Source organism: Chlamydotis macqueenii, chromosome 11, assembly GCF_036417535.1.
Source record: "Chlamydotis macqueenii isolate bChlMac1 chromosome 11, bChlMac1.mat, whole genome shotgun sequence".
NCBI classification, from domain to species: domain Eukaryota; kingdom Metazoa; phylum Chordata; class Aves; order Otidiformes; family Otididae; genus Chlamydotis; species Chlamydotis macqueenii.
Genome location: NC_141566.1, coordinates 23153174 through 23294539, shown reverse-complemented (window position 1 = coordinate 23294539; position 141366 = coordinate 23153174). Strand labels below are relative to the sequence as shown.

Sequence of the window (141366 nt, the reverse complement as noted above, 5' to 3'; positions counted from 1 at the left end):
TTCCCTGACCAACAGGGCTTCGACGTTTACCACCAGCTGCACCGGGGCGCCCACTGGAAAAAATAAACGAAAAATCACGAACATCGGACGATTGCTCCCACACCGAAAGTGCCAGCAACTCAAGCTCTTGCTGCTCCTCACCGGCCATTCCCAGCGCATCTACAGCACCACAGACATCGGGGCTCCGGGCTTTCCCTGACCAACAGGGCTTCGACGATTACCACCAGCTGCACCTGGGCGCCCACTGAAAAAAATAAACGAAATATCACGAACATCAGACGATTGCTCCCACACCGAAAGTGCCAGCCAGTCAAGCTCTTGTTCCTCCTCCCCGGGCATTCCCAGCACATCTACAGCACCACAGACATCGGGGCTCCGGGCTTTCCCTGACCAACAGGGCTTCGACATTTACCATCAGCTGCACCTGGGCGCCCACTGAAAAAAATAAACAAAAAATCACGAACATCAGACGATTGCTCCCACACCAAAAGTGCCAGCCAGTCAAGCTCTTGCTGCTTCTCACCGGCAGTTGCCAGCGCATCTACAGCACCACAGACATCGGGGCTCCGGGCTTTCCCTGACCAACAGGGCTTAGAAGTTTACCACCAGCTGCACCTGGGCGCCCACTGAAATAAAACCCCGAAAAATCACGAACGTCGGACGATTGCTCCCACACCAAAAGTGCCAGCAACTCAAGCTCTTGCTGCTCCTCACCGGCCATTCCCAGCGCATCTACAGCACCACAGATATCGGTGCTCCGAGCTTTCCCTGACCAACAGGGCTTCGACGTTTACCACCAGCTGAACCTGGGCGCCCACTGAAATACAACCCCGAAAAATAACAAACGTCGGACGATTCCTCCCACACCGAAAGTGCCAGCAACTCAAGCTCTTGCTGCTACTCACCAGACTTTGGCAGTGCATCTACAGCACCACAGACATCAGGGTTCTGCGCTTTCTTTGACCAACAGGGCTTCGACGTTTACCACCAGCTGAACCTGGGCACCCGCTGAGAAAAATAAAAGAAAAATCACGAACATCGGACGATTGCTCCCACAGCAAAAGTGCCAGCCAGTCAAGCTCTTGCTGCTCCTCACCGGCCACTCCCAGCCCATCTACAGCACCACAGACATCGGGGCTCCGGGCTTTCCCTGACCAACAAGGCTTAGAAGTTTACCACCAGCTGAACCTGGGCGCCCACTGAAATAAAACCCCGAAAAATCACGAACGTCCGACGATTGCTCCCACACCCAAAGTGCCAGCCAGTCAAGCTCTTGCTGCTCCTCACCGGACAGTGGCAGCGCATCTACAGCACCACAGACATCGGGGCTCCGGGCTTTCCCTGACCAACAGGGCTTCGACATTTACCACCAGCTGCACCTGGGCGCCCACTGAAATAAAACCCCGAAAAATCAAAAACGTCGGACGATTGCTCCCACAACGAAAGTGCCAGGAACTCAAGCTCTTGCTGTTCCTCACCGCCCATTGGCAGTGCATCTACAGCACCACAGACATCGGGGCTCCGGGCTTTCCCTGACGAACAGGGCTTCGACGTTTACCACTCGCTGAACCTGGGCTCCCACTGAAATAAAACCCCGAAAAATCACGAACGTCGGACGATTGCTCCCACACCAAAAGTGCCAGACAGTCAAGCTCTTGCTGCTCCTCACCGGCCATTCCCAGCGCACCTACAGCACCACAGACATCACGGCTCCGGGCGTTCCCTGACCAACAGGGCTTCGACGTTTACAACTAGCTAAACCTGGGCTCCCACTAAAAAAAAATCCCGAAAAATCAGAAACGTCCGACGATTCCTCGCACACCGAAAGTGCCAGCCTGTCAAGCTCTTGCTGCTCCTCACCGGCCATTGGCAGCGCATCTACAGCACCACAGATATCAGGGCTCCGGGCTTTCCCTGACCAACAGGGCTTCGACGATTACCACCAGCTGCACGTGGCCGCCCACTGAAAAAAATAAACGAAAAATCACGAACATCGGACGATTACTCCCACACCGAAAGTGCCAGACAGTCAAGCTCTAGCTGCTCCTCACCGGCCATTCCCAGCGCATCTACATCACCACAGATATCGGGGCTCCGGGCTTTCCCTGACCAACAGGGCTTCGACGTTTACCACCCGCTGCACCAGGGCTCCCACTGAAATAAAACCCCGAAAAATCACGAACATCGGACGATTCCTCCCACACCGAAAGTGCCAGCAACTCAAGCTCTTGCTGTTCCTCACCAGCCATTGGCAGCGCATCTACAGCACCACAGACATCGGGGCTCTGGGCTTTCCCTGACCAACAGGGCTTCGACATTTACCACCAGCTGAACCTGGGCGCCCAGTGAATAAAAACCCCGAAAAAATCACAAACGTCCGACGATTGCTGCCACACCCAACGTGCCAGACAGTCAAGCTCTTGCTGCTACTCACCTCCCATTCCCAGCGCATCTACAGCACCACACACATCGGGGCTCTGGGCTTTCCCTGACCAACAGGGCTTCGACATTTACCACCAGCTGAACCTGGGCGCCCACTGAAAAAAATAAACGAAAAATCATGAACGTCGGACGATTGCTCCCACACCGAAAGTGCCAGCCTGTGAAGCTCTTGCTGCTCCTCACCGGCCATTCCCAGGGCATCTACAGCACCACAGACATCGGGGCTCCGGGCTTTCCCTGATGAACAGGGCTTCGACGATTACCACCAGCAGCACCTGGGCGCCCACTGAAAAAATAAACGAAAAATCACGAACATCGGACGATTGCTCCCACACCGAAAGTGCCAGCCAGTCAAGCTCTTGCTGCTCCTCCCCGGCCGTTGCCAGCGCATCTACAGCACCACAGACATCGGGGCTCCGGGTGTTCCCTGACCAACAGGGCTTAGAAGTTTACCACCAGCTGCACCTGGGCGCCCACTGAAATAAAACCCCGAAAAATCACGAACGTCGGACGATTGCTCCCACACCCAAAGTGCCAGCAACTCAAGCTCTTGCTGCTCCTCACCGGCCATTCCCAGCGCATCTACAGCACCACAGATATCGGGGCTCCGGGCTTTCCCTGACCAACAGGGCTTCGACGTTTACCACCAGCTGAACCTGGGCGCCCACTGAAATAAAACCCCGAAAAATAACAAACGTCGGACGATTCCTCCCACACCGAAAGTGCCAGCAACTCAAGCTCTTGCTGCCTGTCACCAGACTTTGGCAGTGCATCTATAGCACCACAGACATCGGGGTTCTGAGCTTTCTTTGACCAACAGGGCTTCGACGTTTACCACCAGCTGAACCTGGGCACCCGCTGAGAAAAATAAAAGAAAAATCACGAACATCGGACAATTGCTCCCACACTGAAAGTGCCAGTCAGTCAAGCTCTTGCTGCTCCTCACCGGACAGTGGCAGCGCATCTACAGCACCACAGACATCGGGGCTCCGGGCTTTCCCTGACCAACAGGGCTTAGAAGTTTACCACCAGCTGAACCAGGGCGCCCACTGAAATAAAACCCCGAAAAATCACGAACGTCCGACGATTGCTCCCACACCCAAAGTGCCAGCCAGTCAAGCTCTTGCTGCTCCTCACCGGCCATTGGCAGCGCATCTACAGCACCACAGACATCGGGGCTCCGGGCTTTCCCTGACCAACAGGGCTTCGACATTTACCACCAGCTGAACCTGGTTACCCACTGAAAAAAAACCCTGAAAAATCAAAAACGTCGGACGATTGCTCCCACACCGAAAGTGCCAGCAACTCAAGCTCTTGCTGCTCCTCACCGGCCATTGGCACCGCATCTACAGCACCACAGACATCGGGGCTCCGGGCTTTCCCTGACCAACAGGGCTTCGACATTTACCACCAGCTGCACCTGGGTGCCCCCTGAAAAAAAAACCCCAAAAATCACAAATGTCGGACGATTCCTGCCACACCTTAAATGCCAGCCTGTCAAGCTCTTGCTGCTACTCACCGGCCATTCCCAGCGCATCTACAGCACCACAGACATCAGGGCTCTGGAATTTCCCTGACGAACAGGGCTTCGACGTTTACCACCTGCTGCACCTGGTTAACCACTGAAAAAAAACCCTGAAAAATCACGAACGTTGGACGATTGCTCCCACACCGAAAGTGCCAGGAACTCAAGCTCTTGCTGCTACTCACCGGCCATTGGCAGCGCATCTACAGCACCACAGACATCGGGGCTCCGGGCTTTCCCTGACGAACAGGGCTTCGACGATTACCACCAGCTGCACCTGGGCGCCCACTGAAATAAAACCCCGAAATATAACAAACGTCGGAGGATTGCTCCCACACCGAAAGTGCCAGCCAGTCAAGCTCTTGCTGCTCCTCACCGCCCATTCCCAGCGCATCTACAACACCACAGACATCGGGGCTCCGGGCTTTCCCTGACCAACAGGCCTTCGACGTTTACCACCCGCTGCACCTGGGCGCCCACTGAAAAAAATAAACGAAAAATCACGAACGTCGGACGATTGATCCCACACTGAAACTGCCAGCCCGTCAAGCTGTAGGTGCTCCTCACCTTCCATTCCCAGCGCATCTACAACACCACAGACATCGGGGCTCCGAGCTTTCCCTGACCAACAGGGCTTCGACATTTACCACTCGCTGAACCTGGGCACCCACTGAAAAGAACCCCGAAAAATCACGAACGTCGGACGATTGCTCCCACACCAAAAGTGCCAGACAGTCAAGCTCTTGCTGCTCCTCACCGGCCATTCCCAGCGCACCTACAGCACCACAGACATCACGGCTCGGGGCTTTCCCTGACCAACAGGGCTTCGACGTTTACAACTAGCTAAACCTGGGCTCCCACTAAAAAAAAATCCCGAAAAATCAGAAACGTCCGACGATTCCTCGCACACCGAAAGTGCCAGCAACTCAATCTCTTGCTGCTCCTCCCCGGCCATTGGCAGCGCATCTACAGCACCACAGATATCAGGGCTCCGGGCTTTCCCTGACCAACAGGGCTTCGACGATTACCACCAGCTGCACGTGGCCGCCCACTGAAAAAAATAAACGAAAAATCACGAACATCGGACGATTACTGCCACACCGAAAGTGCCAGACAGTCAAGCTCTAGCTGCTCCTCACCGGCCATTCCCAGCGCATCTACAGCACCACAGATATCGGGGCTCCGGGCTTTCCCTGACCAACAGGGCTTCGACGTTTACCACCTGCTGCACCTGGGCTCCCACTGAAATAAAACCCCGAAAAATCACGAACATCGGACGATTCCTCCCACACCGAAAGTGCCAGCAACTCAATCTCTTGCTGTTCCTCACCAGCCATTGGCAGCGCATCTACAGCACCACAGACATCGGGGCTCTGGGCTTTCCCTGACCAACAGGGCTTCGACGTTTACCACCAGCTGAACCTGGAAGCCCAGTGAATAAAAACCCCGAAAAAATCACAAACGTCCGACGATTGCTCCCACACCCAACGTGCCAGACAGTCAAGCTCTTGCTGCTACTCACCTCCCATTCCCAGCGCATCTACAGCACCACAGACATCGGGGCTCTGGGCTTTCCCTGACCAACAGGGCTTCGATGTTTACCACCAGCTAAACCTGGGCGCCCACTGAAAAAAATAAACAAAAAATCACGAACATCGGACGATTGCTCCCACACCGAAAGTGCCAGCGACTCAAGCTCTTGCTGCTCCTCACCGGCCATTGGCAGCGCATCTACAGCACCACAGACATCGGGGCTCCGGGCTTTCCCTGACCAACAGGGCTTCGACGTTTACCACCAGCTAAACCTGGGCGCCCACTGAAAAAAATAAACGAAAAATCACAAACGTCGGACGATTGCTCCCACACCAAAAGTGCCAGCCAGTCAAGCTCTTGCTGCTCCTCACCGGCCATTGGCAGCGCATCTACAGCACCACAGACATCGGGGCTCCGGGCTTTCCCTGACCAACAGGGCTTCGACGTTTACCACCAGCTGCACCTGGGTGCCCACTGAAAAAAAACCCGGAAAAATCACGAACGTCGGACGATTGCTCCCACACCGAAAGTGCCAGCCAGCCAAGCTCTTGCTGCTCCTCACCGGCCATTCCCAGCGCATCTACAGCACCACAGACATCGGGGCTCCGGGCTTTCCCTGACCAACAGGGCTTCGACGTTTACCACCAGCTAAACCTGGGCGCCCACTGAAAAAAATAAACGAAAAATCATGAACATCGGACGATTGCTCCCACACCGAAAGTGCCAGCAACTCAAGCTCTTGCTGCTACTCACCGGACTTTGGCAGTGCATCTACAGCACCACAGACATCGGGGTTCTGCGCTTTCCCTGACCAACAGGGCTTCGACGTTTACCACCAGCTGCACCGGGGCGCCCATTGAAAAAAATTAACGAAAAATCATGAACATCGGACGATTGCTCCCACACCGAAAGTGCCAGCAACTCAAGCTCTTGCTGCTCCTCACCGGCCATTCCCAGCGCATCTACAGCACCACAGACATCGGGGCTCCGGGCTTTCCCTGACCAACAGGGCTTTGACGTTTACCACCAGCTGCACCTGGGCGCCCACTGAAAAAAAATCCCGAAAAATCACGAACATCGGACGATTGCTCCCACACCGAAAGTGCCAGCAACACAAGCTCTTGCTGCTCCTCACCAGCCATTCCCAGCGCATCTACAGCACCACAGACATCGGGGCTCCGGGCTTTCCCTGACCAACAGGGCTTCGACGTTTACCACTCGCTGAACCTGGGCGCCCACTGAAATAAAACCCCGAAAAATCACGAACGTCCGACGATTGCTCCCACACCCAAAGTGCCAGCCAGTCAAGCTCTTGCTGCTCCTCACCAGCCATTGGCAGCGCATCTACAGCACCACAGACATCGGGGCTCCGAGCTTTCCCTGACCAACAGGGCTTCGACGTTTACCACCAGCTGCACCTGGGCGCCCACTGAAAAGAAACCCCGAATAATCACAAACGTCGGACGATTGCTCCCACACCAAAAGTGCCAACCAGTCAAGCTCTTGCTGCTCCTCACCGGCCATTCCCAGCGCATCTACAGCACCACAGACATCGGGGCTCCGGGCTTTCCCTGACCAACAGCGCTTCGACGTTTACCACCAGCTGCACCTGGTTGCCCTCTGAAAAAAAACCCGGAAAAATCACGAACGTCGGACGATTGCTCCCACACCGAAAGTGCCAGCCAGCCAAGCTCTTGCTGCTCCTCCCCGGCCATTGGCAGCGCATCTACAGCACCACAGATATCGGGGCTCCGGGCTTTCCCTGAACAACAGGGCTTCGACATTTAACAGCAGCTGAACCTGGGCTCCCACTGAAAAGAACCCCGAAAAATCACGAAGGTCGGACGATTGCACCCACACCGAAAGTGCCAGCAACACAAGCTCTTGCTGCTCCTCACCGGCCATTCCCAGCGCATCTACAGCACCACAGACATCGGGGCTCCGGGCTTTCCCTGACGAACAGGGCTTCGACGTTTACCACCAGGTGAACCTGGGCGCCCACTGGAAAAAAAACCCGAAAAATCACGAACGTCGGACGATTGTTCCCACACCAAAAGTGCCAGCAACTCAAGCTCTTGCTGCTCCTCACCGGCCATTCCCAGCGCATCTACAGCACCACAGACATCGGGGTTCTGCGCTTTCCCTGACCAACAGGGCTTCGACGTTTACCACCAGCTGCACCTGGTTGCCCACTGAAAAAAAACCCTGAAAAATCAAAAACGTCGGACGATTGATCCCACACCGAAAGTGCCAGCCAGTCAAGCTCTTGCTGTTCCTCACCGGACATTGGCAGTGCATCTACAGCACCACAGACATCGGGGCTCCAGGCTTTCCCTGACCAACAGGGCTTCGACGTTTACCACCAGCTGCACCTGGGCGCCCACTGAAATAAAACCCCAAAAAATCACGAACGTCGGACGATTCCTCCCACACCGAAAGTGCCAGCAACTCAAGCTCTTGCTGCTACTCACCAGACTTTGGCAGTGCATCTACAGCACCACAGACATCGGGGTTCTGCGCTTTCTTTGACCAACAGGGCTTCGACGTTTACCACCAGCTGAACCTGGGCGCCCACTGAAATAAAACCCCGAAAAATCACGAACGTCCGACGATTGCTCCCACACCCAAAGTGCCAGCCAGTCAAGCTCTTGCTGCTCCTCACCAGCCATTGGCAGCGCATCTACAGCACCACAAATATCGGGGCTCCGAGCTTTCCGTGACCAACAGGGCTTCAACGTTTACCACCAGCTGCACCTGGGCGCCCACTGAAAGTAAAACCCCGAAGAATCACGAACGTCGGACGATTGCTCCGACACCAAAAATGCCAGCCAGTCAAGCTCTCGCTGCTCCTCACCGGACAGTGGCAGTGCATCTACAACACCACAGACATCGGGGCTCCGGGCTTTCCCTGACCAACAGGGCTTCGACGTTTACCACCCGGTGAACCTGGGCGCCCACTGAAAAAAATTAAAGAAAAATCACGAACGTCGGACGATTGCTCCCACAGCAAAAGTGCCAGCCAGTCAAGCTCTTGCTGCTCCTCACCGGCCATTCCCAGCGCATCTACAGCACCACAGACATCGGGGCTCTGGGCTTTCCCTGACCAACAGGGCTTCGACATTTACCACCAGCTGCACCTGGGCGCCCACTGAAATAAAACCCCGAAAAATCACGAACGTCGGACGATTGCTCCCACACCGAAAGTGCCAGCCAGTCAAGCTCTTGCTGCTACTCACCGGACTTTGGCAGTGCATCTATAGCACCACACACATCGGGGTTCTGCGCTTTCCCTGACCAACAGGGCTTCGACGTTTACCACCAGCTGCACCTGGGCTCCCACTGAAATAAAACCCCGAAAAATCACGAACGTCGGACGATTCCTCCCACAGCAAAAGTGCCAGCCAGTCAAGCTCTTGCTGCTACTCACCGGACATTGGCAGCGCATCTACAGCACCACAGACATCGGGGCTCTGGGCTTTCCCTGACCAACAGGGCTTCGATGTTTACCACCAGCTAAACCTGGGCGCCCACTGAAAAAAATAAACAAAAAATCACGAACATCGGACGATTGCTCCCACACCGAAAGTGCCAGCGACTCAAGCTCTTGCTGCTCCTCACAGGCCATTGGCAGCGCATCTACAGCACCACAGACATCGGGGCTCCGGGCTTTCCCTGACCAACAGGGCTTCGACGTTTACCACCAGCTAAACCTGGGCGCCCACTGAAAAAAATAAACGAAAAATCACAAACGTCGGACGATTGCTCCCACACCAAAAGTGCCAGCCAGTCAAGCTCTTGCTGCTCCTCACCGGCCATTGGCAGCGCATCTACAGCACCACAGACATCGGGGCTCCGGGCTTTCCCTGACCAACAGGGCTTCGACGTTTACCACCAGCTGCACCTGGGTGCCCACTGAAAAAAAACCCGGAAAAATCACGAACGTCGGACGATTGCTCCCACACCGAAAGTGCCAGCCAGCCAAGCTCTTGCTGCTCCTCACGGGCCATTCCCAGCGCATCTACAGCACCACAGATATCGGGGCTCCGGGCTTTCCCTGACCAACAGGGCTTCGACGTTTACCACTCGCTGTACCTGGGCTCCCACTGAAAAGAACCCCGAAAAATCACGAAAGTCGGACGATTGCACCCACACCGAAAGTGCCAGCAACACAAGCTCTTGCTGCTCCTCACCGGCCATTCCCAGCGCATCTACAGCACCACAGACATCGGGGCTCCGGGCTTTCCCTGACCAACAGGGCTTCGACGTTTACCACCAGGTGAACCTGGGCGCCCACTGGAAAAAAAACCCGAAAAATCACGAACGTCGGACGATTGTTCCCACATTGAAAGTGCCAGCCTGTCAAGCTCTTGCTGCTCCTCACCGGCCATTCCCAGCGCATCTACAGCACCACAGACATCGGGGCTCCGGGCTTTCCCTGACCAACAGGGCTTCGACATTTAACACCAGCTGCACCTGGTTGCCCACTGAAAAAAAACCCTGAAAAATCACGAACGTCGGACGATTGCACCCACATCGAAAGTGCCAGCATGTCAGCCTCTTGCTGCTCCTCACCGGCCATTGGCAGCGCATCTACAGCACCACAGACATCGGGGCTCCGGGCTTTCCCTGACCAACAGGGCTTCGACATTTAACAGCAGCTGAACCTGGGCGCCCACTGAAATAAAACTCCGAAAAATCACGAACGTCGGACGATTGCTCCCACAACGAAAGTGCCAGCAACTCAAGCTCTTGCTGCTATTCACCAGACTTTGGCAGTGCATCTACAGCACCACAGACATCGGGGCTCCGGGCTTTCCCTGACCAACAGGGCTTCGACGTTTACCACCAGCTGCACCTGGTTGCCCACTGAAAAAAAACCCGGAAAAATCACGAACGTCGGACGATTGCTCCCACACCGAAAGTGCCAGCCAGCCAAGCTCTTGCTGCTCCTCACCGGCCATTCCCAGCGCATCTACAGCACCACAGATATCGGGGCTCCGGGCTTTCCCTGACCAACAGGGCTTCGACGTTTACCACTCGCTGTACCTGGGCTCCCACTGAAAAGAACCCCGAAAAATCACGAAAGTCGGACGATTGCACCCACACCGAAAGTGCCAGCAACACAAGCTCTTGCTGCTCCTCACCGGCCATTGGCAGCGCATCTACAGCACCACAGACATCGGGGCTCCGGGCTTTCCCTGACCAACAGGGCTTCGACGTTTACCACCAGGTGAACCTGGGCGCCCACTGGAAAAAAAACCCGAAAAATCACGAACGTCGGACGATTGTTCCCACATTGAAAGTGCCAGCCTGTCAAGCTCTTGCTGCTCCTCACCGGCCATTCCCAGCGCATCTACAGCACCACAGACATCGCGGCTCCGGGCTTTCCCTGACCAACAGGGCTTCGACATTTAACACCAGCTGCACCTGGTTGCCCACTGAAAAAAAACCCTGAAAAATCACGAACGTCGGACGATTGCACCCACATCGAAAGTGCCAGCATGTCAGCCTCTTGCTGCTCCTCACCGGCCATTGGCAGCGCATCTACAGCACCACAGACATCGGGGCTCCGGGCTTTCCCTGACCAACAGGGCTTCGACATTTAACAGCAGCTGAACCTGGGCGCCCACTGAAATAAAACTCCGAAAAATCACGAACGTCGGACGATTGCTCCCACAACGAAAGTGCCAGCAACTCAAGCTCTTGCTGCTACTCACCAGACTTTGGCAGTGCATCTACAGCACCACAGACATTGGGGTTCTGCGCTTTCCCTGACCAACAGGGCTTCGACGTTTACCACCAGCTGAACCTGGGTGCCCACTGAAAAAAATAAACGAAAAATCACGAACATCGGACGATTGCTCCCACACCGAAAGTGCCAGCAACACAAGCTCTTGCTCCTCCTCACCGGCCATTCCCAGTGCATCTACAGCACCACAGACATCGGGGCTCCGGGCTTTCCCTGACCAACAGGGCTTAGAAGTTTACTACCAGCTGAACCTGGGCGCCCACTGGAAAAAAAATCCCCAAATATCACAAACGTCGGACGATTGCTCCCACACCGAAAGTCCCAGTCAGTCAAGCTCTTGCTGCTCCTCACCGGCCATTCCCAGCGCATCTACAGCACCACAGACATTGGGGCTCCGGGCTTTCCCTGACCAACAGGGCTTCGACGTTTACCACTCGCTGCACCTGGGCTCCCACTGAAAAGAACCCCGAAAAATCACGAACGTCGGACGATTGCTCCCACACCGAAAGTGCCAGCCAGTCAAGCTCTTGCTGCTCCTCACCAGCCATTCCCAGCGCATCTACAGCACCACAGACATTGGGGATCCGGGCTTTCCCTGACCAACCGGGCTTCGACATTTACCACCAGCTGCACCTGGGTGCCCCCTGAAAAAAAAACCCCAAAAATCACGAACGTCGGACGATTCCTGCCACACCTTAAATGCCAGCCTGTCAAGCTCTTGCTGCTCCTCACCGGCCATTCCCAGCGCATCTACAGCACCACAGACATCGGGGCTCTGGGCTTTCCCTGACCAACAGGGCTTCGACGTTTACCACCAGCTGAACCTGGGCGCCCAGTGAATAAAAATCCCCAAAAATCACAAACGTCCTACGATTGCTCCCACACCGAAAGTGCCAGCCTGTCAAGCTCTAGCTGCTCCTCACCAGCCATTCCCAGCGCATCTACAGCACCACAGACATAGGGGCTCCGGGCTTTCCCTGACCAACAGTGCTTAGAAGTTTACTACGAGCTGAACCTGGGCGCCCACTGGAAAAAAAATCCCCAAATATCACAAACGTCGGACGATTGCTCCCAGACCGAAAGTCCCAGCCAGTCAAGCTCTTGCTGCTCCTCACCGGCCATTGGCAGCGCATGTACAGCACCACAGACATCGCGGCTCCGGGCTTTCCCTGACCAACAGGACTTCGACGATTACCACCCGCTGCACCTGGGCGCCCACTGAAATTAAACCCCGAAAAATCACGAACGTCGGACGATTGCTCCCACAACGAAAGTGCCAGCCAGTCAAGCTCTTGCTGCTCCTCACCGGCCATTGGCAGCGCATCTACAGGACCACAGACATCGGGCTCCGGGCTTTCCCTGACCAACAGGGCTTCGACATTTATTACCAGCAACACCTGGGCAACCACTGAAAAAAAACCGGGAAAAATCACGAACGTCGGACGATTGCTCCCACACCGAAAGTGCCAGACAGTCAAGCTCTTGCTGCTCCTCACCGGCCATTCCCAGCGCATCTACAGCACCACAGACATCGGGGCTCCGGGCTTTCCCTGACCAACAGGGCTTCGACGTTTACCACCAGCTGCACCTGGGCGCCCACGTAAAAAAAAACCCCAAAAATCACAAACGTCGGACGATTGCTCCCACACCTTAATTGTCATACGGTCAAGCTATTGATATTCCTCATGGGCCATTGGCAGCGCATCTACAACACCACAGACATCGGGGCTCTGGGCTTTCCCTGACCAACAGGGCTTCGACGTTTACCACCAGTTGCACCTGGGCACCCACTGAAAAAAAAAACCCAAAAATCACAAACGTCGGACGATTGCTCCCACACCAAAAGTGCCAGCCAGTCAAGCTCTTCCTGCTCCTCACCAGCAATTGGAGGCGCATCTACAGCACCACAGACATCGGGGCTCCGGGCTTTCCCTGACCAACAGGGCTTCGACATATACCACCAGCTGAACCTGTGTGCCCACTGAAAAAAATAAACGAAAAATCACGAACATCGCACGATTGCTCCCACAACGAAAGTGCCAGCCAGTCAAGCTCTTGCTGCTCCTCACCGGCCATTCCCAGCGCATCTACAGCACCACAGACATCGGGGCTCCGGGCTTTCCCTGACCAACAGGGCTTCGACGTTTACCACCAGCTGCACCTGGTTACCCACTGAAAAAAAACCCTGAAAAATCAAAAACGTCGGACGATTGCTCCCACAACGAAAGTGCCAGCCAGTCAAGCTCTTGCTGCTCCTCACCGGCCATTGGCAGCGCATCTACAGCACCATAGACATCAGGGCTCTGGACTTTCCCTGACCAACAGGGCTTCGACGTTTACCACCCGCTGCACCAGGGCTCCCACTGAAATAAGACCCCGAAAAATCACGAACATCGGACGATTCCTCCCACACCGAAAGTGCCAGCAACTCAAGCTCTTGCTGTTCCTCACCAGCCATTGGCAGCGCATCTACAGCACCACAGACATCGGGGCTCTGGGCTTTCCCTGACCAACAGGGCTTCGACGTTTACCACCAGCTGAACCTGGGCGCCCAGTGAATAAAAACCCCGAAAAATCACAAACGTCCGACGATTGCTCCCACACCCAACGTGCCAGACAGTCAAGCTCTTGCTGCTACTCACCTCCCATTCCCAGCGCATCTACAGCACCACAGACATCGGGGCTCCGGGCTTTCCCTGACCAACAGGGCTTCGACATTTACCACCAGCTGAATCTGGGCGCCCACTGAAAATAACCCCCAAAAATCACGAACGTCGGACGATTCCTCCCACACCGAAAGTGCCAGCAACTCAAGCTCTTGCTGCTACTCACCGGCCATTCCCAGCGCACCTACAGCACCACAGACATCGGGGCTCCGGGCTTTCCCTGATGAACAGGGCTTCGACGATTACCACCAGCTGCACCTGGGCACCCACTGAAATAAAACCCCGAAAAATCACGAACGTCGGACGATTGCTCCCACAACGAAAGTGCCAGCCAGTCAAGCTCTTGCTGCTCCTCCCCGGCCATTCCCAGCGCATCTACAGCACCACAGACATCGGGGCTCCGGGCTTTCCCTGACCAACAGGGCTTCGACGTTTACCACCAGCTGCACCTGGGCGCCCACGTAAAAAAAATCCCCAAAAATCACAAACGTCGGACGATTGCTCCCACACCTTAATTGTCATCCGGTCAAGCTATTGATATTCCTCATGGGCCATTGGCAGCGCATCTACAACACCACAGACATCGGGGCTCCGGGCTTTCCCTGACCAACAGGGCTTCGACATATACCACCAGCTGAACCTGTGTGCCCACTGAAAAAAATAAACGAAAAATCACGAACATCGCACGATTGCTCCCACAACGAAAGTGCCAGCCAGTCAAGCTCTTGCTGCTCCTCACCGGCCATTGGCAGCGCATCTACAGCACCACAGACATCAGGGCTCTGGACTTTCCCTGACCAACAGGGCTTCGACGTTTACCACCCGCTGAACCTGTGTGCCCACTGAAAAAAATAAACGAAAAATCACGAACATCGCACGATTGCTCCCACAACGAAAGTGCCAGCCAGTCAAGCTCTTGCTGCTCCTCACCGGCCATTCCCAGCGCATCTACAGCACCACAGACATCGCGGCTCCGGGCTTTCCCTGACCAACAGGGCTTCGACGTTTACCACCAGCTGCACCTGGTTACCCACTGAAAAAAAACCCTGAAAAATCAAAAACGTCGGACGATTGCTCCCACAACGAAAGTGCCAGCCAGTCAAGCTCTTGCTGTACCTCCCCGGCCATTGGCAGCGCATCTACAGCACCACAGACATCGCGGCTCCGGGCTTTCCCTGACCAACAGGGCTTCGACGTTTACCACCCGCTGCACCAGGGCTCCCACTGAAATAAGACCCCGAAAAATCACGAACATCGGACGATTCCTCCCACACCGAAAGTGCCAGCAACTCAAGCTCTTGCTGTTCCTCACCAGCCATTGGCAGCGCATCTACAGCACCACAGACATCGGGGCTCTGGGCTTTCCCTGACCAACAGGGCTTCGACGTTTACCACCAGCTGAACCTGGGCGCCCAGTGAATAAAAACCCCGAAAAATCACAAACGTCCGACGATTGCTCCCACACCCAACGTGCCAGACAGTCAAGCTCTTGCTGCTACTCACCTCCCATTCCCAGCGCATCTACAGCACCACAGAAATCGGGGCTCTGGGCTTTCCCTGACCGACAGGGCTTCGACATTTACCACCAGCTGAATCTGGGCGCCCACTGAAAATAACCCCCAAAAATCACGAACGTCGGACGATTCCTCCCACACCGAAAGTGCCAGCAACTCAAGCTCTTGCTGCTACTCACCGGCCATTCCCAGCGCACCTACAGCACCACAGACATCGGGGCTCCGGGCTTTCCCTGATGAACAGGGCTTCGACGATTACCACCAGCTGCACCTGGGCGCCCACTGAAATAAAACCCCGAAAAATCACGAACGTCGGACGATTGCTCCCACACCGAAAGTGCCAGACAGTCAAGCTCTTGCTGCTCCTCCCCGGCCATTCCCAGCGCATCTACAGCACCACAGACATCGGGGCTCCGGGCTTTCCCTGACCAACAGGGCTTCGACATTTACCATCAGCTGCACCTGGGCGCCCAATGAAAAAAATAAACGAAAAATCACGAACATCAGACGATTGCTCCCACACCAAAAGTGCCAGCCAGTCAAGCTCTTGCTGCTTCTCACCGGCCGTTCCCAGCGCATCTACAGCACCACAGACATCGGGGCTCCGGGTGTTCCCTGACCAACAGGGCTTAGAAGTTTACCACCAGCTGCACCTGGGCGCCCACTGAAATAAAACCCCGAAAAATCACGAACGTCGGACGATTGCTCCCACACCGAAAGTGCCAGCCTGTCAAGCTCTTGCTGCTCCTCCCCGGCCATTCCCAGCGCATCTACAGCACCACAGATATCGGGGCTCCGAGCTTTCCCTGACCAACAGGGCTTCGACGTTTACCACCAGCTGAACCTGGGCGCCCACTGAAATAAAACCCCGAAAAATAACAAACGTCGGACGATTCCTCCCACACCGAAAGAGCCAGCAACTCAAGCTCTTGCTGCTACTCACCGGACTTTGGCAGTGCATCTACAGCACCACAGACATCGGGGTTCTGCGCTTTCTTTGACCAACAGGGCTTCGACGTTTACCACCAGCTGAACCTGGGCACCCGCTGAGAAAAATAAAAGAAAAATCACGAACATCGGACGATTGCTCCCACAGCAAAAGTGCCAGCCAGTCAAGCTCTTGCTGCTCCTCACCGGCCATTGCCAACCCATCTACAGCACCACACACATCGGAGCTCCGAGCTTTCCCTGACCAACAGGGCTTCGACGTTTACCACTCGCTGCACCTGGGCTCCCACTGAAAAGAACCCGGAAAAATCACGAACGTCGGACGATTGCTCCCACACCGAAAGTGCCAGCAACACAAGCTCTTGCTGCTACTCACCAGACTTTGGCAGTGCATCTACAGCACCACAGACATTCGGGTTCTGCGCTTTCCCTGACCAACAGGGCTTCGACGTTTACCACCAGCTGAACCTGGGCGCCCACTGAAAAAAATAAACGAAAAATCACGAACATCGGACGATTGCTCCCACACCGAAAGTGCCAGACAGTCAAGCTCTTGCTGCTACTCACCGGCCATTGGCAGCGCATCTACAGCACCACAGACATCGCGGCTCCGGGCTTTCCCTGACCAACAGGGCTTCGACATTTACCACCAGCTGAACCTGGGCGCCCACTGAAAGTAAAACCCCGAAAAATCACGAACATCGGACGATTGCTCCCACACCGAAAGTGCCAGCAACACAAGCTCTTGCTGCTCCTCACCGGCCATTCCCAGTGCATCTATAGCACCACAGACATCGGGCCTCCGGGCTTTCCCTGACCAACAGGGCTTAGAAGTTTACTACCAGCTGAACCTGGGCGCCCACTGGAAAAAAAATCCCCAAATATCACAAACGTCGGACGATTGCTCCCACACCGAAAGTCCCAGTCAGTCAAGCTCTTGCTGCTCCTCACCGGCCATTCCCAGCGCATCTACAGCACCACAGACATCGGGGCTCCGGGCTTTCCCTGACCAACCGGGCTTCGACATTTACCACCAGCTGCACCTGGGTGCCCCCTGAAAAAAAAACCCCAAAAATCACGAACGTCGGACGATTCCTGCCACACCTTAAATGCCAGCCTGTCAAGCTCTTGCTGCTCCTCACCGGCCATTCCCAGCGCATCTACAGCACCACAGACATCGGGGCTCCGGGCTTTCCCTGACCAACAGTGCTTAGAAGTTTACTACCAGCTGAACCTGGGCGCCCACTGGAAAAAAAATCCCCAAATATCACAAACGTCGGACGATTGCTCCCACACCGAAAGTCCCAGCCAGTCAAGCTCTTGCTGCTCCTCACCGGCCATTGGCAGCGCATGTACAGCACCACAGACATCGCGGCTCCGGGCTTTCCCTGACCAACAGGGCTTAGAAGTTTACCACCAGCTGAACCTGGGCGCCCACTGAAAGTAAAACCCCAAAGAATCACGAACGTCGGACGATTGCTCCCACACCGAAAGTGCCAGCAACTCAAGCTCCTGCTGCTCCTCACCGGCCATTGCCAGCGCATCTACAGCACCACAGACATCGGGGCTCCGGGCTTTCCCTGACCACAAGGGCTTCGACGTTTACCACCAGCTGAACCTGGGCGCCCAGTGAATAAAAATCCCCAAAAATCACAAACGTCCGACGATTGCTCCCACACTGAAAGTGCCAGCAACTCAAGCTCTTGCTGCTCCTCACCGCCCATTCCCAGCGCATCTACAGCACCACAGAAATCGGGGCTCAGAGCTTTCCCTGACCAACTGGGCTTCGACGTTTACCACCAGCTGCACCTGGGCGCCCACTGAAAGTAAAAGCCCGAAAAATCACGAACGTCGGACGATTGCTCCCACACCGAAAGTGCCAGCAACACAAGCTCTTGCTGCTCCTCACCGGCCATTCCCAGCGCATCTACAGCACCACAGACATCGGGGCTCCGGGCTTTCCCTGACGAACCAGGCTTCGACGATTACCACCAGCTGCACCTGGGCGCCCACTGAAAAAAATAAACAAAAAATCACGAACATCGGACGATTCCTCCCACACCGAAAGTGCCAGCCAGTCAAGCTCTTGCTGCTCCTCCCCGGCCATTCCCAGCGCATCTACAGCACCACAGACATCGGGGCTCCGGGCTTTCCCTGACCAACAGGGCTTCGACATTTACCATCAGCTGCACCTGGGCGCCCACTGAAAAAAATAAACGAAAAATCACGAACATCAGACGATTGCTCCCACACCAAAAGTGCCAGCCAGTCAAGCTCTTGCTGCTTCTCACCGGCCGTTGCCAGCGCATCTACAGCACCACAGACATCGGGGCTCCGGGTGTTCCCTGACCAACAGGGCTTAGAAGTTTACCACCAGCTGCACCTGGGCGCCCACTGAAAAAAAACCCCGAAAAATCACGAACGTCGGACGATTGCTCCCACACCCAAAATGCCAGCAACTGAAGCTCTTGCTGCTCCTCACCGGCCATTCCCAGCGCATCTACAGCACCACAGATATGGGTGCTCCGAGCTTTCCCTGACCAACAGGGCTTCGACGTTTACCACCAGCTGAACCTGGGCGCCCACTGAAATAAAACCCCGAAAAATAACAAACGTCGGACGATTCCTCCCACACCGAAAGTGCCAGCAACTCAAGCTCTTGCTGCTACTCACCAGAATTTGGCAGTGCATCTACAGCACCACAGACATCGGGGTTCTGCGCTTTCTTTGACCAACAGGGCTTCGACGTTTACCACCAGCTGAACCTGGGCACCCGCTGAGAAAAATAAAAGAAAAATCACGAACATCGGACGATTGCTCCCACAGCAAAAGTGCCAGCCAGTCAAGCTCTTGCTGCTCCTCACCGGCCATTGCCAGCCCATCTACAGCACCACAGACATCGGGGCTCAGGGCTTTCCCTGACCAACAGGGCTTCGACGTTTACCACCAGCTGCACCTGGGCGCCCACTGAAAGTAAAACCCCGAAGAATCACGAACGTCGGACGATTGCTCCCACACCAAAAATGCCAGCCAGTCAAGCTCTTGCTGCTCCTCACCGGACAGTGGCAGTGCATCTACAACACCACAGACATCGGGGCTCCGGGCTTTCCCTGACCAACAGGGCTTCGACGTTTACCACTCGCTGAACCTGGGCTCCCACTGAAAAGAACCCCGAAAAATCACAAACATCGGACGATTGCTCCCACACTGAAAGTGCCAGCCAGTCAAGCTCTTGCTGCTCCTCACCGGCCATTGGCAGCGCATCTACAGCACCACAGACATCGCGGCTCCGGGCTTTCGCTGACCAACAGGGCTTCGACGTTTACCACCAGCTGCACCTGGTTGCCCACTCAAAAAAAACCCGAAAAATCACGAACGTCGGACGATTGCTCCCACACCGAAAGTGCCAGCCAGCCAAGCTCTTGCTGCTCCTCCCCGGCCATTGGCAGCACATCTACAGCACCACAGACATCGGGGCTCCGGGCTTTCCCTGAACAACAGGGCTTCGACGTTTACCACCAGCTGAACCTGGGCGCCCACTGAAAAAAAAACCGCAAAAATCACAAACGTCGGACGATTGCACCCACATCGAAAGTGCCAGCATGTCAGCCTCTTGCTGCTCCTCACCGGTTATTGGCAACGCATCTACAGCACCACAGACATCGGGGCTCCGGGCTTTCCCTGACAAACAGGGCTTCGAAATTTACCACCGGCTCCACCTGGGCGCCCACTGAAATAAAACCCCGAAAAATCACGAACGTCGGACTATTGCTCCCACACCGAAAGTGCCAGCAACTCAAGCTCTTGCTGCTTCTCATCGGACTTTGGCAGTGCATCTACAGCACCACAGACATTGGGGTTTTGCGCTTTCCCTGACCAACAGGGCTTCGACGTTTACCACCAGCTGAACGTGGGCGCCCACTGAAATAAAACCCCGAAAAATCACGAACGTCGGACGATTGCTCCCACAGCGAAAGTGCCAGCCTGTCAAGCTCTAGCTGCTCCTCACCAGCCATTCCCAGCACATCTACAGCACCACAGACATCGGGGCTCCGGGCTTTCCCTGACCAACAGGCCTTCGACATTTACCACCAGCTGCACCTGGTTACGCACTGAAAAAAAACCCTGAAAAATCAAAAACGTCGGACGATTGCTCCCACACCGAAAGTGCCAGCCAGTCAAGCTCTTGCAGTTCCTGACCGGCCAATGGCAGCTCATCTACAGCACCACAGAGATCGGAGCTCCGGACTTTCCCTGACCAACAGGGCTTCGACGTTTACCACCAGCTGAACCTGGGCGCCCACTGAAAACAACCCCGAAAAATCACGAAAGTCGGACGATTGCACCCACACCGAAAGTGCCAGCAACACAAGCTCTTGCTGCTCCTCACCGGCCATTCCCAGCGCATCTACAGCACCACAGACATTGGGGCTCCGGGCTTTCCCTGACCAACAGGGCTTCGACGTTTACCACCAGCTGCACCTGGGCGCCCACTGAAATAAAACCCCGAAAAATCACGAACGTCGGACGATTGTTCCCACATTGAAAGTGCCAGCCAGTCAAGCTCTTGCTGCTCCTCACCGGCCATTGGCAGCGCATCTACAGCACCACAGACATCGGGGCTCCGGGCTTTCCCTGACCAACAGGGCTTCGACATTTACCACCAGCTGCACCTGGGCGCCCACTGAAATAAAACCCCGAAAAATCACGAACGTCGGACGATTGCTCCCACAAAGAAAGTGCCAGCAACTCAAGCTCTTGCTGCTACTCACCGGACTTTGGCAGTGCATCTACAGCACCACAGACATTGGGGTTCTGCGCTTTCCCTGACCAACAGGGCTTAGACGTTTACCACCAGCTGCACCTGGGCGCCCACTGAAAAAAATAAACGAAAAATCACGAACATCGGACGATTGCTCCCACACCGAAAGTGCCAGCCAGTCAAGCTCTTGCTGCTCCTCACCGGCCATTCCCAGCGCATCTACAGCACCACAGATATCGGGGCTCCGGGCTTTCCCTGAACAACAGGGCTTCGACGTTTACCACCAGCTGAACCTGGGCGCCCACTGAAAGTAAAACCCCGAAAAATCAAAAATGTCAGACGATTGCTCCCACACCAAAAGTGCCAGCAACACAAGCTCTTGCTGCTCCTCCCCGGCCTTTGGCAGCGCATCTACAGCACCACAGACATCGGGGCTCCCAGCTTTCCCTGACCAACAGGGCTTCGACGTTTACCACCAGCTGAACCTGGGCGCCCAGTGAATAAAAATCCCCAAAAATCAAAAACGTCCGACGATTGCTCCCACACCCAAAGTGCCAGCCAGTCAAGCTCTTGCTGCTCCTCACCAGCCATTGGAGGCGCATCTACAGCACCACAGACATCGGGGCTCCGGGCTTTCCCTGACGAACGGGGCTTAGAAGTTTACCACCAGCCGAACCTGGGCGCCCCCTGAAATAAAACCCCGAAAAATCACGAACGTCGGACGATTCCTCCCACACCCAAAGTGCCAGCAACTCAAGCTCTTGCTGGTACTCACCGGACTTTGGCAGTGCATCTACAGCACCACAGACATCGGTGCTCCGGGCTTTCCCTGAACAACAGGGCTTCGACATTTACCACCAGCTGCACCTGCGTGCCCACTGAAAAAAATAAACTAAAAATCACGAACATCGGACGATTGCTCCCACACCGAAAGTGCCAGCCAGTCAAGCTCTTGCTGCTCCTCACCGGCCATTCCCAGCGCATCTACAGCACCACAGACATCGGGGCTCTGGGCTTTCCCTGACCAACAGGGCTTCGACGTTTACCACCAGCTGAACCTGGGCGCCCAGTGAATAAAAATCCCCAAAAATCACAAACGTCGGACGATTCCTCCAACAACGAAAGTGCCAGCATGTCAGCCTCTTCCTGCTCCTCCCCGGCCATTGGCAGCGCATCTACAGCACCACAGACATCGGGGTTCTGCGCTTTCCCTGAACAACAGGGCTTCGACGTTTACCACCAGCTGAACCTGGGCGCCCACTGAAAAAAATAAACGAAAAATCACGAAGATCAGACGATTGCTCCCACACCTGAATTGCCAGCCAGTCAAGCTCTTGCTGTTCCTCACCAGACAGTGGCAGTGCATCTACAGCACCACAGACATCGAGGCTCCGGGCTTTCCCTGACGAACAGGGCTTCGACGTTTACCACGCGCTGAACCTGGGCTCCCACTGAAAAGAACCCCGAAAAATCACGAACGTCGGACGATTCCTCCCACACCGAAAGTGCCAGCCTGTCAAGCTCTTGATGCTCCTCACCGCCCATTGGCAGTGCATCTACAGCACCACAGATATCAGGGCTCTGGGCTTTCCCTGACCAACAGGGCTTCGACGTTTACCACCAGCTGAACCTGGGCGCCCAGTGAATAAAAATCCCCAAAAATCACAAACGTCCTACGATTGCTCCCACACCGAAAGTGCCAGCAACACAAGCTCTTGCTGCTCCTCACCGGCCATTCCCAGCGCATCTACAGCACCACAGACATCGGGGCTCCGGGCTTTCCCTGACGAACCAGGCTTCGACGATTACCACCAGCTGCACCTGGGCGCCCACTGAAAAAAATAAACAAAAAATCACGAACATCGGACGATTCCTCCCACACCGAAAGTGCCAGCCAGTCAAGCTCTTGCTGCTCCTCCCCGGCCATTCCCAGCGCATCTACAGCACCACAGACATCGGGGCTCCGGGCTTTCCCTGACCAACAGGGCTTCGACATTTACCATCAGCTGCACCTGGGCGCCCACTGAAAAAAATAAACGAAAAATCACGAACATCAGACGATTGCTCCCACACCAAAAGTGCCAGCCAGTCAAGCTCTTGCTGCTTCTCACCGGCCGTTGCCAGCGCATCTACAGCACCACAGACATCGGGGCTCCGGGTGTTCCCTGACCAACAGGGCTTAGAAGTTTACCACCAGCTGCACCTGGGCGCCCACTGAAAAAAAACCCCGAAAAATCACGAACGTCGGACGATTGCTCCCACACCCAAAATGCCAGCAACTGAAGCTCTTGCTGCTCCTCACCGGCCATTCCCAGCGCATCTACAGCACCACAGATATGGGTGCTCCGAGCTTTCCCTGACCAACAGGGCTTCGACGTTTACCACCAGCTGAACCTGGGCGCCCACTGAAATAAAACCCCGAAAAATAACAAACGTCGGACGATTCCTCCCACACCGAAAGTGCCAGCAACTCAAGCTCTTGCTGCTACTCACCAGAATTTGGCAGTGCATCTACAGCACCACAGACATCGGGGTTCTGCGCTTTCTTTGACCAACAGGGCTTCGACGTTTACCACCAGCTGAACCTGGGCACCCGCTGAGAAAAATAAAAGAAAAATCACGAACATCGGACGATTGCTCCCACAGCAAAAGTGCCAGCCAGTCAAGCTCTTGCTGCTCCTCACCGGCCATTGCCAGCCCATCTACAGCACCACAGACATCGGGGCTCAGGGCTTTCCCTGACCAACAGGGCTTCGACGTTTACCACCAGCTGCACCTGGGCGCCCACTGAAAGTAAAACCCCGAAGAATCACGAACGTCGGACGATTGCTCCCACACCAAAAATGCCAGCCAGTCAAGCTCTTGCTGCTCCTCACCGGACAGTGGCAGTGCATCTACAACACCACAGACATCGGGGCTCCGGGCTTTCCCTGACCAACAGGGCTTCGACGTTTACCACTCGCTGAACCTGGGCTCCCACTGAAAAGAACCCAGAAAAATCACAAACATCGGACGATTGCTCCCACACTGAAAGTGCCAGCCAGTCAAGCTCTTGCTGCTCCTCACCGGCCATTGGCAGCGCATCTACAGCACCACAGACATCGCGGCTCCGGGCTTTCGCTGACCAACAGGGCTTCGACGTTTACCACCAGCTGCACCTGGTTGCCCACTCAAAAAAAACCCGAAAAATCACGAACGTCGGACGATTGCTCCCACACCGAAAGTGCCAGCCAGCCAAGCTCTTGCTGCTCCTCCCCGGCCATTGGCAGCACATCTACAGCACCACAGACATCGGGGCTCCGGGCTTTCCCTGAACAACAGGGCTTCGACGTTTACCACCAGCTGAACCTGGGCGCCCACTGAAAAAAAAACCGCAAAAATCACAAACGTCGGACGATTGCACCCACATCGAAAGTGCCAGCATGTCAGCCTCTTGCTGCTCCTCACCGGTTATTGGCAACGCATCTACAGCACCACAGACATCGGGGCTCCGGGCTTTCCCTGACAAACAGGGCTTCGAAATTTACCACCGGCTCCACCTGGGCGCCCACTGAAATAAAACCCCGAAAAATCACGAACGTCGGACTATTGCTCCCACACCGAAAGTGCCAGCAACTCAAGCTCTTGCTGCTTCTCATCGGACTTTGGCAGTGCATCTACAGCACCACAGACATTGGGGTTTTGCGCTTTCCCTGACCAACAGGGCTTCGACGTTTACCACCAGCTGAACGTGGGCGCCCACTGAAATAAAACCCCGAAAAATCACGAACGTCGGACGATTGCTCCCACAGCGAAAGTGCCAGCCTGTCAAGCTCTAGCTGCTCCTCACCAGCCTTTCCCAGCGCATCTACAGCACCACAGACATTGGGGCTCCGGGCTTTCCCTGACCAACAGGGCTTCGACGTTTACCACCAGCTGCACCTGGGCGCCCACTGAAATAAAACCCCGAAAAATCACGAACGTCGGACGATTGTTCCCACATTGAAAGTGCCAGCCAGTCAAGCTCTTGCTGCTCCTCACCGGCCATTGGCAGCGCATCTACAGCACCACAGACATCGGGGCTCCGGGCTTTCCCTGACCAACAGGGCTTCGACATTTACCACCAGCTGCACCTGGGCGCCCACTGAAATAAAACCCCGAAAAATCACGAACGTCGGACGATTGCTCCCACAAAGAAAGTGCCAGCAACTCAAGCTCTTGCTGCTACTCACCGGACTTTGGCAGTGCATCTACAGCACCACAGACATTGGGGTTCTGCGCTTTCCCTGACCAACAGGGCTTAGACGTTTACCACCAGCTGCACCTGGGCGCCCACTGAAAAAAATAAACGAAAAATCACGAACATCGGACGATTGCTCCCACACCGAAAGTGCCAGCAACTCAAGCTCTTGCTGCTACTCACCGCCCATTGGCAGTGCATCTACAGCACCACAGACATCAGGGCTCCAGGCTTTCCCTGACCAACAGGGCTTCGACGTTTACCACCAGCTAAACCTGGGCGCCCACTGAAAAGAAACCTCGAATAATCACAAACGTCGGTCGATTGCTCCCACACCGAAAGTGCCAGCCAGTCAAGCTCTTGCTGCTCCTCACCGGCCATTCCCAGCGCATCTACAGCACCACAGATATCGGGGCTCCGGGCTTTCCCTGAACAACAGGGCTTCGACGTTTACCACCAGCTGAACCTGGGCGCCCACTGAAAGTAAAACCCCGAAAAATCAAAAATGTCAGACGATTGCTCCCACACCAAAAGTGCCAGCAACACAAGCTCTTGCTGCTCCTCCCCGGCCTTTGGCAGCGCATCTACAGCACCACAGACATCGGGGCTCCCAGCTTTCCCTGACCAACAGGGCTTCGACGTTTACCACCAGCTGAACCTGGGCGCCCAGTGAATAAAAATCCCCAAAAATCAAAAACGTCCGACGATTGCTCCCACACCCAAAGTGCCAGCCAGTCAAGCTCTTGCTGCTCCTCACCAGCCATTGGAGGCGCATCTACAGCACCACAGACATCGGGGCTCCGGGCTTTCCCTGACGAACGGGGCTTAGAAGTTTACCACCAGCCGAACCTGGGCGCCCCCTGAAATAAAACCCCGAAAAATCACGAACGTCGGACGATTCCTCCCACACCCAAAGTGCCAGCAACTCAAGCTCTTGCTGGTACTCACCGGACTTTGGCAGTGCATCTACAGCACCACAGACATCGGTGCTCCGGGCTTTCCCTGAACAACAGGGCTTCGACATTTACCACCAGCTGCACCTGCGTGCCCACTGAAAAAAATAAACTAAAAATCACGAACATCGGACGATTGCTCCCACACCGAAAGTGCCAGCCAGTCAAGCTCTTGCTGCTCCTCACCGGCCATTCCCAGCGCATCTACAGCACCACAGACATCGGGGCTCTGGGCTTTCCCTGACCAACAGGGCTTCGACGTTTACCACCAGCTGAACCTGGGCGCCCAGTGAATAAAAATCCCCAAAAATCACAAACGTCGGACGATTCCTCCAACAACGAAAGTGCCAGCATGTCAGCCTCTTCCTGCTCCTCCCCGGCCATTGGCAGCGCATCTACAGCACCACAGACATCGGGGTTCTGCGCTTTCCCTGAACAACAGGGCTTCGACGTTTACCACCAGCTGAACCTGGGCGCCCACTGAAAAAAATAAACGAAAAATCACGAAGATCAGACGATTGCTCCCACACCTGAATTGCCAGCCAGTCAAGCTCTTGCTGCTCTTCCCCGGCCTTTCCCAGCGCATCTACAGCACCACAGATATCGGGGCTCCGAGCTTTCCCTGACCAACAGGGCTTCGACGTTTACCACCAGCTGAACCTGGGCGCCCACTGAAAAAAAACCCTGAAAAATCAAAAACGACGGACGATTGCTCCCACACCGAAAGTGCCAGCCAGTCAAGCTCTTGCTGTTCCTCACCAGACAGTGGCAGTGCATCTACAGCACCACAGACATCGAGGCTCCGGGCTTTCCCTGACGAACAGGGCTTCGACGTTTACCACGCGCTGAACCTGGGCTCCCACTGAAAAGAACCCCGAAAAATCACGAACGTCGGACGATTCCTCCCACACCGAAAGTGCCAGCCTGTCAAGCTCTTGATGCTCCTCACCGCCCATTGGCAGTGCATCTACAGCACCACAGATATCAGGGCTCTGGGCTTTCCCTGACCAACAGGGCTTCGACGTTTACCACCAGCTGAACCTGGGCGCCCAGTGAATAAAAATCCCCAAAAATCACAAACGTCCTACGATTGCTCCCACACCGAAAGTGCCAGCAACTCAATCTCTTGCTGCTCCTCACCGGCCATTGCCAGCCCATCTACAGCACCACAGACATCGGGGCTCCGGACTTTCCCCGACGAACAGGGCTTCGACGTTTACCACCAGCTGCAGCTGGGTGCCCACTGAAATAAAACCCCGAAAAATAACAATCGTCGGACGATTGCTCCCACAACGAAAGTGCCAGCAACTCAAGCTCTTGCTGCTACTCACCGGACTTTGGCAGTGCATCTACAGCACCACAGACATCGGGGTTCTGAGCTTTCCCTGACCAACAGGGCTTCGACATTTACCACCAGCTGCACCTGGTTACCCACTGAAAAAAAACCCTGAAAAATCAAAAACGTCGAACGATTGCTCCCACACCGAAAGTGCCAGCAACACAAGCTCTTGCTGCTCCTCCCCGGCCATTCCCAGCGCATCTACAGCACCACAGACATCGGGGCTCCGGGCTTTCCCTGACGAACAGGGCTTCGACGTTTACCACACGCTGAACCTGGGCTCCCACTGAAAAGAACCCCGAAAAATCACGAACGTCGGACGATTGCTCCCACACCGAAAGTGCCAGCCTGTCAAGCTCTTGCTGCTTCTCACCAGCAATTCCCAGTGCATCTACAGCACCACAGACATCGGGGCTCCGGGCTTTCCCTGACGAACAGGGCTTCGACGTTTACCACCAGCTGCACCTGGGTGCCCCCTGAAAAAAAAACCCCAAAAATCACAAATGTCGGACGATTTCTGCCACACCTTAAATGCCAGCCTGTCAAGCTCTTGCTGCTCCTCACCGCCCATTCCCAGCGCATCTACAGCACCACAGACATCGGGGCTCCGGGCTTTCCCTGACCAACAGGGCTTCGATGTTTACCACCAGCTGCACCTGGGCGCCCACTGAAATAAAACCCCGAAAAATCACGAACATCGGACGATTGCTCCCACACCGAAAGTGCCAGCAACTCAAGCTCTTGCTGCTCCTCCCCGGCCATTGTCAGCGAATCTACAGCACCACAGACATCGGGGCTCCGCGCTTTCCCTGACCAACAGGGCTTCGACGTTTACAACCAGCTGAACCTGGGCGCCCACTGAAAGTAAAACCCCGAAAAATCACGAACGTCGGACGATTGCTCCCACACCAAAAGTGCCAGCAACTCAAGCTCTTGCTGCTACTCACCGGACTTTGGCAGTGCATCTACAGCACCACAGACATCGGGGTTCTGCGCTTTCCCTGAACAACAGGGCTTCGACGTTTACCACCAGCTGCACCTGGGCGCCCCCTGAAAAATCACGAACGTCGGACGATTGCTCCCACACCGAAAGTGCCAGCCTGTCAAGCTCTTGCTGCTCCTCACCAGCCATTCCCAGCGCATCTACAGCACCACAGACATCGGGGCTCCGGGCTTTCCCTGACGAACCGGGCTTCGACATTTACCACCAGCTGCACCTGGGTGCCCCCTGAAAAAAAAAAACCCAAAAATCACGAACGTCGGACGATTCCTGCCACACCTTAAATGCCAGCCTGTCAAGCTCTAGCTGCTCCTCACCAGCCATTCCCAGCGCATCTACAGCACCACAGACATCGGGGCTCCGGGCTTTCCCTGACCAACAGGGCTTAGAAGTTTACTACCAGCTGAACCTGGGCGCCCACTGGAAAAAAAATCCCCAAATATCACAAACGTCGGACGATTGCTCCCACACCGAATGTCCCAGCCAGTCAAGCTCTTGCTGCTCCTCACCGGCCATTGGCAGCGCATCTACAGCACCACAGACATCGCGGCTCCGGCTGAGCCGATTCGTGTCCTTCTTGAACAAGGAGATTTATGTGATGGGTGCCATCCTGTTCTCGAATCCTTGCTCCTTTTAATCACTCCCTCCCTCCCTCGAGATAATGTGAGACTGTTTCTTGCTCCAAACCAGACTTCCCCCTCCCACTAATTGCTTCTTCAAACTATATGGTTAGAAAGTTACTGGTTTTATACCCTTCATCTTTATGAGCCCCCCCCCGCTCCCTCCTTTCGCAGTCCTGCATGCCGTTTTTACATAGCCAGGTGCCTGTGGCTGACCTTGTGTATTTAATGTAACTTTCTTGTGGCCGACTTTGTGTATTTCATATAACTCTCCATTGTTCTGACAAGGTTTGATGAACAAACAGCTCACAGTTTATTACACTGCCCCCCAAAATGTGCTCTTGCCCCCGAAAGTGGCCTCCTGCCCCACAACTGGGCCTTCTACCCCCTCAAAATGGCGTCCTGCCCCCCAAAATGCTCTCTCACCCCCAAAAGTGGCCTCCTGCCCCACAACTGGGCCTCTTACCCCCTCAAAATGGCGTCCTGCCCCCCAAAATGCTCTCTCACCCCCAAAGGGGCCTCCTGCCCCACAACTGGGCCTTCTACCCCCCCAAAATGGCGTCGTGCCCCCCAAAATGCGCTCTCGCCCCCAAAAGTGGCCTCCTGCCCCACAACTGGGCCTTCTACCCCCCCAAAATGGCGTCGTGCCCCCCAAAATGCGCTCTCGCCCCCAAAAGTGGCCTCCTGCCCCACAACTGAGCCTTCTACCCCCCCAAAATGGCATCGTGCCCCCCAAAATGCGCTCTCACCCCCAAAGTGGCCTCCTGCCCCACAACTGGGCCTTCTACCCCCCCAAAATGGCGCCGTGCCCCCCAAAATGCGCTCTCACCCCAAAGTGGTCTCCTGCCCCCCAACTTGCGGGGGGGGTCGCCGAGCTCCCGCGCATGCGCGCACAGCTGGACCGTGAGGGGCGGGAGACCGGCGCGGAGCCGGTTGGGGGGGCGTGGGCGCATGCGCGCTGAGGGGCGGCGGGCGCGCCGGTGGCGGAGAGAAGGCAGGAAGCAGGAAGCAGGAAGCAGGAAGCAGGAAGCGGCAGCGCCGCGGCGTTTTTATTGGCGGGGAGAGCGGCGGGGGCGAGGCCCGGCTCCGGGAACGGCACCGCGGGGGCGGGGGGCGCCCGGGGGGTTTGGGGTCCGGGGTGGGGGGGGACGGGGGATTTTGGGGGGGGGTCCCAAACCGTTCTAGGGGGATCCGGGGGGGAGGGGGGGTTGGGGGTCCCGGGATGGGGGGGTCGGGGGTATGGGGGGGGGGGGCTTGGGGGGCGGAGTCCCAAAGGGTTTGGGGGGGGGTCAGAGGGGTACTTCGGGGGAGGGTGGGGGGTTTGGGGTCCGGGGTGGGGGATTTTGGGGGGGTGGGGGGGGCTTTGAGAGGGTGGGGGGGGGGGCCCCAAACCGTTCTAGGGTGATCCCGGGGGGGGGGGGGGTTGGGGGGTCCCGGGATGGGGGGGGTCGGGGGTATGGGGGGGGGGGGGCTTGGGGGGCGGAGTCCCAAAGGGTTTGGGGGGGGGTCAGAGGGGTTCTTGGGGGGAGGGTGGGGGGTTTGGGGTCCGGGGTGGGGGATTTTGGGGGGGTGGGGGGGCTTTGAGAGGGTGGGGGGGTCCCAAACCGTTCTAGGGTGATCCCGGGGGGGGTCCCCCAGGGGGCGGGGGGCGCCCCGCTCCCCCCCAGACTGCCACGGGACAGGCTGCGGCCCCGTCCCCCGAGGCCGCGCCGGAGAGCGAGGCGGTGCGGGAGCGCGACAGCCGCGTCATGGCCGCCGCCGCCACTGCGGGGAGGGGGGGGGCCCAGGGCCGCGCCCCGCCCCTCCCCTCCCTGGCCACGCCCACCCCCCTCCCTCCCACCCCGGGCCACGCCTCCCCCGGGCACCAGGTGGTGCCCTGGGCCACGCCCCCTCCTCCCCCCGGGCCACGCCCCCTCCTCCCCCCGGGCCACGCCCCCTCCTCCCCGGCCACGCCCCCTCCTCCCCGGGCCACGCCCCCTCCTCCCCCCCGGGCCACGCCCCCTCCTCCCCCCCGGGCCACGCCCCCTCCTCCCCCCCGGGCCACGCCCCCTCCTCCCCCCCCGGGCCACGCCCCCTCCTCCCTCCGGGCCACGCCCCCTCCTCCCCCGGGCCACGCCCCCTCCTCCCCCCCCGGGCCACGCCCCCTCCTCCCCCCCGGGCCACGCCCCCTCCTCCCCCCCCGGGCCACGCCCCCTCCTCCCCCGGGCCACGCCCCCTCCTCCCCCCGGGCCACGCCCCCTCCTCCCCCCCGGGCCACGCCCCCTCCTCCCCCCCGGGCCACGCCCCCTCCTCCCCCCGGGCCACGCCCCCTCCTCCCCCCCGGGCCACGCCCCCTCCTCCCCCCCGGGCCACGCCCCCTCCTCCCCCCGGGCCACGCCCCCTCCTCCCCCCCGGGCCACGCCCCCTCCTCCCCCCGGGCCACGCCCCGCCTCCCGGAACTGCATTTAATTGCCCTGGGTGGAGGGGGGAGGTGATGTTAATTAGAACTGAGGAGCGTTAATTAAGCCTCAGGTCAATTAATTCCTGCCTCACAAGCAGCTAATTACTCCCCCAGGTCCAGGTTAATTAATTGCACCGCTAATTACCCCCCCCCGGTGTAATTAACTCCCCCGCCTCAGCTGAGTTTTCCCCTTCCAGCACGCAAACGAGCCCCCCACCCCGGCGGTAATTAATTATGCAGAGCGGCTTAATTACCCGCCCCGAGCGCTAATTACCCCCCCAGGAGTGTTAATTAGCGGTGGCTCGTTAGGCGGTACTCACGGTAGCCCATGCCCTGCAGGAAGTACTTGAAGGCCTCGGTGAGCTTGGCCGGCTGCGCGGGTGGGGCCGTGACCTCCGACCCCTCCCCGGTGACCTCTGACCCCTGGCTGACCTCTGACCTCGCGACCCCCGGTAAGGGCCCGGTCCCCCTCCCCCCTCAGCAGTCCTCTGACCCCCCCGTGACCTCTGACCCTGTGTGACCCCATGGGGGGTGTCATGTGACCTCAGAGGAGGCCCGGTGACATCACAGGAGGCCCGGTGACATCACCAGTGACGTCACTCACCATGGCGTCCTTGTGGGGGGGAGTTGTCGCCCACCACCAGCAGCACCGGGCAGCTGGGGGGGCAAAGGTCAGGGGTCGCGGGGGGGTCACGGGGGGTCACGGGGGTCACGTGGGGTCAGGGGTCACTCACCGCAGGCTGTTGGCCCCGCTGCGCTGCAGGCCCAGGTCCCCGCGGCTGCAAGGGGGGTGTCCCAGTTCATCCTAGTGCCTCCCAGTTTGATCCCAGTTCCCCCTATTTTCTCCCCAGTTCCCTCCCAATTCTCTCCCAGTCCCTCCCAGTTCCCTTCCAGTTCCCCTCAGCTCAATCCCAGTTGCTCCCAGTCCCTCCCAGCCCCCCGGTACCCCCCCCAGCTCCATCCCAGTTCAATCCCAATTCCTCCCAGTTTGATCCCAGTTTCCCCAGTACCCTCCCACTCCATCCCAGTCTGATCCCAGTGCCCCCAAATCCCATCCCAGACCCCCCCCAGTCCCCTCCCAGTCCCTCCCAGCCCCCCCAGTTCCATCCAGTCCCCCCCGGTTCAATCCCAGTTCAATCCAGTGCTCCTAGCCCAATCGCAGTCCCTCCCAGCCCCCCCAGTTCCATCCCAGTCCCCCCCCGGTTCAATCCCAGTTCAATCCCAGTGCTCCTAGCCCAATCGCAGTCCCTCCCAGCCCCCCCAGTTCCATCCCAGTCCCCCCCGGTTCAATCCCAGTTCAGTCCCAGTCCTCCTAGCCCAGTCCCAGTCCCTCCCAGTTCCCTCCCAATCCCCCCCGGTTCAATCCCAGTTCAATCCCAGTCCTCCTAGCCCAATCCCAGTCCCCTCGCAGTCCCCTCGCAGTCCCCCCCAGTCCCCCCCAGTCCCCTGCCAGTCCCCTCCCAGTCCCCCCCCAGTCCCCACCAGTCCCCCCAGTTCCATCCCAGTCCCCCCCCGTTCAATCCCAGTGCTCCTAGCCCAGTCCCAGTCCCCCCCCAGTTCCCTCCCAGTCCCCCCCCGGTTCAATCCCAGTTCAATCCCAGTTCGATCCCAGTCCTCCTAGCCCAATCCCAGTCCCTCCCAGCCCCCCCAGTCCCTCCCAGCCCCTCCCAGCCCCCCCAGTTCCCTCCCAGTCCGCCCCGGTTCAATCCCAGTTCAGTCCCAGTCCTCCTAGCCCAGTCCCAGTCTCCTCCCAGTCCGTCCCAGTCCCCCGCAGTCCCCTCCCAGTCCCCACCAGTCCCCCCAGTTCCATTCCAGCCCCTCCCAGTTCAATCCCAGTTCAATCCCAGTTCGATCCCAGTGCCCCGCAGCCCCGCCGCAGCGCCCCCAGTTTGCCCAGTACCTGTTGTACATGGCCCAGAGCAGGGGGGCGTTGGGCGCCGCCCCCAGCCGCCGCCGGGCCTGCTGCACCGGGGGAGGGGCGGCCGCCAGCTCCTCCTGCGGCCTGCGCGTCACAGCCCCGCCCCCGCCCCGCCCCTGTGTCACAGCCCCGCCCCCACCCCGCCCCTGTGTCACAGCCCCGCCCCCACCCCGCCCCCGTGTCACAGCCCCGCCCCCACCCCGCCCCCGTGTCACAGCCCCGCCCCTGCCCCGCCCCCACCCTGTGACCCACAAGTGACCCTCCCCCAACCCTTAACTGAGCTCCCTGACCCGTAAGTGCCCCCCCCGACCCACAAGTGGCCCTTGGGGCCTCCAGGTGGACTCTGGGCCCCCCAAGTGCCCCCCACAGGCCCCCCGAGTGCCCCCAGGCCCCCCAAGTGCCCCTTGAGGGCCCTCAAAACTGACCCCCAGGACCCACAAGTGGCCCTCCCCAGACCCCCAAGCGCCCCCCGGACCCACAAGTGGCCCCCCACGGGACCCCCAAGTGCCCCCCCGCCCGACCTGCGTGAAGAGGTGCGCCAGGATGAGCTCGCTGCTGGAGGACGTCAGGCCCGACAGCTGGGGGGGCACCCGTGGGACCCACCGCGACCCACGGCGAACTACGGCAACCCACCACGACCCACAGCGACCCACCGGCACGCACAGACACCCACAGACACCGTAGGGACCCACCGCGACCCACAGCGACCCACAGACACCGTAGGGACCCACAGCGACCCACGGCGACCCACAGACACCCACAGACACGGTAGGGACCCACAGCGACCCACAGACACCGTAGGGACCCACAGCGACCCACAGCGACCCACAGACACCGTAGGGACCCACAGCGACCCACGGCGACCCACAGACACCCACAGACACGGTAGGGACCCACAGCGACCCACAGACACCGTAGGGACCCACAGCGACCCACAGCGACCCACAGACACCGTAGGGACCCACCGCGACCCACAGACACCACAGTGACCCACAGCGACCCACAGCGACCCACAGACACCGTAGGGACCCACAGCGACCCACAGCGACCCACAGACACCGTAGGGACCCACCGCGACCCACAGCGACCCACAGCGACCCACAGACACCACAGTGACCCACAGTGACCCACAGCGACCCACAGACACCGTAGCGACCCACAGCGACCCACAGCGACCCACAGACACCGTAGGGACCCACAGCAGCCCACAGCGACCCACGGCGACCCACAGACACCGTAGGGACCCACAGCGACCCACAGCGACCAACAGACACCGTAGGGACCCACAGCGACCCACAGCGACCGTAGGGACCCACAGCGACCCACAGACACCGTAGGGACCCACAGCGACCCACGGCGACCCACAGACACCGTAGGGACCCACCGCGACCCACAGCCGCCCACACGCCACCCACAGACACCGTAGGGACCCACAGTGACCCACAGCCGCCCACCGCCACCCACAGCGACCCACGGCGACCCATAGGGACCCACAGTGAGCCACACGCGACCCCAAGCGACCCACAGCGCCACGGGGCCAGCAGCAGGGAACCCCCCCCAAACCCCGCCCCCTTCTGCCCCACCCCTCTCCCCATTGGCCCTCCCCACCCGCCGGCCCCGCCCACCTTGTGCGCCACCCAATCCACCCAGCCCTTGGCGCGGGGGTTGATGTTGATCAGCACCAGCCCCTCCACCGCCTCGGGGTGCAGCAGCTGTGGGGCGGGGCCAGACCCATAGCGCCCCATGGCCATGCCCCCCTGCCCCATAGCGACCCCCCCAGCCCTATAGTGACCCCCCAGCCCCACAGCCACGCCCCCCGAGAGCCCCCAGCGACCCACAAGTGCCAAACCAAGAGACCCCACTAACCTCCTCCAACCCCATAGTGCCCCACGACCACGCCCCCCCAGCCCCATAGCGACCCCCCAGCCCCATAGCGACTCCCCAGCCCCATAGCGACGCCCCCCTGCCCCATAGTGACCCCCCAGCCCCACAGCCGAGCCCCCAACCCCCCAGCGACCCACAAGTGCCCAGAGACCCCACTAACCTTCTCCAGCCCCATAGCGCCCCACGGCCACGCCCCCCCGCCCCATAGCGACCCCCCAGCCCCATAGCGAACCCCCTGCCCCATAGCGATGCCCCCCGACAGCCCACAACCCCCTAGCGACCCACAAGTGCCCAACCAAGAGACCCCACTAACTTCCTCCAGCCCCATAGCGCCCCATGGCCATGCCCCCCTGCCCCATAGCGACCCCCCCTGCCCCATAGCGACCCCCCAGCCCCACAGCCACGCCCCCCGAGAGCCCCCAGCGACCCACAAGTACCCAACCAAGAGACCCCACTAACCTCCTCCAGCCCCATAGCGCCCCACGGCCATGCCCCCCCACCCCATAGCGACCCCCCCAGCCCCATAGCGACCCCCCAGCCCCATAGCCGAGCCCCCAACCCCCCAGCGACCCACAAGTGCCCAGAGACCCCACTAACCTCCTCCAGCCCCATAGCGCCCCATGGCCATGTCCCCCTGCCCCATAGCGACCCCCCAGCCCCATAGCGACCCCCCAGCCCCACAGCCACGCCCCCCTGCCCCATAGCGACCCCCCCGCCCCATAGCGACCCCCCCCAGCCCCACAGAACCTCCCCCGAGATTCCCGCAGCCCTGCATTCCCCCCAAATCTGCCCCCCGCCCTGCCCCACGCCCCGCCCCACGCCCCGCCCCACATCTCACCCCAAATTTAGCCAGGACGAAGGCGCCGGCGCCCACCCCGATGCCCACGACGCTGGCGATGCTGGGGGGGTGGGCGGGGTCAGGCCGGTGCTGACCCCGCCCCCCCGTCCCGTCCCGCTACGGGTCAGGGGCCCCCTCCCCGCCCCACAGCGCCATGGGGCGCCCCCCCGCCCACTCACTTGAGGTGCCGGAGGACGCAGGGGACGATTTCGGCCAGTTGCTCCAGGGAGGGGTACTGGTACCTGCGGGGGAGGGGCGGGGGGCGGGGGAGGAGGGGCGACGGGGGGAGGGGCAAGGGGTCAATCGGGGGTCGAGGTGGGGGGAGGGCGGGCGAGGGGACCAATGAGGTGAAGTGATGGCGGTTGGCGGGGGGGAGGGGTGCGTAGGGTGACGCTGCGATGTGATGGCGGTCGAGGTGGGGGGACGGGGGGGCGGGGGGTCAACTGGGGGGGGGGGGAGGGGTGGGGGGGTCAACAGAGAGACGACAGGGTCAACTGGGGGTTAATGGGGGCAACTGGGGGTTAGTGGGGGGCAACTGGGGGTTAATGGGGGTCAGTGGGGTCAACTGGGGGTTAATGGAGGCAACTGGGGGTTAATGGGGGTCAACTGGGGGTTAGTGGGGGGCAACTGGGGGTTAATGGGGGTCAACGGGGGGTCAACTGGGGGTTAATGGGGTCAACTGGGGGTTAATGGGGTCAACGGGGGGTTAATGGGGTCAACGGGGGATCAATGGGGGTCAACTGGGGGTTAATGGGGGTCAACTGGGTGTTAATGGGGGCAACCAGGTGTTACTGGGGGTCACTGGGGGTTAATGGGGGTCAACTGGGGGTTAATGGGGGTTAACAGGGGTCAATGGGGGTCAACTGGGGGTTAATGGGTGCAACTGGGGGTTAATGTGGGGCAACTGGGCCTTAATGGGGGTCAACGGGGGTCAATGGGGGTCAACTGGGGGTTAATGCGGGCAACTGGGGATTAATGGGGGTCAACGGGGGGTTAATGGGGGTCAGTGGGGTCAACTGGGGGTTAGTGGGGGGCAACTGGGGGTTAATGGGGGTCACTGGGGGTCAATGGGGGGCAACGGGGGGTCAATGGGGGTCAACGGGGGGTCAATGGGGGTCAACTGGGGGTTAATGGGGGTCAACAAGGGGTTAATGGGGGCAACTGGGGGTTAATGCGGGTCAATGGGGGTCAACTGGGGGTTAATGGGGGTCAACAAGGGGTTAATGGGGGCAACTGGGGGTTAATGGGGGCAACTGTGGGTTAATGGGGGTCAGTGGGTCAACGGGGGGTTAATGGGGGTCAACTGGGTGTTAATGGGGGTCAACGGGGGTTAATGGGGGCAACTGGGGGTTAATGAGGGTCAACGGGGGGGCAACTGGGGGTTAATGGGGGTCAGTGGGGTCAACGGGGGGTTAATGGGGGTCAATGGGGGTCAACTGGGGGTTAATGGGGGCAACTGGGGGTTAATGGGGGTCAGTGGGGTCAACTGGGGGTTAATGGGGGCAACTGGGGGGTTAATGGGGGTCACTGGGATCAAGTGGGGGGGTCCGTGGGGTCAACTGGGGGGGCAGTGGGGTCAACCGGGTCGTCAGAGGGGTCAACACAGTCAACTGGGAGTCACTGGGGTCAACTGGGGGGGCAGTGGGGTCGACAGGGGGGTCAGTGGGGTCAACCTGGGGGTCACTGGGGTCAACTGGGGGGGCAGTGGGGTCAACTGAGGGGGCAGTGGGGTCAACGCAGTCAACTGGGAGTCACTGGGGTCAACTGGGGGGAGCGGAAGAGGGGAGTGCAGACGCACCCCGGGGGGTAGGGCGGGGCGCCCACCTCCATGCCGGGGGGGTCGAGGTGGACGAGCAGGAAGTGGCTGGCGACCTCCCGCATCTCGGGGTGGGCGAAGAGCGGGGCGAAGCACGAGGCGTCTGCGGGGGAGGGGCGCGGCGGGAGAGGGGGAAGGGGGCGGGACTCACGCGTGTGGCCCACGTCCGGCAGCATCAGCAGGGCGGGGCGACCAGGGCGGGGCGCGCCCTCCAGCGCCACGTGAACAGGCCCCAACGGCGTCTCCAACACTGCCCCCTGCTGGCCGGGAGGACCGGACACCGGAACGGGGAGCGGTCGCCGCCACACCCCCCACAGGTTCGCCCCCAAAATCTCGCGATTTCCCCCAAGATTCCCACCTTTTGCCCGCCAAATCCCGCATTTTTGCCCCAAATTACCCCATTTCGCACCAAAATCCCCCATTTTGCCCCAAAATCTAACAATTCCCCCCAAATTCCCACATTTTGCCCCCAAATCCCGCATTTTTGCCCCAAATTCCCCCATTTCACACCAAAATCCCACATTTTCCCCCCAAAATCCCGGGATTTCACCCCAAATTCCCACATTTTGCCCCCAAAATCCCCCATTCTTGCCCCAAATTCCCGCATTTCGCACCAAAATCCCACATTTTGCTCCCAAAATCCTGTGATTTCCCCAAATTCCCCCATTTTCCCCCCCAAATCCCGCATTTTTGCCCCAAATTCCTGCATTTTTGCACCAAATTCCCACATTTTACACCAAAATTCCCACATTTTGCCCCAAATTCCCCCATTTCACACCAAAATCCCACATTTTGCCCCAAATTCCCACATTTCACACCAAAATCCCACATTTTGTCCCCAAAATCCCCCATTTTTCCCCCAAATTCCCCCATTTTGCCCCCCAAATCCCGCATTTTTGCCCCAAATTCCCGCATTTTTGCCCCAAATTCCCACATTTTACACCAAAATTCCCACATTTTGCCCCAAATTCCCACATTTCACACCAAAAGCCCACATTTTGCCCCCAAAATCCCACAATTTCCCCCCAAATTCCCCCATTTTGCCCCCAAAATCTCCCATTTTTGCCACAAATTCCCGCATTTTACACCAAAATCCCACATTTTGCCCCCAAAATTCCGCATTTTAGCCCCAAATTCCCACATTTCACACCAAAATCCGACATTTTGCCCCCCAAATCCTGCGATTTCCCCCAAATCCCCCATTTTCCCCCAAAATCCCGCATTTTTGCCCCAAATTCCCGCATTCTTGCCCCAAATTCCCCCATTTTGCCCCCAAAATTCCCACATTTTGCCCCAATTTCCCCATTTCGCACCAAAATCCCACATTTTGCCCGCCAAATCCCGCATTTTTGCCCCAAATTACCCCATTTCGCACCAAAATCCCCCATTTTGCCCCAAAATCTAACAATTCCCCCCAAATTCCCACATTTTGCCCCCAAATCCCGCATTTTTGCCCCAAATTCCCCCATTTCACACCAAAATCCCACATTTTCCCCCCAAAATCCCGGGATTTCACCCCAAATTCCCACATTTTGCCCCCAAAATCCCCCATTCTTGCCCCAAATTCCCGCATTTCGCACCAAAATCCCACATTTTGCTCCCAAAATCCTGTGATTTCCCCAAATTCCCCCATTTTCCCCCCCAAATCCCGCATTTTTGCCCCAAATTCCTGCATTTTTGCACCAAATTCCCACATTTTACACCAAAATTCCCACATTTTGCCCCAAATTCCCCCATTTCACACCAAAATCCCACATTTTGTCCCCAAAATCCCCCATTTTTCCCCCAAATTCCCCCATTTTGCCCCCCAAATCCCGCATTTTTGCCCCAAATTCCCGCATTTTTGCCCCAAATTCCCACATTTTACACCAAAATTCCCACATTTTGCCCCAAATTCCCACATTTCACACCAAAAGCCCACATTTTGCCCCCAAAATCCCACAATTTCCCCCCAAATTCCCCCATTTTGCCCCCAAAATCTCCCATTTTTGCCACAAATTCCCGCATTTTACACCAAAATCCCACATTTTGCCCCCAAAATTCCGCATTTTAGCCCCAAATTCCCACATTTCACACCAAAATCCGACATTTTGCCCCCCAAATCCTGCGATTTCCCCCAAATCCCCCATTTTCCCCCAAAATCCCGCATTTTTGCCCCAAATTCCCGCATTCTTGCCCCAAATTCCCCCATTTTGCCCCCAAAATTCCCACATTTTGCCCCAATTTCCCCATTTCGCACCAAAATCCCACATTTTGCCCGCAAAATCCAGCATTTTACACCAAAATCCCACATTTTGCCCCCAAAATCCCCCATTTTTGCCCCAAATTCCCCCATTTTGCCCCAAATCCCGCATTTTTGCCCCAAATTCCCGCATTTTTGCCCCAAATTCCCACATTTTACACCAAAATTCCCACATTTTGCACCAAAATCCCACATTTCACACCAAAATTCCACATTTTGCCCCCAAAATCCCGCAATTTCCCCCCAAATTCCCCCATTTTGCCCCCAAAATCTCACATTTTTGCCCCAAATTCCCCCATTTCACACCAAAATCCCACATTTTGCTCCCAAAATCCCACAATTTCCCCCCAAATTCCCCCATTTTGCCCCCAAAATCCCACATTTTTGCCCCAAATTCCCCCATTTCGCACCAAAATCCCACATTTTGCCCCCCAAGTCCCACATTTTTGCCCCAAATTCCCACATTTCACACCAAAATCCCACATTTTGCCCCCAAATCCCCCATTTTTTCCCCAAATTCCCCCATTTCGCACCAAAATACCACATTTTGCTGCCAAAATCCTGTGATTTCCCCAAATTCCCCCATTTTGCCCCCCAAATCCTGCATTTTTGCCCCAAATTCTCGCATTATTGCCCCAAATTCCCCCATTTCGCACCAAAATTCCACATTTTGCCCCCAAAATCCCGCAATTTCCCCCCAAATTCCCCCATTTTGCCCCCAAAATCTCACATTTTTGCCCCAAATTCCCCCATTTCACACCAAAATCCCACATTTTGCTCCCAAAATCCCACAATTTCCCCCCAAATTCCCCCATTTTGCCCCCAAAATCCCACATTTTTGCCCCAAATTCCCCCATTTCGCACCAAAATCCCACATTTTGCCCCCCAAGTCCCACATTTTTGCCCCAAATTCCCACATTTCACACCAAAATCCCACATTTTGCCCCCAAAATCCCACAATTTCCCCCCAAATTCCCCCATTTTGCCCCCAAAATCCCACATTTTTGCCCCAAATTCCCCCATTTTACACCAAAATCCCACATTTTGCCCCCAAAATCCCCCATTTTTCCCCCAAATTCCCGCATTTTGGCCCCAAATCCCGCATTTTTGCCCCAAATTCCCCCATTTCACACCAAAATCCCACATTTTGCCCCCGAATCCCGGGATTTCACCCCAAATTCCCACATTTTGCCCCCAGAATCCCCCATTTTTGCCCCAAATTCCCCCATTTCGCACCAAAATCCCACATTGTTGCCCCAAAATCCCGTGATTTCCCCCCAAATTCCCCCGTTTCACCCCCAAATGCCGCATTTTTGCCCAAAACTCCCACATTTCACACCAAAAACCCACATTTTGCCCCCAAAATCCCAGGATTTCACCCCAAAATCCCACATTTTGCCCCCAAAATCCCGTGATTTCCCCCAAATTCCCCCGTTTTGCCCCCCAAATCCCGCATTTTTGCCCCAAATTCCCCCATTTTGCCCCAAATCCCGCATTTTTGCCCCAAATTCCCCCATTTCGCACGAAAATCCCACATTTTGCCCCCAAAATCCCGTGATTTCCCCCAAATTCCCCCATTTCGCACCAAAATCCCACATTTTGCCCCAAAATCCAGGAATTTCCCCCCAAATTCCCCCATTTTGCCCCCCAAATCTCGCATTTTTGCCCCAAATTCCCCCATTTCGCACCAAAATTCCCACATTTTTGCCCCAAATTCCCCCATTTCACACCAAAATCCCGCATTTTGCCCCCAAAATCCCCCATTTTTCGCCCAAATTCCTGCATTTTTGCCCCAAAGCCCGCTTTTTTGCCCCAAATTCCCCCATTTTTCACCAAAATCCCACATTTTGCCCCAAATTCCCCCATTTCACACCAAAATTCCCACATTTTGCCCCCGAAATCCCGGGATTTCACCCCAAATTCCCACATTTTGCCCACAAAATCCCCCATTCTTGCCCCAAATTCCCCTATTTCGCACCAAAATCCCACATTTTGCCCCCAAAATCCCGTGATTTCCCCCAAATTCCCCCGTTTATCCCCCCAAATCCCGCATTTTTGCCCCAAATTCCCACATTTTTCCCCCAAATTCCCGCATTTCGCACCAAAATCCCACATTTTGCTCCCAAAATCCTGTGATTTCCCCAAATTCCCCCATTTTGCCCCCCAAATCCCGCATTTTTGCCCCAAATTCCCGCATTTTTGCCCCAAATTCCCACATTTTACACCAAAATTCCCACATTTTGCCCCAAATTCCCACATTTCACACCAAAAGCCCACATTTTGCCCACAAAAACCCGCAATTTCCCCCCAAATTCCCCCATTTTGCCCCCAAAATCTCCCATTTTTGCCCCAAATTCCCACATTTTGCCCCAAATTCCCACATTTCACACCAAAATCCACATTTTGCCCCCAAAATCCCGCAATTTCCCAACAAATTCCCCCATTTTGCCCACAAAATCCCACATTTTTGCGCCAAATTCCCCTATTTTACACCAAAATCCCACATTTTCCCCCCAAAATCCCCCATTTTTCCCCCAAATTCCCGCTTTTTTGCCCCAAATCCCGCATTTTTACCCCAAATTCCCCCATTTCGCACCAAAATTCCCACATTTTGCCCCAAATTCCCCCATTTCGCACCAAAATCCCACATTGTTGCCCCAAAGTCCCGTGATTTCCCCCCAAATTCCCCCGTTTCGCCCCCAAATGCTGCATTTTTGCCCAAAATTCCCATATTTTACACCAAAATCGCACATTTTGCCCCCAAAATCCCCCATTTTTGCCCCAAATTCCCGCATTTTAGCCCCAAATCCCGCTTTTTTGCCCCAAATTCCCCCATTTCGCACCAAAATTCCCACATTTTGCCCCAAATCCCCCCATTTCACACCAAAATCCCACATTTTGCCCCCAAAATCCCGCAATTTCCCCCCACATTCCCCCATTTTGCCCCCAAAATCCCCCATTTTTCCCCCAAATTCCCGCATTTCGCACCAAAATCCCACATTTTGCTCCCAAAATGCTGTGATTTCCCCAAATTCCCCCATTTTGGCCAAATTCCCGCATTTTTGCCCCAAATTCCCGCATTTTTACCCCAAATTCCCCCATTTCACACCAAAATCCCACATTTTGCCCCCAAAATCCCACAATTTCCCCCCAAATTCCCCCATTTTGCCCCCAAAATCCCACATTTTTGCCCCAAATTCCTGCATTTTACACCAAAATCCCACATTTTGCCCCCAAAATCCCCCATTTTTCCCCCAAATTCCCGCTTTTTTGCCCCAAATCCCGCATTTTTGCCCAAAATTCCCCCATTTCGCACCAAAATTCCCACATTTTGCTCCAAATTCCCCCATTTCGCACCAAAATCCCACATTGTTGCCCCAAAATCCCGCGATTTCCCCCCAAATTCCCCCGTTTCGCCCCCAAATGCCACATTTTTGCCCAAAACTCCCACATTTCACACCAAAAACCCACATTTTGCCCCCAAAATCCCAGGATTTCACCCCAAATTCCCACATTTTTGCCCCAAAATCCCCCATTCTTGCCCCAAATTCTCCCATTTCGCACCAAAATCCCACATTTTGCCCCCAAAATCCCGTGATTTCCCCCAAATTCCCCCGTTTCGCGCCCCAAATCCCGCATTTTTGCCCCAAATTCCCACATTTTGCCCCCCAAATCTCGCATTTTTGCCCCAAATTCCCCCATTTCGCACCAAAATCCCACATTTTGCCCCCAAAATCCCGTGATTTCCCCCAAATTCCCCCGTTTCGCCCCCCAAATCCCGCATTTTTCCCCCAAATTCCCTCATTTTACACCAAAAGCCCACATTTTGCCCCCAAAATCCCGGAATTTTCCCCCAAATTCCCCCATTTTTCCCCCAAATCTCGCATTTTTGCCCCAAATTCCCCCATTTTTGCCCAAAATTCCCACATTTTTGCCCCAAATTCCCCCATTTCGCACCAAAATCCCACATTGTTGCCCCAAAATCCCGCGATTTCCCCCCAAATTCCCCCGTTTCGCCCCCAAATGCCGCATTTTTGCCCAAAACTCCCACATTTCACAGCAAAAACCCACATTTTGCCCCCAAAATCCCACATTTTTCGCCCAAATTCCCCCGTTTTGCCCCAAATCCCCCATTTTTCCCCCAAATTCCCCCATTTTTCACCAAAATCCCACATTTTGCCCCCGAAATCCCGGGATTTCACCCCAAATTCCCACATTTTGCCCACAAAATCCCCCATTCTTGCCCCAAATTCCCCCATTTCGCACCAAAATCCCACATTTTGCCCCCCAAATCCCGTGATTTCCCCCAAATTCCCCCGTTTCGCCCCCCAAATCCCGCATTTTTGCCCCAAATTCCCACATTTTTCCCCCAAATTCCCGCATTTCGCACCAAAATCCCACATTTTGCTCCCAAAATCCTGTGATTTCCCCAAATTCCCCCATTTTGCCCCCCAAATCCCGCATTTTTGCCCCAATTCCCGCATTTTTGCCCCAAATTCCCACATTTTACACCAAAATTCCCACATTTTGCCCAAAATTCCCACATTTCACACCAAAAGCCCACATTTTGCCCCCAAAATCTCCCATTTTTGCCCCAAATCCCGCATTTTTGCCCCAAATTCCCACATTTTTGCCCCAAATTCCCACATTTTGCCCCAAATTCCCCCATTTAGCACCAAAATCCCACATTGTTGCCCCAAAGTCCCGTGATTTCCCCCCAAATTCCCCCGTTTCGCCCCCAAATGCTGCATTTTTGCCCAAAATTCCCACATTTTACACCAAAATCGCACATTTTGCCCCCAAAATCCCCCATTTTTGCCCCAAATTCCCGCATTTTAGCCCGAAATCCCGCTTTTTTGCCCCAAATTCCCCCATTTCGCACCAAAATCCCACATTGTTGCCCCAAAATCCCGCGATTTCCCCCGAAATTCCCCCGTTTTGCCCCCAAATGACGCATTTTTGCCCAAAACTCCCACATTTCACATCAAAAACCCACATTTTGCCCCCAAAATCCCGGGATTTCACCCCAAATTCCCACATTTTGCCCACAAAATCCCCCATTCTTGCCCCAAATTCCCCCATTTTGCACCAAAATCCCACATTTTGCCCCCAAAATCCCGTGATTTCCCCCAAATTCCCCCGTTTCGCCCCCAAATCCCGCATTTTTGCCCAAAATTCCCCCATTTTGCCCCCCAAATCTCGCATTTTTGCCCCAAATTCCCGCATTTTTGCCCCAAATTCCCCCATTTCGCACCAAAATCCCACATTGTTGCCCCAAAATCCCGCGATTTCCCCCCAAATTCCCCGTTTTACCCCCAAATGCCGCATTTTTGCCCAAAACTCCCACATTTCACACCAAAATCCCACATTTTGCCCCCAAAATCCCGCATTTTTCGCCCAAATTCCTGCATTTTTGCCCCAAAATCCCGCATTTTTGCTTCAAATTCCCGCATTTCACACCAAAAGCCCACATTTTGCCCCAAAATCCAGGAATTTCCCCCCAAATTTCCCCATTTTGCCCCCCAAATCCCGCATTTTTGCCCCAAATTCCCCCATTTCGCACCAAAAATCCCACATTTTTGCCCCAAATTCCCCCATTTCGCACCAAAATCCCACATTGTTGCCCCAAAATCCCGCGATTTCCCCCCAAATTCCCCCGTTTCGCCCCCAAATGCCACATTTTTGCCCAAAACTCCCACATTTCACACCAAAATCCCACATTTTGCCCCCAAAATCCCCCATTTTTCACCCAAATTCCTGCATTTTTGCCCCAAATCCCGCTTTTTTCCCCCAAATTCCCCCATTTTTCACCAAAATCCCACATTTTGCCCCAAATTCCCCCATTTCACACCAAAATTCCCACATTTTGCCCCAAATCCCCCCATTTCACACCAAAATCCCACATTTTGCCCACTGAAAAGGGAAGCTAGGGAAGGAATTTGTCCTGTCATAGAGCGGTTCATAGAACTAAGACTACTAAAAGAATGTGAGTCAGAATTCAATACACCTGTACTTCCAGTTAAGAAACCTGATGGGTCCTATAGGATAGTTCAAGACTTAAGAGCCATCAACAAAATAACAGAGGACCTGTGGTAGCTAACCCCTATACCCTATTAACCATGCTAAAACCTGGTTTAGCTTGGTTTACGGTCCTAGATTTAAAAGATGCTTTCTTTTGCCTCCCTCTCCATGAAGCCAGCCAGAAAATTTTTGCTTTTGAATGGGAAAATCCCAAAAGTGGTCGAAAGACCCGGCTCACATGGACGGTGTTGCCGCAGGGTTTTAAAAATAGCCCCACAATTTTTGGGAATCAGCTAGCAAAGGACTTGGAATCATGGGAACCACCATCAGAAGAAGGGAAGGTGTTACAATATGTAGACGACCTTCTTATTGCAACCAGAACCAAAGAATCCTGTGTCATTTGGACCGTGAGTCTGTTAAATTTCCTGGGACTACAGGGATATCGGGTTTCTAAGAAAAAGGCACAGGCGTTGTTACAACCCCAGGTCACGTACCTGGGGTACGAGATCAGTGCCGGACAACGGATCCTAGGACAAGCCCGGAAAGAGGCCATATGCCAAAGCCCCCGACCACAAACTATAAAGGAACTACGGACATTCTTAGGAATGACAGGGTGGTGCCAACTTTGGATATGTGATTATGGTCTGCCTGTTAAGCCACTCTATTCCCTGATAGCAGCTAACCAAAAGGATCTCCAGTGGGATGCTGAGTCAGATCGAGCCTTCCATCAGCTGAAGAAAGCCCTGATGTCAACATCAGCATTGGGACTTCCTGATGTGAGTAAGCCATTTTTTTCTATTTTCCCATGAAAAACAAGGAATGGCACTAGATTTGGGACCATACAGACGGGCGGTAGCGTACTTCTCCAAACAGCTGGATGCCGCTGCGAAAGGGTGGCTGTTCTGGTTTTGTTAGTGGCGGGGGGGCCTAAGGTGGTAGCTTCTGTAGGAAACTGCTAGAAGTCGCTCCCCTTTGTTCAGTGGACTTGGCCGGGCCTAGGGCGGACCCACTGCTGGCCAAGGCCAAGCCAATTGGTAGCAGAATGTCCCGTGATAACGCCTCTGCGATAATGTATTTAAATAGGGGAAAACAGAAAAAAAAAAAAAAAAGGGAGAGATGTGAAGCAGCTGAGCGGGGGGCAGAGAGGGGGAAGCGCGAGCCTTGTGGGCCTTGCAGGCCTCACCCTCTGGCCTCCCGCCGGGCAGCCGACTGGGCCCAACTCGGCCCGGCCTGGCTGCAAGAAGTGGAGAGGAGCAGTTGAAGTGAATAAGATGTAAAAAGGATCCTGAGAGGCGTCTGCCAGCCTGTTGTGAGGAACGGCTGCAGACGCCAAGGTCAGTGAAGGAGGAGGGGGAGGAGTAATGCGGCTCCTGGCCAAGATTCCTCTGCAACTCGTGGTGACGACCATGGTGGAGCAGGTTGTCCCCCTGCAGCCCATGGAGGTCCACGGAGGGGCAGAGATCCACCTGCAGCCCGTGGAGGACCCCACGCCGGAACAGGTAGAGGCCTGAAGGAGGCTGTGCCCCGTGGAGGGCCCGCTGGGACAGCTGTTCTAGAGGGACTGCACCCCGTGGAAGAGATGACCCACGCCGGAGCAGTTTCACGGAGGACTGTGGACGTGGGAGGGACCCCATGCTGGAGCAGAGGAGGAATGCAAGGAGTTCTTCCCCCGACGATGACACAGAGGCGTAAAACAACGCGTGATGAACTGACTGCGACCCCCATTCCCCCCCCCCGCCCCCGACTCCCCCCTCCATGCCGCTCGGGAGGGGAAGGTAGTAGAGATAATGTTAAGCCCGGGAAGAGGGAGGGGTGGGGGGAGGTTATCTTGTTCCCTGTCTCATTCTCCTGCTAGTTTTAGAAATAAATGAGTGTTTTTCCCCAAGTCGAGTCTGTTTTGCCTGTAACGGTAACTTTACAAATTTCTTCCCGTCCTTATCTCAAACCTCGAGCCGTTTTTCTTATATCATCTCCCCCTATTCTCTCGGAGGGTGGGGGGAGCGAGAGAGAGACTGTGTAGTCTGGTCCCGATCGGGGCTGAACTACGACAGTGGCCCAGCTGTCTGAGAGCAGTAGCAGCTGTCATTCTAAACATTCAAGAAGCCTGAAAGTTCACTCTAGGCCAGAAAATGACTGTCCTAGTTTCCCAGACTGTATCTGCGGTCCTTGAAGCAAAAGGAGGGCATTGGCTTTCCCCACAAAGGTTCCTGAAATATCAAGCTATAATGGTTGAACAGGATGATGTTGAAATCGTGACCACAAACATCATCAATCCGGCCTCATTCCTTGATGGGAACATCGGGGAGCCGGTGAGTCATGACTGCTTGGAAACAATTGAAACCATGTATTCTAGTCGAACGGATCTTAAAGATGTCCCTGTCGATGGAGCCGAACATTGGTTCACCGATGGAAGCAGCTATATGTTAAATGGAAGGCGACATTCCGGATATGCTGTTACCACTTTTGAAAAGGTGATAGAGTCCAGGCCACTATCAGCCGATGTCTCAGCCCAAAAGGCCGAGATCATAGCCCTTACCTGAGCCCTGGAGAGAGCCCAGGGAAGGACTGTAAACATTTGGACTGACCCTAAATATGCCTTTGGGGTGGTACATGCCCATGGAGCAAAATGGAAGGCAAGAGGACTGTTAAATTCTCATGGAAAAACCATCAAACACGCAGAAGGGATTTTGAAAATCCTGAATGCAGTCCAGCTTCCCAAAAAGGTGGCAATTATGCATATTAAAGCACACCAGAAAGTGAGCACAGAATTGGAAAGAGGAAATGAGCTGGCAGATAGGGAAGCAAAACAAGCAGCTAGAGAAACAATCAAGGTAGAGGGTGCGCTAATACCTGATGGACAGGTATTTCTAGAAGGTAAACCAGAATACACAAAGGAAGTCGGCAAACTTATTAATGATCTAAAGGGGTCATATAATGAGGAAGGGTGGGCCAATTACTACCCCTCACACGGGAGGGTAGTAATTCCCTCCTACATGATATGGTCAGTAGTCCGAGAAGAACATAGAAAAAGACACTGGGGGGAGGGGGGGGCAGAAGCCCTATATAAAGATCTCATCAGGAACATAATAGCGTGAAACTTAGACACTACCGTTAGACAAGTAACTCAACAATGTGATCTTTGTCTCCAGACTAATCCTAAAGTTGTAAAAGGGCCGAAACTTGAAAAAATCGGAAAGGGGAATGGTCCGGGACAACGTTGGCAGATTGATTTCTCAGAACTCCCTAGAAAAGGGGGGTATCGATACTTATTAGTACTTACGGATACCTTTTCAGGCTGGCCAGAAGCTTTCCCGTGCGGAACTGCTAAAGCCTGGGAAGTAACCAAAATACTGCTCCAGGAAATAGTACCTAGGTTTGGAGTCGCAGCAGTAATGTCATCGGATAGAGGACCACATTTTGTGTCCAGAATAGTACAAGCAATTAGCCACCATCTAGGGATAGAGTGGCAATTACATACCTCTTACCGACCACAATCAAGTGGCCAGGTGGAGAAAATGAATCACCCAATCAAACAACAGATTGTCAAGTTGGGTCAGGAAACTAATCTAACTTTACCATTAGCTCTTATACGAATACGAACCAGACCAAGAGCAAGAGAAGGGCTTAGTCCATTCGAAATTCTATATGGACGACCCTATGGGGTACAAAAGGGAACGTCTTCACAAATTGGTGAAGAAATAATGACCTCCTATATGGTGGCACTAAACAAACAATTAAAAAGAATTGAAAAACATGCAATGGGAACACATCGTAGGGGTCTGGATGGGCCTGTTCACGATATACAACCAGGGGACTATGTATATGTTAAGTCTCTTACAGAAAAAACTCTGGAACCACAGTGGGCCGGACCTTTTCAAGTCCTCCTCACCACCTACACGGCAATTAAGGTAAAGGGACAGAACTCCTGGATACACCATACTCGGATCAAGAGAGCCTCTGCAACCTTGTGGAAAGTAACTCCAGACAACAACGAAGACTTGAGACTTAAACTCGTTCGAACGGATAAGGGCGGGAACAATGTGGGTAACAAGTAAGTGAGCCAAAAGCAGTAGTGAACCGGAGGGACACCACAGCAAACGATACCGGACAAAGAAACCGGGACCGGCCAGTAACTAATCTCGCCCAAATCTGTCATCGGTGCAGTTTATATCTTATTTGTCATTTTATTATAGGAAATATAAAACCCATTTTAGCAGGTCACCAAAGGCAGTACATTATCTACAGAAGTAGCTGTACTAATCCACTAGACCAACTAAATCCTAAAATGACCAATTGTTTAATTGGAATTGTGATTGGGCTTACAATATTTTCCTGCATCTTACCACTAACTTGTAATCAAAAGGACACCAAATGGCCGTGGTCTCACGCCTCCCTTGGGTTTACAGGAAGCATGGGACCACCTTTTAAACGGTCGGGCTTAAACTTGGCCACTGTGGTTATGCACAAAATGGAAATGTACTCAGGGCATGAGTGGGGCTGGGACAGAGGCAACAGGGATCCTTAATACTATGGTGCGCCCCGTTGTGATCTTATTGATTAGCTTAGGAGTTTTATTAATATTAACTATTGTGCTGTACCTATGGGTTTGGAGAATGTTTAAGAAAGTAACACTGTCGTAGTTCAGCCCCGATCAGGACCAGACTACGCAGTCTCTCTCTCACTCCTCCCACCCTCCGAGAGAACAGGGGGAGATAACGTAAGGAAAAACGGCTCGAGGTTTGAGATAAGGACAGGGAGAAATCCTTAAAGTTACCATCATGGGCAAAACAGACTCCTCTTGGGGAAAACTATTCATTTATTACTACAAACAGCAAGATAATGAGACAGAGAACAAGATAACCTCCCTCCACCCCTCCCTCTTCCCAAGCTTAACGTTATCTCTACTACCTTCCCCCCCCCGAGTGGCACAGGAGGGGGAAGAGGGAATGTGGATTGCGGTCAGTTCATCACGCGTTGTTTTACGCTGCTGCTTCATGGTTGGGGGAAGAACTCCTCACATTCCTCCCCTGCTCTGTTGTGGGGTCCCACCCATACGCCACAGTCCTTCGTGGAACTGCTCCGGCGTGGGTCATCTCTTCCACGGGGTGCAGTCTCTCCAGAACAGCTGTCCCAGCGGGCCCTCCATGGGCCACAGCTGCCTTCAGGCATCCACCTCCCCCAGTACGGGATCCTTCACGGGCTCCAAGTGGATCTCTGCCCCTCCGTGGACCTCCATGGGCTGCAGGGGGACAACCTGCTCCACCATGCTCGTCACCACAGGCTGCAGGGGAATCTTGGCCAGGAGCCACATTACTCCTCCCACTCCTTCTGAACTGACCTGGGCATCTGCAGCCGTTCCTCACAACATGCTGGTAGATGTCTCTCAGGATCCTTTTTACATCTTATTCACTTCTCCTCTCCTCTCCACTTCCTGCAGCCGGGCCGGACCAATTCGGGCCCAGTCAGCCGCTTGGCGAGAGGCCAGAGGGTGAGGCCTGCAAGGCCCATAAGGCCTGCGCCTCCCCCTCTGTGCCTCTGCCCCCCGCTCAGCTGCTTCACATCTCTCCCTTTTTTTTTTTTTTCTGTTTTCCCCTAATTGAATACGTTATCACAGAGGCATTATCATGGGACATTCTGCTACCAATTGGCTTGGCCTTGGCCAGCAGCGGGTCCGCCCTAGGCCCGGCCGAGTCCACTGAACAAAGGGGAGCGACTTCTAGCAGTTTCCTACAGAAGCTACCACCTTAGGCCCCCCCGTCACTAAACAAAACCATGTATGATGCTTCATATCATTCAGGGAAACTGTTTAAGTAAAAGAATTTACTTAGTGTGATAAAAAGGGGGGATTGATATAGGGGACAATAAGTTAATCACAACTATATATGTATGCTCTTAAAGAATTGTTGTAGTTCAGCCCCGATCGGGACCAGACTACGCAGTCTCTCTCTCACTCCCCCCCCACCCTCCAAGAGAACAGGGGGAGATTTGGTAAACAAAAGAAAACCAGGAAAAAAACCAAACCCGTGGGTTGAGATTGAACAAGAAGTAAATTTAACAGTAATGACAGAAGAAAACAAAACAGTGATGCAATACAAATATAGTATAATGGCTTACAACAAATCTCCACACCTAGTTTCTTCCACGTAGCAGGAGGCTCCTTTCACCACCCTCCTCACTTACATACTGAGCCCCAGCAGTTAGCTAATTAGTTAACTATCCCAGCCATAGGGGCTACCAGCTTCAGTACTCCACCCAGCTCAGGTAAATATTAACTCTATCCTAGCCAGAACCAGACAAGAATACAGTTATAAAACATAGTCACGTACCCATATAGCTTAGAGAAACAATTAATGGAAGAGGAAGTCTGTTTTTTTTTTCTTTTCCTGACGAAGGACTCATTTGTAAGGAGTGAGAAACAGTCCCTACTGCTCAGTGGGAAAAAATCTTAAAAATCCTGAACCTTTTCTTACATGGTGACCAGCTCTGAATACCCTTGCTGCTCCTCACCGGCTCTTGCTACCACACATACAGGCTCCAAATTCTGGGGCTCCGGGCTTTCCTAGACCACCAGGACAGGGTGGTAAAGATCTACAGGCGTAAAAAAAATCTACAGGCCAGGAAACATTGGGGCTCCGGGATTTCCTAGACCACCAGGACTCCGACGTTTAACACCAGCTCGAGCTGTCCGCCTAGTGTTAAACCACAGCTTAAAAATGGTGAATGTCAGACAGCTGCTCCCACACCAGAAGTGTCAGCTCTGGAATGTCTTGCTGCTTCTCACCAGCTCTAGGCACCACATCTACAGGCTCACAAACATTGGGGATCCGGCATTTCCTGGGACACCAGGACTCTGACGTCTACCATCACCTCAACTCAGCAGTCCCTTTTGAAAAAAAATCTTAAAAATCACAAACGTCAGAAGACTGCTCCCACACCAGAAGTGACATTTCTGAAAGCTCTTGCTTCTCCTGCCCGGCTCTTGCCACCGCATCTACAGGCTCACAAATATTGGGACTGCGAGATTTCCTAGAACACCAGCACTCCAACGTTTACCATGGTGTACTTATGGCCGCCCAGTGAAAACACTCTTATATATCATGAACGTTGGATGATAGATCCCACACCAGAAGTGCCAGCTCTGAAAACCCCTCAGTGGCTCTTGCCACCGCATCTACAAGCCCAGCAACACTGGGGCTCCGTTCTTTCCTAGACAATCAGGACTCTGACTTTTGCCACCATGTACACCAGTAAACTTTCAGAGGTGGCACTTTTGGTGTTAAAGCAATCGTCTGAGTTCGTGATTTTTAAGATTTATTTCTCACTGTGCAGCAGCTCTAGGTGATGGTAAGTGTCAGAGTCCTGGTGGTGGAGGAAAGCCCAGAGACTCAATGTTTCTGAGCCTGTAGATGTGGTGGGAAGAGTCGGTGAGGAGCAGCAAGAACTTTTAGAGCAGGCACTTCAGGTGTTGGAGTAATTGTCTGACTTCCTTCTGTGCGGCTGGTTCCAAGTTGACGGTAAGTGCCAGCGTGCTAGCTGTGTAGGACAGTGAAGAGGCTGACGTGTGTGTGTCCGTAGAGCTGCTAGAAAGCGTACGTGAAGAGCAGGAAGGGCTTTCAGAGCAGCCGGTTCTCGTCTTGGACAGTCGCCACACATCCGCACTTTTAGTGCCTCAGAAGCCCGGACAGCTTGCAAAACACGGCTGTAACTGTCCCAGCGCAAGCTGTTCAGGAAAGCACAGAAACGCGATGTTCGCGTGCTTTTAGCGCTGCTCGCAAGAAGCCTCCGGAGCAGGCACTTCTCGTGCGGCAACAACCGTGCCTTCTACGATCTTTCATAGCCTCTTTTCCTCCGGGCAGCCGGCTTTAGCTGATGTGAAGTGTTGGTGGGCAAATCATCCAGAGAAGAGTCGCAATGCTTCTGGGCTGTTAGCAAGAGCGAGTGAAGAGCAGCAAGAGCTTTCCTTGCTGACCGTTTTCACGTGGGAGATTAGCTGGACATTTGCCGGTTTAGTGCCTTGTTTCTTCTGCGCAGCTTGCACAAAGCTCATTGCGGCTTTCGCGGTTCGAGTTGTGCATCGCCGGAGCTCTGCGGGAAAGAGCGAGAGAAGAGCCGCGAAAGCTCCGAGTGTGGCCAGCTCGCGTGTAGCCGCGATGATGCGCTGTTCGCCGGTTGGAGGGCGACTGCCTTCTGCGCGGCTGCTTCCAAGTTGACGGTAACTGCCAGCGTGCTAGCTGTGTAGGACAGTGAAGAGGCTGACGCGTGTGTGTCCGTAGAGCTGCTAGAAAGCGTACGTGAAGAGCAGGAAGGGCTTTCAGAGCAGCTGGTTCTCGTCTTGGACAGTCGCCACACATCCGCACTTTTAGTGCCTCAGAAGCCCGGACAGCTTGCAAAACACGGCTGTAACTGTCCCAGTGCAAGCTGTTCAGGAAAGCACAGAGATGCGATGTTCGCGTGCCTTTAGTGCTGCTCGCAAGAAGCCTCCAGAGCAGGCACTTCTCGTGCGGCAACAAGCGTGCCTTCTACGGTCTTTCATAGCCTATCTGTATTTGGCTTCCCACCAGGTGGGGGTTTGCTCCAATCTCATCTTGCAAATTCAACTGGCAATATTGCATCTGCATTTTTATGTTTTCCTAGTTGGCTCCACGCTTGTGCTATGACTGAATGTATGTTCATTCTATGGCTGAATACATTTTTTGGTCATAGCAAATAACTTAGTGTGGTGGTCTAGCTTGAGTCACCACACAGTTTATGGCTCACCCTCCCCCTACCCAGTGGGATGGGGGAGAGAAATTGGGAAAAAAGGAAAACTCGTGGGTTGAGGTAAAAACAGTTTACTAAAATAGAAAAGGAAAACTACAAAGATATCAGAATATAAGGATATTAATATATACAAAATATTCAAAATGGACAATGTAGGATTTCTCACCACCTGATGTCCCAATGACGGACACAGCCTGTCCCAAGCAGTGATCATGGGAACGACACGAAGCAGCAAGCAAAGGCGGTGAAAGCAAGCCAGGAAGGGAGAGGGAACGATTCCAGCAAGCAAGAGAGATGGAAAGAAGATGGATGTCAAGGATGCATGCCAAGGATGGAAAGGATTCCCCCTCCAATGAGCAACCCCTCCTTCTATACTGAGGATAGCGTTTATGGCATGGAATACCCTCTTTGGCCAGTTCGGGTCAATTATTCTGTCTATCTTTCTCCCAGCTTCCTGCATCTGCACATTAACAAGACTTTAACGAGACTTGGAAAGACAGACAGTGTCCTTCCCTTGACCTGCTGGCCATGCTGCTTTTGATGCAGCCCAGGATGTGGTTGGCTTTCTGGGCTGCAAGCGCACATTGCGAGCTCATGTTGAGCTTCTCATCCACCAGCACTCCCAAATCCCTCTCCTCAGGGCTGCTCTCAATCCATTCTCTGCCCAGCCCGTATTTGTGCCTGGGATTGCCCTGACCCTTGTGCAGGATCTTGCACTTGGCCTGGTTGAACTTCATGAGGTTTGTATGGCCCCACCTTTCCAGCCTGTCAAGGTCCCTCTGGATGGCATCCCTTCCCTCCAGTGTGTCGACGGCATCACACAGCTTGGTGTCATTGACAAACTTGATAAGGGTGCACTCTATCCCACTGTCCATGTCGCTGACAAAGATGTTAAACAGGGCCGGGCCCAATACGGACCCCTGAGAAAGGCCACTCTTCACCAGCCTCCACTTCCACATTGAGCCATTGACCACCACTCTCTGAGTGCGGCCATCCAGCCAATTCCTTATCCACTGAGCGGTCCATCCGTCAAATCCATCCTTCTGCAACTTGGGTGATGTGGCTAGAGCCCTTATCAGTGAAGATTGAGGCAAAAGTCATTAACTACCTCAGCCTTCTCCGTGTTCTAGGTAATCAGGTCTCCGTCTCCTTTTGGAGAGGGCCTGCATTCTCCCTGGACTTCCTTTTGTCCCCAATATACCTATAGAAGCTTTTTTTGTTGCTCTTGATGTCCCTGGCCAGATTCAATTCTGTCAGGGCTTTAGCCTGCCTTACTTGATCCCTGGCTGCTGGGACAATGCTGGGGACAGGAAGAGTTATTGTGTGTTGATGTCTCAAATATCGTTGTGGCTGTGGCGCAGGGTGCAGCCTGCACAGGGCCAGTACAAGCTGCATGGGGGATGTGCAGCTCCCCAGGCCCCTGTTAACCTCTTGCCAGACATGGCCAGGGGTCACACAGAGGTCATCTGAGGAAGGGGCTTCCGACCACCCCTCACATTTAGTGCTTGCTTAGCACATACACAGAGGACTCAGAACTCTCTGGAACCAGGCCATAGAAGTCTTCAAGGCACAAAACTGGAGGCAGGGATTAGGCTATAAAAGACACTGCCTCAGGGAGCCACGTGGTGAGCCCCACCCCAGCAGAAGACCATCGTGGCCGCCTGTCACCACGTCCCCGCCACCAGAATCTGTGCACCTGCCATCCCACCGGAGGATCTGTGTGGCTGTTCGTCATCATCATGGCTGGATCCAAGGGTGATGATATCTCTTTCCCTCTCTTCCTCTTTCTCTTTTCTATTTTCATTTTCCTTCTTAGAAATATTCCAATAAGAACCCTGGCTATCAACCCCTTTTATGCTTTCCAAGTTTTCAAAGTTAAGTCATTCCACTGGATGTTAAATAAAATGTTAACTCGGTCATTTGGTGTCGTTTCACCTTAATTTAGTCTGAGGGAATCACAAACCTGCTACGGCCCTGGGTCATAACAGACAACCTCTGTGTAATCCTTGCAGGCTACCTCTCCTTGCTTCCACCCTTTGTACGGTATGCATCCTCTGCAGGAATGTATTGGACACCTAAAATAGCAACTGATAACTATTTTCATGTCTGGTTTTTCTAGCACTTCAGACAGGACACTGTCACAGGCAGGTAATAGCAGCAAGAGAGAGACAAGACAGACCTAAATATCTTTGATCCCAGAGACTGTGTCACTAGTCCAAACTGTCTCCTCCACTCTTGCTCGACAGGTCCTCACCACCCGTGGCTGGAGGAAGGGGAAGTGGGAGGGACTTCGCGTCACTGAAGAAGACTGCATTCCTAGAAGGCCACAGAGGATGGACCAGTCATGGTGGTGGGGACAGGGCTCAAGTGACACATGGAAGCTGGAGTTTTACTGGTTTTCTTCACAGAGGATTCATGAGTCAAACACAAAAACGTGCTGGTTTCAACCAAAGAACATGATAACAATGTGTACTCTAATAACTGCACTGCAGCCTTGTGTTGGTTTTGTTTAGTGAGGGGGTACTACAGCGATAGTTTCTGTGAGAAGTTTCTAGAAGTTGCTCCTCTTTGTTCAGTGGACTCGACTGGGCCTAGGGTGGACCCGCTGCTGGCCAGGGCCGAGCCAATTGGTGGCAGAATGTTCTCTGATAATGCCTCTGCAATAACGTATTTAAGAAGGGGAAAAACAGAAAGAAAAAAAAAAAGAGAGAAGCGACGATGTGAAGAAGCTGAGCTGGGGCAGAGAGGCAGAGGCACGAGCCTTGTGGGCCTTGCGGCCCTCACCCTCTGACCTCCCACTGGGTGGCCGACTGGGCCCTACTTGGCCCAGCTGCGAGAAGTGGAGAGGAGATGAGATGTGAAGAGAACCTGAGAGGCGTCTGTCTGCCTGTTGTGAAGGATTTCTGTGAGAGGAACGGCTGCAGACGCCAAGGTCAGTGAAGAAGGAGGGGAGCAGTAATGCGGTTCCTGGCCAGAATTCCCCTGCAGCCCGTGGTGATGTCCATGGTGAAGCCGGCTGTGCCCCCGCAGCCCGTGGAGGCCCATGCAGGAGCAGAGATCCCCCTGCAGCCCGTGGGGGCCCACGGAGGAGCAGAGATCCACCTGCAGCCCGGGGAGGACCCCACGCCAGGGCAGGTGGGTGCCTAAAGGAGGCTGTGGCCCATGGAGGCCCTGCTGGGGCAGCCGTTCTGGAGGGATTGCACCCCATGGAAGAGACGACCCACGCCAGAGCAGTTTCACAAAGGACTGCAGCTCATGGGAGGGACCCCACCCTGGAGCAGGGGAGAAATGTGAGGAGTTCCTCACCTGATGAGGAAGGAGCAGCATAAAGCGACAAGTGATGAACTGACCATAACCCCCATTCCCTATTCCCCCTGTGCCGCTCTGGGGGGGAAGGAGGTAGAGATAATGTTAAGCCCAGGAAGAGGGAGTAGTAGGGGCAAGGTATCTTGTTCCCTGTCTCATTATACTACTTTGGTTTTAGTAATAAATAAATATTTTTCCCCAAGTCAAGTCTGGTTTGCCCATAATGGTAACTTTAAGGATCTCTACCTGTCCTTATCTCAAATCTCGATCCTTTTTTCTTATATTATCTCTACCTATTCCCTCAGAGGTTGGGGGGAGTGAGAGAGAGAGTGCATAGCTTGGTCCTGAGTGGGGCTAAACTACGACAAACCTACAAAGGTGCCTGGTGATACCACCAGTGCCACAGCTCCAACCTCAATGGCTTTTACCACAGTGGAGCTCATGACAGGGTTGCAGATGGCATCAACTGGCAGACAGGCAAAGGATACTAATACTCCTGCCAGCTGTTGGAGATGAAATTGAGGCAAACATAGCCTGGCAGGAAGGCTGTGGTTCTTCTGCAGCTTTCAGGAAATTTTTCAGTGACACAGCTTGTTGCCAGCTGGATTTCAGCTGCATTTTAGCTCCGCACGGGACAAAGGTCCAACTCCAGCAATGCTAAGTCCTTTGTCTTTACTCAGGCTAAGGGAAAAGGCACTTTCTACAACATTCATTTATGCTAAAAAAAAGAAAAACTAAAATAAAGTAAATGTTTGATTAAAATCTTATACTCTTCAGAGTAGCAAAGTCACTCCATAGTCCTATCAAGGCCACAATGGACATCAATTCAGTGAACAAAATAGGGAGGGAGGAAGGAAGGAAGGAATTTCTCCTCTCTTGTGAAGACAACTGTTTTTAGAAACTCTGCTAGTTACCTGTGCCTTTTTGGGGCCTCAGGAACTCCTTGGAACTGGTTTTGTAGTAAGGACAAGAGAAATGTGCAGCAGGGCTCTTAGCATTGAGGAGCTCGGGCTCTCAAAGATGCCGTATGTTGACAAAACCAAGGGATATATTTTGAAAAAACTGCTATCTTAGCTTGGGCAAATGTCCCCACCACAAATACTAAGACTGGCTATGGGCTGAAGAAATTCTCCCTTTGAAATATAAAATTTCATCCAAAAAAACCCCAGAAAACTGTTATTTGCACATAGTGAAGAGCTGTAAATAGCACAGCTCACAAAAGGCTAAGCCAGAAGAATACCTTTCCTTGCTGCTTTGGATGATAAACGACCCTTCCAGGCTGGCATCACTCCTTTCCCACAAGGCAGATCTCCAAAGCACATGGAAGCTCCCCTTGAGCACCTGCAATGGTGTCAACTCTCCAGCAAGCTCTTATTTCACATCCCTTAAAGTCAGATCTGTCAGAGTCTCCCAGCTCCCCAGTGCCAACCGTCTGCCCTTCTTGCACCTTTAGGAGTCACGTGGCAATGTTGTTCAGTTAGCACAGATCAGAGGAATACAATGGCTGCGGTTTGCTGCTTGTTGTTTTAAGTGCTTGCAGCTTTCCCCATCCTCTCTGCAAAGCTCTAGCATCCTGGTGGCAGCAAAGCCCCAGGACCCCACCAGGAGACAGGATCTTACCTATAATTTTGCATTAATCAGTGCAAAATTACCTGTTGCACACAGTTATGATGCTTCCACAAAAACTTTGAAGCTCTTTTGTCATCTGGTTGTGTGTTCTGGTTTGCTAAGCTTGATTTCTTAAGGATTTGCAGATCAGTTCAATTCTGGAGACTTCACTTGGCATTTATGTCTCTAGAGGTGAAGTCATGGGTCACAGTGTTCAGAGGTGCTCTCCATTCACCCAGTGTGCTCAAAATTCTTATTTTCTCATCCTCAGAGTGATCCTGGACTTTCGAGATTCACAGAGGACATTTCCCAGGGCTCAGGGTAGAGTCTACAGAGAAAAAAGAGTTGCTGATGGTGTAAATGATCAGCCCTCTGCAGTCTTCACTGGGTCATGGGATGAGGAAAAGCAATTAAGGACATATTGATCACTGGGCCAATTTCAAAATCTACCCTTGGGGGCCTGACCTACTTTGAACTAAACTTGTTTATTGACAGTTTCCCTCCTGCTCCCAAAAGTAGGTGCATCCACAAGGACACTGCTGCTCTCCTCGCATGGAAGTGGGGTGATGTCTCCAGGTGTTCCCCAGGCTGGATGGTGCCCACAGCTGGTAACATCTAAGGGGATGCATCAGTGCTAGGCAGGTACATGACAGCTGCCTCCACAACATGCATTCTCTGTCCAACCCAGAGCTGGCCACTAACAGAGCAAATGGGAAAAGTGGGGCAAACTCATTCTTTTTTTTTTTCTTTTTTTTTTTTTTTTTTTGACAGGACAGATCTAGCCTGGAGACCTTGAGATACTGTAACGATGGAGTAATCTGCAAGGCTGGTTTTGACATTGCTTTTTGGAGTGATTTACCAAGGGAAACGGCTGAGGGCAGCAGCTTTTGTCTCCAAATAGCTGAAACAAGGTATTGCAGCCATTTCCAAAGAGCATAGGATATAAGGCACTGGGCAGGAGAAGGCTTCTCAGTGCTGGAGGGTGGTTCTTCTTCAGCTCCACCTGCCCCATGGCGCAGACACAAGTCCGTCCCAGATGAGCAGCACAGGCTGTAGAGATGAGAGAGTCTCCAGTCACCCTATGGTTGCCCTGCATAGACCTTTCCCTCCCAGCAGCCCAGAGGCACCTGCTCATCTTTTTCTCTTTCTTTCTGAAAGGCTGAAGAAAGAAGATGCTCTCATTTCGCTCCAAGAATTGCATGCACAGTGCTTTCCACAGTGAGACACTTTTTCCCATGTAAAGGAAAACCCAGACTTGAATGCAACCAGTCTGTTCACAATCCCTCTGATTTCCCTGCATTCTTTTCAGATGGGGGCAGGAAAGTAAAGAAGTGCATTTCCCTGCCAGAACTGGTTCTCAGGAACAACAATAGTTGCAATATCTACTAAGTTATTATTTTATATGCATGCATTTATGAATATGTAGAAGAATGTGCAGATGAGTGTCTGTATGTATGCATTATTTGGGAGACACAAAATTTAAAGTGACAATCAAATACTTATCTCTCCCCTGCCTTCCCCCATTTGTTTAACATTAAAGCAGGCTGTCATGTATCATTGTAATTTGGGATGGTAGAGGGACTTCATGATAGAAGAAAGCGCTTGAGGGGGAAGCTGTGTTCTGCATCTGATATCCTGATAGCTAGGAAAGACTCGAAGAAATCAGTCTCTTCTCAACTGAGATGCAACAATAAGGAATAAAAAACTTAAATTCTGCCCTCTGCTAAAATTCATAAACTTCACAGGCACTGTGGCTGAAGGTAACATGGGATTCAAACCTGATGAGGCGGTTTAGACCTCTAGTGCTGCTACCACAAATGGGCAGAGCATAGGGTATAGCAGCAGCGATGCAAAACAGAAATCCTACTCACTATTACAATGACCAGGGACTAGAGAAAAAAAAAAAACATATGGAAAAAAAAAAATCAGATATGCTCTGCCCTCCTAACCTTGCCCGGATACACAGAGTTTTAACTCCATATCAGTCATGGATCATGTATAAACTGAAACCTTTGTTTGAAGGGTTAATAAGTGATGCTGGGCTGCCTGGCAGGCAGAGCATTGGAGAATGAGCAAGACTGTGTGGCTTCTTCCTGTCAGTGGCCTCAGCTGACCTTGGGCTTTGTGTCTCCCAGTGCTTCAGTTTCCCCATCTACATGGTAAGCTTTGCTCTTTGTAAAGGGCCACTAGCAGGCAAGATGAAGGGAGCTGTCTGCACTTCACTAAACCTATGTTTTTGCTGGTTCATTTCCTCTAGATATAAAATATGGGAAGGGAAAGGCATCCAAAATTTGCAGAGGAGAGAGGTGAAGCAGGCTGGGCAAGAACTCTCTCCATCAGACTTGTGGGAAGTGGCTTATCTGGGAAAATGCCAGAGTCCCCGATCTGAGAGCAGGCAGTGGGCAAACACAGAGGTGGGGCTTAGACTGGGGTTTTTTTGTTAGGTATAAAAAGCTTAGATGGGTCAGTGCCAACCACAGCGCCTGGGACACTGATGAGGGGAGCTGCGCAGAGAGCAGAGAACAGTGCTGGCCATGGGGAGGGCAGCCCCAACCCTCCTGGCTCTACTCAGCCTAACAGCGAGAATTTGTGATGCCCAGGACACCTGCCCAGGTGAGTGGGGCACAAATCTTACTGCCATCTCGCTGAGACAGCCTGCTTCGTCTCCCTCCATAGCACAAGGGGCTTAGGGGGTGGAGGGAGGGAAGGATAGATGATTTTTTTATCTTCTGTGCTTTTTAAAATTCAGCTGAAAGTGGGAAGAGGGTAAGGGGGAGGATGAAGTCTCAGCAGCCACTTTACAAAACTGCTGGCTCCCACCAAAGATGTAGCATCCTCCCCCACTCTCCAGTGGGATATCTAGGAACAGGCTATCCCAGTCAAGGTTTTCCATCCTGGTTAAGGGGTTTTGTTTACTGTGCCTTGGCTCGGTTACTAGAGGATGCAGACCAATACCAAGGCTCGGTCAAGTGCTTGCTGGGTGCCACGCACCCTGGCAGCTTGGGTACGCCGCACAACACAGCTTTCTGTCTGTATTCCTCGGGAAGGCGATAGGGGTGATTTCAAACTGACCTGGTGTCAGGAAATTTGGTAGAACCTTTACTGTCCACAGATCTGTCAATGTCACTTACTCTGCTGTCAGTACTGCCTGGGGCACCTCTCAGCTTTTGTTTTATTAAGCTAGAGTACATTTGTCATGCATGCATATAACAGGCTCCTCTCCCACTGAACTCTTCTGAAGCCAGGGAGTTTCAGTGTCTAGCTCCTCTAATACATGAGATCCTCGATGCCATCTGTTGGTCCATACAACACCTCCACACTCTCAACCTCATTGCTTTTGCTTGCACTGTTTCTGAACTCCAGAGGCTTTGGTTTCCTCTCCAAGACATTCAAAGCCCTAATAATCTCCATAAAGTCTGTCTTCATTTCCTCAGAGGTGAGAATAGTGGGACTGGGTGATGCTGACCGGCTCGCTGTTCTCCGAGGATGCCCAGGGATCCCAGGTGCCTCTGGCCCAAAAGGAGAACCAGGTCTCCCAGGAACAAAAGGTGAGGCCCCGAAAGCCAGCAATGAACACTGTGATATGAGATGGCTTTGTTGCTTTGGGTAGGGGAAGCAAGCTGAAGCTGGAGCAGAAGCACTGGCTTCTGTGAGCAGCTGGAGAGTCAACCAGGAGTGGAAAACACTCCTTCTAGAGATGTGCTGGTAGACATGGAGTTGTCTTTTTTTGCCCCGAGTCCTGTCACAAGTCTGAAGTGGTCCTGGGGTGTGAAGTGTCATCACTTATTTCTTCTACAGTAAAAACATTCATTTATTTTCTATATTGAACAGTTTGGGTGGGAGGGAGGCTGCGACGCTCCTGCATGTCTGCTGGGGAACAGTTTGGGAACTGTGCTGGCACCCCCTACCTCAGGAAGCAAGGGAGATGGGGGTCCCTCAGGGTTTTCTTAGCCAGCTCATAGAGAAATTGAATCACATTAGCAGAGGGAGCAGATCCACTGCAGTAAAATCCACAGACTGGCTCCGAAACATACAAGGCTCATAGGTATTCATATGTGAACTGCAAATTAGGACTTACACTGGAAGTACCAGTGTAGTGTAGCTTCAACAGAAGAAAAGGAGCAAGACATGTTGCAAGATTGAATCTAATTAACAAAACCCAGTTTCCTTGCTTCTGTGAAAACCCAGGCCCAGCTGCCTGGCCTCCTGTATCATCTCCTCTCTGGTCAGTTTGCAATGTGCACACACAAACTGAGTCTTTCCTTGCAGGAGAAATGGGAGCCCAGGGAGTCCCCGGGAAAGCAGGACCACCTGGTGCAAAAGGTAATGCATAACATAATCAGCTCCAATCCATACATCTGCCCAAGTTCAGGACATGCATTGTGAGACTGGGTCTACAGAGATGAGCTGTAGAGATGGTCATAGTCCAAGAAACAGCCCTGAAGTAGCATAGGCGAAGCAAGATTTGGGGGTATGGATCTCGCATGGGGTGAGTACTAGAAACTGTGTCCTTCAGTGGGACCACATCACAAAGGAAGATACTACTCTTCTTCTCAAAGTTCCCCACTAACTTTTACCAGGCCCTTGTCCCCACTCCTACCCTAACCTGCCTCCACCACGACAAGCCTGCCCAAATATCCCCCCTCTCTGAGGAGCTTTTGGGTGCTTTGGCCAGGAGGCCTCATGTAGAGACATGATGCTGAGTGTTTACAGCAGCCTCCAGGCCTGGACTCGGTGTGAGATGCCATTGTAGCCCACTTGACAAGAAGGATGGGATAGAACCACCAGGCACAGGGTGGAGCAAGGAGAGAAGGGGCATTTCTGTGCAATGGGATGAGCCCCTGAAAAGAGGATGATGTCTGCTGAGAAATTGTCTTTCACTCCATCCAGGATGTGCTTAAGGTTTTCAGCAGGAGCTGTGTGCTACAGGCATTGGAAAAGTGTTTCTTCTAAAGAAACCAGTTTCCAGCATAAGGTGGCACCTAGGAATGGAGCATGGTACACTGACTGGCTGGGAAAACAGCCCCTTTTGATGTTGAGTATGTAGCTATTTCCTGGCCAGAAGAACCCAAAACTTCAGTTGAAATCCCCGCAGGAGATGGATGAACCTTCTGAAAAAAAGTAGCTGTTGCCCAAAATCTCACAGGTGCGTGGCTGAAAACAGAAAGCCCCCACAAAAAGTCACTGAGAGAGAGCTGTGAAACCCCCAGGCGCTCCAGCTGACAGAGCAGCAGCTCTCTCTCCCGTGTTCTGCTCTTCCTGCTGTACCCAGGAGATGCTGCTGACCAGGAGAGCAGCCAAGGTGGGGTGGCAGCACCAGCTGCGACACTCAGCAGAGCACCCTGGCTTTGCACCACTTGGCAGCCTTTCTTGTACATTTGAGATATATGGAGGGGCTGGAGCAGCCCCCCCGGGGAGCCACAGTAATTCGCTTGCATTGAGTCATCTGCGATGAGCATTTTCCTTGCCTTTTGCAGGAGCAGCTGGAGAGTCTGGTTTCCCAGGACCAAAAGGTAAATCATGCTGTGCTGAATTTATCATGTGAGCTAGTTTAGTTAAACTTCCACCCTGTGCTGTTCTGGAACAACGCACCAGATGGGAGCAACTATAGAGAAAGAAAAAGTACCCCACCAGGTATTGGATGGGGCTGTTTGGTGACCATTGTGCCCCATCGTAGGCTCAGCCCCGGCCCGGGTGGTGCGAGCACCCTCTCTCCCAGACCAGCCACAGGGGCTGCCCCCAGCTTAGGTTCCTGGTTGCTGCTGCCCAGCACCACCAGCTACAGAAACCGCAGGGCTTCACATGCCCTAACCTGAGGGACCAGCCAGATTTGGGCAGAGCTCTGACCTTTCCATGCTATGGCAGAAGGCAGAAGCTTGGATGAAACTCAGTGGCTGCTAGTGCCAGAGGAACATGGCTCTCTACCAACACTAGCAGTAGGGTAGAGGGAAAACAGGGTTTTTTTGTTGTTGTTGTTGGGTTTTGGAGGGGGGGGGGTGTTGTTGGGTTTTTTTCCCTCATGCCATCATCCAGCATGCGAGGGCCACCGGCACCCAGCATTGAGTACTGTTGGCACCATGGCTTCCCTCACTGGAGCTTGGCTTGTCATTGCCAGGGACCAAACGCTGCTGGTCTGGTGGCTAGTTCAGCACATTTGCTCCAGCTGTCACAGCTGCTCCCAAACCACTGACTCTGCCAGCAGCAAGTGTACCCCTCCTGTGGCTTTTGACTCTGCCTTCCCACAACAACGTCTTCTCCTTCTTCCCACACCCACCCACTCCTGTCCCATGTGTCCCAACCCAATGGGACTCGCTGGCACAAAATGTTTGTACTCAGCTCTGTGGGCTGGCCAGCAGCAGGCAGAGCAGCCAAGTCCAACAGGGACACATCTCATGTCAGTCTGGCCATTTGGACCTCCCAGCCCTAAATCAGATGTCAGAGGGAAAATACATTATGCCAGGTCCAACAGCCCAAGAGAGGAAAGGCTGCTTCTCCTTGAGCATTTATAATGTGTCCCACCCCACTGGCAGCCACCCGATGTGCCTGCTAGGAGCTGCTCTGAGGGACTAAGGGTGCTTATGTCACCACTGTAATTACAGGAGCCTGTGGGTTCCCACCTGCCATTGTTCCTCTGTGCTTTCCTGGGTCTGGGCAGATGGGCCTTTGATGGCCTGGTGGGTTTCCTTTGCTGGGCCCAGAAGCGGACTGGGCAGAACATTGTGTTACTCCTCCTGCCTGGTTTCTCTGTGCCTCTGTTGTGTGTGCAGATGAGCTAAACGCTGCCCTTTAACATCACAGCCCTCTACCAGTGCAGCAGGATTTGTCTTGAAAAGCAAATGATGCCAAATTCTGGAGGAGGGGCGGGCGGGGTGTGGAAGGTAAGGAGCAATTGATGGTGTTGTTTGTCCAACAGGAACAAAAGGGGAGTCTGGATTTGCAGAAACATGGGGTGAGTTGCATCCTTCATGCCACTGTTGGCTTTGCAGAGCAGATGGTAGTGGACTCCCTGCACCAGAAGTCAGGAGAGGGCAGCAATAAAAACAAATTCAGAGTAACATTGAAGGATGAAGTAAGGAAATATCACTGTTAACCCATTTGCTTCTCACAGCCACATGCAGCTTCTGTGTGTCTACTCTGTAATCCAGCCAGGCCAGGAAAGTCATGTCCTCGGAGCACTACTTGAGTTACCTGCCCCCTGTGTGCTCTGCAGGAGTTTTGTCTTAGTTTTTGAGAGCTCATGGTTTCCAAGATGAAACCACTAGAAACACTATAGACATTCTGCTACTTCCAAAGCAGTTATACCACTACACTTGCAGTGGCAGGTTCAGTAGATGCAGAGTTCATGCATGTGATAGTGCTCAGATGAAAATAACATTTCACAAAAAGAAAGAAAGGAAACAAACAAGTATCAGTTGACCCATCAGTCTCCATGAGCTAAAGCCAAAGCAAAGCTACAATCTGTTTTGGCTACACTTGGGTGCTGTAGGGCCATGGTCACGTGCAGAGGCTCCAGCAGATCAGAGATGGTGTAACAGCCGAGAGAGACTGGGACCCCACTGAACTGGCCCCTTTCTGCCCCAGGCACTCCTCTGCCTTTGTATCTTTCCTGGGCATGTAAAAACATCTGATGAATAAGGACCAGGCCAAGTTCAGGACCATATCTCCATTAGGAAGGACACCCATGCCCACAGGACAGCCTGGTACAGCTGTGCATCCGTTCATCAAATACAGCATGCTCAGACACCTGCACCACCAGCACCACCATCTCAGATCATCTCCCAAGGCTTTCCCCTGTGATAGGCACAGGTGCAGCTGTGAGCTGGGGTATCTGATACAGAGCGTTCCAGTCAATCCTTTGGCATCTGTGAATCTGAGCTTCTGTCACCAGGTGTGTGGTTTGGGAGGAAAAAGAAATTTATACATGATAATGTGTATATCAAAAGTGTCATCGGTCCAAACCACAGAGGATGATCTGAACACTGTTTTCTCTTTTATAGGTAGGTGGTTTTCTGTTTCACCACTACTTTTCTGCCAACTACGCCCACGCTCTCTGTGCCCCCTGAGCCTGGACAAATTCCCAGATCATGTGTTTGTCATCCTGCTTGGAGCAGCTCTATCACCCAGACTCCCAAAAGAGTCATTGCAGATGAGAGGAGTCTGAGCACCTTAGGCTATTTCTTAGAAGACGCTCATCTCCCCCATGACAGATGGGCTTGGAAACTGCCACGGGGTTTGGCTCCCAGCAGCTGCGTGCCAGAGTCCTGCAGTGCAAGGACCCAGCTGGGAAGCTGAAGGGTTCAAAGCCTCTGGCTTTGGGCATGAGACCGATGTGGTCCCCGGATGTGGTGAGCACATTAAAACTCTTTCTACTTGATCTTTTCCCCTCATTTGCACAGAAGCCAGAAACTGCCAAGAACTGCTGGGTAAAGGGAAGATCCTGAGTGGCTGGTACACCATCTACCCAGAAGGCTGCAATGCCACCACCGTCTTCTGCGACATGGACACAGACGGCGGAGGATGGATTGTGAGTAGGATGAGAAGAGGGAGGGAGGTTTCTATGTCCCTACAGTGATTTTTATTAAGGCTGCAAAGGATGGCACCAAAATAGAAACAAAAAAGGAGGAAAACACACACTGAGGGGACAGCTGAGATTCACATCAGCACATCTTGTGGATGCAGGAAATTCTCCTGGGAGACGTCCCTAGGAGCAGGCTAAGCACCACAGACCTGCTTAAATTAGCAAACAATTTCCTCCTCATTTCCAAGGGCAGATGGAGATCCTGGAATTTGGTCTCCAGAGACCCGCAGGAGGGTCTGGATGCAGGGGGAGTGTTTGCTGTGGGGGGCTGTGCTCCCCAGGCACTGCAGACACCTTCAGGGCTGGGGGGCGGCCTGCATGGCTGAGGGTCTCCCTTCCTGTAGGTTTTCCAGAGGCGCTGGGATGGGTCAGTGAACTTCTTGCGAGACTGGGATTCATACAAACGAGGCTTTGGCAACCAACTGACGGAGTTCTGGCTGGGGAATGACAACATCCACTTCCTGACCTCACTAGGTAAGGTCTGCCTCTATCCCAGGCCGGGACCCTGAGAGCCCAACCCCTACACTTGGTCATTAAAGGACTCTGAACTTCTTGCGTCCATCTGAGGCCCCAGCACTTAATCCTAAACAGAATGCAGGCTCTTGCAGGCCATTGCATACAGGGATTTGCACTCTAAAAAAAGGAAAACTAGAAGCTGACTGCATGACCTATCCTGGAGATAGGCCAACACATCTTCCTACTAGGACTGGTTGTGATGGCAGTCATCTTGCTCACACACAGCCGCAGAGCCACAATTGTGTGAGCAGCATCCTGGGCGTGTAGCTGTCAGCGCCCATGACCACCTAACATTGGATCAGAAAAGATGCTTCACAAGAAAGCCATCAAAGGTACAGGAAGTTCTGCAGGAATTTCAAATAAATCATAATCTCTCATGTCATGGACACTCCTCTCAAGTTAACTCAGGGATCCTCAAACCCTCCAGCCTGGAATCCAGGTGCGTACTCCCCATCAGCCCTGCACCACTGCTGTCCACCTTCTCTTCTAGGACCCTGTGAACTCCGCATTGACCTGAGAGACTTTGAAAACAACTACTATTTTGCCAAGTACGCTTCATTCAGAGTTTTAGGAGAGACTGAGACATACAAACTTGTTCTAGGAGACTTCCTTGGTGGAAATGCTGGTAAGTTAGCAACAGCTCACTGGGAAAGGCTATTTCCTAGAGCATTTCAGAAGTGTTCAGCATTTATAGTGCAGAGCTGTATCATGCAAGCTGCTTCTACCATCTACATTTTGCATCAATTTATTAAAACTGGCCATGGTATCCCAAGTGCTGGGTGACCTCTGGGTGTGGGGACACCCAGGATCACCCACAGAGTGTCATCACCCAGAGCATGACCTACAAGCCCAGCCATATGGTTTAGCAGCAAATGTGGAGCTGGGCCCTGAGCAGCACCTCATCCAACATAACCTTCCCAACAGTGCTGCAGCAGCCGGGACAAGTTCTGCTTTTGGTTATGTTGGAAGGAAGTATTTGCCCATGAGGTTTGGCATTTCCAGGGCTGGGGTGCTGTTCAATGCTTGCAACATCAGCAGCGCATCCTCTTAATGCCTGATGTTTTGTTTTTCTTTAAAAAGCAAACAAATCCTGCAATACCCCTCTTGCAGGAATGAGTGAAACCAACACCTGCAGTGCTCTGGGTACATGTGGCAACTCTGTGTGACAGTCCAGACCTCAGTATGTCTGCAGAGAACCTGAGCAGTGCAAGAGAAGTGACACCAGAGTAACTGTGAGCAGAATCTGGCCCATTTGATTCACAGGCATAGCTAAGCTCTCTGTGTGTTTTAGCAGTCCTGGCAGAGTTCAGGATACTCCTTTTCTCCAGGGTCAAGGAGGAAACCTGGGCAACCGAGAGACCAGCAGGATTTGTAAAATCTGCTTTGCATCCAGCTAGGTGCACTGATGCCCTGCACAGACACATTAGGCTCCGTCTTGTGCTCTCTATTGAACGTGTACTCTCTGCAGGAGACTCCTTGTCATACCATAAGGACATGCCATTTTCAACAACAGACCGGGACAACGACATGAGCTCCTTCAACTGTGCCATAGAATACAAGGGAGCATGGTGGTACAATGACTGCCATTACTCCAACCTGAATGGGATGTACTGGCTGGGCGTTCACGGCAGCTATGCTGATGGCATAAACTGGAAGACAGGCAAAGAATACCATTACTCCCATAAGCGAACGGAAATGAAATTCAGGCCAGTTTAACACAGCAAGAGGGCATCTGACTAGCACAAACAGGTGCCACTCAACAGCCAAGAGGAGGCACAAAACATAATGTTGTTTGAGGGCACAACTGGACCAGGAAAGAAATTACAGGTTGTGCCTTCAGCCTAGAGCAGACTTTTAGAGACCAGAAGAGATCGGTGCTGGTTTGAGGTCCTGTAAGCACTAGACTCTCACCTTGGAGCCCCACAGACGTTGACTGAGCCTGAGCATCTGTTTCTGAAAAGTGTGTTTCCCTAATTTAAAGATAAAGTGAGAGTGAGGCTACTGCATCTCAGTAAAGCTCTCGGACGTTATTAGCCTAGATGGTAATTACTGGTAATTTTCAGTCTAATCCACATGTTCTTGCAGCCTCTTTTTCTGTTGAGTCATCTGAAAGGCACTGAATTCCTGACCACTCCTCCCTCCCTGAAGGCTGTGATGCAGCCACGATATAGACTGTCATGGAAAGGACCGAACCTCCAGCACAGGACTGTCAGCACTGCCACCTCCCTCCTTCCCTCCCCATTGCCTCACACAAGACGTGCTCCAGGACCTCAGGTGGGACCTCAGCTCCTGGAACCACTGTACCATTGCACAACACTTCCCACCATGACAGAGCCACAGATAGACCCAGAGCCAGCTTCAGCCCCTCCTCCAGGGCACAGTCCTAGATCTCACTCTTTAGCCGCTGTGGACCAAAAGTTGGATACAAAACAGTCTGTTCAGCAATGTGTGTGGTACCAGGACACTACAGCAGTCCCAAGTCAAGCCTTGCACCAGTGGGCATCATGTGGCAGGTGTGATCTTGGAATGGAAATCTTCCATTTCACCTTGTTTCCAGTAGCATTTGAAGATGAGCTATCTGCTGGTGGATGGAGGCAGTTAATCCAGTTTGTGTGGTGTTTCATTTGAGTATTAGCAGAACTGGTTAAAGGATCTCTTCTTCCTGGACTCCTGCTCCTGGACTCTTCCCCACAGCTGAAGCAGAGGAGGAGAGCCTAGTGCTAACTCCTCACTGCAGAGACAGAGCAGAGTCAGTGGAAGCAGTGTTTATTTGTGTTATGCTCCTAATGGTCCCAGGTCTATCACACTACTTAGGGCATAGATGTGTAGCAAGGGCAGCTACAACCCTACAACACTGAATCCAAATCTTGTGGGTGAGAAGAGCAAAAAGGCAACTGACCCAGCACACCACAGCAGGTCAACACTGTGCTAAGAAATAAACATGAGGTTTTGCATCTTCCTATTCACTAGGTCCTGTCTCTGCTCACTTGTCCTTTTCATGTACATGAGAAAGTGTGTGTCTTAGCAGAGAAACATACACTGAAAGCCCCATAGTCACTTCCCCATCTCTAGGAGCTCTGTTATGTTTTTCTGCTACTACCAGTCAGATCGATGTGCCCTCAGCAGGAGCAAGGTCCCTCAGCATGCAATCAGCCACTGATGCTGTGTCCATGAGTGGCTTCTCGGAGAGGCCCAAGTTGCTGCCGCAGACAGCTCTGCAGAACCACGGACTCCTCTGCAGAGACATACAAGCTGGTGCTGACATCCTCAGCTTTAACCTACCTAAAAGTGCTGAATCTCCTTTCTCTGCTCCCCTCTATCTTCTCCTCTTATTACTCAGAAACCTTCAACAATTAAATTTTGTCTATGAAGGACACTGATGTTAGAGTGCGTAAGAGTGCAGCAAGAACAGTTTACCCCAGCCCATCTAGTTGATATTCCCAGACCACTACCACTACCTGACTCCATAGAGAAAATATTCAGGTGTAAGAAGCCATCACCAGTGCTAGGTGAGACGGTTTGGCTCTGGCCACAGAATTAAATCCTCTTGCATCTCCTCAGCTGGCGCAGTGAGCTGACGCAGGCACTGTGTCTCCTCCAGCATGAGCCCCAGCCACTGCAAGGGAAGAAAATACTCCCTGTGCTGATACAGGCATGTGCAGCAGAGGGTCCTTGGGCTCAATGGTCCATCCCTGGCACAATGCCTGCAGCAGTCACAGACAGTGCTTGCAGCAGTTCCAGGCAGGAAGAATTGAACCACTAAGGTCAGAATCCGGTTCCCTAGATACATACACATCCTACTGGCCCAGAGCTCCCACCTCTCCTCAACAGAAGGCTTCCCCTTCTCCATCTGCTCTCACACCTGACCGGGGCGGGGGGAGAGGCAGGAAACAGATCTGAGGTGTCCTAAAAGAACATGCTTCCCAATCTGTCAGGATACTCTCTTGCTTTCCGTCCTCCTGCCAAGGGTTCCCAGAAGAAAAGCAGAATAACCCCAGTCAATCTTGTGACTGATCCTGGCCACTGCTCATCTCAGGGCTTTTTCTCTGTGTCCTGGAAAGCCCACGGATCAGGTTTGCACTTCGTGTTTTAAAACCTCTTGTGCTCCTCAGCAGAGCTGGAAAGGGCTCCAGACATTTCCCTTGCTGCAAATAATGACAAGTGAGGCTGGGGGAGTCACTGGAGGAGCAGGGTGGGCCAGGCTAAGGGGTGTGGGGAAAGGACCTGGTTTCTGCCATATCAAGGAGCCAGAGTCATGATGAGAGGCTGGAAGCATCTCTGACAGCTTGTTGACGCACAGCTATATGAAAGCAAGAGTGGGGCCAAACTAGTCCTCTTGGGTTCCACTCAGGCCAGCCTCCTGGACAGATCAAGGCTGCCTCCAGCAATACCCTCCTGCATTGTCTGGTACATGGGAAGACCCAGCAGTCCAAACCACCCTGGGATTACTGCCAGCCTCCAAGGGCTGCACAGAGGCTCTTTCCAGAGAGGAACACAGCACTTTGGCCACATGCAAATGCCCAGGGAATTCACAGCTGTAAATCTGAAACCTGATTGCCTTCAAGAAACTGTACTTCAGAAGGAAAGGTCCTCTTCCTACCTAACACCAATGCCTATCATGTGAGGAGCTCAGAGAACTTAACTTCAACACTGCTCTACAATTTGCATTTGGATGTAGCAGACCTGGTGCTCTTGGCATAGTGCACACCTGTTCCGAGGTGTCCCAGTGAGAGGGTTGCATCTGAAGAGTAACTTAATGCCATGCATAAGTCAGCATAAAACAAGCTGGGGAAGGGTACTCATTTCACTGTTGTTTGGTCCTCTTAGCTTACAGGCTGCTGAGCTGGCAAAGATGAATCCAACACCCTTTGCACTATGCTTGTGCCACTGTTACCTTGTGCCCACCCAACTGAAGGGTGACTTAAGAGACCAGCTGACCCTGCCACAAACTAAGGGCACTGAGGGGCAATGCACTCAAAATACTGCTCTCTCATAGGTAATACTCTTCTGTAAATTACCTTTAATTAAAGGTTTATTATGCCAGAAGAGCATGAAGCTGTTTGTTTACTTCTGTTTGGTGCCTATGCTTCGAAACATGGCATTTTGGCAGCACCACTCAGTAGACCCAGGATGATGAAACACAGCAGCCAGGAGAAAAGAACCACTAGACTTTATTCTCAAATGGCATTTATAAAAACAAACAAAGAAAGACACAATGGAGGATGCAGGAATGCATGGCCCAGGGGGTGCAACAAGGCCAGGGCCATGCCATCAGCAGCTGCAGAGCAAGCGGCCAAGACAGAGAAAGGAGGCAGAGGAGGCAGCTCCTGGTCAGCTCCAGCAATGGCAAGGCTGCTGTGCCATACAGACCCTCTGCCCACCATCGCAGGTGCTTCAGTTCAGTGCTAGGACTCCGAGACACGAAATTCAACTACTGACCTGGACTTTGCATCAGACTGGCATGGGGAAGTGAGGCCCTGTACTCCCAAGTACAGGGGCTCATACCTGGAGAGTATCTCAGCAGGTTTCCCATGCTTGCCTCTCCCTCCAGCTCTCACCAGTGAAGAGAAACTCTTGGTCCACAAGATGTACCAGACAAATTCCCAGACCACCTCTGTTCTCTGCAGACTCCCAACATTGGCTTTTCAGTCTTGGTCCCACCTGCCCCTGCAGCAGGCACCAAAGGTCCTTCTAACAAGGACCTGATATCCTTTGGTCACCCGAGATCCAGTATGTGGCCTCACCATGTGAGTGGATGGGGCACATGGCAAGCCCAGAAGAAACACAGTTCTGATCCATCGCAGCTCAGACCGTGCCCACTAATGCTGTCTTCTGTGCAGAAAACAGATCCCCCACTCTGGATCTTTTTAATCCTTGAGCAGGCTTCTTACCCCCAAGAAGATAAATAAAACCAGAAGATCTTCCTTCACACCACAGCATCACCAAAGTATACACAACTCCATATGCCTTTTCTACTGTGTCCCAGTGCCATAGTTGTTGCTCTGCAGGACCAGAGTCAGATGTCCGGCTGCAGAAGGGTCAGCCCAGTCTGCGGTAGGGCACCACCAGCACCAACCCTTGCTGGTCCTGGGAAGGGGGTGGTCAGCAGAGGAGCAGCCCTGCAGAGAAGTGCCCCTGGAAGAAAACACCTTCACCCCATAACAGGCCATTTGAGGGATCAGTATGCTGAGGGATCTTCCTTTAGTCCACTCTTGTGCAGCGGTGGGCAGAGGAAGAACAGACTCCAGCTTGGCAGACCAGACAGCATGGGGCAGGCTGGAGAAAGGCCTTGTGAAAGCAGTGTATCTAGGCAGGGACTGAGCCAAGGCAGACAGCTATCCTTCATCCATAGTGGCCTTTGGAAAAGGCTTTGTATCCTTAATGCTTTCAGTGTTAGGACATACCGTTGGATTCCATATTCTCAAGCCTCTTCCTCTATGGAAGAAAAGCCCAGGGGACCCTGAGAAGCCCTGGGAGGTTGTAGTTAGCTCCTCAGGTCCGTCTCCTCGTAGCCAAATACACACCCTGTGATTTTCATCCAACACACTGCTGTGATGCTGGTGGTGGCTGGCTCTCGCTGAAGACACACTGCTGCTGCAGTCTGTTTCACTCCACTGGTCTAAAGTCCCCAAACTGGTGCAAGTGGCCACTCTCCCTCCTCCAGGTTGAAAAGCTTCCCTTAGTTTCAGCCTTATACTTCTCAAGGCTTTGCTTCCCATCCACTGGCAGTATCCAGCTGGGATGAAGGTATTTGCTGGGCAGTTTACTGTTGAGCAGGAGGTTTCTTGTGCAAGTAAGTCAGCATCCCACAAAAGCACACCACCACCTCTGGGGAATGAGGAGCTGCAGATGCTCCCTAGAGACGTGGCTGAGCTGATGACCCTGGTGCCATTCAGTGCATTTCATGCCAGCTCCCAATTCCTTACAATCCCTGGTGAAAATGCACCATGCTCCTCCACTACATCTCTGTCCCAGCACATCACTGACACTCCCTTGTGCAGGCAGCATAGCACAGAGATGTTGGGCTATATATGACACCAAATCCAGCTCCAAGAGCTTGAGATGAGGCCCCCAGTTATGTTTACCACTATGTCAGAGAACATCCTTCAAGTTGCAGGTTGAAGGCCCATTGGGCTAAACACTGTACAAATACTTTTTGGTGAACAGATGAATGATCCTTGCTCCAAGAGCTTGCAGTCTACAAGAGCCACAGCTGCACAACTACAAAGATATTACACCTATTTACATCCACAAACATTTTGGTGCCAGCAGAACGTGTCTTTCAGACCAATGTCCCAGCAATCAGGTGATCTGAGGGCAGGGACTTGGTTGCTCATCTCTTTCTCTTAACTTGCAATGTCAGACCATTTCTAGCAATTATTCTTTCCAAGTCTGGTTTGGATCCGCAACCCCAGCGGAACCCCACCTTCTGGCCCACAGAAGAAAACACAGTACCAAAACAAAGTCCTTTCTTGTGTGCTTGAGCCCTGGGGTCCGTGAGGGTGTCCCACATCGCCAAGGATGTGATGGGTTCTGGGCCAGACAGAGAAATGGGTGAGATGCTGGATGATGCCGAAATCCGTTATTCTATCAACCCAGCTCTCCCTCCTTTCGGCCTCACAAGCTGTCAACACTGTGCTTGTCGCCATGTTTGTAGTGGGATGAGAAGGGGTGATGCAGATCCCTCCATCTTTGAGCCCCAGTCAAGGGCGGTGGGGAGAAATCCAGACTGTCGTGATGCTGGGACATGTGTCTAACAAAGCTCTTCTGAGAGGAGATATTAGTCGGTTAGTTCGTATCTCAATAAGGCACACCCTCCCCATCCTCTCAGCCAGTGCAGGTCGGCACCCCATGTGTGGCCCCGGTTGACTCTTGAAAACCTTGCTGCATCCCTCCGTGCCTGGGTGTGGCCTGGGCGTGATGCCAGGAGACCCACACAGAGAGCTTACAGTCCATATCTCTTCCTGCAAGGTTGCCAGCCGAGTGCTTTAAGGCTTTGAAATATAAATAATATGATGTTTCTGTCAGGGATTTGGAAAGTGTCCTCAATTCAGGTCCCTCCTGAAATTGTTGAATTTGCTTTTAACAAGCAAACAGACAAAGGCTGCTCGGTGTCCTAATTACATCTGTTAAAAATCTTAGCTAGGAAAATATACCCTTAGTAAGTCTCTTCTCCATTTTTAACCATGTTTTCCATCCAAGAAACTAGAGATCAAGACTATGATTAAATAAACACCAGTGCGTCACTTAGCTCTTCCCTTCCCCACCTTCCTTCTTCACTCCTGACCCCTCAAACAGTCTATTTCCAATTTGAGTAATTCTCTGCCAAGCCTCACAGGAGGCAGGCAGCTCAGTCTGAAAGCTGATTGTCCATTCCAGGCTCCAGGGTCTCTGCAACATCCGCCAGCTCATCCAGGATTTCAGAGAAAGATGGCCTCTTAAATGCTTCCACCTGGAACAAGAAGGGAAAGCTGAAGAAGACATCCTGGACAGGAGGCGGGTGCTCTGCAGCAGCTCTGCTGGTTCCCCAAGGCTGGGCAATGGCATTTATCCATCGTTAGCACTGGTCTGGACCATACATCTGCCCAGGGAGCCTTCTGGCATCACCACTTGGTGATCCAGGCCCGGGCTGCTGCAAATGAGCAGCCGCAGGACAGGTCCCATGGTGCGGTACAGCTCAAGCAAAGGCAGCGAGATGCTGAAAACCAGCCTGACATAACCTGATCTGGACAAGGTGTGGGAACTGCTCATCCCAAAGCCTACCCAAACAGTGCAGGGGCAGGCGTTGCACAGGGAAAGGCTGCAGGTAGGTATCAGGAAGGAGATATATCGTTCCCTGAATTTTTTCAGGACAGTAAGGATCTAACTGTCATGTCTCCCTGACGCAGCTCATCCTCAGTGGGCTGTGATCCCCCAGCCCTCCCAGTGCCACTGTGGTGTACCCAAAGTGAGGGACGTGGCCCAGGGCACCCCCCTCCACACCCTCACCGTGCCATCCTGGGGCTGCCCTTTGTGCCTGATCCCATGGAGCCAGGCTGGAGAGCTGCACCAGAAACTCCCCAGACCTGCACATCACACAAGGGCAGAGAAGAACAGCCCCAAGGGCCATTTCTGGCAGAAGTCTGTTATTATACTAACTTGCATTAGGAAGTTGCCTGTCACAGATACAATATCCGAATACACATAAACCTAAGCCAGTTGCTGACGTGAATCACTCCTCTGATTCAGAGCAAGTTATTCACACGTCCTTGGGACCCATGCAAGGATTTACTTCCATTTGCTGCCTTGAGTTCCTAGCAATTAGGTACATTATAGAATCACAGAATGGTTAGGTTTGGAAGGGGCCTTCAAAGGTCATCCAGTCCAACCCCCCTGCAAGGAGCAGGGACATCTCTGTGGTACGCATCAGGTTGCTCAGAGCCCTGTCCACCTCTCTGGGCAACCTGGGCCAGTATTCTATCACCCTCATTGTAAAAATTTTTTTCCTAATATCTAATCTACCTCCCTCTATTTTAAAACTGTTACCCCTTGTCCTGTCGCAGCAGGCCCTGCTGAACAGTCTCTCCCCATCTTTCCTGCAGCCCCCTTTAGGCACTGGAAGGCCGCTCTAAGGTCTCCCTGGAGCCTCCTCTTCTCCAGGCTGAACAGCCCCAGCTCTCCCAGCCTGGCCTCACAGCAGAGCTGCTCCAGCCCTCTCATCATCTGCGTGGCCTCCTCTGGGCTCAGTCCAACAGGTCCATGTCCTTCTGATGTTGGGGGCTCCAGAACTGGATGCTGTGCTGCAGGTGGGGTCCCACGAGAGCAGAGCAGAGGGGCAGAATCCCCTCCCTCGACCTGCTGGCAATGCTCCTCTTGATGCAGCCCAGGATGTGGTTGGCTTTCTGGGCCGCAAGGGCGCATTGCCCTTATTATAATCAGCCAGCTCCTCCACTGTCCGCCTGATTACTGCCTTTGTTTTTCTTTTCCTTTCAGAGATTAACTTGAATCTTGCTTCCTCTCTGCTTTGCCTCCTGAGGCTTTGGGCAGCATGCAGAGGCCCTCCAGCTTTCATCATTACCTTTTACGACAAAGCAAGAAAGGTTGGAGAACTCTGCTCTGGTGACATCTGTAATGCCAGGGCTGGTAACAGCAAGGCAGTGCCCTCCAGAGAGGAGCAGCCAGGTGCCTCTGCCTGCAACCTGGCTTAAGGAGGGACTGGTCATCATCACCGATCTGCTTCCCACTCTGTGGTCGACATGCAAGGGAACAGGGAGGACCTGGGGATGTTTCAGGCTGTAATACACAAACTAAATACTTTTCCTAGGGGCAAAATTTCACAGTGGATGAAAGCATACTACTGGCCCAGAAAGATCTCATCACTTCACAGCTCAAGTGGCAGAGTCCTGTGTACTAGCACTGAGAGCAGCAGGTTCAAGCTCTCCAGGGTTCACTGCAATTTTGGTCTCTGTCATACAAGTGTGATACAAAATGAAAGGAAAAAAAAAAAAAAAGCTAGCAAGACTCTCACCTGACAGCAGCTAGCAGCGAGGTCCATCACCTGCTTAGGGCATTCGCTGATCATCCCTTGGAAGGCAGCAACATCCAAGCCATAATCCTGCGAGGAAGGAAGAAGAGTACATAGAAAAGACTTCAGCTATAAAGTCCTTTAAAAACTCTCCATCCTTCTCAAGGTGTAAAAACACAAAATGCTCATGGTTTAAAGCTTTTAGGGTCTCTATCATAGCTATTTTACTGATGGCTATGCAAAGATACTGGGCCAGCATCAGCTCTGGCAGGGCAGCCACAGATGGCAAATCGTTAACAGACCTGGAAGACTGCAGCATCCTTCTGCTCTGTGCTACCTCTGTGGGGTGGCATGTGTCCTCCTGGAAAAGTTCAGACTAAGGCAACAAGAACCACAAAGGTAGAAGCCTGTAGAGTAACCAGCACCAGGTGCTGAGCAGTAGCTGCCGAGGACAAGAACTGCAGATTATCTTGTCTTCCAAACAGCAACTGAGAGTTGAAGGGGTCCAGCTAGCTGTTTCCATAACTACAGCTTTCTCCCTCCAGACTTCAGAGCCTCTGCTCTGGTCACTGCAGTTCTTTGCACTGCTACTTGGAAGGTGGCAATTTACTGTTTTCCTGATGGATTTTTCATCCTTGTTCAGGATAAACATTCCCTTCCCACTTCATAGAAGGGAAACATTGCAAATGTTGAAATAAAAAAGGCCAAGTTTTTAGGGAAGCCCACTATGAACTCTGTATTAATTGCAATGTATTTGAAAATAAACACTTGTGATGAAAGTTGTGTTTAACCTGCCACTTCAATGGAGAAGCTGAAATGTCAAAGTGAAATGAAGTATTTGGAATTAAGCTCTTAAAGAGAAGTGCTTCATCTCAAATTGCTGATCTCAAAAAAGTTATGAAACTGAACTCTTGTGCACTGAAAATTTTGAGATCAGATTTTCTCATGGAAAAACTTCTAGAGAGAAACCTGAATGTAAACACATACACATGTGTGCAGGTCTGTCTGGTCCAGAGAGAAGCCACAATCTGGTGCCATGGAGAAAACACCATTAGATTTGGCTGCAGGAATCATTACCTGAGTCCTGGGAAGCACTTCGGGGTCAGCTGAGATCCTGCCCAGGATTTCACAGAGGACAATACCAAAGGAAAACACATCCACCTGCAGGAGGGGCAGGAGACAGGAAGGTGGGACAGGGCATGCACATAAGCAAAGTATGAGAAAAGGGAGTACCAACGACAAGGTCCTTCCATTAGTTACACAAAAGCCCACCAAAAAAGCCCATTGGAGATAGAGGCAGCAAACTCTTAAACAACTTCTGGGCTTCTGAACCCAGCCAGGAACACCACAGCCCCATATGGCATCCAGCCTCATCTTCAGGAAGCCTGGCCCCATGCTCTTGTTCAATATGTCTGGTGCTTCTACCACTGCTTTGGCACGCCCCCCAAGATCCTGCCACTGGCTCATCTGGCTGTAAGTCATCAAGCATCTTCCTCAGAAATGCAAGCCATTTCTCTAAATGTTTAACTTAACAAGGCAATATAAGGAACTCTGAGGATGAACAAGAAGCTGGGAAGCACTGTCATACCTTCCGGTCATAGGGCTCTCCTCGTAGCATCTCAGGAGCCATCCAGAAAGCAGAGCCCACCAGAGACAGTTTCCTCTCCACATCCTTCACAGGCAGCTCCACCACCTCCCTGGCCAGCCCGAAGTCAGTCACCAGTGCCTCACGGCCCCGCGGCGTCACTTGAATGAGGCAGTTCTGAAAAGGGCCCATGGGGCACGGCATGAGACACCCGGCATGAGACACCCGGCGAGGAAAGGCCTGGACACCTCACTGAGCAGCACCTCATCGGCCCTTGGTCCCATCTCTTGCCAGAGACCTGCATCCTGGCAGCACACATGGAGTGCGCAGGGCAGATTAGGGATGGGCCAATCACACCTGAAGGACCTGAAAAGTCCGTTGAAGAAGCTGTTCAACTAACATGATGATCCATATCCTTTTATTTGAGAGAGACCTTGAAATGGGCATGTTGACCTTGTTTACTGTTCAGCCGAACGTGTGCAGGATCACAGCCTCAGCCCTTCTCACTACACATCCCTAACACAGCTTTCTGGTGGAATTCCTATCAAATTATCTCAAGGTTTCTCAAAACCCTAGTGGCTTCATCCTGTTTAGTTCCCCAGCATTTCCTTCTCCGCATCTGCTCCCAGAGAACTAGTAGAAACAAAAGGCATCTTTTCCAGATGGCTCTCACTAACAACTAGATTTCAAATGAGCACATACACACTTCTCTCCTGTATCTTGAGCCATCATCACTGCAGGTTTCCTAGGTTTCCCTGGGGAAGGATGAACCTCTTTCAGGGTTGAACCACTACAGCAAGACAGAAGGGTCAGGCAGGGACCTTCAGCACTTCCCACAAGCAGATTTGGAAAGCTCCTGAGCTCATCAGTCATCACCAAACAGGAAATTACATCTTAGCTCACTTCAGAGTACAATGGCCAAGAAATCTGTGGTCAGAGTGAACCAGGCTCTTGCCTTGTCCTTGCCTGGTGTTTGTGATTTCATGGGTAGTAACTGAGCCAAGTAAACAGCCTGAGATTACAAAGGTGACTTTATTCCTGTGTTAATGTCTCTCAAGACCGTAACGCTTAACAGGCTTCGCACTGCCAACCTTCATCAATATTCCAAGTTTCTCTTAGAAAGCTCACAGAGCACCAACAAAAATGGCTTGTAAGAGATATGCCGCTACCTATCCAGCATCAACTGCAAGGACTTGCAGGCTCCATTTCCACGAAGCACACAGATATGGTCCAGGCTGGTGGCCAGCCTCTCAGCTCATATTCCCTGCGATATCATGGACAGACTGCAGATTCACGGGACATTTGGGTTGTTTTGCTCAAGGGACATTAACAAGGCACTGCCTCACCATGTTCCTACTGCCATACCAGTGCCTGTCCCCATGGACAAACCTGGGAATGGCAAAGCCCCTGTGCTCTTCCGGTCCCCATCAAGCAGCATGAGCCCACACTGAGGAAAGCAGCCTCCTAGCCAAGGGGCCATTACACCAGGAACACGATGTGCCTTTGCGTTACACCCAAAGCCTCTCTCCAGATGCCAGGGTGTGAAACCCATGGAGGTGACCATCCTAAAACTGGTGACCTGGACCCTCTGGACCAAGTTGTTCTACTTCCCTGCACTTGAGTGAGGAGATACACATCTCCTGAGCTCTGCTGGTGCTCTGCACACAGACAAGGACCGTCTCATATGGCACCCATTCCCAGAGCCCATGACTGGCTCCTCTTAGCAACAGCTTCCTCCTTGCTGTCCGCAGGAAAGGAAATCCCTAAATTTGGCAGAGCTTCTCCTGCAACTGTAGGCAAAGAAAACCATGTGCAATCCTGCACAGGTTTCCACCTGGTTTATTTTCTGACAGCAACAGCACTAGGAGCCATATATTTTTATCTCTATCTGGGCCTCCTGCTTGGCAAGTGATGAATGCAACATAATGGCAGGTTTTATCAAGAAAGCTTCCTTGCCTGCAGAGGGATTAGCATGGAGCAGAGGACCAGAATGAGGCCTGAGGCCTCCTGGTTACAGCCCTGAGGGGTCCCTGTACAGTCCCCTAACACAGTCATCTTCAGCAATCTGGAGGTGATGTCTCCTTTCCAGCTGTGTACCTTGGAGTTGAGATCTCGGTGGTAGATGTTCTTGGAGTGCAGGTAGATCATGCCTCTGGTGATGTCAGAAGCTAAGTCCACTTTTTCCTTCCACGTCAAAGCGATGTCTTTGCTGGCCAGGAGCTCCTCCAGGCAACCCCCATTCACGTACTGTGAACAGAAACAAAAAGCGGGTGGCTCTGGGTGGGGCACAGGCTCCCCTGGAGCTTCCCGGCTGCTGAACCCTCCCTCGCCAACGCAGGAGCCCCTCCTTCAGGTTGCAGGTTGGGAATGCCACTGCACACAGGGGCCCCTTTGTGTGGTACAGTGCAAATACCCCTCTTGGCACAGCAGGTCACTGCCGGTCTCTGGGGTTTGCCCCACTGCAGGGATAGCTGTACAAGCCAGCCATGATCTTTGCTCACAGGCAGCAAACTAGAGGCAAAAAGCCTGGCAGTGGCTCAGTGAATGCCTTCTGCCACCAACAGCATAGGAACAAGGTGAGACCTCCCTGGTACCAGCCCAGACTTTTCCATTAGACTATACCACCACTCCAGAGCCACCCTGGAGGTTCTGCCACTCTCTGTTTGCTTTACTTTCGACTCCTGCCCTCCATCCCTGGCTCCTCTTCTCCTCACCAGCTGGCCATTCTGGCCCTTTGGTGGTACCAAGTCAACCTGAAACACTTCTGGCTATCCTGCCTGTATTTTATGGCCCTGCAGTGACTATGCCCCACTTCAGCTGTGACCAGCTATGGAGCAGAAAGGACCAGAAGCCCCTCTGAGGCAATCTTGCTAGTCCAGAGCCAGTCACAGGCACAGGAGTCTGAGAGGCGTAGATACGTGTTACAGGATATCTGCCATCCTCCCTGTTGAAGAAACATGGGGTCGTTGCCTGTCGACAGCACACTTACAAGCAAGAAACTTTTACCTCCAGAATGGGGTATAGCTTGTCATCCTTCACGCATATCCCAAGGTACCTAAGCAGAAGAACATACACACACACAAAAAAAAACAAAAAAACCAAAAAAAAACCAAAAAAACACAAAACCAAAGAAGAGAAGTCATCAAGGTTCAATGAGGCTCAATCCCTCATTGTACAACTGCCTGAGACACCAAGCCGACTCCAGCCCCTGCCAGTGCCCACTGCTCATGGCTGGAGGATGTGCCCACCTGACAATGTTGGGGTGGGACAGCTTCTGCAGCAGGCTTATTTCACGCACAATCACCTCTTGGTCCACATCATTCTTGTAGATCTTCACCACCATCACTTTACAAGCAGCAGCCTGGGTCACCTAGAGCCAAGGTTGGAGCACGACATCTCTTAGCTTCCAGAGGTCTGCCAGCCCCGCTGGACAACAGCATCTCTTCCCAACCAAAGGTCTAGTTTCCTTGCTGCCCAGAGCTTTGCACAGTCATTTGCACAAGTGCAAGGTGCTGTCCATTCCACATAAGCTCCACTCCAGCGATGCCTGCCTGGGTGACTGGGGACAGCTAGGTCCCTCCTGTCCCAACATATCACAATGCTATTTCTTTGACAAAATTTGTGTGTTCCTTGGGCTGGAGCAGTTTCTCAGCCCACAGTGAGTTACCGCAGAGCTGTCCTTCTCCCTTCCGATACCTTACATTCAACGTCCCTTCCCAATCGCAGCCTGCCCCACACCTCCATCCCTCCTTGTTACCTGCTCTGATCACTGCACAGGCTGCTGGCCACACTCCTCATCTCCAGTTCCTTCTGCATCCCTGCCCATGGCAAGCCTTCCTCCACCCAAGCTCTGCCACATAGACACAACAAAGAGAGCGCAGAGCCAGTTCATCTCTCCCTCACATCCCAGGACTGAGGTCCCGTGTCCGTTTCCCAGCCACATGCTAACCTGATCCTCTGCTACGGATTACCACCGGACATTTCATTCCTAGGGCTTCCCTCAGGCAGGGATACTGGAAACTAAAGAACAAAACCCAAAATGCTTTTCCCCCACCTTACAACACTGAACAGACTAAGCAGGCATTTTGAGGAGGCAACTTGCTGTCCCCTGTGGAGGCACCAGGGTTTGGCAGCACTAGACGCAGGGGTTTCATGCAGGCTGCAGGATGTGCAGGGGTCCCCTGGCTCTCAGCCCTGACAGGACCACCCTGGGCCCCTGCACGACAGCTCATGTTACCTGGGTTGACAATCCAAATAGTTTCCAGACAACACCACAGAGCTCTGTGGTTCTTTAACATTTCCATCATCAATTGACATCTGTTTTAAGGAGATTCATGTATCAGGTGTGGCCCACACTGATGTCCTGCCAGCTCCCCCAGGGCTAGCAGAGAATCCAGCCACGTGTTTAATTTTCTCTCATTTTGATGTTTAGACACAGCATGAGCTGGCTTAAGAGCAGCATGCTGAGTCACCCATTGCTCTCTGTGATGGTCACTTCATGGATAAGGTTACTAGCCCAGGTGAGGTGAACATGCATGTAAGATCTAGCTGGACTGGAAGGAGAGAAAGGTTCATTATAATCAGGGTCACAAAACAAAGTGTCTTGGGAGCAACATGAAGCACTGCCTCCTTTCTGAAGGAACACAACCTGATAGTCAATGTTATTGCTGGAATAACTCTGCCTCTCTACTTGAGCAGGTCGTAAGGAAAGCCAGGGCTCTGACACCCTCACCTGATAACCACAGACTGTGGGTCACTAATCAGATGTAACTGATTATGAACTGTAATTGCACAGATGTAAATATAAGAGATGCTGTCAATCATCTTTGCCCAAGGACTGTGAGTGCCCTTATGCCCAGGACAGAGTACAAGGAGTAGCTGAAATCTGGAAGATCTGAAAAACATTCAGAAGAGCTAATACTGAGTTTCAGTGAGACCTATCAGCTCTGCACAAACTCTGGTGGAGACACCAAGCTACACTGTGATTCCAGGTGAGGCTGCACATCCCAGCTGTACACCAGCAGAGTTCACAAACATTGCCTGGGCTGGTGGAGTCGGTGAGCACTGGAGAGGTTCCTGTCCACAGGCCAATGCAAAGTCCAGCTTGGTCTGAAGAAGAAATGACTGAAAAGCAAGGGTAGATGCACACCCAGAAAAAAGTAGTGGGAGAGATGGGCAAAGGTAGCGGCCTCAGAAGGCCTCTTCCAAGACCACCGGCCCTAAGGCTTTGCTCTGGCTAACCTAGAGCAGCCCTCAGTCTGCTCCAAATCACATAAAGTGTCCAGTTTTGTCCTGGATTGGTGTGAGAACTAGGAAAGTGCAGAGGAGCCTCCAAGGTATTCTCATTTCATGCTAACGAGTGATGAAGGATAAAGATCTGATGTCAGCCTTGAGTGGAGAAATAAAGGTGAAAATCTGACACTGGAAAACTGCAGAAAGACAGCGAGTGGGACTGTGCTTCCTAAAATGTATGAAGCATTTTGAGGGTTAACAGAGAAAGAGGTTGCTCAGAGGCTCCCTTTGGACAATGCCTTAAACTAGCCTCAGAAAAAAGGTGCTTTGCATTGCTCTCCTGTTTTTGAGCACCTCAGACCTCTATGTATCTTTCTATGAGAGAGCTGCCAATGAAAGCAGCTTTATGCGTTCCCTGAGAGAAACTCATACTTGAATAGCTCATTATTGCACATCGGAAAACTAAGGCAGAAAAAGAGGGAAAGTACCTTGTGCTCAGGTCATGCAACACATAGTCCACAGAGCAGAAGGCTGTCCCCAGACCTATTAAGTCTGAATCACCAAGCAGAACCAAGTGAATCCTCCTTCCTCAACCAACCCACACATAACAACTCCTGAGAATGGGCTTAACCAAAGAATAAAGGATGGGAAAAGCAACAGGCAGCCAGCACAGCCAGTGTCAGCATTTTGGGGAGTCTATGTCCTTGCTGCAGGAGCGCTTTGGAAGACAGCATCTGTTGGCAAAGAGCTTCAAAGGACCATTGCCAGTGAGGCTTCGCAGCAGGAGTGCTGCTGTTCAGGGTTACAAGTCCACAGCAGACTGGCTGACACAAGATGACCACAACTCATCAGAGCACTTGGTTACGGCTGCACTTGAGTCCCAAGACAAATATTAAGTCCCCACAAAGGACTGTCATTGTCCCAAGTCCTCCTCCACTGTCTTCTGACTATTTGAGCCATGGCATTTCATGCAAAGTTTATTTTTTTAACTTCTTTTTCTGCTTCTACTTCAAGAAGTTATTTAATTTTCACTCAAGATCTGTGTCTCCAGCCTGCCTACTGCTGGAATTTCATTCACTACCAAGGCAGGTGGAAAATGTCACGCACGGAGGAAACAGCAACTGTTACTATGAAAATCTGCTAGATAAAGGAAAGAGAAAGCGATGGCAACAGCACGCTGTGTAGGTGGGTAAAGCAATTACTAGATGGAGGCTGTGGTGGGGTATTTGTCATGTATCGCTCTGGTTTGCAAAGAGCTGCCATAGACCTTTGGCTGGAGATTTCCCTTGAACAGCTTTAGTGCACTGTCCCTGGACCTGAAGTTCACCCAAAGGCTTTATCACAGCACCAAGCCCAGATGCAGCAGAAGAGGAGACAGAGCCTTGAGAAAGCAATGTGCGTTTATCTATCCGACTTGCTGGTTTTCCACAGTTCCATGGTCAGATGCTGCTAGCCTGGCTCCATTAGTTTCAACTGGCCACATGAACTCACCCAGAATATGTCAGAGTACTCCTCTGGCAAGAGCACCTTACGCTGGCCCAGGAGAAATGTGCAATTATGATGTTTGTTGCAGGGCCAGTCAAGCTAAGAAGCTGAAGGCAATGGCAGTCAGGCCCAGTTTGTTTCCACTGCCTCTGTGTCATGTTCCAACAACCAAGACCAGTGTCAGCAGCCACATTCTGGAGGGCTGCTGGGAGAAGAGATAAGGTAGGCAAACCTGGCCACACTGCAAAGCAACATGGCATCAGCTCTCAGAGATGAAGGCTAAGTCTCACTTCCTAACAGGAAACACCTCCTTTTGCTTTGCTGTTGCTAGAGCAGCAATCACTGAGGGCTGAAGGGAAAGAGCCCCAAGTCCCATCCACTCCCCTCAAATAAGCAGTGGCACTCCTGGGCTGAGGATCAAAACTGGAGGAGAAGCAAAGCTAGCAGCACCCTGGATCCTGTGCTTGCTCAGAGAGGGTTAAATGAACCCCCACGCCAGTAGAGCTTGGTGCAGGGAGTGACTCACAACAGCCCCAGTGAGAAAAGCAGTTTTGGTTTGGTGACACACCATCTGCATCATGCACTGGCTTGCAGGGAGCCATGGGTCCCCTGACATGAAGGCAGCAGAGGCAGAAGTGGATGGACCAGCAGCCTGCCCCAGGTCCCCTGCTCTTCCCCAGCATCACTGTAACACAGGGCAGCAGCCAGAGAGGGGTGACAGCGCTGGCATCTCCACAGGGTGTGGGTGGCAGGTATTCTGGGAGACAGACACAGCTTATTTTTACATTCTTTTTCTCTATATATTTTGTACAGTTTTGACAACAAAACCTGCACAGAGCATAAATACCCCCTAATCTCATCCAATACCCAGTTCAGCTCCCTGACAAGCCCACTGTATGGCTAGATTACAGTATCAGTTAACATTGATTGATCGAGTCTGCCCATCTCCCTGTTCACTATGGAAGGGGAGATGTGCATCAAAGGTGACATGCTGGGTGCGTAGAGTGGGATGTCCTTTCCTCCCTCATCCCATCGAACCTGCCAGAGTGAGCTGGGAGGGATGAAGATGTAAGCTCGGGGACAGTTTCCTCAGGTGAGGCACCATCTACACAGCCTCAGCAGCTGCTCAGCTGCTCTCACACAGGTCGCAGGCTGCCTGCAGGTCAGTTTACCTTGTAGACCTTGGAGAAGAAGCCGCTGCCTATCATCTCAGCGTTGAAGTTTTCCCAGAACTCTAGCTTCCTGACAGCGATGCGCAGCCTCTGCCAGCGGTCCATGTGGTAGTAGGTGTCAGATGACTCACCATAGTACTGCATGGGGCTGGAGGGCTCCGGTGCAATCAGCCTTGCCTCACACATCATGAAGGCAGCAGCTAAAACACAGCGTATATCACAGTGAGCCAGCAGTGACATTTGGACATGAAACAAATACCTGCACTAGAGACCAGGACTGGATGAGGCCTCAGGAACAGAGGGAGAGGAGACGAGGCAAGGCACTGAGATGATGCACCCTGCAGCACCCGTTGCGCTGGGAGGCACCCATAGGCACTGTCTCCTGGACAGGTCACCCTGGGCTCAAGCCTGCCTTATGCAGGTTGTATTTGGACTTCTTTAGACTAGAATCTAAAGATGTCAAATTAGCATATATTCACTTACACCTTCTAAAGGTTTACGACAGAGAGGATGCGTCACCTTCAGCATACGACAGTGCAGCCCAGGAAAAGTCCAGGGGACTCAGTCTGGCTCAGTCAGCTTATGTTGGGTTAAAAGCCATCATGTCTAAATTGGGCTTTTAGCATAGGTCATGTGCCACATACTAATGCCACATATGTTACCTCAGAGCTTTAGACAGGGCTTAGCTACTATTGCAGCCCGAGGGTCATGGCTTGAGTGTGCTAGCAGGAAGCACTCAATCTTAGAAGGGTCCTCACTTGACAGGTGCCTACAGTTAATTATAAACCCTAAAGAATCACAGAACAAGGAAATGCCCCAGCAACCCTCCTCCCGTCTGTCTATCCTGAATTTGACTCCAAGCCCCAAGTGCCTCTGCTAAATTATCTTGCTTTTCCACTGCTCTGAGTCTCACACTTCCCTCTCCAGTCCCCTGCCTCCATTCCTCTTTCTGCCTTTTATAGCACCAGGCTCACACTCCTCCAAAGCCATATGCCATCCTTCCCCTTCTCCCCACATCACTTGCTTTACTGCTACTTCCAAAAATGCAGGGGAGGCAAATTCAGTGAAAAATGGGCTTCTGTCACTCTGAGGGAGGTGAATAAGGCACCTATTTCTGGATAATCATAAACAACTGTTGATATGCTACAGAGATGTCTGAGCATCTCACAACATGTGTTCAGATTCCCAGAGGCCTGGTGAGCCGCTTTGTCAGACTGTAACCAGATAAGATAACAGTCAACAAAGTCTTCAACGCTTCTAGCTGCAGCAAAGGTAAGCTCTACCCTCCCTAAGTTTCTGTCCTAGGTCTTGCACCAACAAGATGCTCTATCAGCATCCCTTGATCTCGTAGATTACTTCATAGCTGCTTTGCTTCTAAAGGGCGAGGCAAAATCTGCACTGAGACCTGCATAAAATATTTGCACTGGCCACCTCATCCACCCAAGATCCAAAGAAAGAGAGGCGAAACAGAGACAGACAGGTCTCATGGCAGGGCTAAGCAGGGCAGGCATTCAGGAAGAGCCAAAGGCTGGGACATGCAGTAGGTGAGCAGACAGCACCGAGCAGGGCAGGGATCCCTGACCAAACAGCAGGCAAGCTCCAGTTTGAGACTCAGGAAGCTGCAACGCAGGGGAACAATAACAAAAACTTCTGAAAGCAGCCAGACTCCAAAGTCACCACCACAGGACAGTCCCACATAGACTGCAGGAATCCAGTCCCAACATGACACATAGGCTCCCCCCAGATTGCACGGTAAATATCTGCAGGAACAAAGCCCCAGAACTGCTCATGAACAGGGGCGTCCATGGCCATGATCAGCAGAGAGCACTCAGATCAGGCAGGGCATGTGAAAGAGGTTACAGGGCCACAGCTTTACCCCTGCTCTGACCCAAGGACAGGCAACCAAGGAAAGTCCCATGGTGGGACACAGCTGCAGGGACCTGCCTGGAGGTTTCTGCCTTGGGATACACTGCTCCCGACAGCCAGCACCATCTGAAATGCAGTTGTGCTAGGCCCCCTCCTATTCATCTCTCACCTGGGCACTGGCATGAGGGAAGAGGCTGATGCAGAAGCAGGGGACAGGACTCACATCAATCACAACCAGCATTGCTAAAGCAACCCTGCTCTGCCTGTGTCACCACTGAAGGCGTTACCTTCCCACAGGGACGCTTCATCCAGATTCTGCAAGGATCTCTCTCTCTGGTGTGCAAACCAGCCCAGCTTTGGCAGGGCTTGGGGCATGGGTGCCACAGGGCAAGGCACCAGCACAAGCTAGTGGCAGGATGCAGCAAAGAGCTTTTATGGCCCAAGGCCAGGCTCAGCACACAGGGCTGTAGAGCAGGAGGGCAGGCACAGGAGGTGCTGCAGCTCCAGGCCTAGCAAGTGGTGCTTCCCACTCAGTGAGATACAGAATTGCTCCTCCACACCCTGCACAACTGGCAGGGACGTGAGGGGATGGTGACAGGCTCTGACGGATCCTGCTAGCCCCAAGCTGTCAACAAAATATGGAGAAGGAATAGCAAAGGGTGGCCCTGAGCATCAGACTCGTCTTTGAGGATGTACTCTCCGAGTTTACCCACTCCTGTCCCCACTCCTGGGATACAGGTTTGCCCTCTCCTGTTGTGTGGATGGCGAAACAGTAACACAGGAAGCCACCATCGCACCCTGGAGTGTGGGTCACTCCCTGGCAGAGGGAGCACCCCCAGCTGCTGCTCCAGCCACCAGAGACACCTTTACCCAGCAGGCTCCAAGAGCCTCTCCCTCCACTTCAGCACTCTCCAGCAACACAAGAAAGAGGAGCCTTTCCTTGCTGCTCAGCTGCCCTGACCCCCAGCCACTCTGGAGCCCCTCTTGCCTGCATGGTCCCCTTGGGCAAGGCAGGCTGCCTGGGGCTGCCTCTTCCACAGGGAATGGTTTCCTTTTCAGAGGCCTCTCTGTTCAGCGTTTTTCCCACGTACCATCTTCTCCCGCCATGACCTAGTTCATGAATTGCCTCTTTGTCCAATAAAGAATCCCTGCAGCATCCCCAGCACGTTGGGAACGGCCCCTCGCATTATGCCACCGAGTGGGAGCCTAGTCTTTATTTTCTTCTTATAAATGCAGCTGTTTGTCCCCAGATTAGTGCTGACACGTAGGCTAGGGGAGAAAATGGTCTTTCAGAATGTCAAGATTTATTTGAAGCCTTCCTAGGAGCTGGGGACAGAGGGGGAGAGGGTGGGAGAAGGACGGGGAGCAGAAAGGGTGGTATCGGGGGACAGCCCACAGCCCCAGGCAGCAGAGCGGGGCCCATCCTTGGGTCACCAGCAAGATTTAGAGCACCAAAAGCCATGCTTTCGTCTGAGTGGGGAAAGTTCTGGGGCAGCTGCCCAAATCCCTGGTGCTCCCAGCTCAAATTCAAGCTATGGCAGGGACACCAGGATCAGGCACAGGAGGAGGCTCGGCCCCTTCAAGGCTGCCCTGCCTGCAGGAAGAGCAGAGACAGAGCAGGGAGCATGGTGCCACGGGCTTCCACCATGCTCTCCCAACCTGCCCGTGTCCCCAAACCCTCAGCCGTGCCCACAGTGAGCAAGGAGTTCGCTCTGCACACAGCAGCCAGCCTCCCAGCTCCCAGGCAGCAAGAAGCACCAAGGAGGCTCACCGGCACCTGGGAGATGTTTGGATGCTGTGAGCCATCATCGTGGGAACCCACTCCTCGACAGACTAAAAACATGAAATTAGTAGTTATTGTGAAAAGCAGACCTGGGGCACCGTCTTCCTCTGGGCTTTCCTCGTCTGCAGACACCAGAGAGGCACCCCCACAGCACAGGGAAGGTTCCAGCTCCCCAGCAGCGCTTGTTGGGGCTGCCTGCACTTGCTGCCAGGCCACAGGCCTGGCAAGGCTCCAGCAGTGCCCAGGCTGGCAGAGAAAGCAACCTCGCAGCCAATGCATGGCTCCAGCCCCACCGCCACAGCTGGCTCCAGCCCAGGGAAGGGCCCAGCAGAAGCAGGTCAGCATTGAGGGGTTTATTGCACCTGTGGCTCCCAAGTAAGCCACCAGCTCTCCTAGACCTGTGCACAGCTGGACTCAGCACTGAGCTCAGGCCCAGGCCCGGGCTCTGCTGCGAGGATGCAGACCCCATGCCCGTTCTTTCTAGACAGCAAATTTTCCTGTAAAAAGGGAAGAACAGACTCTTCCCTCACCTGCCAGCCAGCCAACCTGCGTCCTCTGCTGCTGTTTCTAGGACTTTTCTTCCTGCCATCAGGAAAGCAGAGAGCTTCTCCCCAGCCTCCTCTGCCCACAGTCAGAAGGCCAGACCGGGCCCAGGGACCTCCCTGGACGGGAAAGCCCAGAGTCCACGGCTGGAGCCTTGCCCTGGGGACTAGCATGTAGAAGGCTATCTGGTGCTTGCTAACACGCCATGCAAAAACCTTCCGCGAGTGGGATCACTCTGTAAACAAGATGTCTTCCACAGGACAGCAGGGTGCCAGCACTGGGGTGCACAAATGGGAGAACTCGCCCTCCTGGCTGAGGAGGGGCTGACTGACTGTAGGTGTGCACATGCGTGCAGGACGTGGCCTCGGGGGGATCGAGTACAGAAGGATGTTTAGAAACCTGTAGATGCTTATCAAAATTTTGTAATCGTTTAGCACTGGGGTTTACCTGTTGTGTTGCTGAAAATGATCTCAATATTCTACTGACAGTTGTTTACATCTCATCAATAAATCAGGAAATCACTTCAGTCCCCAGATGGTTTAAATCACATGAGTTGAGTAGTTTTCTCCTGCAGTGCATGTGTGGGGTGCACAGGCAACCTGCAGCCCTCTCCATCCTGCCCTGCCCATGCTTGGCTCAGGCAGACGAAGGGATGAGCACTCCTCACCTCCCAGGTGAAAACACAAAGCAAAGCCCAGTAATGATGGTGATATCAGATGAGATAATCTGTCTAAGCCAGATGACCAAAGCACCTCAGTAGAGCATTTATCTCTGTCAACAGAAATGGACTTTCTTCCATTCTGGCTTTTTGTAACAGACACCAGCAAACCTTCTGGTAGCATAAAGAAAATATAGTAAGTCAAGCAAAACCAAAATGGATTTGTTGACCAATACTATGTGGCTGACCCCTAAAAATATGTCATTAGTATTTCTGAGTTCTTGATCCAAGAAAAAAGGAAAAAGTATTTCCCGAATACTCCTGACTCGGGAAGTAGGCTAAAGACAGCCCACAGCTCCCACTGTCCAGTGAGAGGATGGGTTCCCACAGATAAAACAGTGACATTCACCACTGCAAAGATGTCAGAAACAGCTTCTAGCATCAACAGGGACCAGCTGGCTTTCCCTGGATGATGTCATTACACAAACTAGCAATTAGCTTTTCATAGACATCCTCATACACATGAGAACATCAGTCTAAGCTTGGTTATTTCTCTCAAGCTAACCCAAATACATTTGATCCCTCCAATCAAAAAGACCATTTTCTGTTGGAAAAAAAAAATAAAATAAAACAGAATCTAGAATGCAAATTCCTCCCTCCATAGGAAGGCAAATTAAAGTAAATTACACAGCAGGGATAAAGGGATATTTGCACATCATTTAAGCATGAACACATTTTTCATAAAATGAAATAAATAAGTACAGCACAGGAAGTAAGACCTAAAAAGCTCAGGGTAAGTTACTGGCAGGATAAATCATTTTCACTTTGCAAATGCAAGTGCTTATTATGCTGGTGTCAACAATGACATCTGTGAGCCACAGACCTGGATGAAATCCTGCCCTCCTGGGATGGCATCATGCTCGTGGGGCTGGGATCACACCCTGGTTTGCAATACCAGCTTTCACTTAGCTGCTTTGATTTCAAACCTATCCCTTGCCAGGTAAATAAGAAACCTTAGGAAAGATCTAAAATCTGGGAAATTTGCTTCCCCGGGAGATTTAAACACAAGGGAAAGTCACTAGAGAACTGACAGCTAAAGCATCCTTCTGTTGAGGGGAAAATGCCAAGTAATAGGGAGAAGGGCATTATAAGATCCAGCAAAAGGGAACTCCAATGATCCAAGAGGACAGGAGGTTCTTGGCACAGGTAAGTACAGGTCATTGTTATAGCTGGCCACCGTGTGCCATAGATCTTCAAAATCCGAAATAATTAAAAGACTTCACGTATGTTACGCTGAGGGAGGACCTAAGCATTGGAAAAACTGATCACGACAGAGTCTTGATCTCACATAACTTATAAACTTTATCCAGAAAGTAATCTAACCAAAAAGCATAAAGTTTCCCCGTGAAGATATATGGCTCTCCCTACAAGGGGGAGACAAACTCTTAAAATCTTCTGGCCCTAAAAATCAGTATTTCCCCAAGGCTTTCAAGGAAGAGATTAAGTATCTGTAACTTTAGCTTTAGCAATGAACATTTTTGAAGATAAGTGGAGAGTGACTGGCGCCTCTGGCAACCAACTTGCCCCCTCCCCACAAGACAATTCTACAGGGGAATGAAGATACAGCCGGCCCCCTCTTATAATGGCTTTCACAAAACTGATACAAGACTCATCAGGCTAGGACGCATGAAGACATTTAGGCAGCTAAGATGAAGTTCGGCTAAGATGCAGTCGGTCACCTAAGCCTCCCAAGAAGAACTTGGCTGCTCCACACTAAGTTTTGGGCAAGTCTAACCCAACCATCTGTGAAGGTCTCTGTGTGGAGTCCTCCCCGGTAACACTCCCCATGCACAGAAAGTGCCACTGCACTGCCTGCCAGATGGGAAATTAGTGGGTGTTTTGAAGGAAGAGAAACGAAACAAGAACAGCTGACAACACAGTCTCCAGGGCAGTCAGCAGAGAAGGCTTCGAGTTGGCTTGCCTTGCAAAATGGATGCTGCTCAACGAGGCACATGGATTCCTTTGAGATGAAAAGGTGCAGAAAAAATTAGAAAAAAAAACAGTCGTAACTCAGCAGTCACAAGCCTAATCCCACGCATTTACTGTCTATCTCTGCTCCCTTTGCTACACTCTTCATGCATTTTCTGTGATTTTTATTTTAATCCTGAAGACTCACGGTACAAGACCCCTAATTGATGTCATATAGCACTTATTTCACCAGCATATATAAATCTCATTTTCTCCTGATATTTAATTGACGCTATACAAATGAAAAAGCAGGGCAGGGCATGTGGGTGTTTAAAAGGAAGCTCAGCATGTGGGAACTGTCAAGCATTTGAGCTGGCTAGAACATCCCCAGCCCACCCTCTCCATCAAGAAAAATGCATTAGAATGAGAAAAGATACTGTGACCTTGCTGTTGAAACGTTTGAGGCATCATCTGATAGCAATTACTATAACTTGTTTCTTGTTGCAGCTCAGAGACAAGGACTGGAGGCTGCGGAAGGACCAGGGAGAGAGGTGGGGGAAGTACTGTCCAACTGCCCATGCGGGCTGGGCTCCTTGCAAACCCAAATGTGCCCCACAGCAGGTGAAAGCCGTGCCTTTTATCTTTGGGGTTTCCAACCAAAACTGCAAAGATAAATCTCAAATCTTAACCACTCTGTGTTGTTCCCAGAAGCCAAGAGATTATTTTTAGGTCAAGGATTGTTCCCAGTGCAGATGGCCAGAGTCCTAGGCTGGAATAAAGGCTCAGGCTGTCTGCCATGCCCTGCTGGTGGGTCACCCCACAGTGAATGAGCCTCTGTGCCCATCTTTCCTCAAATACCAAGGGCCAGTAACAGCACTTTGCTAGTTTCACAAGACATTCTGATATCTCAGCAAGGAAAATCCCATCTGCGACAACCAGCATTGCTCCTCATCAGGGAGAACGTGGTTTCCTGCCCTCGGGTCCTTTCCTTCATGTCTTGCTTGGTCTCCTTTGCCACCTCCTGTCCATAAGAACACACCAGGCTGGAGATGGCCACGCGTTCTGCTGCAGGCGCACTGGCAGCTCACCACAGCAGCAATACCTGGCACTCACAGTGCTTTTACGTTCAGTAAGCTGCCGGAGTGGTGCATGGTCTTTGCCAGCTGTTTCTGAGCAATGCAAAAGCTCCCTCACTGAGCTCCACACACAAGATCTCACCACACCTGATGAGTAGTTTTCCTCCTAAACTTAGTCTCTCTCTTTTCAAACCACTGGACATCACTTGGCTCCTGCCAGCTCTTATACCTAAAAACACCCATGAAAAACACTGAATAGAAACAGCACCAAATCCCCTGAAACCGCTTCATTTTGGGGATGCTTAGAGGGCATTAACTAGGCTTTGAACTTTGGGAGCCAGGTGGGCAGAAACTTTATTTTACACGTGGAAAACCATCAGGAAACGGCTCAAAGTCACAGAACTGTCCCAGCACCATTTTGGAGAGGACCTAGTAGACCTGAGACCCATGCTCCAGCTATACCTCTATTCCTCAGAGGCAAGGGGAGGAATTGGGTGAAGAAAATAGCTAATGGGGACCCACCTCCTGTTGACTGCTTTATCTACAGACTTCCACTGAATGATGGAAAGAAGAGCCCAATTGGTCCTTGCAGTATCCTCTAACACTGTGGTGCTGGCTGCTGTTGGGGACAGGGACAGCCTGGAGGGACCACAAAACCCAGCTCTTTTGAGGTTGTTCCTAGGAAAACACTAACCATTATAAACTGAATTGAACAGTTCGAGGTCTTTGAAATCTGTAGGCAGGCAGACACCAGAGTCACCACTGTGACCATGCTGCTCCACAACATTATTCATATATGACACAGAAAAATCCTGGAGAAGTGGCACAGCCCAGTGAGTAAGGAGCTGATTTGGGAGCTGACAGGGTGGACCTGTCCTTCCCTTTGCAGCCTGGAGTCATGCTGGGCGAGCACTTTCGTCTCCTGCAGTATTAGTCTGGAGCAAAGAGGCCCACAGCTCTGAAGGTGGGGATGGGCATGTTTCCCATTTCACACTCAGGAAGGGCAGAGTAGCCTCTGGCAGAGCCCCTTGGAGGCTGGATCAGGGCAGAGCCAGCACAGTCTGGCTGCTGGGTCTTTCCAGAGCTTCATCTCCTCCTGATCAATATGAAAGCACCCTGAGGCAGGGTACCGCACCCTCCCCAGCACCTGGCAAATAGCTCTTTGCTGACATTCTCCCAAAGCCGTATTTGCATCAAGCGGGGGAGGGACGAAGGAAGGGACAGCCCTGCGGGACTTGTTGCTGCCCTGTTTCCACAGGAAAGCCGCACTCTGCAGCATCCTGCAGCCAAGATGGGAGGTGAAGAGCTATGGACATGGCGCAGGCACCTGTGTCTCCGGGGCTGGACCAGGGGCTTTTGCACCAGCTGCAGCCAGCCAGGGAAGGAGCATCTGCTGTGCCCCCTCTCTGACTCCAAGTGGCCTTTTGGCCCCACATCCACTTACAAATCATCACTTCCCACCATCTCTGGGATGCAGCAGTGCAGGATGGTACAGTGGTACATTTTCCAGTCATCTTAGGAGCTTGATCAGTTGACAGGAGAGCAAATCAATCCTTGGTTCATCAGGCACAAAAAGCACTCATCCATCACCTGCATGCCCCATTCACCACTCTCAGGCAAGCAAAGTTTCTCATTTTAAGTCCAGAGCTGCCCAAAGAGCCCTGCTATCACCATGGGCCCACCTCTCATGCCGTGGCACCAAGAACCAGCGCAAGGCACAGCTCAACATTTAAATGAAGTGCAAATGGGAACCGAATAAGCTCTTTGAACTGCCCTGTGCCATTCTTTGGCAGGTGCACAGGCAGAGCAGAGGGTTCAGTTGAAACACAGCAAACAACTGTGGCAGCTGTCCTGAAACAGGGGACCTGAAATAAGCCACGGTCCAGTTGGAATCCTATGCACTGGGGCTTCCAGGACACTTGAAGGTACCAACAGAAGGGTGACGGCTATGTGTGTTGGGTGTTAGAGGTCTGATTATTACACTAACTGCAGGGAGGGGATGCTGCTCTGCCCTGCGGGGCTCATGGGATACTTGAGGGTGGGAGCCCAGCCACGGGTGCACCCAAGTCTGCAGGGTGGAGGAAGCAAGCTGTGGGCTGTGCTCTGACGCTCAGTCGTAAGGACGGTGCCCACCCACCCCAGCAACCAAAAGGACATCAACAAGGTGGGATGCATCCGTGCCCTGCCAGCAGTGCTGAGGACGCCACAGAAGGATACCCCAGGAGGTAGAACCAGTCTTCACTGGGAAGTGCTGGCCTTTCTCCAGTGACTATTAAAACCACCAGGGAGACCCGCTTGGACCATGCACCACACTTTCAGAGAACTAAACATAGCGAGAGGTGATCCTGGGCCCCAAACACCCTTGAGGCTCCGGGCCTTAGTTTGCCTTTCTGCTGACAGCAGCCATATGGGCTGAGAGACACCTGAGGGAAACAACTTAAGAACTAAGACAAAGTAAACCCAGTCTTTAATTTAAGGGCCACCTCCCCTCTGACAGAGGATGATCCTTTAGCCTGCAGTTGCTGCCCGCAGGCTCAGCAGACGCACCAGCCATTACCGAAAAGCATCAGCATGCAGAGAAAGCCAGAGAGTGGTGGCAATGCTTTTTTAACTCATGCTCACACCAATGAACAACCCGTTGGATCTGGTCACAACAGAGGCACATTAAACAGCCTCACTGTATATCCCTCCCTGGCTCACCATCACAGCTTCCCACTCTTGTCCCGATGCCCTTCCCCACTCAGTGATGCTTGGCCTCTGCTTCATTTTCTGAGCTCTGTGAGATCCAAGGCAAAAGTAAAACATCATCCTTCTGTTACACAGAAATAATTAATTCTATTCCCTTCCTAAAAAGACCACTTTCTCCCTCTCCCTATTTGTGGGTCACAGTTCAAGGAAAAAGGTAACCCAAAGAGTTGCTGAGAGGATGAAGAAAAGTTGTCCCCAACCTCCAGGTCCATCGGAGGCAGCGGAGCAGCCGCAGAGGTGGACACGCAAGCAGGCAGCCCCTGAGCTGGCTGAATTTTCAAGCCTGCATAATTCAGCAGTGAATTTGTCTCATACTTCCTCATCTTGCCTCCAGCACAAGATGTATGTGCTTCCCTGAAGGAATGGCTCCAGTCTAATTTTAATTAACTCTTGATCCACCACAAGAGGATGGGCAAAGCCTCCCCTGGGCTGAGGCATGCCAAAACATCCCTATTCCCCAGCCCTTTCAGCTCAGCTCCCTCTGGAGTGCAGAAGTGACTAGTCAGAACTAGGACCTTAGATGCACCAAATCGTCATCTGGCTGTGTTTCTCTCCCTCCTTTACAGGAGCCTCTGAGGCACTATCCAGATAATCCACCACCTAATACTGCATTCCCCATAACCTCCCTGTGCCTCATTTCCCAGTCTGCACAAGGAGGAGAATTGCTCCAGCCCTCACAGTGCCACATTCCCTCCAGCCCCTCTGCAGATGTGCCGCCTTGGACTGAACCACCCGCATTCTAGGCAGGACAGCCCAACAGGATGAGGTGGTGGTGGTGATGGTGGTAGGTCCCCAAGCAAGAGGCATCTCGGCAGCAGACCTGAATCCAGCAAAGGACACAGACAGGTTGCTAAACCTGGTGTGGGACCTTGCTGGTTCGGAGCAGTTATCCCAGGAGAAATGCTGCTCCTTGTGAGCTTAAGAAGCCCCGAGCGCACATTTCCCCTTTTGCATTTTCCACTCTCCAGTCAAAGCAAGACTGTAGTAAACATTCAGCAGATAAAGCTGAAATCCAGTTATAGTATCTCAGACATTATTATTCCCAGCAGTGGAAAACTAATCATGGCAGCCCCATCGAATACAGCTGGCTCATCCCCAGTGCTGGAGCTATGGTCTTCAGCAGCTAAACAATTGATCTTTCCAGGCAGCTTAAAACAAATTAATGAAAGACAAAGAGCTTGGAGCAAATTTTCTCAGTCTTTCACAGATAAGGGGCAGAAAACCCCTTTTCTGCTTCTTAGCCCTCTTCCTGCAAAAACCTAGTGCAATATTATTTCAACAAGTTTAGCAAAGGCTGCTGTGCTTTCAGTCTTTCTCAGCACTGGAAAAACACGTTTTCAGACCTGCTTTCATTGCATTACACAGCTCATGCACAGAACAAACCACCCCCTCTCACAATATACAAAGTCAGGAGGTGACAAATCCTCTTGGATTCACCAGCATTGAAGGGGGCTCATTTCAGCCAGCCCATTTCTCAGCCTCTGCCGCCTCAATCTTCCCAGGACCTGGCGTGATGGCCAACGCTGGCGTGATGACCAACTGCGCACCTCTGCTACCCTGGCCGCATCAACAGGCACACAAGGAAAACATACTGGCTTCAAGACTCTACATTAAAAGAAACATGACTGAGGTCTCAGCTGTGGTGACTTGCAAACGCAGATATATTAATTCACTTTTTTTTTCCCCCCTGCAAGAGAGTAATTCATGCTCACAAAAAAAAAAAAAAAAAAACGAAAAACCATACTTCAAAAAACAGCTGCTGATGGCAGGAGGCCAGCGAGGGAACACCCCACAGGCACTGGGCCTCTCCATTCCATCGGTACACAGGGACTAAAACCACAGTAATCTACATGCTGGAAGCTGCATGACATAAGTAGGTAAGAAATAATTTAAAACCTCTTGCTTTGAGATGGAGGTAACTGGACTCATCTCAGCACAGTAGGCGAGTGCTTTCTCAGAAGTTCAGCATCTCCATAGCACTTTCGGACTCCGCATCCCTGCCCTGCGCTTGGCCCTTGTCCCGGCCCCTTGTAGCCTGGCTGTGCAGATGCAGATGTAGACAGTCTCTGCTCCGATATGTCTTGCAGGACACGTCCTGCAAGACATAAGTCCTTCCCAAGCAGTGAACGAGGGAGAGCCCAAATCCCGCTACGTCAGGGCAGGCTCTGTCTGTCTGCCCTGGCGACAGTACCCCAAGCTTAGTTTGCCTCAAGCATCCAAGACTGCTCTCCCTAACACCCTGCTCTCCTTCCTCTTCACTCTGAGCCTTCCTCTTGCCACCGCCTGCTGTACTGAATCCACCACTGACTTACTAAAAACCACGACTTGTGGGAAGCTGAACTTCAGCTGGCTGACAAGCTGCCCAGCTCTCCTGCACACCTCAGAAAGTCAGGTTACCCCTGCTAGAGAAATCAATCAATCACTTACCCCCATTAAATCCACTTCTCCCTGTAATGCTATACAAACAAGCAGTATTTGCATGACAACACACGTTAAAAGAAGTTTCTCAAGGTAAGCAAGCTGCTTCCAAGAGCCCCACACACAACATCACAGCCAGCTAATGCCAGGTACACTGAATGCAGTAAAGTCTCTCTCCAGGGAACAAGATATCTCTCAGTAGCTCCCAAAGGAGAGAAATAGAGATTTGCACCTGAGATGAGCATTTTCCTGCCAATGCAGCACAGCAGACTGAGCCCCTAACGCAATCCCAGCTCCGTACAGATGCTATCCTGTATGAGTCTCTATTGCAAAGTGAGAAGACTTGGCTATCACTAACAGATGGAAAAACGAAAGCTAAAAGGTAAGAAAAGCAAGGGACTTGCCCAAGGCCAGGTGACGAACTAGTTCAAGGCGGGGTGTCAAGTCTGACCTGAGGGGTGAGAAAGGCCCCCCTTCACCCCGGGCTCATAGACTCAGCTCTGCTCACTTGCCTTTTGGGCTCTCACTTGCAGCTCAGCACAGAAGGGATAGTGATTTGTACCGAATAGCTCTCACTGCACTTTTTTCTTCTATGAACCTACCCAATAAAGCTTTTGAAACTACAGACATCTTCAGCCATAGAACATACTTTGGCCAGAAGCTGCACAGCTCAGTAGGACAGCCTGCTGCACAGGGAGCAAGAACTCGATCTGCTGAGACCAAACACCATCCCAGGCCGCACCTGTCAGTGCTGACTGCCGCAGCAGGCTCCCCTAAGGTGGCTGCAGAGCCCCGAGCCCGGCTCCGGCAGAGCAGCAGCGCAGCGAGCATACTCCCCAGCTGGCAAGCTTATGCCCACAGTGAGTTTGAAGACCGTGATTTGCTCACTGACCACTTCCACACCGAAGAGGGAGTGCAGCAGAGAGGAACCTCTGCTGCAACAGAGCAGCCGAGGAGCAGGAGGCTGGTGAAGACACAGTTCGTGCAGCTTACCTCTCCCAGGACATCCAGGCTCATTCCCACTCCATTGTAACTCCAGCGGCTTAGAATCATAGAATCACAGAATAATTTCGGTTGGAAAGGATTGTTAAAAGCCATCTGGTCCGACTCCCCTGCAAGGAGCAGGGACATCTCCAACCAGATCAGGTTGCTCAGAGCCCCGGCCAACCTGGCCTGGAATGTTTCCAGGGATGGAGCATCCACCACCTCTCTGCGCAACCTGGGCCAGTGCTCCGCCACCCTCAGCGTAAAAAATGTTTTCCTAATGTCTAATCTGAATCTACCTCCCTCTATTTTAAAATCATCACCCCTCGTCCTATCACAAGAGGCTCTGCTGAACAGTCTCTCCCCATCTTTCCTGCAGCCCCCTTTAGGCAGTGGAAGGCCGCTCTAAGGTTTCCCCAGAGCCTCCTCTTCTCCAGGCTGAACAGCCCCAGCTCTCTCAGCCTGGCCTCACAGCAGAGCTGCTCCAGCCCTCTCATCATCTGCGTGGCCTCCTCTGGACTCGCTCCAACAGCTCCACATCCTTCTGATGTTGGGGGCTCCAGACCTGGACGCTGCGCTGCAGGTGGGGTCTCACCAGAGTGGAGCAGAGGGGCAGAATCCCCTCCCTCGACCTGCTGGCCACGCTTCTCTTGATGCAGCCCAGGATGCCGTTGGCTTTCTGGGCTGCAAGCGCACATTGCCAGCTCATGTTGAGCTTCTCATCCACCACCACTCCCAAGTCCTTCTCCTCAGGGCTGCTCTTCATCCATTCTCCACTCAGTCTGTGTTTGTGCCTGGGATTGCCCCGACCCTTGTGCAGGACCTTGCACTTGGCCTGGTTGAACTTCATGAGGTTGGCACAGCCCCACCTCTCCAGCCTGTCCAGGTCCCTCTGCATGGCATCCCTTCCCTCCAGCGTGTCGACGGCACCATATAGCTTGGTGTCATTGACAAACTTGATAAGGGTGCACTCTATTCCACTGTCCACATCACCGACAAAGATGTTGAACAGGGCCAGGCCCAATACTGACCCCTGAGGAACACCACTAGTCACTGGTCTCCACCTGGACACTGAGCCGTTGACCACCACTCTCTGAGTGCAGCCACTCAGCGTGACTTCAGCAAGCTTGCAGCAGTATTGAGCTGACCCACAGCACACACACATTATCTAATTACAGCTCACTGACGACACAGGAGCAGCACAGCACCGGCCAACCACTTGCTAAACAGCAGCAAGAAAACACTTCGTGTTCAGTGGCAAGAGATGTATGACTTCAGCCTTAAGCACTCATGCTGAAGATCAGATGGGGCAGGACCCAAAGCATTTGTCATCAACGCTCAAAGTTGAAAGTTGCCTCAGAAACTGTGCTCCAAGTCAAAACCCCATGCCCTCACCTCACATAAAGCCAGGCTGCTGCTGCTTTACATAAAGTCTTCATTGCAAAATCTGCCCTTAGGGGAACAGATTATGCAAGACTTAATTTGAACAGTGGGAACGACCCTGAAGTGTTTTCTTTAAAGGCCCTGAAGTTTTAAACTCTGGCTGCAGGAAATCACCAGGCTTCCAGACCCCAGCAGCAGAAAATCAGCTTCTGTGCTCACAAGGAAGACAAGCAGCAGCTCTCCCCATATGGAAGGTAGCAGGGAGGTGGCAGAAAAATCACAACTTCTGCCATAAGAGGGCTTATGGCCCACGCTTTCCAGATGCCTCCTGTGCCACTCTCCAGGTGCAGCCTGAAGATACCAAACGCACTCCCGAAAGCTTTGTCAACTGGTATGGAAAGGCACTTCAGTTACGAGAGGACCTCCAGTTTCAGCCCATGAGCTTACACACTGCTTTGGCTCCTCTGAAATGTCACTAGAAAGCACCAAACCTGATGATCGCAGGGCTAATAACTTAAAGAGAAAATAACAACAGCCTGTCAAGAGGAAGCAGCAGCAGTCGGGATGCTTAGGGGTTTACCATGCGAGCAGGACCTTGCCTGGCAGACCAGCACAACAGAGATGCTGGAAACACAGCTGCACCTCACCCCACACAGCCTCCCCACCAGGTGTGAGCAGCGACCTTCCTGCAAGAGTGTCCGTTCCCAGCAGAGTACGATTCAACAGGAAAACGACAAGCACACACATGCTGGGTACCCGGAGTAACTCGGGCCTGACTCCTGCTTGTGGAGGGACTGCAGGCCTCCAGTGAGGGCCTTGTGCGGCTCTCAGTGCTGCCTGGTCTCCCCCACGCTGACTGGCCCATTCTGTGAGGAACTGAAATCCCAGCTTTGCAGCCTGAAGCATCCCTCAGCCTCACAGCTCAGATCCAGCTGGGTTTTTACACTCTTTTTCTGTTTGAGAACAGGAGCTCTGTAACTCTTGCCTTGTGATCTACAGCCATCCACATGCAGGTAGCTCTGCCTTGAACACCTCAGCTCCAGCTGGCAACTGTTTGGCCCTTTGCAGGTCCGTGCAGGGCTAGGACTGACCTTCCATGATAACAGCAATCCTTTCACCACTCAGTGCTGCCTTTGACCATTTGTTTACCCCACAGCTTTACTTACACTTTGCATGCAGGTTTTACATAGCCTCCAACTCGATTTTTCCTATTGTCTGAGTGTTTGTTTTTTTTTAAAAAAAAAAAAAGAAAAAAGAAAAACAAGCTACATTTGGGATTGAAGCTGAAGGCAGGATTCTGCAGCTCTAGCATGCTCTCTCCTGAGTACTGTTTCTGCACTGGAACTGCCAAACTTGGCAGGGAAATGGAAGAAAGAGACCCTGGAGCGACCCAGAACAGAGGCAGGAGAATCCCACCTGAGCCATCTCTTGCTGAAGCAGGGCCCGGCTCCAAGGGCAGATCCATCTCTCCAACCCAGGCACACCAAGAACCGGCAGGGGAAGAGGGATCTTTTCTGCAAAGCAGAATCTGGGCTGAAAACACATCTCTCCTTTAGCAAACCGACCTGAGCCAGCACACGCACAGTATGTGCAAGCAGCATCCATCAGAGCTGCACCAAAGGCAAACTACTTGCTTGGACACGGGGAAGGCTGGCACAGAGCAGCTGCCTAGGAACTCTGCACAAGGCACAAACTCTGGGGTTTTTCTCCCCTTGAGATCTACATTTTTCTTGCTGTTTTCCAAAAAGCCCCGAGTCCTTCTCTGAATTTAGACTCGGGACAGCACGGGTCTCCACGGAGCAGCCCCGCATCCGCTCGGGACCAGCCCTGGTCCGCAGAATGGCCGGGCCGCCCGCCGCTCCCTGGGCGGCCCTGCCCCGTCCCCGCCCGCTCGGCCGCTCCCCTGGGCACGGCGCTGAGCAGGCGACCGAGATCCCCAGCCCCCAGGGGAGGGAGCAGGGCGGCCAGCGGGTGCCGCTCCAGGCGGCAGGGGCGGTGGGGTCCCAGCGCCGGCGGCACCCGGCCCCGCCCGGCCACAGCGGGGACGCGGGGGCTGCTGCCCGGGCCTGGGGCGGCGGCCGGGGGCTCCGCTCCCTGGGAAGGGGAGAGACGGGGGTGCTCGGGGAGCGGGAGGGGGGGACGACACGGGGGGGAACATGGCAGGGATATGGGGAGAGACGGGAGACGGCGGGGACACGCAGGGGGATATGGTGGGACACGGGGGAAGACCACAGAGGGAAACAGCGCAGACACACGGGGGACACAGGAAGGGACACGGGGAGCGGCAGCCCGAGCCCCGGCTCGGGGCCCCCCACCTGGCCCGAGCGCCCACTCTCACCTGCTCCGGGTCAGCCCCGCCGGGCCCGGGTCCTGCAAGACGCGCTGCCCGCGGCTAGGCTGGCCTCTGCTTAGCACGCCCCGGCTGGGGTCGGCCCAGCCCCGCCCGCCCCAGCAGCGAGGCTCCATCCCCCGGGCGCCGCAGCCCCCCGGGGCAGCCGTCCCCCGACCCGCACACGGCGCCGCTCCCGCCCGGCAGCCCTTGCCGCACTGTGCTGCCCGCGCCCAACACCCTCCTCCCGCAACGGCGCCCCGCCCCACCTCAGGGATCGTCCCCAGGCAGCGGCCCGCGCCCCTGCCCGGCCCCTGGCTGCCCCAGCAGAGGCGGCCGCAGCGCCAGGCACCCGCGGGCACACGTGCCCTGCCTGGCAAGGACACCTCTGCGAGACTCCGGGCGAACAAACGGCGCCAGGCCCCGGCACCGGGCCTTCCCTGCCCTTGCACGAGGCCAGAAGGGCTCGTACGACCCCAGCACAAGGTAACAGCACTTTTCTGTTCCCGCCACTGGGCCGAGCCTCCTCACCTCTCCTCCAGCTCTGCCGCCTCTCCCAGCTCTCTCTGTCCCTTTGTCCCCCGGGATAAGGGTGCTCGGAGGGGGCAGCTGTACAGCACCCACCACCAGCACGTGCTCCGGCTCCCCGTCTGTCCCACGGGGCAGGAGCAGGGCCACCCCCTCGTTTGTGCGACGAACACCGCCACGTTCCTCTGTTGACGCAAATGGTGCTGCAGCACGGGGTGAGGGTGCCCTGCGGGTTCCAGCAACCCCATGACAAGAGCACCCAGCACCCATTTAGGTTATTTGATGAGGACAAGACAAACAAAAATCTGGGTCATGCAGGAGACAGCTGGGACTGGAGGAATGCAGCCGGTGACAAGGGAGGCTGGGGAGACACAGCCAGAAACATCTGTGCTGCTTCAGTGACTGATGCACTCCAGAACCGGATGGAGCTCCCAGGACAGCAATGTGCGACCGAAACACGTGCCCAGCCCTCTGACCCCTCCACAGCACTCCTGCCCCCACCACAGAGCAGGAGCAATCAGTTCCCCACCCTCCCAGCTCCCTGGGGCCACCCCAAGCACCAGCAGCTGGAGGCACATGGAGCCAGGAGCTGTGTTTATCCCAGGCAGCAACACAGGCTGCAGCAGAGACGCGTGGAGCAGCCATGCAGGCTCTCCTGGTGAGTGTCCTTAAATCCTCTCTGCAGAGGGATCAGGCAGCCTGGGGAGTTTCCACCAGTAAGAATGAAATCAGGTGGAGCAAAGATGGCTAGTTGGATACAGCAGGAAACTTAATTTTAGGGGCATTGCAGACCCTCTTCCCCTGACACACCATAGACCCCCTCCATCAGAACTGGCACAGGGGACTGACATGTGGAGAGCACCATCTCACTGCTACAGACCCACACTAAGTTTTACCCACATCTCCCCAAGGCCCTAGACACGAGGTCTTGAAGCCTCTTCTACATCGACATGACAACCACCAACAAGGGAAGCAACAGAAATCCCCTCTCCCTGGGATGTCCGGAGGTCAGGTTGACCACGTGAAAGGTAGGTTCTGCAGATCACAACACAAGATGCAGTTTCAAAGCTGCTTTCTAGTACAGAAAGACAGCATTTAGACGTAACTAGCTGTTATGGCTCTTAATGGCTTCTAGATACCGGACTTTAAGAATATTCACTGCTCATTTACTGCTATCTCGTCAACACGGTTGCTAAGATGCAGCTGTACAATGAGAAACCATCCTCAGAAGTGTCCTTCCACTGTGGCACAGGATCTGAGAGCAGCTGGCTAGGCAGCTACTGCGCCAAGATGCAGGGCAGCAGTGACCCACAGAGCTGCCCAGCCTGGGTGTACTCACAAGTCAGCTTTGGGCTACAGACCCCTCCCTCAAATGCAAGACCATTTCAGGCACATTTTCCTTTACCACCAACACCACAAATGCAGTGGGAACAAGCAGATTGGCACACGTGGCATCAGGAGCTTGTCAGCAGACTGGCACCCCAGGGCTGTCGGTCAGGCTGTGCTCTGGGTCCCCACAGCTTCAGGGCTCCATTTCCTTTAGGGGAAACAGAGAACAGGATTAAGACGGACTAAAATAAACTCATTCACAGGGCAGACATGTTGGCAAACTCAGCAGATCCAACAGATCGGACAGGCAAGTCTGTTTGCAGGGTGAAGCTCCCATGACCAAAGGCTCACGTTAGGATGCGGAGGCATCTCCAGTTACTGTGGTGGTCAGTCCCAGGCACGTCTCTCCTTGCTGCAATGCAGTCTCCACTTCAGGTACGGCTGGCCCAGCTTGCTGCCCAGCCAGCTATCCTGCTTTCCCTGCCCTCCCTCCTGCCAGCTCCTGCAATGTCCATCAAGAGCAACATATTCTGTGCTAAGGCAAGAGGAGAACCCCAGCTCCTTTTTCCCCTTTTGCTTTTCTCAGCACACCAACACCCCTTCACAGGCTGCGTACCCATGTGATGCACCTGGCCAAGCTTGTGACCAGTTACGCTCTACAGAGCGCCCTGCTACATCATTCCGCCTCACCTGCACGCACAGAGCATCCATTGATCACCTGTTGTCCCTGGAACAAGCAGCAGGCAGAGCAGCCCTAGCAGTAGCTTTCTGCTCTTACAGCTACCATAGAAGCTGCGAGCTATCGAGCAATCATCAGCAGGTGTCAGAGCAGAGAGGTGCTGCACACATGCTCAGCCCCAGTCCAGCTGAACAGCACACAAGCGTCCTGGACATCACGAGCTGGATGGCTCAGTGGCCCCGGGGGCCTCATTGCTAAGGCGAATGAACACCAGAGAGGCAACCCACCAGAATACCACTTTCGAGAGGACACAGTGCCAGCAGTAAACTTGACAGTGTTGATGGCTGAGAAGCACCTGCCTTACTCTGCAGAAAACCACAAGAAAACCCAGGTGTAAGTGCCATTTATGTTTCCTCTTGCAAGACTTTCCTTCTCTTGTCTAGGTGCACTTTTCCTCTGGCAAGATCCTAAATGATGCCACCATCTCTCCCAGGTGCCCCCAGCTCCTTGGTGCCCCCAGCTTCTCCCAGGCGAGCTTGCTCATAGCCCCCAGGCACAGCCAGCAGGAGCAGGGGCTCCAGAATGTCCGCAGCAGCGTGATCAGGCAGCAGCTCTGTGGCAACAGAGCCTTACAACCCTTCCTCCGCTCCTGCTTTGATCACCTTAGGATTATCAAGGCCCCTAGGAGGTTGCCAAGGATGTTCTTTTCTGTGTGTGTGCTGTCACTGAAGTCATTCAATGAAGGTCAACAGGTGTCCCTGGAGAAGCTGAGCAGCTAGTTAAGCCTCTTATCTGAAGCCCAGCCCAGGACGCCAAGTGCTTCTGGGCATTTCCAAGCCAGCCAGCAGCCATACTGCCCCATTGGAACTTGTGGGGTGATGGCTGCCTGCCCCAAATGCTGGAGGTCTGCGCAGGTGGATGTTGAAAGATCACTGGCAGAACCATGAGTGTGACAGCCACAGCCAGGATTTGGTCTCAAAGCATCAGCCTGAAGAGGAGCATCTGGCAGGTGCAGAAAAGCCTACAGAAAAGGTCCAGCACACAGAAAATCCATCTGCTGAGGAGGGATGGGTGCCCAGGTGCATTTCAGTGAATATTGTGATCTTGGGAGAGCCACTTTGCCCCTGGGACCCCCAGCTAGGCCGGCAGAACCGGGCAACAGAGAGCAACAAAGAGAGACTTGAGATGGGTCTAAGCACCTGGCTTTTCCAGACCCAAATTCATGGAAATCTCATGTCCTCCAAAGCACAGCCTGACATCACTCTGTAGATCATTTGATGCAGTGCAAGATATTTTTCCCTTTGTGCTCCTTGGAAGGTATCTTCTAGAAAAGACTTGTGCCTCCACACGTCCACCACTGCCTCCAAGTGTTTGCTCTGCCTTGGGCAATTCTGGGGCTCATTTGTCATTTCATCACGTCAAAGACAGTCCAAGTCTGACTTCTGCCAGGTCTTGTTATCTTCTTGCCTGAACTGGACCCATCTCCTGTGCTGCAGTTGCCACTGTGTGGCTGTGGATGGTAACAGCAGATGTGAAAATGCTGCTTCTGCAGCTTCCCACTCATGACCATGTCCTTTAAATCTTCTTTCTAGAACAGCTCATTTGGTCTTCAGTAAGCTAAAACTCTTCCATTATAAAACATAAACTTCTATGATACTCACAGACATCCTGTAAAGCGTCTGCAACATTTTGAATAAGCTGACAATGTACTGACCCTTTGGCCCTCTTGGGGCCTTTTTTTGCATGTTTATACAGCACTCGGCATAACAAGATCAAGCTAGATCATAGGTACTGCCAAGTTTACTTATAGCCATACCAGCAAGTTCAGCTCTGCCCAGTTTGCAATGCGACTTTCTCCATTCCCCTTTTCCTTCAGGGCTGCATGCCCTTTGGGGTATCTGCTGAGGCCTCCCTCTGGAATCAAAAAGCTAGAGAAATCACCAGTTAAGTGATTTCATGCTGGTCCTGACTTGCTCTCAGAGCAGCACAAGCTCCCTCTGCCCCCAGTATGTCCACCCACGGGGCCACCAGTGTATCACCACCATAGGGACATGCTCTGCTCTTGTCACACACTTACATCCTGCTGCCAAGAGTGAGGGACAGCCTCCAGGCATTCTCTCCTCTGCTGCTCCCTCACCCACCGCTCCCCACTGGAGCCAACAAAACCCACTGTGGATCCTCATTCCGATTTCCTCCTGTGCTACGTTCCCACTTCCCTCACCTCCACTGGGTACTGAGCCGAGCTGCCATGGCCCCTGCGTGCTGGCTGGGCTGGGCTTTCACTCCTGCCCAGCTCTTCCTTTTCATGCAAACCCATCATGGAGGAGACCTGAGGTGCCACCACTCGTCCCTGCAAAGGGCACCACCAATTCGGCACCAAGAGGCCAGTGCTGCAGAGGTCCGAAGAGCAGAAGCCAGCGGCGAGGCCAGGATGGAGACACGCCACCCCCTACCCAGCGGCTCCCCCCAGACCTGCGGGGAGGGCGCGGCAGCCTAGCGCCAGCACTGAGCCTCGCTGACTCCCACCCTCCACAGCGCCAGGCCGCAGGCGGCGTTCCCAGCCCAGAGCCGCGCAGCAGTCAGCACAGAGAGCGCACAGAGCGCAGCAAGGCACCGCCTGGCCCGCCAGGCTCCTGCCCCGCCCCCAGCACCGCCCACGGGGCCGAGGACGCGACCCCCGCCCGGCACCGCGGGCCCCACCCCCGGCGACAGGGCGGTCGCGTGGTCACGTGATGGAGCAGCAGGTGGCCACGTGGTGCCGCGCGTCCTGAGGTCACGTGACCAGCAGCCCGGGGCTCGCGCGCGGGAGCCTGTCCGGTGTGCGCGGAGCGGAGGCGCGAGCGGGATGGTTGTCATGGAAACGCTGCTGCCGCTCCTGCTCCTCTTCCCGCCCCTGTCGCCCACCCGCGCTGCTCCCGGTGGGTGCCCCGGCCCCGATCCCTGCCTGCTCCCCAGGCCGGGACCTCGATCACCCCGGCCCTGCCCCGGGCGAGACCTCGAACCGGCCCCCCTGGGCCCCGGGTGGGACCCCCCAACCGGCCCGGGGAGCACTGGACGAGGCCCCGGTTCCCAGGGCCGGGCTGGGCCGGGTGACGGCGCTGGTTGCCAATTTCCCCGGCGCTGACGGTGCCCTCTCCAGCTGCCCCGGCAGCGGGGACCGGCCTGGAGGAGCGGCTCTTCCAACAGGTACGGGACCACTTCAGCTTCGAGACCCGCGGCAACGAGACCTTCCTGCAGCGGTACCTGGTCTCAGGTAGGTCCCGGGGCAGAGCTGCTCCCAGCCCTGGCACTATCAGGGCTTAAGCATGAGTGAACCACTGCTGCGCTGAGGCAGAGAAACTCTCCGTTCCCCCAGCGTGGTCTATGTCCTCTCTTTCTTTTCAATTTGTCCTTCTGGCCACGGGCCGTGGGATGCAGGGGTGGGCAGTGGCCTCTCCGGAGCCAGAGCAGAGTTGGGAGCAGCAGCAGCAGCCTTAACGCCTGCGCCGGGGGCTGGCTCTGTGCGTGCATGTTGGCTGCAGCATCTCTTACAAGTGCAAGTCAGTGCTCTGAATGCAGGAAAAACAAGCAGTGACCCAAACATTGCACTCCACCCATGGTTCTTTTGAGTGAAGATAACTCCTCTTGGGTCACTGTTTTGCGTTATTTAAAACCTTGCAACTTTAGATAGCTTAAGCCATGCTGAACAATGAGGGCTTCCAGCAAGGAGCCAGCAGTGTCTTCCTTTCTGGCCAAATAATGAATTATCTTCTGTGCAACAGGCAGTAAACGGGAGGAGACTTTTCTAAACAGCATGTAACTAAAACAGAGATTTCAATAACCACCATCACATGTTTTTAATCCTGCCTGTTTGGAAGAGTCAGGGAGAGATTTGCAGGGAGAGGGCAAAGGTGGAGCTGTAAATAGCAGCAGCCCAGGGCGCTGCCTAGCCTGGCACCTGTCTGCTGCTGCCTCACAGGCTGCCTGCATTGGGCCTTCATGTGCGAAATCTCACCTTCTTCACATCGCCTGGTCCTCTGCAGCTTGTTCAGCACCTGCACTCAATCATATATCATAGAATCTTTAAGGCTGGAAAAGACCTCCAAGATCATCAAGTCCAACCATCAACCTGACACCACCATGTCCACTTGTCGTAGTTCAGCCCCAATCAGGACCAAGCTATGCAGTGTCTCTCTCTCTCACTCCCCGCAACCTCTGAGGGAATAGAGAGAGATAATATAAGGAAAAAGCCTCAAGGTTTGAGGTAAGGACTGGGAGAAATCCTTAAAGTTACCGTTACAGGCAAAACAGACTTGACTTGGGGAAAACTATTCATTTTATTGCTTAAAACAAAGCAAGATAATGAGAGAGAAAACAAGACAACCTCCCCCATCCCTCCCTTTTCCCAGGCTTAACATTATCTCTTCCCTCCGCGGCACAGGGGGGAAGAGGGAATGGGGGTTACAGTCAGTCCATCACACATTGTTTCACGCAGCTGCTTTGTTGTTGGGCTGTGAACTCCTCACATTCCTCTCCTGCTCCATCATGGGGTCCCTCCCACGGGCCACAGTCCTTTGTGAAACTGCTCCGACGTGGGTTGTTTTTACCACGGGGTGCAGTCCCTCCAGAACGGCTGCCCCAGCGGGCCCTCCACAGGCCACAGCCTCTTTCAGGCACCCACCTGCCCCAACGTGGGGTCCTGCATGGGATGCAGGGGATCTCTGCTCCTCCGTGGGCCTCCGCGGGCTGCAGGAGCACAGCCGGCCTCACCATGGGGTGTACCAGGGGCTGCAGGGGAATCTTGGCCAGGAGCCGCATTACTGCTCCCCCTCCTTCTGCACTGCCCTTGGCATCTGCAGCCATTCCTCTCACAAGAAATCCTTCACAATTGGCTCAGGCAGACGCCTCTCAGGTTCTCTTCACTTCTCATCTCCTCTTCACTTCTCTCAGCTGGGCCGGGCCAAGTTGGGCCCAGTCGCCGCCCGGCAGGAGGCCAGAGGGTGAGGGGTGCAAGGCCCACAAGGCTCGCGCCTCCCTGTCTCTGCCCCTGCTCAGCTTCTTCACAACATCTCTTTTTTTTTTCCCTGTTTTTCCCCTTCTTAAATAAGTTATTGCAGAGGCGTTGTCACGGAACGTTCTGCTACCACTTGACTCGGCCCTGGCCAGCAGTGGGTCCACCCTAGGCCCAGACAAGTCCACTGAACAAAAGGGAGCAACTTCCAACAGTTTCTTACAGAAGCTACCACTGTAGCCTCCCCTCGCTAAATAAAACCAGAACACTGCTAAACCATGTCCTGAATTGCCATGTGTACATGTTCTTTGAACACCTTCAGGGATGGCGACTCCACCACTTCCTTGGGCAGCTGTTCCAGTGCCTGATCACTCTTTCTGTAAATAAATTTTTCCTAATATCCAATCTAAACCTCCCCTGATGCAACTTGAGGCCATTTCCTCTCATCCTATCACAAGTTACTTGGGAGAAGAGACCAACACCCACCTCCCTGCACCCTCCTTTCAGGCAGTTGTAGAGAGCAATGAGGTCTCCCTTCAGCCTCCTCTTCTCCAGACTGAACAACCCCAGTTCCCTCAGCCGTTCCTCATCAGACTGGTGCTCCAGACCCCTCACCAGCTTCGTTGCCCTTCTCTGGATGCGCTCCAGCAACTCAATGTCCTTCTTGTACTGAGAGGCCCAAAACTGCACACAGTATTCAAGGTGTGGCCTCACCAGTGCCGAGCACAGGGCACAATCACTGCCCTGGTCCTGCTGGCCACACTGTTTCTGATACAAGCCAGGATGCTGTTGGCCCCTCTTGGCCACCTGGGCACACTGCTGGCTCATGTTCAGCCAGCTGTCAACCAGCACCTCCAGGTCCCTTTCCGCCGGGCAGCTTTCCAGCCGCTCTTCCCCAAGCCTGTTGCACTGCGTGGGGTTGTTGTGACCCAAGTGCAGGACGTAGCACTTAGCCTTGTTGAACCTCATACAGTTCACCTTGGCCCATCAGTCCAGCCTGTCCAGATCCTTCTGCAGAGCCTTCCTACCCTTGAGCAGATCGACACTGTGCCCAGTTTGGTGTCATCTGCAAACTTACTGAGGGAGCACTCAATCCCCTCATCCAGATCATTGATAAAGACATTAAACAGAACTGGCCCCAGTATTGAGCCCTGGGGAACACCGCTTGTGACCGGCCGCCAACTGGATTTAACTCTGTTCACCACAATTCTCTGGGCTCAGCCATCCAACCAGTTTTTAACCCATCGCAGGGTACACCTGTCCAAGCCATGAGCTTCTCTAGGAATGAATGCTATGACTTCTCTAGGAGAATGCTGTGAGAGATGGTATCAAAGGCTTTGCTAAAGTCCAGGTAGATCACATCCTTCCTGTCATACACTGGGTGGGTCACCTGGTCGTAGAAGGAGATCAGGTTGGTCAAGCAGGACCCGCCCTTCATGAACCCATGCTGGCTGGGCTGATCCCTTGGTTGTCCTGCACATTCTGGGTTAATGCCCTCAAGATGAACCACTCCATAATCTTCCCTGGCACTGAGGTCAGGCTGACAGGCCTGTAGTTTCCCGCATCCTCCTTCTGGCCCTTCTTGTAAATGGGCGTCACATTGGCAAGCCTCTAGTTGTCTGGGACCTCCCCTGTCAACCACAACTGCTGATAAATCATGGAGAGTGGCTTGGCAAGCTCCTCCACCACCTCCCACAGCATTCTCGGTGGATCCCATTTGGCTCCATAGACTTGTGTGTGTCCAGGTGGCGTAGCAGGTGGATTGTGGGGAGGTTCGTTCTGCTCTCTGTCCCCATCTTCCAATGCAGGGGGCTGGACACCATGGGGATAACTGGTCTGACTATTAAAAACTGAAGCAAAGAAGGCAGCCTTTTCCTCATCCTTGGTGACAGTGTTCTTCCCTGCATCCAGTAAAGGATGGAGATTCTCTTTGGCTCTCTAATGTCTCACCATGCGCAAATTCATGCATCAGTTCAGCCCAAAGATATGGGAACACCAGTGAATTTTGATAGCACACCCTAGGCTGAAATTTCATTAATTAAGTGGCCCTTTCTGAACAGAACTTTGGGATCACCTGGTTTAAAGCATTGCATAACTTTTATTTATTTTCTTTGTGTAGTGTTAGGTTTTAGCTGTGTGTCCTGGGCAGAGCTGAATATTTATGAGAAACAAAACATTACCATTACAGTTCTGCTAGTTTACAAGTAGTTTCTTACCCAAAATTCCAGTGAGTAGTTCCTTTCCCCTCTGTTGCTGCTTGTGCAATACAAGACTTTTCAGATTATCAGCAAGAACTTGAAGGAGACTATTATTTCACAACCAAGCATCTGACTGTCTTGAGGTTAGCTGGCAGTTCCCCAGGATTTCAGTCTAAAAATAGATACCTTTTTAAGCAACCTGTGTGATTTGGTTTTGGCTCCTGTGAATGGTTGTTTACTCCAGGAGCCATGAAGCGTATCACAAGAAAAGCCAGAGTAAGGATAGCACTTCAGTTTCCTGCCTGATATGCAAAGCAAATATGACATAGAAAGAGAATCTGTCTCTTTGTCAACAAAGAGCAGCAGTTTTGCTAATTAAAGGTTTAAAACCCATTTCCAAGCCAGATCCAACTTTGGCAAGTCTGTGTTGAGAATGCCAAGAATGAAATTCAGGCCTCTCCATTAATGGAAATGGCCTTGTGTGATGTGGCATACATAGAACAACCACCCTTTGGGTGATGTGGCAATGTGTTGAAATCAACACTTAACTGACAGTCTGAGGTCTGGTTAAAGAAAGCTATTTATTATCCCTCTTACTTCCTGTGCAATTTAAGAGTAAGCTAAAATCAAATGTTTGTTAAAGTCAGCAGGCATGAAAGCAACTCTTTCTTAGATGAGCAAGTCATGGGTCAGCTTGTCCTGCCAGTCTCAATTTACCTTCAGTTATAAACAGAGGATGAAGCACATCATCTTCACATAATATATATGTGAGATATATATATATGATACATCACAAGAATAAATAGGTATGTGTGGGTTACCTATATAACATATATCAGCATAGCAGCAGCAGCATATCCTGGGCTGCATCAAAAGCAGTGTGGCCAGCAGGTTGAGGGAGGGGATTCTGTCCCTCTGCTCCATTCTGGTGAGAACCCACCTGCAGTACTGCATCCAGCTCTGGAGCCCCCAACATCAGAAGGACGTGGAACTGTTGGAGCGAGTCCAGAGGAGGCCACGCAGATGATGAGAGGGCTGGAGCAGCTCTGCTGTGAGGCCAGGCTGAGAGAGCTGGGGCTGTTCAGCCTGGAGAAGACGAGGCTCTGGGGAAACCTTAGAGCGGCCTTCCACTGCCTAAAGGGGGCTGATAGGAAAGATGGGGAGAGACTTTTTATCAGGGCCTATAGTGACAGGACAATGGGCAACAGTTTTAAACTGAAAGAGGGTGGATTTGGATTAGACATAAGGAAGAAATTTTTTATTATGAGAGTGGTGAGGCAGTGGAACAGGTTGCCCGGAGAAGTTGTGGCTGCTCCATCCCTGGAAGTGTTTGAAATCAGGCTGGACGGGGCTCTGAGCAACCTGATCTAGTGACAGATGTCCCTGCCTACGGAAGAGAGGTTAGACTGGATGATCTCTGAAGGTCCCTTCCAACCCTAACCTTTCTATGATATGTGATTTACAGCTTGTCTCTACCTTAAACATTACAGCAGGAGCAGCAGAAAGATGCAGGCAATTCCCTAACATCCATTTTGTGGGAAAAGTGATCTGTGCAAGTGTTTTGGGATGAGTTGGCCTGAAAAGGGTATATAAATGGGAAGTAGCTCTCTTAGGGGGCAACTGTTTCCAATTGCCTTGCAGAACTTGCGATTTCAAGGATTTTCAGGCAGAAGTGGAAGTTCCAGGCCATGTGCTGATCTCCTGGAAGCTCTTATTTACCCCTGCTCAAATGAGAGATTTCTGTAGCCTGGCCTTTCTAACACTGTTATGGCCCAGCTCAGGTCTCAGGGATCAGCCTGTTCACAGAGCTCTTGCCTAAACTCGCCAAAAGTAGAGTTATTTCATGCTCATGGTTTTGGGTTTGGTTGTTTTGTTTTTTTTTCAATTTGCTTCTGTCAATTGTCTCACTCAGAAAAGTTCTGGAAGAATGGATTTGGACCCATCTTTTTCTACACTGGCAATGAAGGTGACATCTGGGCTTTTGCTCAGAATTCTGACTTCATATTTGAATTAGCAGAAGAACAGCAAGCACTTGTGATTTTTGCTGAGCATGTGAGTATTTTAGTCATTGTGCATAAGTGAGTGTTTCAGTCATTATGCATACTATAGAGTCTTGTTCTGTTCAGTATTACTGAATTCAGCTTTCTGTAGGTCCAGAAAAATAGCATCTCTTGCCATGAAGCTGAGGTATACCTGCTGTAAGCTTTCCTCTTATGGTGGCAGCTCTTCTTTACCATGGCTTCAGAATTTTTTTTCCTATGCCTACCCAGCAATCCAGGATACAGACTTCTGTTTCAGTAAAACCTATGCCATGGTGTATTTGCTTTAGACCAGTGCTTTTGTAAGTAGTTTCCATGGGCCTCGGACTCCACACTGGGCTAGAGAGTTATTTTGTTTGGATAATATTTAATCTCTAGCTTGTGAAGTCCCATGCTAACCTTTCCCACACCCCTCTGTTAAATCTACTATTCCACAACTTATGCATGAAGAAATTACCCTGTTCCATTTTCCGCTTGGGGATTTCAGGAGAGAGACACATGCCGAGGCTCCACTTGGTGCCCACTGAAGTAGCTTGTTGTAGACTGTCCATCCTCTACAGGATATGTCCTGAAGGTGTCCAGTTGCCTTGCAGAACTTGCGATTTCAAGGATTTTCATGCAGAAGTGGAACTTCCAGGCCATGTGCTGGAAGCTCTCCAGATGCAGGAGACAAGGCACTTCCTCAGTTATGAATAAGTTAGAGGACACCATGTGCTCTGTTATCGCTTCCCATTTGTGCACTTACCCAGTTCTATAGTGAGAGCAGAGGAGGCTCAGACCTTGGCACCAGCATTTCTGCAGCATATCTCTTTCCTTTCAGAGGTACTACGGGAAGTCTCTTCCATTTGGACTTGAGTCAACACAGCTGAAGAACACTGGTCTGCTTACTGTGGAACAAGCCCTTGCTGACTATGCAGTGCTAATTACTGAGCTTAAGCAGCAGTATGGTGCTGCAGACTGCCCCGTCATTGCTTTTGGAGGCAGGTAAAGGTTGTGTGCATTCCCTCCTTTCTCTGCATCCTTTCCCAGCCACAGTCATGCTGTTATCATAGATCTGTTTGGCTCTCCAGCAAGATCTAAAGGTAGAGCTTTAAGCTATCTGATAGAGAGCAGATGCACCTCTGCCTGAGGTCATCACCACGTCCCAGTCAGTTCTCCCATCAAGAATTAGTCTCAAGTTGTGATTGCTTTGAAGAAGCACCACTGACTGGATGTTTCTTGGCATCTTCAATGTACAAGTCAGCCAGAACTGCAGAAAATGGGAAACTTCTCCTGCAGGATGAGAACATTTTTTTTTCCAGGGGCCACCCAGCTTTTTATTAAACACAGCCTCTTTAACAACATCCAACCATTTTCATTGTAGGCTCCTTTTTATTTCCTTTGTAACTCCTTTATAGTGCAACCTGCTGCTTGGTTGCTCCTGGTTTCCTAGCAGAAGTCCTTCCTCAAAGTGCTTGCTCTGTTGCAGCTCAGAGCTGTGATGATGTGATGTCCTTGTCTCTTGAAGGGATGCTTCCTTATAGGGATGCTTCCCTTTAAAATGCTTCCACCAAGTACAGGGCTTCTAAATCAGTTGTAGCATTTGACCTGACAGTTATCATTGAGCTTCCAGCTCACTGTGATGGTGGTGGGACTTTTCTCAGGAGTGTTTGTAGTGTGACTATCAGGCCAGTAGCAAGTGTAAAAAGGGCCAGGAGCTGTCCTGGGGTGGGGAGGTGGGAGAGGGGTTCCGCAAGACCTGCTAGCTGGGCTGCATGTTAGACTACAGCTCTCTTTGTGTAAATCAGAGTTCAGTCACAGCACCCCTGAACAGCACTAAGCCCATGTGAAGAATACTGAAATATGGCAGTGTTGGAGCAGCACAGCATTTCCCATGAGAGGAAAAAAATATCCCTCTTCTATTGGTTATAACTTTGCCAATCTTTAACCTGAAATTACTTGTGGCAGGTTTCAGCTATTGTCTGTTTCCAAGACCAGAGTTAGAGAAATGCACATTGCTTTACATGTGGGTCATGTGGGAATGGTATTTGTCCATTTATCCAACAACTTGAGATGGTGGGGAGGGAGACTTGAATATCTGTAAGCCTGGAGTTAGACACGGTGTTACCTGCCTTTTGGGGATGTCATTTGCCACCCCCAGGAGTAAGCTCAGAGTAGCTCCACAAACATTGGCATATGAGTAACTTTAGTCACCTTGGGTTTATCTAGCAACCTTTGATGTATCTGCAGATTGTGGCCTTGGCAGTAATGCTACCAACGTGGCTTTGAGTTTTATTGTGATATTCGTTAATGTCTCCTATTCCCTCTATTTGTGCTGATCATCTATGCAGCTGTTATTTGGGGTGCCCAGGGAGAGTACTCTCTACTTCCCAGCACTAGAGAGGGCTACATGTTTTGTAGTGTTCAAGGACACCCTTTGTTAAGAGCCTAGCTCGTCTTTAGAATCCTGTATGGAAAATGTGTTTCCTTCCCCCACGGAACAGTGACAGCTTCACTTGACCCCCTCGTGGTTTTGTACTGAAGCTGTCAGGACACACTCATGATGGTGCAGAGTTAAATATTGAGGCAGGATTTATATTTGGCTGCAGAAGCAAACTAGGCTGCTGTGTTCCCACCAGAGCTGGTGTGAACATTTGGGGAAAGACCAGTAAGAATGTTGTGTGCTGCTCATTGATCTTTTTACATAAGGATGGCATCTACAGATATTCTTCTTTTTGCTTTTAGTTAGGTGAGCCTGTGACTGCTGGCCTGAACTTTTGAGTTGTTATGTTATAAGATGTCTGTTAAAGGAAATAACTCTTTTTTCTCTCCTGTGGCAGCTATGGAGGAATGCTGAGCGCTTACATGAGGATGAAATACCCAAACATTGTGGCCGGAGCATTAGCTGCCAGTGCTCCTCTGTTGTCTGTGGCTGGGCTTGGAGACCCCACCCAGTTCTTCAGAGATGTAACAGCAGTAAGTAGCATCTCTTTTCAGGAGCATTGTTTTCTTCCTTTAAGAAGGTTGTATTTTTTTTCCTTTTCCATGTGTTTAAGCAGAGATTTGTCTTCACAGCATCAGTGCTGGGCAGGGAACACAATTAAATGGGAACCCACAAGGAAAAGCAGCACTGCGAATGTGATGGCTGAACACTCCCTTAGCCCAGAAGTGCGACTATGATGAGCAGCACAACTTGGTTTCAGCACCTTTAGTACCACTATGGATTCATTTTCCCATTTCTAGTGACTCAACCATATACAGCCTGAAAGTTTTCCTTTGTGCCTGGCTGAACCCTCTTTGGATAATTTATTCTTCAAATCCTTTCCCAAAATGCTTTATTTTGCATAGATACCAGTGATTCATAGCAGCTCCTTAGTCCCAGGTTGTGGTTGCATTTTAATTAAGAGCTTGGAAATCTTCATTTCACTAACTAAAAGGATGCAAGGTGTCCTGGGTTCACTTAAAACCAAAATTTAAATGTGGCTTTCACATTTTGAGGACATAGGACACACAGGAAAGTGGTATTGCTTAGAACTGACTTATATTTAGTTTATAAGGAAAGAAATATACTACCTGGTAGTACTGAAACCCTCTGATGGTGTCTGTTTTGCCTCTTTCAACATGAATTTCTACATCTGGGTGACACAGATGGCTTCACATGAATTACCTGTATATGCAACTTGTGGTCTTTTTGCTCTTATTTACATGTATGAGAACCTTATTTCAATGCAGAGACTTACAGGACAGATAGCATTACCAGTAAGTGTAAAAAAAGAGATTACCATATGAAAACAAACACAATTGCATTTGAAACTTCAAGTGCATAAGAGAATAAAAGACATCTTGTCTTGAAATTATACATTTTAAAACAAAAAACGTAATACCACTTCATATCTAACAGGCCCTGTAGTGGTAATTCTTCCTTGGTTGAAGCTAATTCATTCTCAGAAGCCTTGTTCAGCTGAGCTCTATCTTGCTTCAGCTGTGAATATGCTGTGAGTCATTATACACCCCTGAAATTAGGGCTTTGACCTTTTCATGAGAAAAAAAAGATTCCAATTAATTTTAAAATATATTCTCTCTGCAGTGGTAAGTTGACCTTTACGCTGAGATCCTAAGCAAGCACTTTGTATTGTTTTCAAAGTAATTCCTTCCACCTTCAGTGTGCTTACGTAAAAGCAATCTATGCATCTGAAAGCTGAATTCAATTGCTCGTCTTGGTGAGAGAACACCCCTGAGAGCTGTTAATACTAATGAAGGCACAAACCTTTCATGAATCATTGTGGGAACTCTCTCTTCCCATGAGTCAGAGCGTGTTGTCTCAAAGCAGCTTTCTCTTGTGACTTTTACTGAGCTTTTCCAGCTCACTTCATAAGCCCCCAGCTCACAGGGGAAGTGAGCAAAGGGCAGAAAGTCGATTTTGTGTAAGACTGGGTTATATGTGCCGACTGCCCTGCCTGTATCTGTGCAGAAAGCCCGTGTGTGAATACTACACATACAGCCACATACATGGTCCCGTAAGGTTACTGCTGCAGGAGCTATTCAGGCCATCAACTTCAGATCAGTTTAGACATCGGAATTAGGCGTGATTCGAAACAGTAAAGCTGGCAGCCTGGAGGGGGAACTTCCTTGGAATGGCTGTAAGGACTCCTGCCTCTGCTTCTGTGATGGCTCAGCTGAACTGTTCCGGGGTCCCTAAGGGTTCTGGGGGAGAACTGAAGCGGGTGGTGGTTCCTTGGTATGCCGTGCCGCAGCAGCTCAGCGTTGCCTGGTGGGGAACTCGGCCATCACACAGCCAGAGCAGGCCTGCTCATCTGTCCTAGGCTGATCCGTCCCCACACTCCAGTTAGAGCCCTTAGTAGATGAAGATCAATAAGCACATGCAGAAGGAGATTTGCAACCCCTAAAAGGATGCCCGGGTAAACTGTGGAAAACTCCGTAGTGATTTCTCTAAGCCTAACTGTCAGACACAGGCAGAGTTAGGAATAAAAGAAAGATCCCAGATCTATTTTTAATTGAGGCTAGGTCTTTGTAAGAAAAATGCTTAGCTAGTGATTTGTGGTTACTTAAGCATTGCTCTAGTAGGGTAAGGGACCTTAAAAGAGCCCTAATAATTCTTATTATTACAAAGCACTGGTTGCCAGCAGATCTCAAACTTCCTTACAATCAGACAGAACAGAAACAGTTTGGGTTGCTAGAGGCCTCTGTTGCACAAACAACTTGTTACACCAGCATTACCAGCCACAGCTCTACAAACGTACCTTAAAGTGCTTTTTCAGGATCAGTAATGTTTTTCCTAAGAAAAAGGACCTGGCCTTCTTGGTCATCTGGCAGGTCACTGGCAGGCTTACGAAGAAAAGCAAGTCTTGGTTCCCAAACCAGTGCTCTGCTCCCCATGCATAACTGACTTCTCCATGGCTCCTTCTCATAGACAGAGTGCAGTTGGAAGAAATCTGTTGTCTGTTTAAAAAAATGAAAAAACAACAAAAAACTTCAAGGCTGAGCAGCCTGGCACCCTTTTCCCACACATGCCTGGTCATGGGTCTCCTCTTGCTGCTTTGTATTCAGTCTAATGGCTCCACTAAGTGCAAAGTGTTTTGTCTCTCTCCAGAGAGACCTGGTGAAACAGTTGCTGCTTGATCTGTGCTGTGCAGACTGTTAGCTTCTGCTGGGACATGCTGATTGTCTGGAGGACAAGGCGGAAGCACGGGTGTCACTGCTCCTGGAGACGCAGATGAGGTTCTGACCAGTGGGCCAGTAACTCCTGTTGTCTCCCGGTATTTCTGGCAGTTCTTTCCAGTGCAACCTCCACACACATCTCCTCTGTGCAACTGTAATCTTGTGTCTTTTCTGTCCCTTCAGGATTTTCAGAAGTCCAGCCCAGGCTGCGTCACAGCTGTCCGCAAAGCCTTCCAGCAGATTAAGGATCTGTGCCTGAGCGGAGGTAAGGAGAGACAGCCCTGCAGACAGCTCCCCAAGGACAGCCAGCAGCAGTCCTAGCCTTGTGGAAAAAAGTTGATTCAGTTTTACTTCAGCTAGGTTTTCATTTCGTTCAGCTAAATCCCCACCTGGCTGCCCCTTTCTGCTTGCACAATTGATTTTTGATTTAATGAACAGTTTCAGTTAGTATTGAAATTAGTAACTGACACCAAAATGAAAGCATCCATGTAGGTATGGGCTTGCACAGTGTTAATGAAACTGTCTTTTCTGTACCAAAGTGCAAGAACACCTGCAGGTGCAAAACAGCTGCATTTTGTGCTGGTAGAGCCTCGTTTCACCAGATACTTATCCTCAACACCCACACTGTTGACAGCTGTTGAGGTGGGTATGACAAATGCATGGCTCAGCTCACTGGACATAGTTGAGAAATATTTGGAAGGCAATCTAGCTCTTGAAGCAGCCTTCACCAGCTCTTTCATCTCCAGCCTTGGACAGTTAGGTAAAGCCAGGGACAGAGACTGGTGAAGATCTCTGCAATGTCTCCGAGGTAGGCCAAACCAGATATTGTGGGCCAGTGCAATGTCTCCTGGGAGCCCTGCATGGTATTGGAACAGCCATGATGGGTTCTTGGTCTGTCTCAAGGCCTCGCTTGATCTGTGGTGCTGCATATCAGGGGCTGTGTGCCTCTGGCTAGTGTCACTGCAGGAGCTGGTCCTGGAATTGCCCAGAGGAGCCGGGGGTCCAAAACCCCGTTTAGCTTTGAGTGACAGCAGGAAAAAACCTTACTGTTAAATAGCCAAGGTCCTCGAGGTCTGCCTGGGGCCACACTTTCTGCAGCGGGGTGGATAAGGTGGTCATGTTTAAGGGTTAGGCTCTCGAGTGAGTATCCAGAGACAGGTCCCAGGCCTTAGGTTTCCAAGTAAAGACAGCTGGGCTCTGGTGGGCAGTTTGTAGAATACAGTAGGAACGGACAGGAGCTGTGACCCAGAACGTGGAGGATGAAAATGAAGGGAGCAGCTTTCCCCAGCAGAAATTGAAAGGTATAAGTGTGCCTCTTGAAGAAATCTCTTCAAAGACAGATTTCCAGCCGGCCTCTCTGCATCACATTGAGGTTTGGAGGCACGTCTCAGGAATCCTTTGTGTCTGTAAGGAGTATTCTCACTTGGCAATTCTTACTGCAAATGCACCCAGCTCCTAAGGAGCTCTTTTTTTTTTTTTTTTTTTTCTCTCCTCCCCCTGCCAGTTCTTTCTCCCAGCTGTTGAATCCCGTTGGGACCTGTACGCTGTACCCTGCATGAGAGTTTGCCTGGGGAGACTGCCCTGCAGGGCACAGCAGACCCTGGAGAGGGAGCTGCGGGGGCGAGGAGGAGGCAGCCAGGCAGGGCACCCACGGGGACAGGCTGGTAGCAAGCTGCTCTTCTCACTCTGCCAGCTGGGACTGCTTCTGTCCCACTGGGTGCTGATTCCTCTGGGCTCCTTAGGGAGGTGTTGACGGCTCTGTGAGGGGCAGAGTGCAGGCTGTGGGCCACACAGGGTTGTGAAGCTGCACAGGAAGGCTATGCCTGAACATTCACGAGTGTGTAAATTTAGATGTAATGTGTTCTTCCCACTAGAAACCTCATCTGTGTGTTATGGCATCTCCTTACTCCCGAGTGAAATAAGATGCTGAAGCTAGGTATTATTTTCCTCTTTTGAAGTTTGTGCCTTTCATTTTCCTTCCTTTTGCAGCCTACAGTGAAATCAGCAGCAAAATGGCCACGTGCAATAAGATCTCTAACAAGGAGGATGTTTACCAGCTTTTTGGGTTTGCCAGAAATGCCTTCACCATGATGGCCATGATGGACTACCCTTACAAAACTGATTTCATGGGTCATCTCCCTGCCAATCCAGTGAAGGTGAGTACCAATGCACGGGTGAGAGTTGTGGTTTCTGATGTGCACCTTGTGACTGCATAGCCTGGGACACTGTCAGACACGCCATCGGTGGTGATGGCTGGGCGAGATAGTGGTGGATGTTGCAGCGCTTCCACTCTGACAGTAAAACTACATGTTCTAAACTTCTCTGTGACTGCAGTGTTTTAAATGCACTGCCATAAGGCTCATGGGGAAGGGTTTGCTGGAGCCACTCCTACTCTGCTCTGCCTTTACCTTACACAAGCCTGTGCAAGCTTGTTGACTTCAGCTTTTAAACATTAAAAACTTGTTGATTTTTTTAAAATGTAGTTTTGTTGGAGCCCACCTCAGCACACTTTCAAAGATGTATTTTTCTTGGTGGGTAGGGATGGAGATCTAAAAATCAGACTCCTTTCTACATATTGCCCAGGAAGGTAACATACCTTAGAGGATAGTGCAGAGAAATGTCTGCTGCTCTGGCGACTGCAAAACCTGTAAACTTTCAAGAGAGATGGACATGGCAAAGTCTGGGAAAGGGGCCTGGTTCTCAGGGGTTACAAAGACTTCTCAGACACCAGCTGCTTTTGAAAGGTCTCAGCTTTGATCCCAGATCACCAGTTGTTGCAGTTCTTGGTTTCTTGTGGTGTGCATCCAGCACACCTCACTGACGGGACTTTATTTGCCCCTGGCCTTGTGGCATTTAAAGTTCAAGTCCTACCTGGAGGAAAATGTTTACTGTGCAAGAGGTCATACAAGCTACACTGCACTGGGACTCAGGAGATGCTGTCTGTGGTTCCACTGGGCATCCAGTCCCCTTCTAGGGTCTGTTTAACAAGCTGTAAAATTGAAATAATTAATCTACTCTCCCATGAGAAGGGCATTAAAAGATTCCGTTGGTAGGAGGAAGGAACTGTTGTTTATCACTGGGGCCTCTGCACAGTTGCTTAACTTGGTAAAGGAACTGCTTGTCCTAGCCCTGTCTCCCTATTTATATGTATTTTGTTGCTAGAAGGGAGGAGAAAAACCCCAAAAACCTGTTGCATTAGGCCCTTGGAAAGCTTCTGAACCATAAAATGCATAAGTGATAATTTTAGTGAATCCTCCAGCTTGGCCCTTCCATGGAGTAGAGATTTTTAACTATCCTGTCTGCAATTTGCCTGTAATATGTCTTATCCAGGTCGGCTGTGAACAAATCCTTGCCCACACAGACCCAGTTCAAGGCCTGGCTGCTCTTGTTGGTGAGTTAATAGTATCAGTTGGTCTTTTATTTAATGCCCTGTTTTCTAGAAGCGCCTGTAAGTAGAGCTGTTGCATTGTGTGTGGGTTGTGTATTGTGGGAGCTGGTACGACTCCGATCTCCCACTGGGACGTTTTGCCCCATTTTGGCTTTGTCTGTCGGGATGTCCTGTGGTGGCCCTCGGGTTCATTCTCTCGCCTTTCCAAACTTATCCTCGTCAGGTTTTTCAGCCATTGCAGCCCCTTAGCCTGTTGAGTGTCTGGATTTCTAAGGTACTTAGTTCTTTTCTAAAAGTTTACCCAGTGCATGTTCACTAAAGGAAGTTTTCTGGTCTGCTTGTTGAGGACAAGGTTGTCATCACAGTGTCCTATGGTCTTAATCCAGTGGCAAGACAGTCTTAAATACATCGTGTATATTTATGTCTGTGAGTACTTAACTTGTGAGCCAGCAGTATTTGTAAGGAAATTATTAGAGAAAGAATTCAAAGCTCTTTTGAAGACTTCCTTATAAAATCTTTCAAGTCACTTATCAGAAAAACAAGTTCTGAATGACAAAAACTTGATTTAAGGAATTCTTACGGGTTTAATGCAGCTTAGTAGGATTGGGAACTGATTTTTTTTTTTTTAATTATGTATGTCACCATGACAGCACCAAGTCAGAATGTACCAATTCCAAATCACTGCTAAAGATACTTGTCTTTCAACTAGAAGAGTTGTTAAAATGCTAATATCTTGGCAAACACTGCCAGATCTGCTTGACGTATTCACATGTTACTTGTTTTCTGAGGCCCAGTGGGACTCTTGTTTCTTTGTGATGAACAAGCTGAGGGTAGATTTCTTCCTGCCCATGGGTGAGCACTTTGTGTCCCCCTCCATCTCACCAGCTGCATTCATTTGGGGCAGTTTAATCATGCAAGAGGCATGATCCACCAGAGCTTGAGGCAGGGGACTGACTTTCTTCCATACTCGCCCCTCTGCATCATACAAGAAAACACTGTCTTCTTTCTGCATGTGCTGCAGCGACCCGCCTCCAGCTAGGTAGAGTGTAGACTCATGGGCTGTGATGCTGAATTGGCAGCAGTTGAATGGGGGTAATGTTAGTGTCGTCCACTGATTGCTTACAGGGCAATAATACTCCGTCTCGTTGACATGAATCCATTCTTCCACCTGCAGAGAACCAGACCAGCACTCACCATTCCTGTCATGCCTTGAGTGGGCATCACTGTCATGTCAGGCTCGCTTGGTTCATGATAAAGGAAACCAATGTCTCAACATCTGTTTGAATACCATGGGGGTCAACTGAGTAAAATACCAGAATGGCATGGCTTTAAAGGAGTTTTGGTCATCTTGGAAAATTAGAGGAGTGAGCCTGAGCATGGTGGCACAGGGATCTGCTGGAACTAGCATAGCCCAAGTGCTGCCTGCTGTCTGGACATTTAACACATTACAAAGGAAATAATCTACAGAGGGCTATATTGCATTGAATTGTGGACAATAACTGAGTTTGTGTCATCAGGAGGAATATGATGTCAGCCTGCATACACAGTTTCTCTTTATAGATTTCTATCCCTTTTTCAGAGAGCAATTAAGTGCTCTAAAATACCTTCATTCCTTCAGAAGAAACCATGCCATAGAATCATAGAATCATAGAATCATAGAATCATAGAATGGTTAGGGTTGGAAGGGACCTTCAAAGGTCATCTAGTCCAACCCCCCTGCAAGGAGCAGGGACATCCCCAACTAAGATCAGGTTGCTCAGAGCCCCGTCCAACCTGGCCTTGAATGTTTCCAGGGATAGGGCCTCCACCATCTTTCTGGGCAACCTGTTCCAGTGTTCTATAACTCGCATCGTGAAAAATTTTTTCCTAATTTCCAATCTAAATCTACCCCCCACTATTTTAAAACCATTACCTCTCGTCCTATTGCAACAGTCCCTACTAAACAGCCTCTCCCCATCTTTCTTGTAGGCCCCCTTGAGGTACTGGAAGACCGCTCTCAGGTCTCCCCGGAGCCTCCTCTTCTCCAGGCTGAACAGCCCCAGCTCTCTCAGCCTGGCCTCATAGGAAAGGTGCTCCAGCCCTCTCATCATCTGCGTGGCCTCCTCTGGACTCGCTCCAACAGGTCCATGTCCTTCTTGTGTTGGGGGCTCCAGAACTGGACACAATACTCCAGGTGGGGTCTGACCAGGGCAGAGTAGAGGGGGAGAATCACCTCCCTCAAACTGCTGGCCACGCTTCTCTTGATGCAGCCCAGGATGCGGTTGGCCTTCTGGGCCGCAAGGGCGCATTGCCTGCTCGTGTTAAGCTTCTCATCCACCACCACTCCCAAGTCCTTCTCCTCAGGGCTGCTCTCAATCCATTCCCCGCCCAGCCTGTATTTGTGCCTGGGATTGCCATGACCCAGGTGCAGGACCTTGCACTTGGCCTGGTTGAACTTCATGAGGCTGGCACGGGCCCACCTCTCCAGCCTGTCAAGGTCCCTCTGGATGGCATCCCTCCCTTCCAGCGTGTCGACGGCACCACACAACTTGGTGTCATCGGCAAACTTGCTGAGTGTGCACTCTACCCCACTGTCCATGTTGCCAACAGAGATGTTGAACAGGGCCGGGCCCAGCACGGACCCCTGAGGGATGCCACTCGTGACCGGTCTCCACATGGACATTGAGCCGTTGACCAACACTCTCTGAGTGCGGCCATCCAGCCAATTCCTTATCCACCGAGTGGTCCGCCCATCAAACCCATGTCTCTCTAGTTTAGAGAGAAGGATGTCGTGCGGAACAGTGTCAAAAGCTTTGCACAAGTCCAGGTAGATGATGTCTGTTGCTCGTCCCTTGTCCACCGATGCCGTCACCCCGTCATAGAAGGCCACCAAATTGGTCAGGCACGATCTGCCCTTGGTGAAGCCATGTTGGCTGTCACCAACCACCTCCTTGCTCTCCATGTGCCTTAGCATGGTTTCCAGGAGAATCTGCTCCATGACCTTGCCAGGCACAGAGGTGAGGCTGACCGGCCTGTAGTTACCCGGGTCTTCCTTATTCCCTCTCTTCCAGTCATCGGGGACCTCACCATACCCATCATGGTAAAATCAGGCCAGGCCCTGAATCTTTACACTTTGAAATAGAAATTGCAGAATGATCTTTGAAAACTCACTTCTCTTGGCTTCGAGGACTGGGATTCTCCTAGAGTGAGCCTTTCAGTCCCTGTCAGGTCTCTTGCCTTCTCCCCAGAAGGCTGGGCAGAGCTTTCCCTCCTCTTTCAGAGATGGAAAATCCAGGTTTGAAGATAATTCATCTGTGTTCCAGGACTGGAGCCCATCTTTCCTAAAATCTAGGTTAGTGTCCTTACCACAGTCCATTCCTCTTCCTGTCTGCCAGTGTTTCGCCCTCTCTCAGCTCAAACAAGGGAAATTAGCTGGTCATTGTGTTTGGGGCAGGTGGGTGACCAGCTTTTCCTCTGTTAGCTGGCTGCACCTCCACTATTTGTTTTCTCTACTTTAAAAAAATACTTTAAGCAGCCTTTGTACTCTAGCAAATAGAGTGTGACAACTGGGCACCTTCTGATGCGCACAACTGTAATGGCAGGTATATTTTCGTAAACTTATTGGACCAACTTGCAACTGTGCCAGTCCACTAAGTGACCAAAAATAAAGTTGTTCCTGGTCAACCTGTTGGAGTAGAACAGTCAGGGCCTAGCAATACAGACACCTCATTTTGGATCAGCTTTGAGATTGTAAAAGCAAATGAACTTACTCCTTTTAGTGTCCTTCCTCCAATGCAGAAGATCCTGTCCCTGACTGTAGCCATCCCGTGATCACAGCGGGTGAAAGCCATGGCACTGTTGCCAATCCAACGTCGGAGGCGAGGGAGGTAGCTGTAAGTGTCTCGTAAGGTTTTGCCTCCGGAGAAGCCCCCTAGAAGGAAAGCAGGGATGTCCTTCATCCTCTCTGACATACAGCAAACCTTCTGCAAACATCAGCAGAGCTGATTTTTTTTCTTTAAAATACCTAAGAAGATCAGGTTTAAAATTTCACACCGTTCCGGAGAGCTGATGCATTGTGAAATTTTAAACCTGACCTTCGTAGGTATTTTAAAGACAAAAAAAAAAAAAAACAAACCAAACATTTCCAATTCTTTCTGTAAACAGTTTTCCACAAAAGATTTTTAAATAAAGCTCTTGGGGTATTTCACATGTAACCAGGAACAACTTTATTTAGGGTATCTGCTTCCAGTACACACAGTCACAAAATGGTGGTTTGAAAGAAAGGCATTCAAAGATCTTTGAACTTGGGATTGTCAACAGAAGGTCAGAGCCAAGCTGCCAGTGCTGTGTCAGCTTTTTCTCTTTACTAGGCACTCACTAGTGTTTTTCAGGGGTGCATTGTACAAAGCTCCTTACAGAAGGAAGGTGCTGCTAGAGGGAAGGGTATATGCTTCCAGCTGCCTGCCTGTTGAATTCCAGCCTGCGCACAGAGTCTCTTCAAACAAGGAAGATGATATTTCAGGTTGACCATAAGCCCCAGCTCACCTGGGCTTTGATGCTTCCTGTACGTGGACACTTTTTCTACATGGAGCTTGTGTTTAAATTTTGTACCAAAGTAATGTTCTTAATTTTTCAGTTTGCTTGGGCAGGGCTGTAGGCTGGCCAAATCAAATTTGCAGTTACCCCACCAGTTTAGAAGCAAATGAATGCTGTAGGTAGGTAAGATCTTACACCCAAGGGGTATAGTGTTATCCAGCCTAGATCGCTACGGTATGTTTGAAGAGGCAATTTTGTCCTTGCTCTTAGGTAGGAATCAAGACCAACAGAAGTTAAGTGAGCTGCCTGTGGCACCGCGAGCCAGCTGAATCAAAGCAGGGACTGGAACCTGAGCCTCAGCTGTTCCTCCAGCTGAATCATTATTAATCTGTGCTGCCAGTGCAGGAGCCCTGCTGTCAGTGGGGTACACGTCTGGGTAGGACAGCCCCCGTGCTGCTTTCCCTGCCCTTGGGGCCTCGGGTGTGCTGTCCAGCACAGAGAAGTGCCCTTCATTGCAACTGCGCAACTGGAGTTAATCTGGACAAGATCATTACGGTCATCCCAGCTGGTTGTAATGGGTTTATAAAGCAGGGAGCCTACAGTGATGGCAGACTGGCCCAGGTCTTTTAGCTGCGGAGGCAATAACAAAAACAACACAGTGCTTTTCCTATGACAAACCAAATATTGTCTTTCAAGTCCAAATTCGTAGCTGCAGGAGGTAAAGACCTTACAACAATTTCCTGAAGTGTTTAAACCCATGCTGCTTTATTGTTAAACATCCTGCACCACCTACCAACAATCCCTGTAAACACTGAGGATCCCTTGTAAGGCAAGAGCTGTACAGGCCCAGTGGATAAGAGGGTAAGAGCCAGTGTTGTACTTCTTTTTGCCCAGATTAACAAAGCAGCGCAGTTGGTTAGTCCCACATCTTCTATTCAGATTAATCCCAGGGTTTAATCCCATCCCCAACGCTGTGGCAGCCTGCTCCTGGTTTCCCTCTTCAGAGAGCAGAGCTTTGGGATTTAGCCAGGATTGCAAGGTCAAAGGCAAGCAGGGGTGTGGATTGCAAGCAGATGATGTCACCTTTAATATCTTGGAAATAAAATAATTCCTGCACAGCAGGAAAGAGACACTGGAGCTGTGGGTGCTACTACTGTGGGTGCAGGCTTAGACTGTGACATTAAGATGCCAGAAAAAATCAACAAAGCTCTATCACCTGAAATATAGAGTATTCCCTTGTGGGTTGTGCCTGCGTGATCAGCAATAGGCATGGGGAAAGGAGCTGCAAACTCCCACTTGTTGTTTGCAGGCTGGTACAATTCCATGGTGCGGGTGAGGGTCCCCAGCAGTGTCCCACCACCCACGGCGACGATGCAATCAGACAGCACATCCGCATGGAAGCGTGTCCGCCTCTCCAGCATGCTGGCGACTTGGAGCCAGGAAGTGTTGCGGGGATCAAATCGGAAAACCTAGGATCACAGAGATGGGTGATGGTTAGCAGAAGGCAAGTGGCTGGCTTGCATCTCCTGTGGCTTCAATGTTTTTATGGCTATGACCTGGACAGGCTCAACTTCCAGTGCCAGCCAGCTGACAGAGCAGTACCTCCCCAGCAGAGCTGGAGGCTCAGTTACGGCCTTTCTGCGGGTCTGAGGGGGTCTGGGAATAGATTGTGCTCCCAGCTTGCAGCAAGCCAGATGTGAGACACATTGGCTTAATTAAATACCTTTGTTTCAAACACCAGCTGAAAACTGTTTCAGTGAGGTTTAAACAAGCACATTTTACATCTCTGCTACTGTTTGTGTAGTAAAGAGAGCAGCTGAGCTTTGCCCACTGCTCTTGCCAAGGAGGAGGCAGGAGCAGCTTTCCCCTCCCCTTGTCCCTGGTGGCATCACCACAGGAGCACAGCACCTCTGCTAAGGTTGGGTGTCCACTTATATGTTGTTCAGCAGTAAATACCTCCTCGAGCTTGTTTTGTCAATCCTTGTTAGAAAGCCCAGATCACTGAGCAAGGGCAGTATCTGCAGAACTGCATGCGGTGAGTGCTGGGCTTGGGCTGTAGCGCACCAGCCAGTGCTGCAGCCCCGCTGCTTCAGCATCCTCTGCTCCGCTGCTGCTGAGCTGCCTCCTGCCTTCAAGGCAGTGGAAGAGAGCTGCTGTTTGCAGCGGTATTGCTGAACCAAGTACAATGCTGAAATAAGCCCCCTGGGAGCATCGGAAAGAAAAACATGCTGGTTTTTCTACTAAGCTCATTGAAGCCATCTAGAAAAACATAAAATCCTGCACAAGTCTTTTTACTTTTCAGGCAGAAGGGGAAGGTACTGGGATTTGTCAGATTTGCCTTTCAAGGGCAAAAATAAGGAAGGAGCAGTTCTCAAGTGAAGTGAAGTGAGGCTTTAACCACGCCTCCCAAGTGCAAGTCCCACTACAGCAACAATGGGGACAGGGTGGCGTTCGTGGAGTTGTTTGATTGACTGATGTGGACCTCGCTGAACCTGCACTGTGGAAGCTGTGTACAGATTAGGATGACAATTTACAGCAGGAGCAAGGTAGGACCAGGACAGAACCTTGCTTCCCAGAAAGGTTGGAAGCTGTATTCCCAAAGGCTTTCAGCACTGCACAGAGCGCTAAGAAATATGAAGAGATGGGAGAGCTGTGGTGGGCAAGAGGAATGACTCCCTCCCTTCCTCACCCAGCCATTTTTCCAAGGGTAAAGGTTTCTCATGTCTTACCTCATTTGATGGCTGCTTTCCTGTGGGATCAAATCTGCACTGCCCCCCGATGACAAAGAGGAAGTTATTGATGATGGTGACACAGTGGTTGTACACCGGCACACAGAGGTCCCCGACCTTGTGCCAGGTGCTGCAGCTCTGGTCTGCAGCCCACATCTCTCTGCACACACAGTTGTTGGCAGTTCTGCCACCAGCAACAAGCAGCACAGTGGAACCGGAGCGGAGGCTCGTGCTCTGGGTCTGCAGGACTGGCTGAGCATACAGCTGGGAGTGGTAATTCAGAGCCTCCTGCAGGTACCTGTGGCAGCCTGAATCCAGCCTCATAAGAGGTATTTCCTGGATATATCTCTGCAGATCCTGTAAAGGAATGAGAGGGAATCTTATGCGCCTTAAAATATCTGCTGCAGCTTTCAGCCGTGTGTGGTCATGCTGCAGCCAGCTCACAGCAGCTCTGAACAGCTCCAGCTCACTGCATCCCTCGGTGTCGGTCCTGTCTAAAATTTCACAGAGGGTTCCTTGGTCCATGTCTTTCAAGGACTGAGGATCAGCCAGGAGCTGCTTGCAGTGCTGCTCAACATAGCACATGGCTTTCTGTCTCAGCTCTGCTGGGCCAAGTTTTTTAGCAATGTTAAGAACATCCATGCAATTCTCACAGTTCAAGCAATCCTCCAGAAAGCGAAAGCACAGCTTGATCACCTCCCGAACCAGGAGGGTTTCTGCAGCTTTGAAGGTCTCCTCAATATTCTGTAATGAGAGGTCTAGTTTATTGGAGTAAATGAAGTTGAGAACGTTCCTCAGCCCAGCAGCACTGACGGCTTTCAGCTGGACGTTGCCATCCAGGCTCCCCACTCTTGTCAAGTTTCCAACAAACAGGATCTTGCAGTAGTTACTTGCTGACGCTAAAATGATCTTGTGGGCTGGAAAACAAACCCCTTCTGCCTCCAGTGTCACATCGCACAGTGCGCTCTGCAAGCGAAGGCTGCTGAGCCCTTCCAGGAGTTTTGCCAGGTAGGTGTCCGACACGAGCCTTGCTGTGGCCTGAGAGCTCAGCGGCATTGCTCTGAAAGGTGCGTAGCTCTGGGGCAGCCCCAAACTCTTCACTGCACACACTGGGCAGTCTTCTGCAGCTAAACCAGTAGTTTCATGCTTCGAGGGAGCTGGGCTGCTCAGGCCACAGAGCCACCCAAAAGGCAGTAGCTGTTCCAGCCTCCCTTGTCAACAGCCTCTGCCTGGTGCTTTGCAGGCACAGAATGCTGTGTGCCTTGCAGAGCTGTTTGGGGGCCGTTTGCAAGTGGAGCTGTTGGTGCTGGTTATTGCACAAAACCTGCAGTGTGTGTGGATTTTGCCTGTGGGTTGTAGTACTGGCAGCAGCAACAGCCACTGGCATAGCCGCATTCCTCTCCTCGCTAGCCTAGCTGGTAACTACCCATCTGCACAAAAAAGCAGCTCATTCTTCAGCAGCTCCCCCAGCTATGCTTCGCTGGGCTGCCCGGTCAGGTGCTCTTTCATCTGGGCAAGCCTGCACATGCTGGCTTTCCCTTCTTGAACAACAGTCAAACAAAATGCTGTCTGTGACATGGCACCCTTGACTAAATTTGATGCTTTCTGACAACAGCTACTTTCAGGGAGGGGGGGGTGGGAAGGTCTTAGCAGTTGTGTCCCATTCAGTTTGAAGCATTCACCTGACATCCTGCACATAGCCTACTCTTGGGTGTGTTAGGGGTTGGAGGCTGGGGCTCTCCTAAGGACTAATGAGTAATTCACTTGGCTTTTGGCACGAGCAGAGAGCATCTGGGAGCCTCTTCCTCATCGTGGATACAGCAAAAACAAAGGATATTGTGCATCCAGGCTTGAGACCATTGAAAGTTTTGGCGTACAGTTAGGATTGTAACCTAACACTGATGTAGACCCTTACGTGTTTGCCCAGCTGGGATAGCTACCCTTCTGCTTGGTCTTGGTCTTGGCCATGAGGCTCGTGTAGGAGGCAGTGGGTGAGACAGCAGAGGGGTACTGACAGGTTGGCTTTACGCTGTGTTTCCACCTGGCAGGGGTGTTTTACAACTCCTCCGGATCTGCACAGTGTTACGACATATACCAGCTGTACCAGTCCTGTGCTGACCCCACGGGCTGCGGCATCGGCCCAGATGCTGAGGCCTGGGACTACCAGGTAAGGTGTTGCAGACAGCAACAGATTTCAGCTGCTGCCCTGTTTATCCCCCCACCCTTGACAGCTCTTGTATCTCTCTCAGGTTTGCACCGAGATCAACTTAACTTTCAACAGCAATAACATGACTGACATGTTCCCTGAGATGCCCTTCACAGAGGCCATGCGAGAGCAGTACTGTCAGAGCAAATGGCACGTGAGGCCACGAGCACACTGGCTGCAGACAAACTTTTGGGGAGGAGGTGAGTTGTGCTGGCTGCTCGTCCCTTTGCATTACCCTGTAGTTGTGCGCCTGTCCGTGGGGATAGGCACAGCACACTAACAAGTCCTGGCAGAAAGTTGCAGCCTTGTGCTGACTTGAGCCAAACAAGTACCCTCTTGAGACAGAAGTGGGAAACCTAAAAACTGCGAAGAATTTGCTTTATTCTCCTGTGTTTTCTCTTCTTGGCTATGCTTGCTGCAGTAGCCAAACACATTTAGGTAAGTGGGCAGGAAGGAGGCCACTCAAATGTTATCTCTCTGAATTTCAGACCTGAAAAGTGCAAGCAACATCATTTTTTCAAATGGAGACTTGGACCCATGGGCTGGAGGTGGGGTAAGCATGTGCACTCCTGCACATTGAGCACAGAGAGCAGCGTTTTCCAGGTGATATACTGCTCCTCTCTCCCTTTCAAAGCAGCACTGGCGATTCATCTTTAGCCCATGTGAGTTTCTGCAGTCAGCTGTTTTATGCTGAACCATTCAGGAGCCTCAGGACAGTAATGGTGGACACATTGCATAGAGTCCGTCAGCCAGGAACACTGATGGAGCAAAGGTGGCTTCACTAGTGGAGCTGCAGCAGGAGCCTCCTTACCCAGCAGCTGGGATCTGACCCACAACCGCCGTGTTTCAGTGCTGGCAGCTGAGTGCTCCTTGCTGTCCCCAGTCTCAGCATACTTCATGAGACCACACGGTTCCAGTAACTCAAACCAAGGCATATTTTGGTTTAGGGTTAACAAAAGTTCAGAGTGGTGGCAGAGCTCTATTTTGAAACTTACAACCAAAAATGACCCAGAGCTGGATTTTGAGTTAGTTGAGCTCCTGATTGTAATGCCAGAGTTCCTTGTTTTAGGCTGGCTTGGCAATCCCAGCTGCTAAAGAAACAGGCTGCTTGGGGTGCATGGGCCTTTGGGAGCCTGTTACTTCAGACCGCCTGTAGTGGAATAGGCTGACAGTTTTCATCATGGGGGAAAAGCCTTCACCTTATTTGAGACAGATGATTTGGCTCATTAAGGCTGTTAGCCTTGCACACATCATCAGCCGTACCGTCCTCAGTCCTGCCCAGCTCGTCTTCCAGTTTTCATAACTGATGTCCAGTTCTGCCCCATAACTTGGTGAGAATTTGTTTCTGCTCCTTCTCCTTCCAGATAAATAGCAGCATCAGTCCTTCACTGATTGCACTGACCATTAAAGGAGGCGCTCATCACCTAGATCTCCGGTAAGTGCTGAACTCTTCTTCGACTGACAAAATCCTACTGCCCTGGGTGTTCAATCCTTAGCTAGCCACAGTCCAAAGAACCAGGTGTGTTACTTAAAGAGGACTGGATCCCAGGCTGTTGCAGCCTAGCTGTGGAAGAGCAATTTTATTCCCTAGTACAGGGCTCTTACAGCCTTCATGGAAGCCAGGGTGTGCAGAACTTGGCCTAACCTCACATACTTTCATTAGAACACGTTCTTGCACAGGGATTGGCACAAGCGTGCGATAGCCTCTGGCAGTCAGTCATGTGAAGTACTCCAGTGTCTCTTGGCATGAGCCATCATCCTTGAGGCCCAGAGCAGAGAGGGCAGCAGCCAGTGATGCAAGGGCACTCCGGCCTGCCTCCCAACCTCCTGATGGGTGCAAACTGGAGCTTGTTTTCCAGGGCATAAATATGAAGTACAAAACTGATAATCCCCGTCCTTCAGTTCTCTGGCTTGGCTTTCCCTGTGCAAGAGGCAAAGAGCTGCTGCCCACTGAGTAGCTCACACTGCTCTGCTTTCTCTAGAGGACAGAATCCAGCTGACCCCCCGTCTGTCACAGAAGTGCGCAAGCTTGAAGCAAGCATCATCAATGGCTGGGTGAAAGCTGCAGGGATGGAAACAGCACCGGAGAAGCACTCAGGAGGTTCAGCAGGCAGACAGCTGTGAATACGTCCATCCCACAGCCTCTGGCGAGGGTGTTGGGATACAGAAAGACAGCAGTCTGCTGAGCTGTGCCTGTGCCACTTGAGAAAGTTATCTCCTCTGCCATGACAGTGGAAATTCACCCTTCTGAAGTGTCCCACCTGCTCCTAATCAAGCATCAAAAGAAAAGCAAAAGGCCAAATGACTCACTGAAGCCAAAACCACATTTTGTGGGTTTTGTGCTCACCTGCTTGTCATGAGAAGGCATTTTAAATGGTGGAAGAAGCTTGCCTGAAGGCCCAAGAATCATCACTGTCCTGAACAACAACCTGTATGGTTGCAAGAGGCACCTTAAGGTTGAAGCTAAATTATTTTTAGACAAATAGTGCTAGATGACTAGTGGAAAGGCAGAGGTACCGTCATTACTTAAACAGGTTCACAGGGGACTCCACCAGTGACCAGTTATATAAAAAAGACTGGTGCCTTATCCAGTGCTGTGGCCTTGGGACTTGTTTGTTTGTTTGTTTTTGTTTCTAACTTGCACAGATCTCCAGTTGTTGAGCTGGAGGTTTACACAAAGTAATCCCAGTGTGTACTGCTGTCACTCAAGAGCTGCATATCAGTGACCAGTAAAGCACACTTCCACTTGAGACATCTTCAGATCTGTTTAAAATAAATTACATGTTTATTAATGTGTGTGATGATACAATTTCATGGCTTGGCAGTATAACCAAAGAAGATTAAAAAAGGATACTTCTCAGCTTCCTAGGTGGAGTAAACTCATCTTTGCACATAAACAGGTGGATTCTTACCTACTGGAATTACTATGCACCAATAAGTAACAGCATAATTCCAAAACTATTAAATCCTGATAATAATGGGATGCCTCAGTTGATCCATTTACAATAATTTTTATGAATTAGCGGAGAAGCCTCCTGGGTTTACATTACATTTACAGACAAAGTCACAGCATTGCTTCAGCTCCTGTTACATTGCTCAAACACGAGGCTTTGTGTTGAGTGTTTGCATTGCGGGGGTCCTCCCTGCTATCACAGTACGATTGGTTCCCAGAACTACGATGTCAATCACTGACGTTATTTCACAATACTCAGGTGCTGATAAAAGCTTGTTTGCATATGACCCGCTTACCTTTTCCCTGTTCTTAAGCACAAAATGCCAAAGCTGCTGCTCCCCATCTCCCTCTGAAGAGCAGGAACAGAGGAGTCCATTTATCAGATCTTTCAGATATATACAAATGAAGAACAAGGTGTGGAAGACCCAATTAGTCAAACTCCAGTCCCCAAAGAAAAACACTTTAAGACACTTAGTGGAACTACACCCTCGATAAGACTTGCATCTTCTCTGCTTGTGCTGATGAAAGCCTCTACACCTCTGCTAAGAGCTGTCAGCGTCTCTTTTGCTCATACTGAAGGCAAGCTTCAGGTTTGTTGCCTTAGCGATGGCTTACACAACATTGCCACTTCCAGCAATGAGACTCAATCTGCTATTCACCCTCCGTGCCCACAGACCCTTCTGACTTTAGATTTGCTGTACCTCAGCAATTATTCAGGACTATCACCACTTTAAAAAAAAAAAAAAAAAAAAGCAGACACCAGTGAATGTGTCTGCAGACAGAGAGGATTATATCTTGCTTGTATTACCTTTCTAACAGCATCCTCAACTCCCAGCAAGCCGACAACCTAATTAAACCAACCCAGAAGTACATGAAAGCAGCTAAGTTCAGTGTGAGTCCTTTGAAAAGCCATCTGCCTTTGTCCAGTGCCTTTGAGTGAACAGAGGCCCAGGTGTCCTTTGACCTTCCAGAAGGATAAGAGTTGTTTAATCCTCTCATAACAGACTATACTGATCTCTTATTTCCTGCTTGTAGACAGTACATACCCTAAAGGAATCCATGTAGTGTGAGGGACACAAATATTTGATTTGTAAAGGCTCACAGATGCTATGGCAAAGGGATAAACAAGATCTACATGGACTTCCATTCAGATGATAGATAAGCAGTGCTAAAAATAATTACAAACAGGCTTCAGAAACTGTGGCAGAAGTCTGAAGCCAGTG

The 141366-nt window shown here is 52.2% G+C and overlaps 5 protein-coding genes across 6 annotated transcripts; 2 read left to right on the top strand and 3 right to left on the bottom strand.

Annotated features, from left to right (window-relative positions):
- Nucleotides 1-32001: 32001 nt before the first annotated feature.
- LOC147599447 (protein NDRG2-like) lies at nucleotides 32002-61115 on the bottom strand. The gene is made up of 11 exons (XM_086756224.1): nucleotides 60963-61115; nucleotides 38318-38423; nucleotides 38149-38269; nucleotides 36530-36592; nucleotides 36351-36411; nucleotides 35254-35340; nucleotides 34150-34206; nucleotides 33611-33705; nucleotides 32445-32489; nucleotides 32315-32367; nucleotides 32002-32144 (listed from the first exon to the last, which is right to left on the bottom strand). Exons 1-11 carry the CDS (start codon nucleotides 61113-61115, stop codon nucleotides 32002-32004), a joined length of 984 nt encoding a protein of 327 aa, XP_086612350.1.
- A 1517-nt stretch (nucleotides 61116-62632) lies between these two features.
- LOC104486924 (ficolin-1-like) lies at nucleotides 62633-72573 on the top strand. The gene is made up of 10 exons (XM_086756154.1): nucleotides 62633-62716; nucleotides 63538-63651; nucleotides 64373-64426; nucleotides 65581-65616; nucleotides 67017-67052; nucleotides 68500-68627; nucleotides 69026-69155; nucleotides 69688-69822; nucleotides 70666-71471; nucleotides 72301-72573. The coding sequence occupies exons 1-9, from the start codon at nucleotides 62638-62640 to the stop codon at nucleotides 70911-70913; spliced, it is 960 nt and encodes a 319-aa protein (XP_086612280.1). The 5' UTR covers nucleotides 62633-62637; the 3' UTR covers nucleotides 70914-71471; nucleotides 72301-72573.
- A 4642-nt stretch (nucleotides 72574-77215) lies between these two features.
- Nucleotides 77216-106983, bottom strand: LOC104486925 (dual specificity testis-specific protein kinase 2-like). Of its 2 annotated transcripts, XM_086756330.1 has the most exons (9): nucleotides 106941-106983; nucleotides 89176-89375; nucleotides 84535-84656; nucleotides 84293-84341; nucleotides 83384-83533; nucleotides 81290-81463; nucleotides 80779-80862; nucleotides 79705-79791; nucleotides 77216-77649 (listed from the first exon to the last, which is right to left on the bottom strand). In XM_086756330.1, the coding sequence occupies exons 2-9, from the start codon at nucleotides 89362-89364 to the stop codon at nucleotides 77548-77550; spliced, it is 957 nt and encodes a 318-aa protein (XP_086612456.1). In that variant the 5' UTR covers nucleotides 89365-89375; nucleotides 106941-106983; the 3' UTR covers nucleotides 77216-77547. The 2 variants fall into 2 exon arrangements, with proteins under 2 accessions (XP_086612456.1, XP_086612455.1); XM_086756329.1 differs by lacking the exon at nucleotides 81290-81463.
- Nucleotides 106984-112256: 5273 nt separating this feature from the next.
- On the top strand, nucleotides 112257-139940 carry LOC147599445 (dipeptidyl peptidase 2-like). The gene is made up of 13 exons (XM_086756249.1): nucleotides 112257-112385; nucleotides 112607-112720; nucleotides 118568-118707; nucleotides 119515-119678; nucleotides 121514-121649; nucleotides 124536-124617; nucleotides 126342-126508; nucleotides 127683-127743; nucleotides 137033-137151; nucleotides 137234-137390; nucleotides 137679-137743; nucleotides 138555-138625; nucleotides 139173-139940. The coding sequence occupies exons 1-13, from the start codon at nucleotides 112313-112315 to the stop codon at nucleotides 139312-139314; spliced, it is 1491 nt and encodes a 496-aa protein (XP_086612375.1). The 5' UTR covers nucleotides 112257-112312; the 3' UTR covers nucleotides 139315-139940.
- Nucleotides 128513-136049, bottom strand: LOC147599446 (kelch-like protein 9). Its single transcript, XM_086756699.1, has 4 exons — nucleotides 134985-136049; nucleotides 133472-133724; nucleotides 131490-131650; nucleotides 128513-128908 (listed from the first exon to the last, which is right to left on the bottom strand). The coding sequence occupies exons 1-4, from the start codon at nucleotides 136038-136040 to the stop codon at nucleotides 128513-128515; spliced, it is 1866 nt and encodes a 621-aa protein (XP_086612825.1). The 5' UTR covers nucleotides 136041-136049.
- Nucleotides 139941-141366: the final 1426 nt, after the last annotated feature.

What these genes read in the sequence shown, in the direction of transcription:
- LOC147599447 (XM_086756224.1), bottom strand. Translation starts at nt 61,115, where the DNA reads ATGGGGCAGGTGGAGCTGAAGAAGAACCACCCTCCAGCACTGAGAAGC. An exon ending in GCCCTCAGCCGTTTCCCTTG is followed by an intron (nt 38,424 to 60,962) that starts GTAAATCACTCC and finishes CCCGGCCAGCAG; the next exon opens with GGGGCAGTGTTGGAGACGCC. An exon ending in AGCGGGGCCAACAGCCTGCG is followed by an intron (nt 32,368 to 32,444) that starts GTGAGTGACCCC and finishes TTGCCCCCCCAG; the next exon opens with CTGCCCGGTGCTGCTGGTGG.
- LOC104486924 (XM_086756154.1), top strand. Translation starts at nt 62,638, where the DNA reads ATGGGGAGGGCAGCCCCAACCCTCCTGGCTCTACTCAGCCTAACAGCG. An exon ending in TGCCCAGGACACCTGCCCAG is followed by an intron (nt 62,717 to 63,537) that starts GTGAGTGGGGCA and finishes TCATTTCCTCAG; the next exon opens with AGGTGAGAATAGTGGGACTG. An exon ending in CTTCCTTGGTGGAAATGCTG is followed by an intron (nt 69,823 to 70,665) that starts GTAAGTTAGCAA and finishes TACTCTCTGCAG; the next exon opens with GAGACTCCTTGTCATACCAT.
- LOC104486925 (XM_086756330.1), bottom strand. Translation starts at nt 89,364, where the DNA reads ATGATGTGTGAGGCAAGGCTGATTGCACCGGAGCCCTCCAGCCCCATG. An exon ending in ACCGAGATCTCAACTCCAAG is followed by an intron (nt 81,464 to 83,383) that starts GTACACAGCTGG and finishes GGCCCTTTTCAG; the next exon opens with AACTGCCTCATTCAAGTGAC. An exon ending in GAGAGCCCTATGACCGGAAG is followed by an intron (nt 80,863 to 81,289) that starts GTATGACAGTGC and finishes CCCCTCCTGCAG; the next exon opens with GTGGATGTGTTTTCCTTTGG.
- LOC147599445 (XM_086756249.1), top strand. Translation starts at nt 112,313, where the DNA reads ATGGTTGTCATGGAAACGCTGCTGCCGCTCCTGCTCCTCTTCCCGCCC. An exon ending in GCCCACCCGCGCTGCTCCCG is followed by an intron (nt 112,386 to 112,606) that starts GTGGGTGCCCCG and finishes TGCCCTCTCCAG; the next exon opens with CTGCCCCGGCAGCGGGGACC. An exon ending in GGATCTGTGCCTGAGCGGAG is followed by an intron (nt 124,618 to 126,341) that starts GTAAGGAGAGAC and finishes TTCCTTTTGCAG; the next exon opens with CCTACAGTGAAATCAGCAGC.
- LOC147599446 (XM_086756699.1), bottom strand. Translation starts at nt 136,040, where the DNA reads ATGCCGCTGAGCTCTCAGGCCACAGCAAGGCTCGTGTCGGACACCTAC. An exon ending in GGGAATACTCTATATTTCAG is followed by an intron (nt 131,651 to 133,471) that starts GTGATAGAGCTT and finishes CTTTCCTTCTAG; the next exon opens with GGGGCTTCTCCGGAGGCAAA. An exon ending in GAGGAAGGACACTAAAAGGA is followed by an intron (nt 128,909 to 131,489) that starts GTAAGTTCATTT and finishes GGTTCTCTGCAG; the next exon opens with GTGGAAGAATGGATTCATGT.